Below are 144,179 nucleotides of genomic sequence, written 5' to 3' on the forward strand. Positions count from 1 at the left end.
GTCTGAATTTGGAGAAGTTATATAACCTCACAGAGGTTGCAATTATTACTGCTGTAAACCAATGAAAGCAGATTATAATTTATGGATCATTATGGAGACTGGAGGGATAGCAAGTGCTAGGACAGTGCCTGGCTATATGCACAGCAAGTATGATATAGTCAAGGACTGCAGAACACCTACCTAACTGACAGTGGTCCTAAAAGACTGCCATGTTGCTGCCAATTTCCAACTGTGTGGTAGTACCATGACACAATGTATTGACCACACATCTATGGGATAGGTGTAAACAAGTCGACTGTGCTGCAGGTCACATGAACACACACACACACACACACACACACACACACACACACACACACACACAATGAACACTATGTATAGAGTTGGCTGAGCCATCTAGGTTTGTATGCTCAATGACATCTGGAGATCAAAATGGACATTTCTCAGGACTTACCAGACTGCTAAGTGACTTGGCTATGCTAAATGCTATGGTGATGACAACCAGCAGCATCTAGTCAATGCTGGTTCTTGGTTATAGGAGAGGGCAGCTCTGTCAGGAGGAATCAAGTGGAAGAAAGGATAATCAGTTCAACTCAGAGGAAAGGTGTTACCCGGGGTGTTCTCTGATCAGCCTATCTCAATGGGGGTACCGCTACAGCCATCCCATCTGCCATTGCTCCTACCCCTGCAGTTGGGATAGAAGGTAAATGGAGAAGCCCTTAAAAAGCACCCCAAAGACAGAAAGATACAGTAATCACTTTCCTGAGGTGACTGAAGCCATGTATGCACGGGCAGTTCAAGTCATGGTTTTCTTTCCTCTGTGCCTCACTACTTCAACTGGGACAACCAGAGGCGCAGCGAGAGGCCCCAGAGCTCTGGCATTCTAGATCCCATGGTACCAATGTGTCCATGACTTGTGAAATTATCACTTTGCCACTGTCATCTTACTGCACTAAAAGGCTGAAATGCCATAGCTTCCAAAAGTGCTTTGTAGCGAGTGACTCATTAGGCAGCAGAGGAAGGGCCAGGCTGTCCACATGGTGTCTGAAGGTTCCAGTCCCTTTGCTTCACTGCTCACTCCCTCTTTCCTCATGGTGTTGGATGCTCAATCCAGGGCACCACCTCAGCTTTTGAAGATGTTTCCAGTTGGCAGTACTTCTGATTCTACTTTGCAGACAACTCCCTGCAGGCCTGGCTGTGGCCTCCCCTGCCTCTCTCAGACCTGCATTCATCCTGACTTGTACTCTTGGTACACCAGAATCCTAGGGAAGGAAGGTGAAAGAGATGACAACATGCGTGGAGGATGCAGGAGCAGAATGTCAGACATCCATAGTAGTACCAGACTATCTGCGTAAGAAGTTACTGTCTCAGAGTTGCCCCTCCCACTCCACTCCACATACTCTGCAGGCACAAACCAAAAATTAAGTTAAACCAGCCAAATACTTCCAGCATGGTCAGGCTCAAGTCAGGTTTTTTGTCACATTAGCTGTTTTTCTGAAGACTAGACTGTTTCTGGAACATTCACACTTTGAGGTCAAGCTTTTGTAGCTCTGAATTTGCCAAGCCAGACTCTATCTTTTGGGATATGGCATTCAACAATTTTATTAGAGTGACCAGGCTATGAGGATTTCCATGCTTACAATCTTGCCTAAAATAAACGACACCCATGAATAAGACAAGTGAAGAGTGATGGTGGTGATGGTGATGATTATGGTGGTGAGACCCGAGACAGACCTAACTATGCTATCCTGTTTGTACAGGAACTTGCTATGTAAAAGTTTGGAGTTCACAAAGATCCATTTGTCTCCGGGTGCTAGAATTAAAGGTGAATGCCACCACACCTGCCTAGAACTGGATTTTATTCCCTTTCTTCAATTTGTTCTTTAATTAAGAAGCTAGGCATGTTTCTGATAGTAATTTTAAAGGATGACAAAACTTTATTATATTTTTTATTTCAGAATTAGAAAATGTCAAAAAATAATTGTAACCACAAAAAATTAGAAAGGACTATAATGACTGATTCACAAAAGGTGCCCCGCTGCTGTCGGCGTGCTTCCGTTTCTTCGGATTATGAATTTCTATGATTTCAGCTGAATACTTTTGACAGTTTCCTTAAGATATGATTTTGACTTATTTTTTCTTCAGTATTTCTGTCATTTCAGGAACCACCTGCAAAACAAACAAAGAAACCAAAACAGTAGTTAAGCTTCTTGAGCCCTCCCTGAGATAGGGCCATTAGCTGTGGGGAGGCCATAGGCTAAAGGGTGGCAGATCTCTGCTCGGCAGCAAGTGCCATCCAAGCACACGTATTCCCTGCTCACTTACTCTCTCCCCTACATGGATGGCAAACCCTCCGCGAGGAGAGCATGAGGAACACAGGCTGTTGGGGATTAGAGCCAACTTCTGCCCAGACATCACTGGAAATTCTTAGCAGGTGACTGGTTTTCTCTCCAGGGCTCAGAGCAGGGAGACCTTCTTACCTCTGTATCCCAGCATCCTTCCTCCTTTCCTCTGTATCCCAGCATCCTTCCTCCTTTCCTCTGTATCTCAGCATCCTTCCTCCTTTCCTCTGTATCCCAGCATTCTTCCTCCTTTCCTCTGTATCCCAGAATCCTTCCTCCTTTCCTCTGTATCCCAGAATCCTTCCTCCTTTCCTCTGTATCCCAGCATCCTTCCTCCTTTCCTCTGTATCCCAGAATCCTTCCTCCTTTCCTCTGTATCCCAGAATCCTTCCTCCTTTCCTCTGTATCCCAGCATCCTTCCTCCTTAGCTCTGTATTCCCAGCATCCTTCCTTCTTTCCTCTGTATCCCCAGTATCATTCCTTCTTACTTCTGTGTTTCCAGTATCCTTCCTTCCTTCTCTGTGAATCTCACTTTCCTTCAAGTCTGCAGTATCATTACAACTGCCACATCCTCGAGCACCTCTCTCTCATTCTTCACTGCACACTTCACAAACATTTTGCTGGCTTTTTCACCATGTGTTACTATCAGAGGGCACATTGAAATGAACTGAACATGCAGTGACATTGCTCTTCACTAGAATCCAGGTTCTGTGCTAATGCCCATTCTAAACAGCTAACTGCAGCCCTGTCTTGTCAGGACAGTGGCTGCAGCTAGAGTCTGATGGTCTTTCACTGCTTGGACAGCTGCAAGCAGAGTGGGACTGCAGGATGACACACACACACATTCTGAACACTAGCTGGGCCACTTGTGTAAAATATCAATTACCCAGTCCTGCAAAGGGCTGTGGGCTGCCCTAGCTCACAGAGATCCTCGTTGACCGTTACATTGATGAATGCAGCCTCTCAATTATTTAAGAGAGCTACATTTCCACCAGGTGGAAATAATGTGTTCCTACAAAATTTATTAAGGAAATTGTCGACATGTTGTTTCTTCCGAATGTCACTTTGTCTCCAGCCTATTAAAAGGCCTGTGTTTACCATGGAGCCAGCAAGCATTTGCTCAGGGCAGCACTAAGTGCTGGCACTACTTCCCCTGGCTTTCCTCAGTGGAGGGACCATGAGCTCATGCCAGTCACAGGGTTGACATGCTCCTGGAGCCCAGCATGTTTCATGAAAAATATGCCATAGCCCATCTTTCCCCAGGAGGTCAAACATTTATAACAAAACAAAACTACCCTCCAGAATTCCCCTCTCCACACTCCCCACAACAGAGTCAAGAGGATTTTCTCCTGCCATCATTTATTAGTCTTAAAATAATTTAAATCAATAACAGACTTTACAAGGATTTTATATAATCCTTTAGGGAAAATGCTAGGTGTGAAGACTGAAGGACCTGGATTCTTTTTTTTTTTTTTTTTTCCTTTAGATACTGCAGAGGTATCTAGCTCTACTTAGGAAGGACATATCAAAGGAGACTTGAATTTAAAAGGAAGGCAATCTACTTCCATAAACATATGATGAACATGTTCCCCTTTAGACTTGGGAGAGTGGAGATGTTTCTGGGTAAGTGATCTCTCTTCAGTGTGCTGAAATGTACTGTACTGAGTGATGGCTGTTCAGCTCCATGGTTATTCTAAAAGTCAACCAACTGCATATTGAGTTTGTTGAGCAATTTTATTACTAGAGATAATACTCTAAATGTGGTCATCTTATAACAGAATGTAGGAGAATAAGACAACAGTGTTACGTGCTACAAATTCAGGAATTCTTAAGAAAGACGAGACCAATGTAGCAAAGGAAAATTTAGGACATCATCCTAGAGGAGAAACGAAGTTTGGTTGATGAGGGGGCAAGGAAGAAGGGAGAGAGGGGAGCCAGAAGAAGTAAATACTGCAGGTTAGGGAGCAGAGAGCACAGTGGTTGTAGTGGGAAGACAGGGCATACCAAGTCCACCCACGGGGACACTATGGTCTCTTCAATACATGGTGCAGAATAAACAGATATCCACATAAAAAAAGACAAAGGAGGGTCCCTATCACACACCACACACAAAAATGTACTCAAAAAGGATGACTATAACCATGAAGCTGTTAGAAGAAAGCCTGAAAGTAAATCTTCATTACTTTAGGTTGGCCATTGAGTCCCATATACAAGCAATATCCCAATAATAACAAACCCCAAGTAATGAAAGGAGACAATAAAGAGGCTGGACTTCACCAAAATTAAGAACATTTGTATATCTGATATTATCAAAAAGTTAAAGTTGGACATACTGATACTACCTTTGACCCCAGCACTTGGGAGGCAGAGGCAGGTAGATCTCTGTGCCCAGCCTGATTTAAGTAGTGAGTTGCAGGCTAGACAGGACAACAAAGTGAGACATTGTCAAAAGCCAACCAACCAAAGCAAAATAAAACAACAAAACCTTCCTCACTGGGAAGAAATATTTGGAAATCAGATATCTGATAAGAGCTTTGTATTGAGATGCAAGAACGTCCTCTCTAAGCCAAGAGAAAGACAAGCAGCCTAGCCAAAGACTTTGGATATAGCTCAGCATCCCAAGTGGAGCACTTGCCTAAAATGCATGGAGCCCTGGTTTCCACCTCTAGCACTGAAAAAAAAAAAAGAGAAAAAAAGGAAGGAAGGGGGGAGGGGCTTGGGTAGAAATGTTCAATAAGCATCATGTGCTTCAATCTCCTTAACATCATTAGTTACTGATGAACTATAAATTAAGACTATAACTGAGGCACTACTTCATCCCTTGGACGGCTCTAATTAAAAAAACAGAAAACACTAAGTGTTGCTGAGGCTGTGGGAAAAGCCTTATACATTCCCAGCAAGAACGTGAGACAGTGCATTCTCTGTGAAAGCAGTCTAGAAGGTCTTTAAAAAGCTAAAAAGGAATTACTATATGACCAGGCAATTCTACAGAGAAGATAGGTAAATGCCTGATGAGAATACAGAAAGCCATCAGCATCGTCAGCTATCAGGAAAATAAATCCACATCAAATCCACAAGATGCCACCTGACATCCACAAGGACTGGTGTAATCAGAAAGACAAGCAGTGCCATGCTAGTGCATGTATGGAAGACTCAGGCCCCACCTCCCTTCCGTGGGAATGTGAGCTGGCACAGCTGCCGTGAGAGCACAGACTTCTACATCAACCCTAACTGAAAAAAGAACTCCAAACAAACACACACTCCTGTCTGTATATATAAAAAAAATCGATACATTGATGCTCATAGTGTCACTATTCACAATAACAAAAAAGCAGAACAACTAAGTGGACAAACATGTGGCTTATTTCAGTTAAAGATGCTGTTTGTCAAGAGAAAGAAATGAATACTGAAATGTGCTTTGGCACAGCTGAAACCTGAACCTTAAGCTCAGGGAAAACAGCCAGAAAGATCACTATATTAATTTCAGTAGTACAAAGAGGCTGGGATGGGCAAGTCTGTGGACTAGAGGTGGATCTGGGGAGTGTACCACACAGAGATTGTGGGTACAGGGCTTCTCTGCAGTGGGAAGCAATTATATTAACATTAGGTTAGTATTACAGCAGAACGAACAGACTACTACTGTATTATGTATTTTATCTACATTTATTGATGTATAAGTATGTGCGTGCATGTGCATGCATATTTATGTATGCAGTGATGATAACTTTGTAGGGCAGGAATAACACATGTTCTCTCATTCTACCATCTGAATCCTAGAGATCAGCTTGTCAGGTGTGGTATGGCAGCAAGTGCCTTTACCTGTTAAGGCATCTTGCTGGCCCTAATTATACATTTTAAAGATACTAAAAGCTATCTAAATTGCATGTCTGTGGAGGTCTATGTGTGTGAATGCAGGTGCTCACACAGGCCAGACATGAGTGCTGGATCCTCTGGAACTGGAGTTCTAATGGTTGTAAGCTGCCTGGTGTGAATGTTGGGAACCAAAGCTAGATCCTTCACAAGAGCAGTATGTGCTGAGCCATCTCTTCAGCCCTGAATGCTATGTTTTAAAAGGGTAAACTTTTCAGTATGAGATTTTTTTTTATATTAGTAAAACAATTATATTAAAAGAGGTCAGGTCATTCTAATACCTTTTATAATATTTACCAATTACTTTGAACAGCTATTATATTTGAATAGAAGAAAATAAAAACAGGCTAATATTTATTATAGACTGTAGTAGATACAGTATAATTGCAATTTTTACTGCCTTCTTTAAGGTGGGCAGTATAATAATTACAAAACTTATGATGAAGGTAACATTCAGCAAGACTGATTAAGCCGAGATAATCTAGTCTCAAGACAGGACAGAATCTGAACTAAAGCTCTTGGTACATCATAGTAACTGCACTTTGTGTCCAATTCAAAACTTGTGAAGGGATAAGCTGTAAAGAGACACATTTTCTCTTTTGCAAGACTGGGAATACAGCTCAGTGATAGAACAGTTGCCTAGCATTTGTAAGACTCTGACTTTAATCCATAAACACTTATGCACGCACGCGCGCGCACACACACACACACCTTCCTTCTTTCCTTCTTTTCACACCAACTTCTCTCACCAAGACTTCTCAGTGGCTAAACAATTCCCCAACAGTTACACACCTAGGTCAGAAAGGAGCAGCTGACTACACACACTCTTCTTGACACAGAACCTCAGCATCACTGAAGTAAGGTTATATTCTTCCCAAGACAAGTCCTAGGCTCTTTAGAGGACCCCCTGAGTGGAAGGATGACTTATGTTGAATGAGAGAGCAGCCTCCTCATTTTCCCATGCAGTCTAAGCCAACAGGAGTGTCACTGAGTAGTTAAAGGGTCTCCATCCATTCTTCACTGCCCTGAGTCAGTCCTCTTGCTGAGAACTATGCCGTCTCTATGCTCAGGCTTCAGACTTTCCAATGTGCCTGCATTCCCTCAAGGTAGTTCCATGTCGGAGATTCCTATTCCAGCAGACCTGTTTCTCCTAGGGCTGAATGCTACTTTCAGTGTCAACTTCTATATGAGGGATTCTGCACAGACAGGCCAGGGCAACATGACCAGGCTGGGCCAAGCATGAGCTATGTACCTTTAAATGTAGCCAACTACATTTCAGGTGATCATCAACTAATGTTCACAAATAATGTGTTTAAAAGGGGGGAAAACACGTTTTTCTTAAAACCATCACATGAAAAAGGCTTTCAAACTCAGTAAACAAAACCTTCTTGCTGAACCAGGTATACTAGACTGGAGTGCTGCCAACTCCTTCCCCCGAAAAGGCTTCAGGTCCTCAGCAATCCCTGAATGAAGAGCTTGACGGTCATTTCTTTAGTGTATCTGCCAAATGTGGCCCTAGGTTCTATGTATGGTGTGACTTTACACTGTGCTGATTTAGTATGTGAAATGCCAGGAGCCCTGTGGATATTTTACCTTCTGGATTTCTTTAAAAGAAGCTATGTTGTATAGTAATATCACTAAGTTGTCAGGGAAATTATATTTTAAATTATAAAATATATTAACAGCATGTACACACACACAGCACACATTTTTGTCTTTCTTTTCATCCTTGAAAAAAATCCACTAGATGACAATGTTGGTAACATCAATCCCTCTCAAGACTAGCTTACCTTAAATAAATCTGCAACTATTCCATAATCTGCCACTTGGAAAATTGGAGCTTCTGGGTCTTTGTTAATAGCCACAATTGTCTGTGAAATGAAAAATACAGAGTTGGACTTTCATCAAGAAAACATATCATACTGTTTAGTGGTTCTGTTTTAAGCTTCCTGTTACAATATACTAATGTTATTTAAATATTCATCAAGACTAATTTGGAAGTTCTATGCCAACATTACATATGTATATATATTATATATGTATTAGAAGTTTTGGGGTTGTATTATAGTAAAATATCTACCATTTAGCCTATCTCAGAGTAAAGAGTTTAAAATTATTATCTCCTTGAAATTCTTTCTTGACTTAAGTGGGAAAAAAGGTTGATTTTAGATAAAATAGTAACAAGTCTATACCCCAAATCATAGTGTTTGTCAACTTTTGTTTCCTATATATTCTATTCCATTTATTATTCTAAAATCATCCTGGGTCTGTTCTGAGAATATAAGCTAATTTGTCTTGCCAACCAGATATTGAAGGAGAACTTAAAAAAAAATTTAAAGTTCTCATGTATGTGGCAAATACATGCAATAAAACAAACAAGTTACTGAGTCTCTTGTAAAAACTACCAAAGATTAGCTTTTCCTCCTACAGATGCATTCTTAACTATGAACGGTTGTGGTGGTTACTTACAGAGTACGGGAAATGGTTTGGTATTTCCCATAGTTGTTTTGAATACTACTGCAATAAGTAAAGTTAGAGTTGTGACTCAAATGTAGTATTGTTTTAATGGAGAGTAGATAATAATTCAGTTCTCTAGAGGCAAAGTGAAATTTCCAACTACCTATCATTGTTATCTTGAGAAACACACTGGTATTATTTTGATGTAGTCTGACCTAAAATAAAGGCTTCAGAACATGTCTAATTCCCCTAATAGGGATCCTGAAAGGGAGAGTAGAACATGCTAGAATAACTGAGGTTGGTGCTCAGCATAGCTTTGATGACAGCTGGCTCAGAGACAATACACGGGTTTCACATGTGAATCTTAAATCCAAGCTTGTAAGGACAAATGCACTGCCTCACAGGCCCAGTCTTCATGGAGGCGCTTCTCTTCTGGGAATGTGTACCTTGATTCACAGCTACAAGTTAAGATTTATTTAATTGATGATGGTTAACGATTCTCTTGGAGGCCACCTAGTCAAACATTTGACAGTTTAATCATCTGAAAGCTTTTCATCCTACTACATAAAAATTATTTTAAAAGAAAGAGCACATAACAGTGGGCTAGGAACCACAATGATATTAAAAAGAGTAGATGGGTATACCTTTCTGGATCCCTGAAATAGTATTCTTAGATAATCAACTGTAAAATTGCTATGATAAAGCCTTATTTGCTCTCAATAGCTCCTTGTAAATTCAAGCTTTCTTCCTATTTTAAATGGACACATTGTATTCAACTATACTACTGAACTATCACTAAGTAATAGTTCAGTGTATTGACTAATTTGCTACAATAATCAAATCTCACATTATGCTATCATGCTAATTAAAACTGTAGCTCATAGATAATTCAATTATCAGATTTAAGCCATTCTAATATTCTATTTTAGAATTTAATCAAAATTACCAACAGAAATCACTGGCGCCCATATGAGACAGTCACAATAATAGTTGAAATTTTTCTTTTCTTTTTTTCTTTTTCTTCTTCTTCTTTTTTTTTTTTTGAGTCAAAGGCTATAGACCAGGCTAGTCCTATCCTAGCCTCCCTGGCGGTGGAATTGAAAGGGTACGCTGGGTATGCTGTCACATCTGCTAGATTAACTTTTATTCATTTATTCGTTTAATTGTGTATCTGTTGACTGGGTGAAGAAATGTCACCATTTATTGACACAAATTATTCCCCAGCTCTGGTCTCCACATTTCAGCTGTTCCTAGCTTGCTCAGACATATACTATCAAGTCTGTTTGATTTCCCTCAGCAACTAGTCCTGTTGCCAGGTAAGGGGAATATTCACCAGCATCTTCTTGCCACACGTAATCCTTTATTTTGGAGAAGCAATATTCTAGACACATGAGAATTATTCTAGGTAAAAATGTAGTTTAAGACTGCTGGTATTGAGAGGTTTGGTGTGCGCGTGCGTGCGTGCATGTTAGTGTGTAAGCCACATTTCCCCAGTGGAACTGCAGTTTTCAAGCTCAGTAAAGAAACCTGCCATCCAACTGTGAAATCTGACTGGATCTGAACCAATTCATTTAGAAGCTACAAAGAGACAGTTCATGTATTTCTTCAAGTTAGAACTTAAGCCTGTTAAAAGTTTTATCATCTTTTATATCCAGCTTCCATCTGAATGGATTAATGCAGGTTTCAGATCCAGCTCTGTCTTCATGAAAGGTAAGTTCATAATTCAAACTGTACATTGTTATGCATGAGTTAATATGTCATACTCTGAAATATATGTCCAGAGTTATTACAGAGGATTTCCAAATATAGTCCAAGTAGTGAGTTAAAAATCAAGTGTTTGACTACACAGTGCACCATCAGCAATTACAAAAGTATAAAGATGGCCTGATATTCTAACCCAGAGGTTCTCACCCTTCCTAACACTGCAACCCTTTAATACAGTTCCTCATGTTGTGCTGACCCCAATCACAGAATTATTTTTGTTGTCACATCACTGTAATTTTGCTACTGTTATGAATCATAATGTAAATATCTGATATGCAGTCCCCAAAAGGGTCTCCACCCATAGGTTGAAAATCACTGCCCTAACACAAAATGTGTCAGTCACACATTGCTAATAACCCAGAAGAAGGTGGTTCTGATAAGGGTATCACCAAGTGGAGCAGAAAGAAGAATCAGGGATTAGAATCTTGTTAAGTAGCTTAAGTCTCCCATCTTCTACCACAGAGTGTCAGAGCTGAAATGGACACTGGTGATCATGTAACACCCACATTTGGCAAACAAAGAAACTGAGGCACAGGCAGCCAGGGCCCAGCACATAGTAATCAATGCTTAGGTTCAGTCGTGCCTTGTGATGAGCTGCCCTTCACTCTAACAGTACACTTAAGGTAGGAGATTGCAACTTCAGTCTCTCAGTTTCTATGTTAATGTGAAGTGTTCAAGTACACACATTAATTACATGTATACAGAAACATAAAAGCTTTTCCTCTTAGCACCCCATTTATAGCACAGAATTACCTTGCTGTCCTTCATCCCAGCTAAATGTTGGATGGCTCCAGATATTCCAACAGCAATATAAAGTTCCTAAAACAAGAGACCGCATTATTAATATGCATTTATATTATATAACACCTTTGAGGCAGAGTCTTAGTTATCCTAGGCTGTCTCAAACTCACTATCTAGCTGAAGATGACCTTAAAATTCTGATCCTCTAGCCTCTGCTTCCCAATTGCTGGTATTACAGGCCTGCATCGCCCCTGGTTTATAAAGTGCTGAAATTGGATCTTTGTTCAATATGGCTTTGTTCGTGCTAGGTTAGCACTCTATATCCCCAGCCATATAGTAGTTTATAAAGTGTGTACCGTTAGCAACGTAAGTCTTATGCAAAAGATATGTGAAATGAATTACCCAGCAGGCACCACTTAAATCATGCTTTTCTTTTCCAATTTTTGTACTGTGGTTCTTTTTTAAATGAGTTCCTATAGTAGTGGTGGTATAAAAACACATGTATCCATCCATATACTGGGCATTTACAGTGCAGCAAACACTGCTCAGTGTCTCACAGCAACTATCCCAGTTTCATGCTGGCACCTATGGCACTCACTTGGGTATCACTATGCAACTCACATATGTTGTATCTACCCATTTGCAGCATGAACACATTGTATATTAACATATAAAACACATTCAAATGTATTAAAATAGATTTTTTGCTTGTTTGCCTTCTCACAAAAGGATATTTGTAAAAATGGTAATTAGGAACTACTTATTAAACTTCCTATTTATAAAGGCCAGAAATATAAATTAGTGTCAAGAGGTTCTAAGTATGCCTGTGTTGGATGGAGAGGCGTGGACAGGCACACAACAAACTTCTTATAAGTACTGGGTGAAGCTTTCCAGAACACAACACAAAGGCTCTCACACAGGAGTTTCTGAGTAAAGATGGTATTTGCACTTCTTCCTGACCCTCTGCCCCCAATAATTACAAGAAAATCATAGTCAACTACTGTTCTATCCCCTTATCTAAAAATATTTTAAAGTACCAATGTTTGAAAATTAAACTATCATCATAGAAGAGTGATTTAACAAGCCCTTAATTACAAGAGCTTAGCTGCTCTATTTTGTCTACTAAGCACAGTTAAAACTTCAACTGAGAACCTTTTCCCACCCATAACCTGGCGTGCCCTGGCTTGGGCGGGAGCGGCACTGACCACGTAACCAGAATGTCACTACTTTGAGGTGAGTGACATCCTCACTTTATTACAAGGCAAACACTTCAAAGCCACTGGCAGTGTCAGGTGGTCTCACCTCGTATTTCTATTGCTTATGATCTAATCTAACAACTGCTCACTGTATCAAAAACCATTCAGCTGGGATACAGGAGTAACCCAGTCCTTCAGTGGTATACTTCCTAATACCCAGGCATATATGGGCATGTGTAGGTCATTTTCTCTCCTGGGGTCTCAGTCTACGGTGCTTTTCCAGGAGCACCAGGACACTCTCAAGAGTAACCAGAACTGAACATCATAGGCAGAGAGATCTCCAACTCTGCTGCAGCCCCCTCTAGCATGTTGTTAGCATAACCATGAGCCTTCTTTTTAAGAGCCTAAAGTGCCCAAGTGCTTTTAGCACAGTGCCTCGGTGTAACTTGGAAGTAATCTTGTCTCCAGTGAGTTCATCAAGTTTAAAGGAGCTAAGCTTGTTTTCTGAGACAGCTGTACTAGTCTTGCCCCAAGTTATTCTTATAAAGAGACAATTACTATCAGTTGTTTTAAAAAAAAAAAAAGTACTGTCAGTGTAACACAGGAGGTTTGCCTCCTTTCCTCAAGCCTGCAGACAGCAAAAGCAATTTGCTTTAAAGATTTTGTATTTTGGGATGACAAGTCTACTACAGAAAATGAGAGTGAACAGCTAACATATGTTCTGTCCTGAATACACCAGTACTTGCACAGCTGGATTGCAGCATGTGTTACCACACCCAGCTGATGTAATGATGTTAAAGCAAATTATTCAGACAGAAAGTGTCTCACTAGTCACTCTTCCTGATCACTCTTCTATGTAGACTCTCAAAGCAAGCATTGGAATGGATCAATAGTTCAATTTTTGACGTACAAATAAAAATTCAACGTATCTTAAAAGCTCCATTTGTAGCATGAAATGCTAATAAAAATGTTAGTTCATTCTGGCAGTAAATACAAGCATACCATAAGTTTACTTTCAACTTCTGCATCCCATAAAATGGCCTTTTACCATACATGTACCAAGGAGACAACAGAATTTCGGCCAAAGCCAACTCAAGGCAGGTGCTTCAGGTTACAAAATGACTTCCTATGATCAACAACCTAATGGATTCATGTGACCAATGGGACTTCATTCTGTTGTCTTGAAACCTGTTTTTTTGAGTAAAAATAATACTGAAATAGGAGCTCAGGAGGAGCTGGGCTTCAGGCTGCTGTGCTGAGTCCTGTGGCTCTCAGGCAGGAAAAGAAGCTTTCTTCTTCCTTTTAAAAAACATGTTCAGGCAATTAGACTAATATCCAAAGATGCTTCCTCAGGCTTCAGAAAGCATTTTTCTGTGTTTCAATAATAATAATTAGTATGTACAAAACTCTACAGATGCTAATTTATGGAGCACTTCAGATACTGACTGCTTCACAACACAAGGCAATCCCTGCCCTGAGGCACTTTCCTTCTAAATCAGTAAAATAACTGGGAGAGAAAATGAGAGAAGATGTTGGAGGGAGAACAGCAATTAAGGTTCAAAAAGAGGTGGGGTGAGAGACAGAAACATCCTGGAAGGAGGAGGGGGCATCCTGAAGCTAATCCTAGGGGCTTTAGTAAATGTAGAAAGAGAAAAGAAAAGAGGAAGGAGGGAAGGAGGGAGAGAAGGGAGAGAAGGGAGAGAAGGGAGGACAGATAGAAAGAGCAGCAACAGAAAAACAGACTCACCACATGGCTGGTGGCAGTATGGGTTGGTTACTATGTTGGGAAGTTATAAAGCTATGGGATAGGAGAAGGATCAAAGTGATATGGAAGAGAGATGGCACCAATAAGCCTTCCCCAAAGAAAGCTCTAATACTTTTATGTTCCCCAAATGTTAAACTAAAAAACAAAATAAAAACCCTATGCTTACAGAACTCAAGGGCTGAGATGTCTCAATGAAATGCCAAACACCAAGTCTCAGATGCTGCTTACAGACAAGCACAGAGGAGCAGAAGAGCAGAAGAGTTAATAACCCCAGCTCCTGTGACTGTTCAGATTCAAATCAGTTACTTAACTTCTCTATGCCCCTGCCACTTGCTTGTCTTAAAACTGGGATTGTAAAAATCCCTACTTCTTAAGATTATTGTTGAGGGTTCAGTCTTTAGCAAAATATCTGGTTTCCCAAGGTACACAGATGCACCATCTTTCACAGTCTGGAATCTGTTCAAACCTTAAACTCCTAACTTCACTGGTGGGCCTGGGTGGAGTACTCTAAGGTGGCCTTAGGACTACTTTGTACAATTAAACAGGTTGTACACTGAGCAAACATTTATGCCAGTCACTATTAGTGTACACTTTTATTACAATAGCTTTCCAACAGATGGCAGCACAGGAACTTGAGAAAAGGATACTTTTATAATTCAAAGGCGTTGAATGAAGTGAGGTAGCCCAAATCCTCTGTGATATAAATATCAAAACACGTAAATGATCAGGAAAAAGTTCAACGGTGATGGTTAGGTGGTCTTTTTCTTTCTTTCTTTCTACTTTATATGTATACAGCCTCTGGCCAGAGGTCAGTACTGAGAGTTTTCTTCAATCTTCTTCCCCTTTATTTTTTGAGACAAGTTCTTTCACTGAACCTGGAGCTAGATTTTAATTTAGCTAGGCTGGGTAGACAGCAAGCCTCAGGGATCACCCCATCTCTACCTTCTCTGCACTGGCATTATGGGTGTGGGTTATTTTGTATTACATATATATTTTAAATTTATCCCTTGGGTACCTCATATTATCACAGAATGTATTTTGATCACATCATGCCCCCTCCCACACGTTCTCCTTTAAAAAAAAAACACACACACACAGTAAGTCACAGTAAGTACTGCCTTAAAGGACCATCTACTTACTGGAGCCTGGGTAGCCTCTCAGAGACCTCATCCTTGAAGAGTACTCAACTACCAACAGCTCCTCAGGTACAGGTGGGGACCCCTCCCCATCCATACTGAAATCCCAAGTGGCTTGATCTTGTCCAGATCTTGTGTAAGAAAGCACAGCCACTGTGGATTCATGAAAACAGCCTCATCATGTCCAGAAGACACTGGCAGCTGTCCTCCCCAAGCTCTGCCTCTTGAAATCCTTTTGCCCCATTTTCTGTGATGTTCTCTGAGCCCTGAGGGTAGGAGGTATGACACAGATCCACAGTCATTTATTCTCTGCATTTGGAGCTGTTTCTGTCTCTGTCTTAACCACTATCCACTGCAAAAAGTTTTTTTGATTAGGGTTGAGAGAGGTACTAATCTATGAGTATTTAGAAACAATTAGATATGACATCCATTCAGTAATAATAGTAGTAGATTTACCTCCAGGACCTATGACCTCCCATGGGTTCTTGACCCAGATTACAGTATCAGGGCATGAGCTGTGTCCTATGGAGTGGGCCTTAAAGTGGTTGATTAACCAACCCCTCCTCTCACTCCATGATATTCATGACACTACTGTACCAATGTGTGTATCTTGCCAGGCCAATCATTAGGATAGCTCTCTAGATAAGACTGTTGATGAGTTTTCTCCTGTCAACCTTGTATAGCACCCTCTGACATTATAAAAGCTAGCCAGTAGGGAAGAAGCTTCCAGATTAGTACTACCTTGATTTCTCCATGTTCTGTGACCCAAGTATGTCACATCTTCCACATAAGGGTTATACCATCAAGTTCTGTTGGGTAACCAAGAACAGTGGTAATAGCTTGAACTGTTTGTGTGTTGGGGTGGGACATTCCCCTGACGAACAACTTAAAGGAAGTCCCATGGGGTCTTTACATATACACTGGGACTTGAAATCAGGTCCTCATGATTGCATAGCAAGCACACTACAACTCAGTGATCTTCCCAGCTTGGTTGGCTGGTTTTCCTATTGATGTTGTTGTTGAACCTCACAAATAATATAAAGCTTTCAAGTTCTTTGCCCTTGACCTCAAGAAGTGTACAGTCTAACAACACAGCTTAAGCAAACTCATAATAAAGGAAAGGGGCAAAAAAAGAATGACAGTTCTGGTCTCTTTTATCAACTCAGTTCTTGGCTGTCCACTGAGAAATATAAAGGCCTTTCCGATCAGGAAGTAGATGGGGTGGAGGGGCACCACAGTGTTTTACCCTTTTGCAGTCTATCTGATCCTACTTTCTTAGTCCTTCAAAGCAACAGACAACTTTCAGAGTTCTAACTCAACTGAAGGAGGGAGGCCTCACTTAGTACTTCCACAGGAATCTCAGGACCCTGATGAGTTCAATGGTCAGTCAGGTTTGGTCTCTGTAGGAAGCATGAATATCATTGACTCAGATCTCAAGCTGGAACTCTAAGGGATGTAATCTGAGCCCAGCTTCTCCAGGGAAGCAGAGTGCAGAGGCTAAAGGGAAAGCTGTCTCCTGCTTACAATACTGATTGTAGCCTAACACTATTAAGTCTAAAACAGAGATATTCAATATAGATACCTTGTAAGCCACATGTTTAAAATTTCTAGTCAGTCGAGTCATGTTATGGTAAAAGGAAACAGCTGAGACTAATTTTAATAATATAATCTCAATTTAGACTAACCTCATTTCCAGTGGCAAAACCTTACAAATCTAAAATAATAACAGAACAAACTAAGGAAGAGCTTTTCATAAGCTCTGCTAGCACACTGTGGGGTGTGGTCTAGAGACAGAACTGATGGCTGTTATTTGGTTCCAAAAAGTGAGGCCAGTCATATAGCAGGTTATACACCGGAATTCTGGTGACATGGACCACTGTGGGAAAGCCAAAGGTGGATAAAAATTCTGTCTTACTACAGGAAGTATACTCTAAAAAGCAATTCTCCAACTAGTAAATTTCATTTCCTAGTTATATATATAGCTTGTATATATGCAAGCAGCTGGCTAGCATACTTACTGCCACCTCATACCATGTTTCCCTTCTTTAGAGATGGAATACACACACACACACACACACACACAGTGTCCAGTGGAATCTAAAGAATTTTATCCTTAAAACATTATGCCCTCAAAATAAGGACCTAAAGTATCAAAAAATTAACATGGAAATTTAAAAAAATATCTGAAATAAAACACAAAAAATGTCAGAGTGTATCACAACATGTGGGGTAAATCCTAAAGGGATGGCTATGAACATATTAGCCAGTTGAGTTAGAATTTTTGTCTAAATTCCTAAATGGTGCTGGAAGGAAGCTGGGATAAACTCTGATGCAAATTCTTAACAGTGTGTGTGTGTGTGTGTGTGTGTGTGTGTGTGTGAAGCTGAAATTAAATTAGTTTATAACATGAACTCATGAATTGTCTTTTCTCTGGAACTGGGACAGAGTTCTACATGGAGCAACTTCAGATCTGCCTTACTTTAAACAATGGAGAATGAAGAGATTTAAACATTTACTTTTTATTAATCGGAAATATGGATATGAGCAAGATTGGTTATATCTAGAGCATTCAGAACAGAAAACTAACACAGTATTGTTTCTACTCTAAAGTTTAATCAAGTTTTAAATTTCTTTTCTACCAACAATCTCCCTTTCTAGACAGTTGGGGAAGGAACATGGAAAAACTACACTTTGCCAAAGCAAAAAAAAAAAAAAAAAATTAAAACACACTGTACAAGTAGTTCTCATTAAATAAGTACAGTCAATGTTATGCCACTCTGCCTGAGACAGGAGCTTTGCAGCAGAGCATTTACTTCTCAGCTCTTTACTCAACAGTCTGGAGGCAGAGCTAAGCAGCAACTGTTACAGCTAAACAGAAACAGGCTCCACGCCAGGTGAGGCTAGAAATGAATTTATCTCAGCAAATAACAAATGTATCTTTCAGGAACAGGTTGACTGAATCATATTTTCTAATTATTGCAAGCCTCCTACGCATTAACACTGCTAATATTTCATCCCCCTGCTGTTCATTTTAAAAAGCCAAACTATTTCTTCTGTTTGCCAAGTTGTGTTTAAGACTTCTTTTTGGAAGAAGATCCAAAACTGCAGAGACAACTATCTGTGGCTCTTTTCTCAAGCAGCTCTATGCTTCTACGACCAAACTGTCAAGCAGGGTTGTGGCTAAACTACATTTTACATGAATGGAAATTGGACTCAGTCTCACTTTAGAGCTGAAATTCTGTCCCATGCATGATTTTCCCATCAGGATAACACCTTGTACTGAGACTGTTTCAAGGGTGACCAGGATTCAAAACTGTATGCCAATCATACAAATGTGTTGTTGGTGACACGTCAGCACTCATGCTGTTGATTATTATTTTACTGACTTTCAATAACTCTACAAGAAAGAAACTTCCCATTGTATAAGAGAAAGCAGACTTAGGCAGGTTTACTGAGCTATCTGAACTTACAGCCACCTTTACTAGGCAGGCTTTTTCTTCCTAGCTTTATTAAGGTATTTTTGAAGAATAAGTTGTTTACGTGCAAACACCTTGGTGTACACACACACTACTGTTAGCATGCTTACCACCTCATACCACCATGTTTCCCTTCTTTTCTTCAGAGATGGACTACTTAAGATTCACTCTCTTGGGGCCAGAGGAATAACTCAGGCATAGACAGTTGCCTACACATGCAAAGCTCTGGGCTTGATTCCTAGCACTGAAAAAGATTTTTTTTTTAAATGTACTCTCAACACCGTTCAAGTATCTAACCTAATATTAATTACAGTCACCATTATCATCCTGGAATTAGATCCCCAGAGGAAACTTCATACCCTTTGGCTACCCTCTCCCCATTCATCCACCACCTCCAACCCCTCTCTACTCTCAAGAGATAGGCTTCTTAACCTATGTCCTTGATTCTAAAAGTCAATGCTTTTTCTACTATACCATGTATGACTGAGGTTACAGTACCATAATATGCTTCAAGTGGAGTCATCAGTTAGCAGAAACTACAGCAAACAATACACCTACCATAGAGAAAATCCCTGGAACATTACAAGGTCAGGTGAGACTGACCCACAGAAGTGGCAAGACTCTGAAGTTACTGCCATCTTTAGTGTGAATGATGCTTATTTAACAATCAATAAAGTCAGTATCTGGTTCCAAATAATCATTACAAGAAAATGCCTGAAGCAAAGCCACTGAGTGGGTACTTCATGACTCAGTAAATGGACCTGGTGTTTACAAGGGTCACAGGTTCTCCCCATAGTCTTTTACAGCCCACTTTCTCTCCCAAGAGAAAAGGCCCCGGAAATTGGCATCCTCGTCACAACCAGCTGACTTACAAAGCGGAAAGCTGACCATGAGCTCATGACGCCTGCCATCACCTTCCAAATTGCTAGGGTGATACCACCATGCTAGGCTCAAAGCTTTATGGGTTTTATTTATTTTAATTTTACTTTTAATGTGGGTATTAAAAATATTATATATGTTGGTATACAGGTTGAAAATTAAATATAAACAACAAAAGAAAATTTGCCCTTGACCTTTTTAGTATTATTTTAGCTACAGGTTTCAATTATACAGTATGTATAGGACCTGAAACAAGTTTTCCTTTAAGAAGTGTTTTCAAAATATGATTTAAATACTTTTCAATGAAATTATTTTCCTTTACCTAATTTGATTCTATACTAATTCATAATTTTTCCATTTGGAGAAATATAATTTTAGTATACCTAAAATAACAGAAAGCCAAATATGACCTTGTACACTTTGCCAAATCTACTTATGTGGTTAATTCATATTGAAATGCTTGAGTATAAGGCTTAAAATACTTTGAATACTAAGATATATATATATATATAGACTTTATAGTCTATTATGAAGCTTTTCAACTTAGAAAATCACATAGAAAGTTTATTTTGACCACCAAATTGTTATCAGTCAATTTCTTAATAAATCCAAGTCAGAATATGTAGTATTTCCCTTATCTATAAAATTTGGGAGCTGTAAAATTTGGGAGCTGTGATTATCTATGTCATATACTTTAATCAATAAAAATAAGTGTAGGCTATAGACAGGAACCCAGACTCTGACCTCCAAGCAGTCTTCTTCCCACTTACCAAGCTGTTCTCTCCCCACATTTCTAAAATCAGGCCATTCTCAGTTTAGGAAGTGGTTGAGTTGGTGGTGCACACCTGCAGTCACAGCTCTGAAGGGGTGGCAGCAGGATAATGCTACAGTTCAAGGCCAACAGCAGACACTGGAGGTCAGCCTTGTCTACATTTCCAGCTTCAATCCTCCAATGCAAGACATGGAGACCCTGCCTCAATAACACACACAAAGGAAGGAAACATATACTCTTGCTCTCTGTGGTGGGGAGAACTATTTCCAAAATGCTGTTTGTCTTCTAATATCAATATATAGTTAAATTAAGTTAACATTCTTTTTTTCTTTTTCATTTTGGTTTCATGAAATAGGGTCTTGCTCTTGCTCTATGACACAGCTAACCTGGCTCTATGTATCCTAAATTTGCCTTGAGTGTATAATCCCTCTGCCTCCGTTTCCTAAGTGAGAATATGGCACCACAGGAGTATGGCACCATACTTGGCTTTAACTTTTTCTTGTGTGTGTGTGTGTGTGTGTGTGTGTGTGTGTGTGTGTGTGTGTGTTTCTTTGGGCTCAAAGTAAATCTAAATACTGAATGTGCTAAATCCATTGGCTGTATTTCCCTCTGCTACAGTGTCTTATTCTTTGACATCAAAATGCACAAATATTAACTTGAAGTCAAACACAAAAAATAAATTCAGTTTTATATGAAAGACTGTAAGCTACGCTGTGTTGGTTTTTTAGAATGGAAATTTACAAGTTTTATCCCTTTCGAGTTATCATTTCAAGATGGCTAAAGTAGATTTGCTATCTACTCGAATTGATTTTCATGTCAGCTGTTAAATTAGGTTGACTATGTACAAGACATGTCAATCTATCATTCAGTAGATTTTAAGCAGATAAATGGGACAGAAAGGGAGGATGTTTATAATAGTCTCTGAAATTTAAATAGTTTAACTTTCTATAATACAGTGGTAATAAGAAAAAAAAATTCCACTAATCCAACCCTTCTGAAATAACTGCAAAGAAGTCAGCCTGATAAATTTTAGCTGAGAAAATAAACCAAAGATATAAATAGAACTGCTAATTTTTGGCAACTGCACAACTGAACAACATATACACACAAACCACAACCTACAAATGCTGCCCCTTCTCTTTGTCACTTACGCTTCCTTGTAAGGGCTTTGATCATCCAGGCCTTGTAATTACCTTTTAAGAAGCATGCTTAGGGTGTTTTCTGGACTGCAGGTCCACACAGCATTTCTCTTTGTCCTCTTGGGGACAGAACATCAATTGCTTTCAGCCAAATGCATTCACATATGAATATTTTAGTACAATTTAATGCTTCTATACCAACCCCAAAGGAAAAGCACATCAATTTGTGAACACAGTTCTCTTAGAGCTAAAAGCCAAGCTAGATAATGCAGTATGAAAGCTGTTGTCAATCTTAGCTTTTTAGCAAGTTAGAGGGCAGCCCATCCCATAAACTCATTCCCAGTTGTATACAAATAACTCTAGAAAGTTTGTTTCCACACTGACTTTTCAACACTATCAAAATTTCAAAACAAAGGTCAGAAATAAAATGTACTGTCTTGGTAAATTCTCCTAAACTGCTTACTCATCTGGTAACTTTGATTCTATTCACTTAATCTCAGAATTACAAACAGGAAGTTGATTTGTCAGTAAAATATCAAAATATAAGCAAAGTAATTCACACGTACTAAGATGCTGCACTAAGTGTAAGGACATTGCCTCTGGCAACAGAGAGTAGATTCTCTAATGATGACAACATGCTTATGTGTTTGGATGGTTAGGAGGGTCAGGTCAGCATAATCAAACAGATCACTGAGCACAATCCAGAAGAGTAACTACTCCCAAATACATCAAGACTTAAAAAGTTGTATTAACTAGATCTAGTCACAATGTAAACTTAAAACTCTGAACTCCAACAAGTAATAAATCATAATAAAATCCAATGAGCTTGACAAATATCAGAGACATGATTTAATGATTGACATGATTTCAAACAACAGAATCTTCTAAGAATCTGTAGGGGCTGGGGAGGTGAACCAGTGGGTAAGAGCACTTTCTGTAAAAGCAAAAGGACCCGAATTCAAACACAAAGTACTCATGTAAAATCTGGACATAGTCCATGCACCCTGTGACCCAAGTACCAGTTCCTGGAAACAGGCAGATCCCATACTTGTTGGCTAGCCAACACATTTAGAAAGAGGGAACTCCAGATTCAGTTGAGAGGACCTGTCTCAAACATTAAGGTGAAGACTAATAAAGAAAAACAGACATCTTTTTGTGATCTCTGCAGACACATGTAGGATGCACACCCTATGAATTAACACATGTGGGAACATATATACACATATATTATACACATATAAAAAAAGAATGTGTAATAGTTACTGTAAAATTATCTAGGGCACAGCATTTGTAACATTCCAGGCAGTTTATAGGACATATACACATGGAATCTTTTATTTAACCTGTTTTACCTATATTATTCATGTATTATGTACAAATCTGTGAAATAGGGATTATTATCACCATTACACAGTCTCAGGAAACTGCACCACAAGAGGTTAAGGTCAATAGAAAGCAAACGGTAAGATAAGAGCAGAACTCAGGCAGCTCGACTGGCATTTAGATTCTTAATCAACCTTTCTGCCTTCCATACTTCTTTCTCTCCCTCCCTTCTTCCTCTCTCCCCTCCTCTCTCTCTCTTTTTAAAGATAGAGTCTCGCAGTCCAGCCTGGCCTAGAACTATGTACAACCTGATAATCCTGCCTCCATTTTCAAAGTATTAGGATTAAAAGTACATGCCACTATCCCAAGGCCTCAATTTGCACATTTTGTAATGCAGATGTCACTATCATTATCCAAATAAACAACCTAAATCAACAATTTACATGAGTATGCATTTAAGGTGCTTATAAGCCTAAGTGAGACTATACCACCCACCCAACAGCTGTCCCTTAGCCACTCTCCGGACAGGATCATACATTATATCCATACTGTATAACTGCAAGTAAAGAGAACATAGACAAATACATTTTGAGATGTTTTTGTATATTACTTTTTGATGCAAGGCTTTATACAATGGTTAAAAGCCACTAATTCTAGTACTTCAGGAGCTAAGAAGATAATCATCTCTTCTTTGGATCTGAGAGATCTTCTACACCTTGTTTCTAATTACCCTGACACCATTGAAGAGTTAGTAGCTCCCTATCCCTAACATATAGGCTATCTATAAAATATCTATTATAAAAAGGGTCAAGTGCGATATATTTATGTAACAGAATACTGCAAGTCAATGAACAAACAAAGAACAGCTGCCTGCATTTACATGTATAATTCTCAAAAATAAATTATCTAGGCATAAAAAAACAATATAGTGTGTTGTTACTGAACCAAAATTGTGTATTGGTGCTTTTCCTTAATACGTTGTTACACAGATAAACTATCACAAGTATAAAATCTCTAAGAGATGTGAACATCTCAGTAGTAATTCAGAAGCAAACACATCAGGCATCATTGAACTTCAGAAGTTAAAGGACATCTGTGAGGTCCTCTTGATAGTTTTTCATCAATTTAAAATAAACTAGAATCACAGAGAAGAGGGATGCTTAGCTGAGCAATGGTTTCTCTCATACTTCCTGTGGACATATTTTAGCACATTTCCTTACATGAAGATTACTAGGGAAGGAGCAAAGCCCTCTGGTCAGTGCTTGCCTGGGCTGGTGGTTGTGGGTTGCATAAGAAAGCAAACAGAGTGAGCCAGTAAGCAGTGTTGTCTCATGGTCTCTGATTCAGTTCTTGACAGAAGGTTTCTGCACGAGTTCCTAGCTAACTTGTTTCAGAGATAGATTGTGACCTTGTAATAAGAAATACACAAAATAATAACAACACAAAATAAACTAAGACATCCTCCAAATTCTCCAGTTTCAAATTCCAGAATCATATCTTTAGATATTATTTTCCATGAAAAAATTATTAACACAATTCCTTTATGATCTAATAAATTTGTCAAAAGGCAAAAAAAAAAAAAAAAAAAAAAAAAAAAAAAAAGCTACAGAAAAGGAGTAAACAGAGGAAAGACACTGAGCCCATGGGAAGTTCCTAAGGAGGCAGGAAGGATGAGCTCTAGTGAGCAGGTACAGTATTAGCACCAAACAAGGAAAGAATAGTGTTCTTCTCTGATACAGGGATAAGCTGGAGCTTTGTTTTGTATGGTTTTGCTTTTACATCAAGTACATTCGTTTGCCTTTTTTGTCCTAGATAGTAGTGTTTACCCTGGGCTGTAGGCTCTAATCATCCTGCAGAGGGAGAGAGCTGAGCTAGCACCTCTATATACTCACCACCTGACTACAAATCTAGTCTTTCTAATAAAATTCACTTGAAGAAGGGTTTGACAACTTAATGGCCAGACTGCAGTTTTACTATAAGCCTGAATAGCAGACACAGAACCAAATAGTTTCTGCCTCTCTTGGAAATGCACTTACCGTACAGTTGGCCCACACTGAGGGGCATCATAAAAACAACCCTATAAAACTACTGTCCTATTTATAGTAAAGATATTGTTGTGGATGTCAATCAATAGTGTCTTCTTTATATGGACTCAAGGGATATATCTCTGATCTTGATAACAGGCCAAATGATACTTCCCATGTACAATTAGTTTGTTTTACCTTTGGGACACTGTAAATCAGGGTACTGATCTTGTTTCCTAATATGAACTGGCTTCTAGAAAGCCTAATGCCAAATTTGTAGCCCGCATCTAGAGAGGGCCACATCGCTTTCCAATCTTTCTTCATTTGCCAACTAAACTTTCTGAAAACTATCTAAAGCGTCACCTACCACAAAGAGACTGGACAGGCTTGCCTGTCATAGATAGGTAGTAGGGAATAGGGCCATGAATACTGAGAAAACCTAAGATTGAAGCCAAATACAAACCAAGCACTACTGCTCACCACAACCAAGAAAGCAAAGGCTAAAGAGGCACGCACGACAATGCATGCACTACTTGGCTCAAAGGTAGATTCTGTACTGGGGGTCAGAACTAGTAATGAATATGAAGATAAATGATAAAGTTGGAATATTAAAATACAGAAAATGGGGCACTGGAAAGATGGCTCATTGGTTAAGAGCAAACTGCTCTTCCAGAAGTCCTTATTTCCAGAGTTCAATTCCTAGCACTCACATGGCAGCTCACAATTGTGTGTAATAGGATCTGATGTCCTCTTCTGGTGTGCAGACATACATGGAAAGTACTTATATACATACATAAAATACATAAATAGAAAAATCTTTAAAATATAAAAAATGAAAATAAAAGCACAAACAAAATTGGGAAATAAAATACAACTGTACTAGAACTGGAGCGAGAGAGGGCTCAGCAATTAAGAGCACTAACTGCTCTTCTGGGGGACCTAGATTCAAGACTCAGCACCCACATGGCAGCTTATAACAGTCTGTTACCCTAGTCCCAGGAGACCCAATACCATCTTCTGGCTTCCTTAGCACCAGGCAGGCACATGGTATACATACATACATATATACATACATACAGGCAAAACATCCACACACATAAAATTAATTTAAAAAAATAGGGTAGAGCTGGGAGTGCTAACACACACCTTTAATGCCAGCACTTGGGAGGTAGAAGTAGGCAGATCTTTGAGTTCAAGGCTAGCCTGATCTACAAAGTGATTTTCAAGGCAGCCAGGACTACACAAAAAAAAACCTTGTCTTGGAAAAAAAAAAAGAAAGAAAGAAAGAAAAGAAAAAGAAAGGTAGTGAGGTGGTGAGTGACAGAGGAAGACACCTGTTGCCCACTTACTCAGACAGACCACACACACCATACACACAACACACATACACATGACACACACATACCATACACACACACCACACACACACCACAAACACACACACACACACCACACATACACCACACACATACCACACACACACACCACACACACATACAAATACACACCACACACAGATGCACATAGGCACTCACCCACACATGCACACACAAAGTAATAAATGTAAAAAGAAAATTAATAAATGTAAAGATACTTCATATATGAATATTTCTTTTTTGCCATTTTAAATATTTTATTGGATATTTTATTTATTTACAATACAGACGTCATCCCCTCTCCCCATTTCCCCTCTCTAGAACCCCCTATCCCATCCCTCCTCCTCCTTTTTGCTTTTATATCATTTTAATTACATGCATGTATTAAGGTCAGTTCTAGGTTGAGGGTCTAGCAATACAATAGACACAAATAGTCAAGGAACAAGCAAGGCATTAAACCCAGTTACGTGAACATTCTCATGAACACTGTTTCTAAGGGCTTATCAGGATGTCCAAAGTAACTGAGCCTACTTCCCTGTCGTAGCCCAGTCATTTTCATGTCTGAAGCCTACTTCCTTGTTCTAGCCTAAAATTTAGATTCCTGCCTGAAATTACTTCTTTGTTCTAGCCTAATGTCTAATTCCTGTCTGAAGCCAACTTCCATGTCCTTGGCCAGTGTCATATTCCTGCCAAGCAGCCCATTTCCCTGTCCTTGGCCCATGTCAGATTCTTGCCAAGTAGCCTCAAAGGCTCTCTGCCTCTCCGAGCCCTTTTTTATTTCATTAACAAGACAGAGCTTGTCTTAGGTCATTCTAAAAAGAATGCATTTCTTACCTGTTGTGGAATATGCAAAGCAATGCACTTCTGTCTTAGGTTGGTAAGGCTCTGTGCAGAATCTTACCCGTCCTTGCCTTGCCAGGCTGTTAATTTAATAACTCTGTCTGGGGGTCCATTTTCAGGTTCAAGCCATGTACTCTGGCTGCCAATGTGTTGATGGGCAGGAATAAAAGTATTTCCAGGACAAAAAGGGCTAGCATGATCAAGTTATATATGCCATTCTTGAAGCTTGACAGCTTTAATTATATTAATTGCTAGCACCACTGCTTCTGCAATTGCTGAGGCACAAGAAGACAGCTACTTTTGTTAATCATTTAGCAAACTATGTTACTAATGTGTTGAATATTCAAGAGGATTTAGATAGGCATTTGGAACAATGGATTGATGCTCTTTATCCTATTCAAATTATTGGAAGGAGGTTCAGAATTTAAGAGTAAGGAGCTATTTCGAATGTCATGCCAAATACCATTGGATTCATGTTAATTATAAAATTTTCAGTGGTAGTCATTATAATTAGGAAGAAGTTTAAAGACACTTGCAGTGTATTTGGCATAATTCTAACACCTCTCTAGATGTTTTAAAGATACATAGGGAGCTTATGAATCTCAAGAATGCTGCTCTGCTGAGCGTTGATGCAGTAGATACTGCTGATAAAATTAACCATAGCCTGAGAATATGTCTAGTTTTAAAAAAATTACACATTGAGGTATTCAGGGGCAAAAAGCCACAATGTTATAATGTAAAACAGTTTAGAAAATAATTTACACATTTACATTGTATTATTTTTTAGTTTTACTTTCCTAAGTTTAAAATTAACTCCAAATCAAAATTTTTTTTTAATTAGAAATTTAAAAAAAAGTAGTCATTGCCACAACAGTAAGCTATGAACTAACCAGTAGCTTCCGATCAAATCTTCATCTTGCGAGTGTGTGAGGTTGTAAAGACACTGGACACTGTTTCACACTTTGTAAATTGTTCTGAATGACCATAAAACCCCATGTAACTAAATTCAGGACATATTTTAGGTATTATATATTTTCTCAAATTAATAAAAAAAATAAAACAATTATTTTGTACAAATTATTTTGTACAAACTCACTTTATATGGTCTAAACTGAAGTAGAGCACTTCTGGCTCCTTACAACCAGAAAAAACACTGGTGATACTTTCCACAGATGTTACAAAACTGCCAACAAGTCAAAATACTGAATATTCTAATAATGGAATGAGAAAAGAAATAAAGCTGTGAAATGTTCAAAAGTGGCAAAATGGGCCCATTTAAAAAGAATAAATGAATGTGTTGTATTTAGTTTTAAACACAAAGAATGCTGCACTAGTATTAGTGGAAATATATTTAATAGCACACAGTTCAAATAGGTGGAGGTGGTGAGAAATTTTGGATGTTCCAAAGTATAATTCTTGCCAATTGTGGGATATGGCTGCCACAAACCTAATACAATATTAAGTAGCACTAATTAAGATATTATTTAGGGTGATAATCACCCAACTCCACACTAGTCAGCAACCATCTGAAGTATTATATTCAATTCTGGGCCTCAGGTTTCCTTAATAGCCCTTTGGGAATAACTCGTATCAGACTTATCTTCCTGCTAAAACAACTATAAACCTGGTTCAAATACAGATAGCAACTGTTTAAATATGTTGGAGATCAACACTGACGGGTAGAATTTGAGCAGTCAAAATTCTGTAGCGGAGGGAAGCACACTGATATGAGTCCAGCATACTTCTCCTCTCCAAGGGGATAATGGGCAATCAGAAATCAAGCCCTTTAAATAAAATATGCAGTCTGACTGGTTGAAGAAAATATACAGAAGATATGTGGCTACCACACTAGCTGGAACTGTGAAGAAAGTTCCAGAGAAGAGAGAACCACAAGGGAGAACCACAGACTCTGCAAATAAATTCCATTCATGATGAGAGCTTGCAGCAAATCAGAAATAGCAAAGAAGTTCCTCAATTAGAGATCATCTCAGAAAAAATAAACAGGCACACCACAGATGTGGAGAAAGTAAACAAGAAACTTACCAGTAGACTTCATTTTAAAACTTCCATAAATCAGTAATAAAAAGCAATTAATAAAAGCAAAAGATTTTAATAAACACTTTAAAAAGAATATACCTAAATAGCCAGTAATACAACAGTTATCCTATAATCCTGAAGTCCCTCATGTGAATGTAAGATTGAGAATCTAGGACTGAAGGACTCTTGACAGATACATGCAATATGTGATTCTAAACTTCTATCATTTGCTATAAAGGGCACTAATGAAATAACAGGCAAAATACAAATGGAGTCTGATAAGTAGACGGTATTATGTGTCAGTGTTAATGTTCTGGCTTAACAGGCTGCAATGTGGCTATGTAGGAAAATGTGGGTGTTTGAAACTGTGAGGGCATCATATCAACAACTTACTCTCAAATGGTCACACAAACAAAAAAGTTTTGTTCTATACTTGCAAATTGATTGTTTCCCAAAAAATATTTTAGCCCACAGTGTGTGTGTGTGTGTGTTGTGTGTAAATATATAAAATTTATACATCCCTGTCTGTAATGGTCAATCTTTATTGTTAACTTAGAGTCATCACTGAAACAGAAGCCAGCCTTTGTAAGTGCTTTTGGTAGTATTTCCAGAAAGGCTTAGCAGAGCAGGGAAGTCCCACTCTAAAAGTGGATGGATGACACTAGCCCATGGACCAGGGTTCCTGACAGTATGAAGAGAGGAAAGTGAGCTGAGCGCCAGCATTCGTCTCTGTTTCCTGACTGGACTCGCGGTGACATTACTAAGCTCTTGTCTAGTCTTCCTCACGATGATGGAGTGGACCGTGAACTGTGAGACGAGGTAAACCTTCCTTCCTTCAGTTTCTTTTGTCTGGTATTTTGCCTCAGCAACAGGACAAGTAACTAGCATAGTGCCCAAATAGAGAGTCAGTATATTACAGTTCCCTGATTGGTTATAGGAGCAATGAATGTCTTTGAAGCATTTAATGTTTAATCTCCTCATGAGCAAAATTCAATAGTTCTCTATTCTAAGAGTAATGCTGAATAAAGCTGACTGCATGAAACTTACTTTCCATACAAGAAAGGATGCCACCAGCCACTCTCTGCACTCTGCTCCTATTTAATAACTATGAATGCCCCCTTTCTGTCACAGCAAGTCTGCTTGCTAATTCAGAGTATACACTGAATTTCTTATAAAAGTAGTTTTGATTAGGAAGCTGTTGATCTTTTATGAATTCAAGCCTGAATGTGTCTACTCACATAAAACTGTACATGCAATATTTCTACAAAAAATATATGTGTGCCACACCTAATTAAATGTCATGGATGGCTCCAGCTCATCTGCTCAATAAATCCACTTTCATAGCCAGACTAATGTGGTATGACAAGCAAGTCAGTCACACAGTGCTTTGACTTAATTTATGAATAGTTTTAGTGCTTATAGTCAAGTACTGAGACCATCTCTGCTTCAAGTAATCTAAGTAACACAAAATATATTAACCAAAAGAAGAAAGATTGCTTCATTGAACTTTGTTAAAAATGAAACATTTCTTCTTATCAAAAGAAAAAGAAGAGGATTTTCCTAGCATTGGAAAAAAGAATCATAGTACGTATCTGAAAAATAATTTGTATATAAACTATATAAAGTAGCTCCAGAAATAAAAAAAGAAACAATCCAACTTTAGAAGGACAAATATTTCAAAACAAGCTTCAAAGAGAAGTCTTAAAAGAGTTGGGGTAGGGGAAAACATGATTAAAATATTTTGTATGAAAAGGTTTTAAAAGATTATTTTGAAGTCATCATCTAATAAACTAGGCTACTAGGAGATCTTAATGGATGTGATATTATATCTTGTTTTGAAATAACAAAAAATACTTTAAGTTAACATGTCTCATGCAATATAAATTTAAACTGAAAAATGATTCAATACATTACTTATGAAATATGAATGGTCAGGAGATGTTTTAAAAGACTCAACTTTCAAGTCAACATTTCCTATATTTCCCTTTTAGGTTCTGCAAAGGGTTTTAGAATATTTTATCTGGCTAGGTGTGATGGCTAAAGCCTGAAATCCCAGCCTTTGGGGGGCTAAAGCAAGATGACTGCTAAGCTCTTGGGCAGCTGAACTACAAACTGAGATTCTGTCCCATTCTCTTGGCAAAAAGGAATATTCTAGTAGTACTTATCTGTAAAGATCAAAATTCCCTGAAATTCATGCAAACAGATAAAAATGTAGAACTAAACTAGGTGCTCAGGAGCACACAAGACTATAAATGTCATTAGTAGTTTCTAATGACAAAGGTCTAACGAACATAGGCTCAATTAAAATAGGCTAGTTGTCTTAACTGTTTTTATACTATATGGACAATAAATATTATCAATGCAAATATATAATTATAATAGCAACAATACAGTAAGGTAAGAATGTAGGTCAGCGGACTAGCACTTGCCAAGCATGTACAGAGTCCTAAGTTTTTTCTCTAACACACCATACACACAAAATAACAACAAAAGAAATGACAATAATAACACAGCACTATGACCTCATACTGCTTTAAATCTTTTATAAAAATAGTTCCTAATTTTAAAACTGCTAAGCATTTTATTAAGATCAAAAACCTCCAGATCTTGTGAGGACACATTCACCATCATAATGGCTAGCTGTATAGGATCACTGAGTAAGACATAAATCACTGAAATTATTGTCCAACAAATACATACAGTGCTGATCCCCACAGAATTCTGCAGGGCATATTTTATTGCAATACTTACTGGAGCTACTATTTTTCCTGTCTGACCAACTTGCATGTCATTGGGAACAAAGCCAGCATCAACAGCAGCACGGGAAGCACCAACTGAAAGGGAGGAAGTGTTGTATTTTCAAGTTCTATTATTCAGCTAGTGAGATAGTCAGCAATAACTACAAAATAACATCCTAATATTTTACAGTCAAAAAGGATTGTACACAGAACTCACTTTTGAAAAAAAAATCTGATTAATGATTTGTAACTGATCAAGAATTCTAAACACTAAAACAAGTACAATTTTCAAGAAAATAATTTTCATTGTGTGCTATACTCACAAATTTGTTTTTGTTTGTTTGTTTTTGAGATGGGGTCTTTCTATGTAGTCTTGGCTGTCCTAGAGCTCACTATGTAGACCACACCGACCTTGAACTCACAGAGATCCTCCTGTCTCTGCTTTCTGTATATTTGAGGGCATGCACCACTACTCCAGGTATAAATTTCAATTTTTGAATTTGGCTGGCTTCTGATATTTGTTTTCTTTTCAACAAAGCATCCATAAATTCCATATTATAATCTACTTAAGGAATACTATACAATGTCCCTTTGTATAACTAACTTTATGACTTTTGAAGAAATGCTGTATTTTATTACCTCTCATGATCGGATAAAGTCATATTTAATACAAGATTGAGGTTTAACAAGTACCTCATATTAAATTAATAAATAAAAATGTAACTAGTTTATTCTCCATAGGAGATCTATTCTTAGGGCAGAACCACCCCTTCTGGAGAGTGAAGGAAAGGAACTCAAGGCATTCTTTCTGTAAACTGCTGCATTAATTTATTCTTCTTGTTGTAGTTTCCTAGGATGATTAAGCTTAGATTGGCTTTCTTTTCTACTACATATTTAGTACTATAAACCTCCCTGTAAGAGCTCATCCTGGTGGTACAGATCTGCACTCATTCCAGCAATGCGGGAGGCTGGATCAAAAGGATCACAAGGCCAGAATAGGCAAGGCAGTGAGACTATCTCAAAGATTGGAAATTTTAAAATAAACAAGTAAATAAAAGTGGGGGAGAGGGCATGTAGATACAGGCCGACAGTGGAGCTCCTGCCTACTGTGTGAAAGGCCCTCAGTTCAGTGCCCAGCACTGAGGATAAATTCCCCTCCCCCACACCACTGACTTCACTGTACCATACACCTTTGTTTCATTCAGCTCAAAATATTTCTTTCGAGATGTCTTCCTTTACTCATATGTTATGTAGAAATGTGGTGTTTAATCTCTCCATGCATCTTGGAATTTTTCAGTTACATTTCAGTCACAGACATCTAGCTCAAGCTAAAAACAGACAGAGTATGAACCCTACTCCTTTACATTTATGAAGGGGTTTTATGGTCCCAAATGCAGTCTTCCTTGGTGAATGTTCCTGTCAGCTTGAGAACTTGCTGTTGTGTAACAAAGACATCAATAGATATTAATTTACTCCAGCTAATTGCTGAGTTTCCCTGTCAGTTCTATACATTCCATGGGTACAGAATTCTAGGTCACTGGGGTTTTCCTCTCAACACTTGAAGTCTTATACCCCATTCTCACCTTACTTACACGATTTCTGAAAAGTCAAATGGACTTATCTTTGCTACCTTTATAAGGGAAGACTTCTTTTTCTCCATTTTGGTTTCTTTCAGAATTTTTATCTTCATTTTATAATGACTTGTTATAGCTTGGAACTTACACATATACACTGGTGTTTTCTGTGCTTCCTGGATCTTTGCTTGGGTATGGCGTGATCCCAGAACTTCTCATGCTTTGTTATACCAACCCCTCCTGTTCTTTTCTCCCACCTCCATCTCACACGTCACTCTTCAGTTGTGGTCGGTCTTTGCTGTGGTCTTTATCATGTCACTTGTACTTCTCAAGTGTCTTTGAGGCCCTGGATATCTCAGTGCTTCTTTCTAACTCTTCTCATCTCTGCTTGTTAGCTTTAACCATGTCTGTGGCACACCTTTAGGCCCAGACGCTCTCTTCTCATCCTTCCAGCTTACTATGCCTATAAGATGCAGTCATTTCTGTTTCCATGGGTTATTTTAATCTTTATCCTTTTCTTAGTTCGTTCTCACAATAAAGAAAAGCAGTGTGCATACGTAAGTTAATCAGGAATCAGAGCATGTGTGGAGGTGGAGAACAGCTAGCAGTAGTCTGCAGTAGGCTCTGAGGTTTGCAATTCAGTATTTTACAAATCAAAACTAGGTAAGATTCTTAAGAGCTGGCAAATGTAAAACTGCCCACACACATTCTTCAAAAATTACTAGGCTACCTCCTCCCCCCATAGATGTTTCAGCTTTTATTGGAGGTCTAAGAAAACCACTGCAGAAAGAACGAAATAATGGTCAAACCTGGAAATCACGTTGAGCAAAATAAGTCAGATACAGAAAAGTAAATATCTTATGTTTTCTCTCATGTAGAATCTAGATTTAAAAAGTAAAGACTTGGAAGTAGAAAGGGAATTATATAGAAAAAGAAAGAGGAAAAAGAGGAAGGCAGAAAAGAAATAAATAATGGGGGAAATATGAGCAAAGTATGCTATGCACACTAATAGAAATGCCACAGCCAAATGCTATTTTGTATAAATGATAATTAGTCAAACAGTAAAACTAGCTCAATGAAGGACACGTAGAAAGCACATTACCTGAAGTTTTGGAGGACTTATATAAGCATAATGAAAAACACTTGCAGCAAAAAGAGAACATTATGCTACAAAGGACAATGATCCTTACCTGCAGCATGCAGTTGATCTGCCAGGTCATACAGCAGTTTAAAGTTCTCTCCACTCTTCAAGCCCCGACCTAATTTAAAATAAATAAGTAAGTAAGTAAATAAATAAGTAAATAAATAAAATCATGTACACACAAGTAGCACTCTGTAAAATGTTTGCCATTTTATATGCCCAACCTAATGTCCATATTACAAACTGCCACATTAAGCATACCAACTCCTCTACGAAACCTTTTATGACTTGTATGAAGCATTCAGCATTGCAGTTATTTAACTACATAAAGAACACTATGATATCTGCAGTTCTCCACTATAATGAAACCACTTTAAACCCAAGGTGCCTGATCCACAGCTCTCTAGGTCATGTCTGTGGGATTAGCAAACTCTTACTAGCATTTGGTAAATATTCCCTGCATAACTAAACAAAACTTCTGGCTAGATTTCAAAATACTTGAGAGCAAACACACTCTACCTATTATTTTCATTTCTCTAGGAAATGAAAATGCAAAAGGCCCAGCAAAGATAACATATGGACTAATATTTCCTGAAAATACAAGCTGATATACAAGACAAAATATTAAATAGTTTTCTCTGAATACCATTTAAGCAATGGATGTTGAGAACATTAACTGTTTTTCTTATTGTTTAATTTGGAAAGATTTTAAAATCACATCATTCCTTACCCTGTCAGTCAGTCAGTGGACAAACTACAAAGGAACATAATATACAAAAAGATGTTAAGTCTTACACGACACTCAGGTTCTGATATTAACTGTGAAGGACTTTCCAAGTGTCATCCGCACAGACCAGTATAGCACTCAAAGTCATTAAAAGTAGAATGGGGCAGAGGATTTATATACAACTCTGGGATTCTAACCACTTTTTCTACAATTCAGAAGCCAATCAAATGTCACAGAGAAACATGGACATCTGTAAAACCAAAATACCATGTGGCAGAGATGTGCAGATGAGATTTGTGTCTTGCTTCCCAGTGCCAGATGTGAGACAGGAAGCCCATATTCTATTTATGGTCTAATTTCATATTTCTGGTAAAATATAACTAATACTTGCAATTTACCAACTTCTGTCATTTGTAAAGAAAAAGTAAAACCAAACACCTATACTCTAGACTACAGATTCAGCTCAGCAGTACAGAGCTTGCTTACCAGGTACAAGACCCTGGGTTCCATCCCCAGAACCACAAAAACCTAACTAGAAGTCTGTTCTTCTAATGAGGTCTGTGTTCTACATAGCTTATGTCATCTTTTAAATTACTAATGCACTTACCACCAGATACCACCACTTTGGCACCAGTTAGTTCTGGTCGGTCACTTTTTGTTAATTTCTGGTCAAGCCATTCTGATATTCCCACTGATGAAGAACTTGGTGCTGCATACATTGACAGACAAATTAAAAATGATGATGACTTCAAGTATATACTGATAATTATTTTTAAGTCCAACACATAAACATCCAATTCTCGGAAACTCAAGTTTCTGCATTTTAGGGTCTCAATTTCATTTTCTTTAACTAAGAAGCATTAAGAGGGCATGACTCTTTTGAGAAGTTGATGCTATTCCTAAGTTCATCTGTAAAAAACAAAATAACCCATTCTCTCTGGGGTTCAAATAAGATGCCAGACATGTTAAAGTGGAAGCCCTATTTCTACCATTATTACAATCTTGTTATGCTGAATCACTCACATACACTAGGAAACAGTACTGAGAGTTAAACAGCCCTAACACAGACCTAACAGTTTCATCATAATCCATCTTCTCTCCTACTCTTTAATCTACCAAGGTAATTATTCTTGTACCAAGATGATGTAAAACAGACATAAATTATAATTATTCATATAATCTTAGAATATGAGTGCACTATTAATTAAAGTAGATGTCACCCCTTGTTGTAATCTAAGCTAAACAAACAAGAAATGCCAACCTATCAAAAGGCTTATATGAATACTTACCCTTTTCTGAACTGGCACTACCTCCACTTGTTGCTGCAGCCTCAAAAGATGTTCCTCGAACAGAAAACACCTTCACTTTCTCATCACATTTCACTGTACACAATGCATTTCCTGAAACACAAATTTTATTATGAGGAAGGAATGCCAAAAGTATTCCTCTCAGGTTCAGAATTTATTTTACGAAGATGAGGCAAAAAATAATCATTGGTAAGTTGTTTCCTACCCCTGCTAAGTCTAGGAAAGGAAGAACACCAGAGTAAAGACTGTCACCAGGGACCACCTGTACAGCTCTGGATGGCTTTTAAAGCCAGGGTTACTGCCTGGAATCAACAAACTGAAGCAGGTGGCTGTAGTGAGAAGGCGCCTCTCAGCAGGGGGTGGGAAGGAAGCGTCTTTCTCCCAAACCAACTCTATCAGTAACCTAAAAATACGAGCTGCTATACCTTACTACAAATGCAACTGCTATCCATGCCAAAGGAATATACAACGTGAAAGCACGGCAGGACGTAAAGTACAAGTTCAGAAGAAACAGTCTTTTTTTCTTTTCTTTTTTTTGGTTTTTCAAGACAGGGTTTCTCTGTATAGCCTTGGCTGTCCTAGAACTCATTCTGTAGACCAGGCTGGCCTCAAACTCAGAAACTCGCCTGCCTCTGCCTCCCAAGTGCTGGGATTAAAGGCATGCGCCACCACTGACCAGAGAACCAAAGTCTTAAAAGAATGTGACTGACACTATAACCAAATACTTGAACATTACTGAAGATTACAGGTCTGATGGAACATACAACAATTTTAACCAGAACAAAGGCAGTAGCCAAAATTGCTGCCTTCTCTAGCCCCACTGGAGATCAATGTGCTTAGAAATAATCAATCAAATAAAGAGATGCTGAAATGAATTGCTTAATGTACACTGAACTTCAATTGCACATTGAAAGCAAAGACTGAGAATACTATTTTAAAAAGTGTTTGCTTTTTATACTGGCTGGTTTTGTGTGTCAACTTGACACAAGCTAGAGTTATCACAGAGAAAGGAGATTCTGTTGAGGAAATGCCTCCATGAGATCCAGCTGTAAGGCATTTTCTCAATTAGTGATCAAAGCAGGAGGGCCCATTGTGGGTGGTGCTATCCCTGGGCTGGAGGTCTTGGGTTCTATAAGAAAGCAAATTGAGCAAGCCAGGGAAAGCAAGCCAGTAAGTAAAATCCTTCCATGGCCTCTGCATCAGCTCCTGCTTCCTGGCCTGCTTGAGTTCCTGTCCTGACTTCTTTTGGTGATGAACAGCAATGTAGAAGTGTACGCAGAATGAACCCTTTTCCCCCCAACTTTCTTCTTGGTCATGATGTTTGTGCAGGAATAGAAACCCTGACTAAGACACCTTTCAAGGTACTACTTACAAAATATAGCTACTTAAACAAGACCTGAACAATGACGATAGCAACAGATATGCTGGTACGGAAGGGTGACGTCTCACAGGTCCCATCACTAGACAAAGAAGTACAGGAAAGTAATGACTGCTGAGAGAGGAGAGCTAGTCTCTCCCAGGCATGAGCCCTTTAATTGGTTATCCAAACAGAAGTAGCCAGCTCTGAAACCATATGCACACAAGCAAACTAAACAGACATAGTAGTTGTATTTATATAGTTATGCATATGTGTGTAACAGTAATAAAGAAAAATGGGCTATCAACTGACAGCAAAGGAAATGACAGGAGGTTCAAGGGAGAAGTGATATAATTACATCACAATTAAAAATTTAAAATACATATATATTGGATGGCAAACTTAATTTTTATTAACCACTGGGGGGGGGGGGATCTCACTCCATAAACTGTAAAGCCAGTATAAAAGCACTGTGCACATAATAAATCAGACAGAATACCATGTCGGGGTCTAGTAGCTTTTCTCAACTAAAGCATTTCTCAGAAACCTTTAAGATGGTCCATTTAATTGTAGGTTTAGTTCCAAATCCTCCTTTTAAGATTCATGTATACTGTGAAAATTAGCATGCTGACTGTATCCTTAGAACTTACCTGCATAGATAGTTCTCACAAATGTGTCAGGTGACTTGATGTCAATGATGTCAGAAACTGGGGCAACATTAAGTTTAGCTGCTACTCTGGGCAGAAGGTTCTAAAAGAGAAAAGCAGTGAGCTACACATATGCAAGCTGACTGATATAAGGATCAACAATGCTATCTCCTAAACCCCTTTAAAGGGATGTGCATCTTCTGCAGACACCTTAATTCAAATTCAAATATTTTACACTTCACATGCATCTTTGGACAAGGGACGCCAGCCCAGATTTTGAGATAGTCTTTGAAATTAAGTGCCTACCATTTCTGTATACTAAGAGATATAGAAGATTTATAGTAATAAGAAGCTGATTCAATTTGATAAATTATGAGATCTACTGCCCTAATAAATATCAAGTACAAAATGTGACAGTTATGGATCCTTGAATTTAAACAAGAGAAAGAGAAAAAAATAGAAGAGTAAAATACTGGAAAAGCTTTTATTATATATATTTACTAGAAAATATAAAAGAAAAAATTTCAACAGGCGGTGCAACCACTGTCAAGTGCATGTTGTATAAACAGATCAAGCACAGCAGCCTGTGTGTCACACATAAAATGAACATCAGAAAGAAGCAGGCATGCTCTGGCTGATACAAGCACATAACAGTTATATGTTATACATGTGTAACTTTGTTCTCAGTAGCCAAATCCTTAAGGAGGTCCAAATCCCCTTGGGTCTACCATGACTCTAGGATTCTAAAGCAGAAGAGAGTCACTTAGTAAAGACTGAATTTCCAAGTTCTGGACTGACTGAGGTTCTTTTCCATAATATATGTAATTTTAAAAGAGAAGCATTGCTTTTTTTTGGTAAGATCTATTTATTTTATGTAAGTAGACTGTAGCTGTCTTTAGACACACAAGAAGAGGGCACCAGATCCCATTACACATGGTTGTGAGCCACCCTGTAGTTGCTGGGAATCAAACTCAAGACCTCTAAAAGAGCAGTCAGTGCTCTTAAACACTGAGCCATCTCTTCAGCCCTGAGAAGCATTGATTTTTATCCCACAAAGACACTGACTTCATAGCTCATTCAGTGGTATCTCCCTGATTTCATGACACTGCTTCTGGAAGGCATACTTTCAAGACAACACCACAAGAAACTGGCTCTCTCTTCTGTAAAGATTTTTCCAAACTCCCTGTCATTCTACCTTATTCTGTATTAGCCTTGACTAGCATGAACTTAATATCCATGCTGTACGACCCCTAACTAGGATTCTAAGCACCCTGACGGTAGGGGTTGTGACTTCTAGTTCTCTTCTTTTCCTGTCCTGTTTCTACTCAGTGACTTCCTACAAATGATGCTACAAGTACTAACAGCATGAGCTTCCTGACTGCAGAGTTTCTGAAGGAAGAGGTTCTAATTTGCATTTTGTCATACGTCATACCTGCATTAGATAGTAATCCTCTTTCAAACATGAATAAAGAACTCTGGCCTTAACTACTACTAAGTACCAATGTTAACTTCCTTGCTCTGAAGATCATCTTCTTCCACCCTTTCCCATTCCCATTTCTACTACTTCTTCACCCCTTTCCACCTTCACTGTGCTCTACCATGCTGCCCAACTTCCTAAACACCCCTTCTTTCCTCTGAGGTCCCCTTTCTACTTTCATGGCCTATACTCACTCACACACTCACACACACACACACACACACACACACACACACACACACAAACATTCAAAGCTAAGACCCACACACCAGAGAAAGAGTATATTGTATTTGTTTTTCTGAATCTGGGTCTCTCAATATACGAGCTTTCAGATTCATCTATTTTCCTGAAATTTTCATTTTTATTTCTTACTGCCCTGCATTCACACATTTCCTGCACCCATTTATCTGTGGATGGACATCTAGGCTGGTTCTATTTCCTTGCTATTGTGAATAATTTCACAGTAAGGTGTGCAAGTATCTCTAAAGTAGGATATAGGGTCCTTTGGGTGTAAGCCCACGAATGGCACAGCTGGCTCATATGATAGTTCTACTTCTAAGTCTTTGAGAAACCTGATTTCTATAATGGCTGTACTAGTTTACACTTCCACCAGCAGTAAATAAAGGCTCCCTCTTCCCCTACATCTTCACCACAATTCTCTGTCCTTTGTTTTCTTGATGATGGCTACCCTGATGAGGATGAGGTGAAATCTAAAGTTTTAATGTGCATTTCCCTTATGGTGAAGGAGGTTGTATACTCTGACAAGTACTTGAATGCCCTCCCTCAAACCCATGTGTTAAAGGCCTGGTTCTAGCATTTGGAGATGATGGAATCTTTAGGAAGTAGGACCTATGACAAGACACTTGGCATTATACCTCAAAACCTATGGCAAGACACTTGGTATTATACCTCAAAGGAAATACTGAAATGCTCATTCATTCCTCCCTCTTTCCTTCTCCTCCCTTCTCTGTTTTCTGGATACTACAAAGTTAGCAATTATGTCTTGTTGGGGGCCGACTTTTAGCAGAAAGCGGCTATTAGCTTTGCAGCCATCTTGAGCCATATACCCTGACATGAGACTTGGATTACAATAGCCTACAACAGCTGAGCACACTCTGATAATCTTGGTTTAGATACCTTGGGTGTGTGAGATTAAAGGTGTGTGAGATTAAAGGTGTGTAACTTAAGAGTGTGATTTAGAAGTGTAGAGATCAGATTTAGAGACAAGACCTAAGGGAATGATTAAAGGTGTGACCAAAAGGCATAGCTTAGAAGTGAGACATATAAAGGCGAGAGACAGAAGAGAGAACAGAGAGACACTTTAGAGAGAACAATTTGGAGTAAGACAGAATCAGACACAGCAGACAGAGGAGACAGAGAAGCAGACACTTAGAGGAAGAGAGACTGAAGAATAAACGGGATTGAAACACACTCTGTCTGGTCTCCATTCTTCAAGTTAGTTCCCCTCTCTCTTGCTGAACCCCGACCCTCTGACCGGAGTGGCAGCTTGGACCGGGACACAGTGGCCGCCAAACTCGGGGCAGCCTGGGCCTCAACATTTTTTGGCCGCCCAAACGTGGGGCTAGTGCGGTTCTCAACATTTTTTGGCCGCCCAAAGTGGGCCAGCTTAGGTCTCAACAATGTCTTCTCATACACTTCTATCATGACTTCCTAATTCACCACAGAGCCAAAGTGATTGAAACCATAAGCCAAGATAACATACCTTCTTTTACTCAGGTCTTTTTTTTCACAGTGACAAAAAAGTAATAAACACACAATTCACAGGTTTATCACAGACCTACTATGGTCTCCCTATGCAATTCCTCCTATGGACTTTTCCTCATTTTAAATGCATTTATAGGTTATAGCACCAGCATCTATCTATTTTGTGGCTTTTTTTTTCTTTTTTCTTTTCTTTTTTTTTTTTTTTTTTTGGTTTTTCAAGACAGGGTTTCTCTGTGTAGCCCTGGCTGTCCTGGAACTCACTCTGTAGACCAGGCTGGCCTCGAACTCAGAAATCCGCCTGTCTCTGCCTCCCAAATGCTGGGATTAAAGGCGTGCACCACCACTGGCCGGCTATTTTGTGGCTTTTATTGTCAAGCTTTTATCTGTAATAAAGTCAAGGCCAGAGTAATAAAATTTGGGAATTAAAACACAGCAAAAACTGTTGTTGGGCTCATAGTCTTGCAGGTAAACTTCCATCAACCAAACTCAAGATTTAATTACCCAACACTGAAACAGTACTCTCAAGAGACTGGGTGGTCCACAAAGATTCACCAATTTAGAGGGAGATGGTAAAATTTGTAATACCATATGTTGGCAATTTAACAATTTCTACAGACTTCACAGAGGGAAACAGGAAAATTTAGATATAAGTATTTACTGATGTTTATAGAAATCTATTCAGGCTGGACCGAGGCTTTCCACCAAGCATGAAACTACACCCACGGTGACAAGGAAGCTCTTAGAGGTCACACTGCCAAGGTATGGGCTTCCTCAGATGATAGGGTCAGACAATGGACCAGCTTTTATGTCCCAGGTAAGTCAGGGACTAGCGAATATTCTAGGGATTATTTAGAAACTTTATTGTGCATATAGACCCCAGAGTTCAGGACAGGTGGGAAGAATGAACAAAACCCTAAAAGACACCTTAACTAAACTGACCTAAGAGACTGGCAATGACTGAGTAACTCTCCTTCCCTTCACTCTCTACTGGGTGTAAAACTCCCCTTACCAGATGGGACTCATCCCTTTTGAAATCGTGTTTGGGACACCCCACCCCCATCCTGGCTCCCTATTATTCTTAACATACAGGCAGAGGTCATCTCTGAGTTCGAGTATCGCCAATTGCTAGATGATGTCAAAGGTATCCGATGGGCTCATAAACATGTTTGACCTAAACCTCATATTCTCTAAAAAGCAGGTCCCCTTCCCCTCGCCCTAAAGGTCATGGGATTGCAGCATGAAATCACAGACCTGTTTACAGTTGAAGACTAGCAGGAGAAAAATTCAGCTTCAGGACTCCCTCCTGATTCCCACTGATGAGGCCTCCACCCAAGTCTCACAAGAACTGAGTGAGGACACCCCTGGCCCCCTATAAAATATAACTTCAGGAAGCCTCATGATTGGGCCTTCTAGTCACCAGAGAAAGGGGGAAATGAGAGACTAAATCTTTTGGGTTCAGTCTCCATCTTAAAGAACCCGACTTACAGTTAAACTCAAGTTAACTAACAGGTCAGTACCTAGCACCAGTTTCCAGGCTAACCCCCAACAAGACCTATATCTCGCACTAGTTTCCAGGTTATTCCCCAACAAATCTGCACCTCCAGGTTACAAGCCTGCCCCTGACACTTCACTTCCTAACAACCACCAACCAGGAGGAAAATAGAAGTTAAGTTTATGGTTTGGCTCTAGCACCAGACAATTATGTTAAAGAACATAATGGGCCCCCAGTCAGATGTGTACCAGGCTAGATACCCTTTCTTGTCTCTATAAATGCTGGCTTCAACTGGGCTTGGGGTCCCCTCCTGTTCTCCTGCATCAGAGACAGTGGTGCGGCCCAAGCTCAAGTTTGACTAAAGAGACTCTAATGCAATTGCATCAGATTCAGCTCCTTGGTGGTCTTTTTGGGGTTCATGAACGTTTCCTGGCACAACAATAGAGAGTGCATATGATCAGACTGCAGCCACCTTTAAGGCTGTCCCAAGCCGTAGCACAGTCCTTGCTAAATCCCTAGAGTAGACAGACAGACTTAGATTTTCTATTATATCCACCAGCCATCCAAGTAAATCATCTCTTAAAATACAGAACTAAGCTGCCTGCCTGTAATCCCAGCACTTGAGAGGCAAAGTCAGGTGTCTGAGACCATCCTGATCTACAGAGTGAGTACCAGGACAGCTAGGGCTAGAGACACAGAGAGAGATAGAGATAGAGATAGAGATAGAGATAGAGATAGAGATAGAGAAAGAGATAAAGAGAGAGAGAGAGAGAGAGAGAGAAACACACAGAAAAAATTGCATTTAACAAGTTTTATCTGGGCCAATTACAAAACCTAGTGGCAAGTTAATAAATTATAATCAAATTCTAAAAGAATAGTTATCTTTGGACAAAATTTGAAAATTTGATGAAATCTTGAAACGATAAATGTTAGCAGTATGCCTCTTAGTGCAAGCAAGTCAGGACTGGCTATTTAAACAGAGACTATTACATTTCCAGTCCAGGGAAATTCATGCTGTTCAAGTAGAAAGGGCAGACTGCACTTCTCACCTTTCCAAAAGCAGATGCTCCAGCACAGATGTGTGTGTAACTGAACTGCTTCTGAGTTTCCAAAATCAATGGTGTGAGTTCCTCTGAGAATGAAACACATTTGGTGAAACACATTTCATGCTGTCTTCATAATCTCTATTGGAGCTTCAGAAGAGACACGATATTTTCCCATGGAACACCTCACCTGGAAGGAGGCCTTTGTATGCATCATGCTGAGCCACCAGAACCTTTGTCACACCAGCTACTTTGCAGAGATCCTGGGCCACCTGTGATAAAGAAAAGGGTCTCTAAGTATTCTCTGAGAGAAACAATGAACCAACACTGTTAAGTTTTAACCAACCATAAAATCTTAATGGCCAAGTATGAAAAATTACTTTTTGTTATTTTTGAGATGGTGTGGAAGTATAAATAAAAATGTCCCCCATGGGCTCAGATACTGATATGCTTAGTTCCCAGCTGATGAACTCTGAAAGGATTAGGAGGTGTGTTCCTGTTAAGAAGGTGTGCTGCTAGGAGGGGTGGGGGAGGGAGGAAGGGGGCATGGGGTTAAGGTTTCAAAAGCCCACACAAAGCCCAGTCCTCTCCCTCTCCTTCCCCACTCCTTTATCAATCAAATTAAGGAAATGCCCTACAGACTGGCTTACAGTGGATCTTTTGGAGGCATTTTTCAGTTGAGGCTCCCTCCTCTCTGATGACCTGTCAAGTTGACATAAAACTATCTAGTACAGCCAATAAAAAGAATTTTAAAAAATAAAAAACATTACTGCTTTTTTTTTTTTTTTTTTTTTTTTTTGGTCTTATTTTAGTATTCTTTCTCCCCAGAAGGGTCTTGCTACCAGCCTTAGCTGGCCTAGTATTCACTACATAGCCCAGGTTGGCCTTGATCTTGCAACAATCTTCTACCTTCCATCTCCTGAATACTATGATTACAAACATTCCATACTAGGTTTTTAAAAATTATTCTTTTTTAAATAAAGTTTTAAAAAGTTAGTTATGTGTACGGGGAGGGCATATATGTACACAAGAGTGCAGGTGTCCAGGGAAGTCAGAGGTGCTGGGTCCTCTAGAATTAACATTACTGGCAGATGTAAGCTGTCAGCATGGGTGCTGGACATCAAACCTGGGTCCTCAGCAAGAGCAGTCTGTATGCTTAAACATACTGAGCTATCTCTCCAGCCCTTTCTAAAAAAAAATTTTTTTTTAAATTATTTTTTAATTTTTATTATTTATTTATTTATTTAATGTATATGAGTATACTATCATTCTTCAGACACACCAGAAGAGGGCATCTGATCCCATTACAGATGGTTGTGAGCCATCATGTGGTGGCTGGGAATTGAGCTCAGGGAGAGCAATCTTGACTGCTGAGCCATCTCTCCAGCCCCTTCTAAAAAATTCTTAAACAAAGAAAATTACAAGCCAACTGATTGTACTATGAACTGACCTAATTAGTCACACTATAAAAATGTTACCTTAAAAAACAAAAGAACTGGGGTGGAGAGAAACACACGGCAGTTAAGAGCACTTCCTGCTCTCAATGGTGACCTAGGTTCAGGTCCTAGCACCTACATGGCAGCTCAGAACTATCTGTAACTTGAGTTCCAAGGGTTCTGATAGCCTCTTTCTGGCCTCCAGGGCACTGCATACTTGATTCCTATTTGAACATAAAGGCAAAACTCACATACATAAAATATAAATAAATAAAATATTTTTAAATACTAATTGATAAACAGCCTTTTATTCAAAATTAGCTAAAAACTATGCTTTTTCATTGATGCTAATTTAAGTTCATTATTTTAGGAGGAGAAAAGTAAAAACTGGATGTGATACCCAGTACTTGGGAGGATGAGGTAATAGGATCACAGGTTCTAAGCCAGTGTAGGATAGAGTGACATCCCTGCTCACAAGTCCAAAGGGAAAAAAGAAGGGAGAAGAGGAAGAAAGGACTAAAATGAGATTATCTGTCTGTCTGTCTGTCTGTCTGTCTATCTATCTCTATCTATCTATCTATCTATCTATCTATCTATCTATCTATCTATCTATTAAATAACCAAGCCAATAAGACACTAAGGTTAGACTTGGGACCTGTTAGAAGTGAAGGGCAGAACTTCTCTATTGCTGACCATACTTCATTTGACAATAATTTCTTCTGGGAGTAAGATTAATAACCCCAAGAAGTAGAGAGAAATCTTCAATTACGCCCATTGTCAACATGGAGTTTCTGCCTAGATACATATCTACAACAAAGAAAAGTATTTTCTTGTTTAACTTCTCATTTTTTCCTGTTTAGACTCAAGAAGGGCTTCTGAGAAACCTTCGACTACTCTGATTGTCTGTACAAAGGGCAATTAGCATTCTTCCTTTAAAGTAACTTTAGAAGAGTGGTTTCTGCTTATCAGTCTCATCAGCCATTACTGTCTTCCATTTGCTAATTCACTAATGAGTAGGCATGGAAGCTGTGCCCCCTAACCTCAGGCTCCCCAATACTCACTGAGAGGAGGACCCAGGTGGGCTCTGCCAGGCTGCCTGCTCAACAGCACAGCAGGCTTACTGTGTTATACAGAGACGCACCAGTATTAGCATCTCTGGTTTCAAGAACATTCCCAATTAAGAACCCACTAATTCCAAAGTCAAACACATCAGCCTGGATATAAAGAGGAACAGAATTTCCCATTAGAACTTTTTTTTTTACTGTCAAATTTCCAGTACTACATAGAATAATCACTCAGTTTATGATTAACAGCTGAAGGAAACAGTACAAAACTAAAAATCTGTCTACATTATTAGCAGACTCCTTTCTTAAAAATAAGAACAAGACATACATAAGACTGAAACTGATTAAATATCAAGTACTTTTTAAAAATTTTAAAGTAGTTAAAATCACAACAAAACAAATAAATCTAACATCTGTTTATATTTAAAAACTGAGCAGACCAAAAATAAAATTGGCTTAACTCTATTATGAGACATTGTGGTAAACAGTCTGTATAAGATTCAAAAATCATTGGGTAGTGTTGATGCACACCTTTAATCCCAGCACTTGAGAGCCGGAGGCAGGCAGATCTCTGAGTCTGAAGAAAACATGGTCTACAGAGCAAGTTCCAGGACAACCAGCCAGGGCTACACAGAGAACCCTGCCTCGAAAAACACTAAGAAAAAAAGTTCAATAACCATTGATTGGTATTTCTGTGTGAAATGTAATTTGAGAAGAATGAGACATAGATTTGAATTCTTCTACCAATTAAATACTAGCACCCCTGATACTTTGCCCAGATTGACCACTTTCTGGAATTAGAAGCAATTAACAATTACACTCATCGTACAGAAGGGATCTGCTATTAACCTCTAAGGGGACTCAGATACCATTCTACTTGGTACCTGATGGCACAGGATGGTGCCAGCAGAACTAAATCGAGCATTCCACCTCATTTTGAAAGATAAAATGCTTCACAAGAAAACCTTTTGGTTCTTTTTTCATACCCAATAATATCTGTGACCCTGGCCATTTAATGAGGACTAGAGCCCAGTTTGGGTTTTGGTCCTCTGCATAATTCTCTGTTGCCATCTTTCATTTCCCTGCCTCTTGATGGAGATTATATTTGCTATGGCTAACCTTAAAAAGCTCTCACCTTGTCACACTTGGTTCCAGCTACTAAGCAGGACACTTCACCTCCAAGGCGGCCAGCTGCAGTGATGGCATTTAGGGTAATGGGTGCTAGAGAATCATTTGCATGCTCAGCTATTACCAATGTACTCTGAAAACGGAGGAGTGAGGCCTGAAAGAAATGGAGAGGAACATTAATGTAGTCTTTCAAAATAACTGTTATGCATGTGGACTTTACAGAAAACACTGTGATATGCAATGCTGTTTTTTAAGTGTATTAATAAAATATTTCCTTGATAGCATAAATTAGGCTGTGTCTACCTGTATAATACAAGACCCTTACCTAACAAAAATCAAGAAGTCTTATGTCAACTTGACACAAACTGGAGTTATCTGAAAGGGGGGCACCTGAATTTAGAAAATGCCCCCATAAGATCTGGCTGTAAGGTATTTTCTTAATTAGTGATTGATGGGGGAGGGCCCAGCCTGTTTTGAGTGGTTCCGTCCCTGGGCTGGTGGTCCTGGGTTCTACAAGAAAGCAGGCTGAGCAAGTCAGTAAACAGCACCCCTCCATCACCTCCTGCCTCCGGGTTCCTGTCCTGACTTCCTTCGATGATGAAAAACAATATCAAAGTGTAAGCCAAATAAACCCTTTCCTTCCCAACTTGCTTTTTGGTCATGGTGTTTCACTGTAGCAGAAAGACAGTTCGTTCGTTTGTTCCTTCGTTCCTTCCCGTCTGTCTTCCTTCCCTTCTTCATTTTTTATTTTTTTCTAGACAGGGTTTCTCTGTATAGCCCTGGCAATCCTGGAACTCTCTGTAGACCAGGCAGGCCTCAAACTCAAACTCTGTAGACCACCTGCCTCAGTCTCCTGAGTGCTACAATCAAAGGCATGGGATACTACTGCCTGGCTTAAAATGCAAATTTCTTAACCCTAAAAAAAATTGTGTATCAAAACAATTTTCCCACTATGTCCAATAAATATCTGACAGAGACCTCAATTTAAAATCCTTAAACACAATCTGCTAACTGTCAAGCTAGGAAATGGACAAATTCTATCACTAATTGTATTCAGTTACACACCAGACTTCTACTAAGAATATTGAGACATTAGTATATTCAGAAATAATGGGTTTGAATCAGTTACTAAAGTTGATTCCCATTAATTTGGGGGAAAATCATTCAATATCTAAGTAGCTAAAAGCAGAATCCTATTTTTAAAAGATAACACAAAAGGTTGGAGATGGTTCACTTGGTGAGGGCACCTGCCCTATGCCTCAAGTCCTGAGTTTCACCCCAGACTCATATGGTTGGAAAGACAGCAGTGATTCCACAAGTTGCCTTCTGACCTCCATGTGTGCACTGTGACATGTGCATGCACCTTCCAATGAAAGATGTGATTTAAAAAGTTTTTAAAACACCAAGCAGCAATTTTGCTGGTATTTCAACATTTAAATATGCTTAGAATTAAAGGGGGTGAGCCAAAGTCATATCTAGCACAGGATATCAAACCACCACCAAAACATAGTTCATGGCCACGCAGGATACTTTCCAAAAAGAAACCAAAAATAAATAAATAAATAAATAAATAATAATAATAATAATAATAATAATAATAATAATAAAAACAAGAATAGTCCCCATGCTCAAAGATTTCCTGGGAACTAAGATTTGTGCATGTATAACCAATTGTAAGATAAGATAGTTTTTCAACTGAAGAGAAGCAAATGGTGAAAGATGCAGATCATGAAGTAGAGGAAAGGGAGTCAGTGTGACAAGATGAGAAATGACAGCAGAGAAGTGAAGAAAGAAGACTGGATCTGATCTCACAGGACTGCATGAGAAATGGAGAAAAGGGAACTTAGATCAAGTAGCACAGGCTTTACTTGACAAAATTGTTCACTTCTACCACAAGAGTGGAGAGAGAGCTGTACATCTTTGATGGTTTTCTGTAGAGATTGTTACTTTGGTGGTGGGGAGGGCAGGTGGCAGTTGTCACAGAAACCCTTCTATGTCCCTCTTTCTCAACAGTGATTCTGCATTCATGAGTACCATGGCAAAAGTATTGCCCTCCCTTCCCCTTTCAGTCAGCAGGAGACTGGATCATGGACTAACACATGGTTTTTGGCTACAGTGCAGACCATACAGACATCCACGTGGTTCTTGGTGTCAGCAGATGCCACTAACCTCAGCATGGCCTCCTGTGGCAGTGTAAAGCATGGATGTCAGCTCAGTCCTATGCCACTACATGGGCCCAGGGCACCAATCACAGTCCTTGGTGGCAGCACAGGCCAAGGACATCAATGTGGCTTCAGTTGGCGGTATAGGCCTCAATATGGCCCTTGCCGGGCATCACAGTACACACCTTCAATCCCAGAACTCAGGAGGCAGAGGAACTCTATTAGTTTGAGGCCAGCCTGGCCTACAGAATGAGTTCCAGGACAGCTGAGATTGTTACACAGAAAAAAAAGTCTCAAAAAACCATCCACATGAACCTCCAGCTTCAAAGCAGCTTAGGGCAGCAAAAAATGGATACCAAAGTGGCCTCCACAGAGGTCTTTTGAGGAGGTCCAATCCAGAAAACAAACCATTCTTCATCTTGAACATCCTCTTATTGCTCAGAGCCAGGCCAATCAGGCAGCTGGGTTGCATGCTTCAGGGCTGAGTTGGAGTGCAAGCTCATGTTGCTGCACACCACCCTGTCAGCCCTCATCATCTCCCACCCATCCACTGCAGACAGCTTTGCATACAAATATTCATTACAAAGAGTTGTTGGTCTGGTTCCAGGTTTTTGGTTTCTGAAGCACCATAAATATTGGACCATTGCTGTGAGTCTTCTCAAATATCCTGCTATTGTCTAAAGTCAGGGTGATTTTGCAGCTAAGTAGGGCTTTCTGGGGCAGGTTCTGTGTGAGGTCCTGACTGCTGCACATCTCCCTGCCCTCAATATCTGCCATCCCAGGCTTTGCCAGGCTCAACTATTGTGTCTGTAGCCTATGGGCAGCCTTCTATCTCCCAGCACGGCAAACAGCACAGGCCACAGCTACAGTGGCTCCATGAGGGAAGGCAGCCTGTAGGTCTAGAGCCAGCCCCATTCAGCAATGACTTGTTTCTATGGAAGCTCTAAAGGGACGCATCTCCTTGTCCAGGGTGACAGCAGCCTCACTGCTCATCAGGAATGACTTGTGTTTACAGCCTGCTGGCTGAGACAGAACAGCACAGGGTATAGATTCATCATTATTCTGGCTCTGTTTGCCATCTTTCCTTGCAGTTTTGTGTGTCTACACTTTAAAAGCATCTACCCATAAGCCTCCTCAATCTTTTTTATTTAGTTGTTCTAGAACTATTGCTGGCCCTGCAGACTCCTTTTTTGCTCCTAGGAACTTCCATGGGTCCCTCATACTCCAAGGACCTCTGCAGCAGGTACTGGTGGCCATAGCCATCTTTCTCCCTTCCTCTTATATAGACAGTTTTAAATAATCAATTAATATGAGAGATATTTTGTTCCTACTTTAGCCTCAGAAACACTATATTAAAAATAAAAACATGTTAATACACAGGTCATGAACAGGATCAAAACAATGGTAAGTTGACTGATTTCAACAGACAAAAGTAAAAAAAAATATGAACATTGTAATTTTAGATATATTTATGTGTATGAATGTTTAGCCTGCATGTGTCTATCTATGTGCACCCCCTGGAACCCACAGAGCTCAAAGGAATCTATCAGATCCCCAAAACTGGAGTTATGGATGGTAGTGAGCCACCATGTGGGTGCTGGGACTCCAGCACTCTTAACCACTGAGGCATCTCTCCATCACATAAAAATATTTATAACCTAAGGGGGTTAGTTCTCTTCACGTAGATTCCAGGGACCCGTCAAATTACAACTATCAGGCTTGATAGCAAGCACCTCTGCCCACTAAGCTATCTCAATGACCTATAGTTTTAATCTAAGAAAAAACTTAGCTGGGTAGTACAGACCTGGAATCTAAGCTCCTAATAAATCTAAAACAGGAAGAACACAAATTCAAGTCCAGCCTTGGCTACAAAGTTATCAATCTGAATCAAAATAAAAAGAAGCTGGGTATAAAGATAAAAAAAAAAAATCAATGGTAGAATACTTGTCTAGCATCTCCAGTACCACAAGCAATAAAAAACTAAAATGTTAGAGAAAACCATCATTTTCGTTACTGTGTAGTAAGACGCTTAGCAAACTTCAGTTTCCTAAGACTTTGCAATACCCTTTCAGACTTTCTCCAGCCCCCAGAGGAGTTTATTCTCCCCAAATACCCATTCTTTCTACACTGATCCTCTTAATGTGCTTAGCATGTATCTTCTCCAAGCTACCAAACAGGCAAGGATTGCTTTCACTATGAATCCAGTATCTACTTCTGTGCCTGGCACATAAGTGGCACTCAGTGAATGCTGAGAGACAAAATGAAAAGGTTTCCCAAAGTATTTGAAGCCTAAAAAGCAACAGTTCCTAGATCATCTGTAAGTTAATCACTGCTGTGACCCATAAGAAGGAACTTAAGGAAAAAAGAATCTGTTCTGGCTCTAGCTAAAGAAGGTAAAGTTCATGGCAGGAAAGATGGCAGAATTCACAGGAATGGAGCATGCTGCGGGGCTTCCTTCCTGGAGCAAGAGAGAAATGGATGCTGGTGCTCAATTGGCTTTCTCCTTCTTCCTTGTTCATTCCACTTAGAACATCAGCCCAAAGGATGCTGCCACCACTTTCAGGGCAGCTGTCCCTCCTTAGTTAAACAACTCTGTGAACACATTCACAGACAAACCCAAAGATGTGACTTATTAATGCCTACATGGGTTTTGTTTTGTTTAAGACAGAGTCCCAATGGCCTGAAATTCAATATATAGACAAGGCTGACCTCCAGCTCAAAAGATCTGTGTGCCTCTGACTCCTGAGTGCTGGGATTACAGACTAGTGTTACCTCACTGGGCTCCCTATGCCAATCAAGCTGACAATCCAATTGGTTATCACAAAGCAGTATACAACTTGCTAAGCACTAACATAGATAACCCACCATGCTTCTTGGGAATTTATTTAGATACTGACTACACTTAGTTCCAAAGAGTAAAATGTGAATTTTTTTTTCTTTTCTTTTGCATTCCAGCCATTTCCTGTATAAAGCTGACTGGTCTGTTATTAAGTAGCATATTTCTTGAGTGCAGGGTTTAAAAGTCATCACCCTCCCTATACTCTCTAAGAGCCAACCTTATAACATCCACAGATCCCCCTACTATTCTTGCCTTTTTCTCCTTAACTCACAGCAAGCTGGCTTCCATCTCTTCCATAGCTCTAAGCCAATCTCTTTGGTCACAAACACTCCTGATGAGCTAGTCCAGTGGACACATTCTGGTCCTTCTCTTACTCAACTCAACACTACTGACACTCTTTTGTTTACAGTGAGTTTCTTGGCATTCTGATCACTACAACTCCACGTCCTAGCACCCTGGCAAACCCCCTCATAGCCTAGAGGAGTAAGAGCCGAACTAACCTATTTCTCCCAACCACCTTTAAGAAAGTAAACGGAATAAGGACACAGGGAACAGGTATGGAAGGGTGGGGGAAGGGAGTGAGACTTGGTTTTGCTTTTCCTTCTTAACTAAAAAACAAACAGAAAATAGTGAGAATGAACTAAAAAACCTTGCCAAATAGTATTTAAAGGGATTAAATAATATATACTTAAAGTCTCCTATCCCTACTTAACATACATTTTGTCATAATAAAATGTATATTACATTTTTATACTTAAACTGCTTTAACCTCTTTAGTAATAAAACATAGCAGCTTTCAACCATGACTAGAAATGTCATATGACATTGATTATAATATTAAAAACAGTCAATTTACTTCATTTTAAAAACAGACAAGACTCTTAGTAGACACATTGGCAGACAGCATTAATTTTAATGAAATCACTTTATGCAATAAATTTTGTTTCAGAATCACACAAAAATTGGCTCCCTTCTTTCAAACGAAATTTAAATATGCATGTGAATCACAGAGTTCAGTACCATTCATCAATGTTGGACAATGGGCTCTGAAAAATGTCCTGTCCTTAATAGTTCACAGCATCTCAGTGATGACACATGCTCCTTCCTCTCTGCCAATGAACACAGAGACAAGAGCACTCAAATGACCTCAAAGTGTTGCTTCACTTACTACACACACAAAAAAAATTTAGGCTCTTACTAACCGACAAAAAATTTTAAAAACAAATTAATAATAATAACTCACACAATAACTCAGCCAACTGCAAATTCTAAACTATTTTCTTTGAGTGGACTCTAGCTCTATAACTTGATATAGACTTGCCTTCACTGATGGGTGTCCGAACAGAGTGACTATGCTACCAATATTTGATACGCAAAGACAGGAGGATTACTTTGAGTCTTGGGTCAGCCAAGTCTAGTCAAGACTTTAACTCCAAAAGACAAAATAAACAAAAGCACCTTCATTCAGATGACTTTGAGGATTTCCTCCATAAGAACATCACTCCATGACACAGATCAGCTGAAATTCAAATGGCTTGGATAGTAAAAATGTTATTAGTAAAAACATTTTTTTTTGTTTTTTTTTTTTAAAGAAATCATAGTTACAGAGGTTTTTCTTGATTTCTTTTCTTTTCTTTTTTTTTTAATTTAAGAGTAGAAGCTAGAGAAAGAGCCCAGTGGATAAAGAATTTGCCCAGCCAAGTATGAGAGGAAGTTTGAACCTTTAGAACCCATGTTTTGTTTTGTTTAAAGCAGATCTATTGGCTGCCTGTAATCCCAGACTTAAGGGCAACTTCAACAGCTAGAATACTCAATTCCAGCATGCTTCACACACACACACACACACACACACACACACACACACACACACACACCTGCACATACACATATGCAAACACCCATACATCACATACAAAAACATGTAATAACAACAACAAAAAAAACCACCAAGAGCATAGATTTGAGATAAACCATTTTGGCTTTATAGTATCATCTGTTATTTCTCAATCAAGTGTTAAAACTAGTATGTGAAAGTCTGTGAGAAACAGCTTTACACAGTCTCACTCTATTTTTGTAGTTAGTTAAAAATTACACAGAGGGTATTTACTTAACATTGGGAAAACCTGGCAAACAACTTATTACCTAAGCAACTGAAGTTAAGATCTTCACTAGTGGGACAAACTAGTGTTGTCTCCTAATATAATGCACTGAGAGCCCAAATCACTTCTGACATCCCTGCCAACAATACAGGATGTACAGGATGTTGTAGTCATGAGGAAAACTTGGTGACAGTCTACGAAACAGAAGGCCTGTGCTCCATAAAAAGCCAATGTTAAACTGAAAGGCTGAGAAACTTTTCTAATAAAGACTAAATCACCATGAAAACCACAGGAACTGGGCTACCTTGGGAGAGTGTGTCTGCGGGTGCTGTAAATCCATGGTTTGCCTGTTTCTGTTGTACTATGAATATAACAGCAGGCCTGGGCTCCACTACAGAGTGACTTCCTTAGCCTCATCCTCATAAAATACCTAGGGACCATTTAAAATTAAAGGGAATGTCTGCAACATGCTCTCAAATAGTTTAGAAAAACAATGTGTGTGAACACTGAGAGATGAACACGTGTCAACTGCTAACAAACTGTGAAATTCAAGGAAGGATTCTGGGAAATGTTGAGGGTTTTTTTTTTTTTTTTTTTTTTTTTTTTGAGCCACTTTTCTGTAAACTTGTAATTATTTTAAAATTTTAAAATTTAAAAAGTTAAAGTTAATGTGTGTTTGTGGGTCCATTTGAGTGTATTCGCACCGTTTGCTTCATGCTTGCAGTTTAAATCTTAAAAATATTAATGACTTCAGAGACAGTACTCTACTACCCTTGACTTCTAATTTTAAAACTAAGCCAAGGTCACAATTCTTGGCAAATCACAACAAAGGTTTGGCAGTGCTGCCTATGTATAAATACTGGCTATGTGGAATTTTCCCCATTAGCTCTACAAAATTACCAAATTCTGAATTCTCCTTACCACAATTATGCTGGGCATAAAACCTATCCACAAAATTGCTTCAAGTCAGGGACCGGTGCTTGGAATTTGCCCCCAAAACTCGGGTTTCACTTGCTTATTGATTCTCTTTTAGAAAGGAGGTGTGAGAAAGATGAACTTAGCCCGGCCGTGGTGGCGCACGCCTTTAATTCCAGCACTCGGGAGGCAGAGGCAGGCGGATTTCTGAGTCCCAGGCTAGCCTGGTCTACAGAGTGAGTTCCAGGACAGCCAGGACTACACAGAGAAACCCTGTCTCAAAAAACCAAAACCAAAACAAAACAAAAAAAAAAAAAAAAAAAAAAAAAAAAAGGAGAGAGAGAAAGATGAACTTGGATCCTAAACGATGTTTTAAAATTTTTTTTTAAACAAGGAGTGGCAACATCTAATGGAACAAGGCAGCAAGGTAGGGGCACCAAAAAAAAAAAAAAAACTTCAAACTTTCCCAGTGTTGATTGGGGTAAAAGACACTAGAATAAAACGTGGGTAAAAAGTTACAAGATGTCTGGAAAACTTGTAGGCCAAGGCTGACAATTTTGCTTCTCTAGCAACCTAAATGTAAATTAGAAAGGTCTACACGCTCCTTAAACGTTCAGCCTTCAACTGCTGTTCCCTTACAGCACTCCAAGGGGAAAAAAAAAAAAGTTTTTTGTTTTGTTTTTTCAGGTCCTCGGAAAACAGACAAGTGGTAAACTTTGTCACCACGGAGAAAGCACTGAAACTTCCCACTGCCAACGGTTCCCAGGCCACTAAGCCAACATCAGCCTGCGACTTCTCAAGACGGGATCCCAGGCTGGGACGCGCCAGCCCCTCCACTCAGCCCTGTCCCACCAGGCCAGCCGTGGAGCAGGGCATCTACGCCGCCACTGCGCCCCGGGCCTGGACGGTGGGCGTTCAGGGCAGCCGCACGGGGCCCAGGTTTCCAACTCTTTCCGAGCGGCTCCGCGGCAGCATCTGGCCCCTTTGAGGACGCAGCGAGAACCTAGAAGCCCCAGAGTGCCACGCGAGAGCCAGGACCGTGGGAACCCGGGCTAGGGGAGCGCGACCCGGAAGAGGTCAAGGGCGGAGGCTTCAGAACTTTGACCCGACTCTCGGGCACCGCACCGCCGGTCTACATGGACGGTGGGAGCCCGTGACCTTCGCCTGGCAGGGTCAGCAGGCTGCGACTCGGACGTCCCCTGCTCGGCCCTCCCTGTCGGGACTCACCGCCCGCCGGAGCTGCCCAGGAGCCGCTGCTCGAAACATTGTCTCTGCTCTAGTCAGCCCAGCTGGACCCTCGGCCTCAGACACCCGGAGCGCGCGGGAGCCTCCGCCGCCGCCTCCGTCAAAGACCCGAACGCTCGCGAGACGCGAGCACGAGCGCTGACAGCCTAGGCCGAGACTGCGGGGCTCGCGCTTCCCGGGGGCCCATTGGGCGGTCACGCAGCCAATGAGGAAAGCGGAAAGCTAGAGGCGGGACTTGGGAGTAGGGCAAAGGTAAGGGTGTGCGCTGGGACGCTGGCAGTGCGCGCCACGCCCGCCGGTTGCTTGGGCGACTTCTCCGGCTGTCTCAGACCTACAGCGGGAAGGTCTGGACGAACTGACCTGCCGTGCACAGCTTTCCACCCGTGGAGGGAACCCCTTCACTCCATTCCTTCTTTTCCTCGCTCCTTTACGCGTAAAGTGCCAACCAAACCCAGTGGCAGGGGAGGAGAAATTTAAACGTGCATTGATTAGGTGCCGATCCTGGTGACCTTACGGGACTCAAAACAATAAAGCTATTAATAAATAATATAAATAACTTAATTTTTGTTACTACCTGGGAATGGGTCTATTGAGTTGGCAATATCTGAGCTGGATTCTAGAAGAAAACGGGGAGAGAGAAAGCTATGATGGGAAAATCCAGTACAAACTACACAGAAGGAGGCAGAATGGGATGGAGTTGGGCCACACCAGCAGGCTAGGGCCAGGTTTGAGGTCCACCCAGATCTCCTCCCTACTCTTCCCTACCCTTGGTCAGACCCACTTCCACCCCCTGGAATCAATCAACGCCCGGGACTCTTACTCTTTGGACGGACCAATCTATCCACCTCTGGACTGCTCAGGATGTCTCTCAAAACTCAAGCCCTACCTCACAGGAGTGAATTTCACCTTTAAGAGGTAGCCCACAGTACTATTTCTTCACTATGATGTCTGGTCCCCTACAATAAATCATTATCGTCTTCACTTTCTTAGTTTTGTGAATGGAGTCAGAACCCATCTGGGACCCACACTGGGACTGTGCCCACCTAAGCCGTTCGTGGGAGGGACAACTAGTATTCTATTTATCATCACTTTCTTCTTCCAACCCAACCCCCACAAGACTCAAATCTAAGTCCTATTGAAAGAAAGGAGTACTTTAAGTAAAAACCAAAAGGAATATATTTATTAAAAAACATTTTTAAGATGAGATATGAACTACCTCCTTCCTGCCTCCATGACAAGGCAAAACACCAAAGAGGCGAGAATCCTCCTCCTCTCCCCCCCCCCCCGCCATCCCCCCCCCCAAATGTCTCTGGCACATCCTAGGCTTCAGTGAAGCAGCAGCAGCCGTGCCCTGTAGAGGCGCAGTTCCCACGGGGCATGATGGTTCCGGGCAGAACAGAGCCAGTGCAAATCTCTAACAAATCAGCAGACTCAGTCTGAAGGCAGAATCGTGTCCTGAAGAACTTCTGGAGGGAGGGTGCGGTTAGATACGTTCCTACATTTACATGTATGTCAAGTCCCAGACAAATGCGCATATGAAGGATTGGTGTTATGAAAGCGTTCCCTCTAGGTGTTTGAACGCCCTTCTTTCCCACTGGGTGATAGACAAGGAGGCAGAAAACAGTTTCTATTAGCTTCTATGTGGCTGCTTGCTGTTTGTAGAAATAGTTGTACAAAGAACAAAAGGAGGAGGAGAATTGCCTTCAGCCAGTCCATTTAGGCAGGCTTCTCCAGGATTCCCGGTGGAAACGAGAGGTTAGTGGGACAGTCTGCAGCTCTGGCTGCTCAGTGTCTCTCTCTGCTAGCATCTCCACTGAGCCTGAGCTCAGCGGGTGCCTCAAGTACTGAGAACCAGGATCCCTGACCACCAGGCCTTTCTCAGGCCAAGGTTACTGAGCTGCATTCAGTGCCTCTTAGATCACTCTGGGTCAAGACGGCAGCTTTCCTTCCTGACCATTGGGCCCTGCACATAAGTGCCCAAAGTTCTTAGATGATAGCTGTAGCTTAGTAGGAATGATCAGGTAAAAGAAAGTCAGGACAAATGGCTAACTGTGATGGCTGTTAGCATGCCGAAATGTCTGCTGGTCTGTGGGCTCACTCAGTACCTGTGGCCCCTCTCAGCTCTTCTCATCCAACTTTCTACCCTAAACTTCTTCAGCTCATGGGCTTCTCTCCTCCAGTTTATACAGCACTGCCATTTGGCACCAAGTGTATAAAGTAAGGACATGACTGCTCAGATGTATGGTTGAGAAGGTGTTTATTGTAGATTGAGGGAGAGCACAGCCAGAGGCATGTGGAAGAGGCCAGAGCAGGGAGAGAAAGTAGAGTAAACATAACCAGTAGGCTGAACCAGGCCATGGGGGTGTGAGAAGGAGAGAAGAGAAGAGCAGAGCACAAGGATGAGAGAGAGAGAGAGAGAACACAAAGATGAGAGAGGGCCAAGAGAGAGGGAGCCAAACAGAACGAATAGAGTCCCAGGAGGGTAGCGGGCTGAGTTTCTTTTGGACCGGACAGTACTTTTCTTCCCCACCTCCCATCCCCCAACAGGGTTTCTCTGTGTAGCCATGATTGTCCTAGAACTCACTCTGTAGACCAGTTCTGGCCTTAAAATCAGAGATCCAAGCTCAAGAGGACTCTCACTGAATCATCTGGTAGAAGATTTCTCTTTCAGAGACAAAGATGTCTGGCCTTGTAGAGCCCCAGGTCCCAATACCATAGAAACACATTTGATTTGAGACACTTTGAAAGATGTACCTCAGTCCTTGTGAAGTCCTGCCTACAAGGTCTGCTGTAAGTGAGGCTCAGCAGGTCTCTCTCCTATCCACCAACAGGAGTGTCTGGATGGTGAGTGCAACTTGAGATACAGTGACCCTTGACTCATCTCTGTAAATTATAACAAGTTCAGCTGCCCCCCTTTCATTCTCATTCTGCTTGGGCCACTAGCCCATGGGAGTGCTACCCCCGTTGTGGGGTCTTTACCCCTTAATTAAACCTCTCTGGCAACTCAGTCACAGACATGCCCTGAGGTCTACCTTCTAGATGATTCTAAATCCAGTCAGGTTGATGAGATTGACCATAACAAGTAGCAACCTCAGCCTTTGTAGGTGGGACCCATGCTGTTACGCTCCTGCTGCTCTCTGCCATGTGATCATGGTGCATATGATGGGGTGGGAAGTGACAAAGGCTGGCTGAGTGAGCTAGCCCAGGCAAAGGCTGACTGAGGAGCTAGCCCAGGCATTGTTGTCTTGATTACTTGGTTCCTCTTCCAAGTTAAATTCTTCTGTATATTCATCTTCATGCCTCTATTCTAAGCCATCTTGTCCCTGGCCTCCCAGACCTCCAGACTCTGCTTCTCTATCCACATAAAATGGATGACCAACATACCTTTCTGAAGCTCTAGCTCTAAAGCCATCTTCCTTCATCATTGTCTTTCAAAACTGTTCCTAAGTAAGGCTGTAGTGCACCTGCCCTCCATTTCCAGCCTGAATTCACATAGTGAACAGACTCCTCATAAGCTACATGAGTGGTTTCTCCTCCTCTTGTTAGCAGCTTGTAAAAAGATCTCCCTATAACCAATTATTAGTACCTGGAGCAGGCGTAACAGTGGTCATGGGGACTAGCCTACCAACTTTACAGGTTACTATGTCCTCTGGTTCTATCTGCACTCATTCCTAAATATACCAGTTCCCACCCTAGAATAGATTGCTTCTACCTACCTGATACTATGATTTGATGGTCTGTGTGGAGTTCAGTTTATGATGGCTGTCTCCAACATTTGGTCACTTGATACCCCATGATCAAGTCCAGTATCAAATCAGAAGTCTTTTGCTGTAGTTAGTTGATGATGTTGTTTTTGTTTTATGTTTTTAAGGCATATACATTTCCACTTCAGATGTCATGGTTTGGTATATGCCATGGGGGTTTGTGTTGTGACACTCCAGCAGAGTTTGTCATAAAGTCTCTACTATATCTTTCTATTATTGGGATGAAAACACACATGGCCAAGTAGCAGGGCTGTCTGTACTGAAACCTAGATCCCTTGCACTGAGCTCCACTCGCAGCTAGCAGTCTTTTGTGTCACCTGGTATGTGAGCTGGGGCAGTATTTTTATTATATAGAATAAACTGCATTCAGAGCCCAAAGAGGGCATAGGGTTATCAGGCATAGGGTTCCTTCTTCATATTAGAAGTACAAGATGTACTCTTTTGTCTTTTCATTTGGATGGGACAGCCTAGCATGCTACTGTCTTAGGATTCCTAAATATCTTATGATGTAGCAATCCCTTGAATCTTTAAGAGGGTAAACACACACATGTGTATACATGCACGCATACATGCATGTGCACACACACACACACAAACACTCTGAAGTATATGTGTTAGATGAATGTTTCTGATGTGCTATTCACTTTTCGTCCATCTGGCTGAATTAGAATGACATCATGGATATGGTAGTTCAATGTTCTGCTGTGTGTCCAGATGGTCTCGCTCTCTTCAGGATGTTATGGCAGATTCTAAAAGTTAGCATAGTCCTGGAGCAAAACTGTAAATATATAGCATTGCTTATTATATTTGGATAGATAGTTTTGAATCTACTTTTCTCATGGGGTAGAACTCACTTGCCAAATCAATTACCATTAAATACATTAAATTGTATTTGACACTATGTTCATCTACTCTAGTAAAGATACCAGAAGATACTTCTGCTAAACAAATCCTTCTATAATTCTGCTACCATTATCCTCCACATTCAGTCTGATTTCTCCAGGGATAATACTGGTGAGCTAAATGTGAAACAAAGCTTAAAGGTCAAATCCTGATGTCTGTTTCATTGTGTACTGTTAGGGAGATCTTTTCATTTTAAGTGTTGATCTTGACTGACTATTCCTAATTTCCTGTAATATTTTCATAGAGCAGCCTCACCACCCCTCAAGTTATTTTCTTTGTAGTTATCTCCTCTCCCATATTTCTCAAAATGTCCAGTATGTTACCTACCAGAAGCACACAACTCTAATTCAACACTGGTATAACTTCTAGCAGGTGCACTACCACCTTATGCTAAAGCTATCTGTGTTTCAGATACCAGCTGCAGTGAGGTCCTCAGTGCCAGTGTGCCAAAGAGAAGTACATCTGAAGCCCCATCTTGCATTGACTGCATTTTCAGATACTTCCTGTACCGTTTTTCTAAAAAGCTCACTCTGAGAAAAGGCTGAAGTGTATATTACAGTATGGTCTAAGATTCATCTGAATGTTAGGGATGTAATAGAAGCAGAATTGGGCAGAGGGAAGAGATGAGCTGTAACTGGGCAATAATCCAATAAGACACGAGTTATTCTGCTGTCAAACTAGGTAGCAAGACATTGTATATCTATACTAAAAGATGTGATATGTGTTCATTAGCGGACCAAGCACTTACTACAATATTCTTCACAGACCAATTATCAGAAAAACTAGAAAAATGGTCTTAGGATGGGAAGTTGGCTCAGTGGTTAAGAGTAGGCATTGCTCTTTCAGAGGACCTGAGTTTGATTCCAAGCACCCATGTCAGGCAGCACACAACTTCCTGTAACTCCAGCTCCAGGGGGAAAATGGTACCTCTGAACTCTGTAGGCACCTGCAGTGATGTGCACACACCCCATATACACATACACATAGTTAAAGATAATAAACATACACTTTATAACATAACCTGAGGGTATTTATTTATTACATTTTTATTAATTTTTGTGAATTTCATATCATCCATCCCAATCCCTTCATAACTGCCCTCTGCCCTTGAAACCTCCCCCCTCTGAAAGAAAACAAAAAAATTAAAAAGAAAATAAATAAATAAATAAATAAATAAATAAATAAGTAAGTAAAAATATCTTGCCACGGAGCTTTACTTGCAAATGTTCACTTTAATGAAGTCTAGTTGGAGGCCTCTGGCTTCTGCTACGCCATCAATACCAGAGCCTTGCTGGGACTCCTCTCTGATGCCCTGTTGTTGCCCTGTGTCATGGAGATCCTGCAGCTTTGGTTCTGTAGGACCAGCCCTTCACACATTCTGGCTGTTTGTAAGTGGAGTAGATACTGGGTCAAATCTGGATTTGGGCCAGCTCTGGATCTGGGCCTTGGTGGTGGCTGAGTTAGCCTACCAGCTCTCCTGCGTCCATGCTGCTAGGGCAAGCTCTCCTGCTTTGCTCAGACAAAGGGCAGGTCCAGCTCTCCTGCCTATGATAGCTGGCAAATAGTGGGACCAGCTCTCCCACATCCATGCCACCAGGGCTAGGTCTCCAGCAGTGCCATGGTGAGGGGCGGGTCCAGCTCTGTGCTGGACAGCTTCTTTGGCCTCTGACACCAACATGGTCTCAGATGACAGCCCAGATCAGGGTTGTCCACTTGGCTTTTGGCTGTGACATGGCCCACAGACATTGAAACAGATCCTTGCTGCTGCAGGGCCATGGACCCAGACATGACCCTTGGCAGCAGCACAGGCCAGGCCATCATTATGGCCTCAGGTGGCAGTATAGGCTGTTTCTCAGCACCGTTGAGTCTCCAATTCTGCCTCTCTTCATAATGCTCTTTCTCTCCCATCTCTCCACCACATACTTGTTCATTGAGATGGTGTCCGCAGTCGGCAGGCCACATGGCAGGTGGAAGCTTCTGGGTGTCTCTACAAATACATTTTTAAGATTGTGTTTAAGAAAATATATCAAGCCAGGCAGTAGTGGTGCACACCTTTAATCCCAGCACTTGGGAGGCTGAGACAGGCAGATTTCTGAGTTTGAGGCCAGCCTGGTCTACAGAGTGAGTTCCAGGACAGCCAGGGCTACACAGAGAAACCCTGTCTCGAAAAAAAAAAAAAAAAACCAACCAACCAAACAAAAACAAATAAAAACCAAAAGAAAATAAATCACAAGACCATCTCAACTGACATAGAAAGTCCTTTGACAAAGCTTAGCATCCCTTCATGATAAACACCTAGAAGAGACTATGAGTGGAACTGAAAAGAGCACAGTCAACATAATAAAGGATGTGTATGACAAACATATCATATGCCAACATTACTCATGGGAAAATGGAGAGCAGCTCACTTACAATGCGGACTTGGATATGAAGAGCTGCTCTTTCCTTCCGTTCAGTTTAGTGTTCAAAGGTTCGAAAGCACCAGTAAGACAAAGAATTCTCAAATTTGATAAACACCCTTTATAAAGTGGTAAGGCATAACATCAACTTATAAAAGTAAATAGTTTTCTATATATCACTAATGCCGTTTTTTAGAAAAAAAAATCTACTAGCCTTAAAATTTTTATAGAATTAGGACTTCTACAATGAAAACATTCAGAGACCAGAGAAATAAGGCAGTAGAAGGTGCAAAACCCAAGTTTATCTGAAAATAGCTGTTACTGAAAATATCAAGTAGATCCAATACCTTCTTCATCAAAATTCCAATGACATTCCATACAGAATCAGATATAACAGTTCCAAAATTCAAATGGGAGCATGAAAGACCCCAAATAGCCAAAAATAAATCTACACAGCTATAACTGCCTGATTTTTTGATAAAGTTGTCAAAAACATGCATTGAAAAACAGCCTTTCAACAAGGAATACGGAGGAAACTGAATGTCCATATGCAGAAGAATGAAATAAGATGCTTATCTGTCCCTCTGAACAAATATCAGTTCAGAGGCTTTATTGTAAGTTCTGAAGTGTTGGAACTTCCAGAAGAACGTATAGATGAAACACCTGCAGACACAGGCTTTGGCGAGAACATTCTGAAAAGGGCTCCAACAGCCCAGGGTGTAATCCTAAGAATTGGTGAATGGAAATACATGGGGTCAAAAAGCCTCTGTACAGAAAAGGGAACAATTGCCAAGTGAAGAGACAGCTCTTAGAATGGGAAAGAGTTGGGGTGTGGGCTTAGCTCAGTAGAATAGCTCTTGGCTAACACACCCACAACTCTGGTTCAATCCCCAGTGCTACAAAAACAAAGCCCAGTGACAGCCAAGCAAGCAAAAACAGAATGAGAAGTCTGACAACTGCACATCAGACCAGGAATTAATAGCTAGAATATATATAAAGTAGAAAAATTAAACAATAAATAGACTATAGTAAATGGGCCAATGAATGGGATAGACTATTATCAAAAGAAGTACAAACGCTTTGGGATTCCATCTCGCCTCAGCCAGAATGGTTTTTATCAAGAAAACAAGTGACAATAAATGCTGTCGAGGATGTAGGAAAAGAGGAGCCGTCATTCACTCTGGTAAGAGCATATACTGGTCCAGCCACCATGGAAGTCAATGAAGAGACTGCTTCAAAAGTAAACATACAACTATAATACGACCAGCCATACCACTCTTGGGCACAAACTCAGGAACTTCAAGTCAGCACAGCACAGAGGTACTCGATCACTTGAGTTTACTGTTTCACTATTCACAATAGCCAAGAAATGGAACCAGCCTAGATGTCTATCAGCAAAGGGATAAAGAAAACACCGCACACAGACACAATTATATTTTATTCAGCTGTAAAGCAACATGAAAGCATGATATTTGAAGGAAAGTGGATGGAACTGGAAATCATTATGTCAAGAAAAATAAACGAAACTCAGCCCAGTACAGTGTTTTCTCTCACGTATAAAACCTGTATTTAAATGTATATGTGAGAGAAAGAGGGAAAGGTACTAAAAAAAAAAAAAAAAAAAAAAAAGAGAAGAAAAATCTTAAGGAAATGGGGAGAGGCAGCATTGTTCATAACAACCAACATTGGCTGTTAAAATAACCCAATGTCCCTCAATTTGTAAATAGACAAAGGGAAATATAGCAGTACAGTGTAATATTACCTAGTAATAGATGATGAAGCACTGGTCCCAGGTACAGCATGGATGAACTTGAAAACATTATGCTAATATTCTAGTTAGCTTCAGCTGTCAACTTGACACAAACCTGAAGTCATCTGGGAAGAGGAATTCTCAGTTGAAAAAAATTGCCTCCATTAAATTTAGCCTATAGCATGTCAGTGGAGGTTTTTTTTCTCAACTAACTAATATAAGGTGACCCAGCCTACTGTGGGCTGTGCCATCTCTAGGCAGGTGGCCCTGGGCTGGATAAGAAAGCTAGTGCAGGGTTGGGAGAGATGCCTTAGAGGTTAAGATCACTGGCTACTCTTCCAGACGACTCAGGTTCATTTCCCAGCACCACATGGTGGTTTATAACCATCTGTAACTCCAGGGGATCTAGCACCCTCTTCTGGTCTCCACAGGCACTGCATGCACATGGAGCTCATCATCCAGGCAAAACATCCAAACATTACAGGTCTCTCTACTGGCTATCTGTAAGATTCCAGTTGGTTACAATCCACTCCTCGTGGCTGCTCCAGAATGTTGTGATAAGAGGCTCAGAGATGTGTCTAGAAGCTCTGTTTTCACAGCTGATCTGCTGTTTTTACTGAGTGTTTGGAAGCTCATGAAGACTCCATGGTCCTGTTTAAAGGCAGTCCTTCCTTCAATTCAGTGTGTGGGTAATAGATATGTATTCTTCCTATTTCCATGTTCATGTGTGTTCTCAACAAGCAATTATTTTGCAGGACAGCCTGCCTTTCTAAATACAGGACATGAGAATGGACTTTTTTTTAAAACGACATCATCCAACAGGATTCTTTATTTGAACTGAAAACACAGATGCTTTTGACTGTTCCACTTTCAGACTTTCATCTTGGCTCTATTTTTCCTTCCCATGGGTTGTCATCTCTCCATTTAAAAACCATGAGTGTGAAACCAAGCATCTATAGGTTATGCAAACAGTTTTCCTTGGTGTATTTTTAATAATTGTGAGTCTTATTATTACCAGATGTTGAAACCTCAAATGGTAACAGAGCGACAGACTTAAAGCTTAGGCCATCTGAGAGAGAGAGAGATGTAGTGACTGTTCTCTGGGAGTTAGTAGATGCCTGGCCTTGGCGTATACTCAGTTTTCTCTGGGTCTCACTGATTTGTTTACACAAACTCCTCGACCTTTTTGGCATTCTATTCAGAATCATTAATAGTAAAACAGGGAGGCTCACATCTCCTGCATGGGATGTGGGTGAAAGTGTGCAGTGCCATGTTGTGTTACTATAACAAAACACCTTTGGGGAATGAACACAAAGTGGAGAACTTTAGCCCACTGCTTTAGAGGTTATCGTGCATAGCCTGCTGGCTTCATTGCATCTGGGTTGTGGTGTGGTGAAAAGGAAACCATGGAGCAGAGATGCCTCCCTCCTGATGGCTGGGAAGCAGAGGAGGGAAGACACATAGTGGGGAGAGCCAGGTAGACCCTGTAAAAGGCCACTCCCAGTACAGACTTCCTCCAACCGGCTCCACCTCCAAATAGTGTGATCACATCAGCAAAGGAACCCACTGATGAAGCTAGTGCCCTGATGATCAAATAACCTCTCAGAAGCTCCCCTGACTGGGGCTAGGCTTTTAAGATAGGAGCCTTTATATCTAACCTACAGTGCTACCTGTTGCTGTTTAACAAACAGCTACACACCCAGACTTAGCATCAAACAACACCTATTGTCTTACCTAGTGTTTACAGCATTGTTGTCTTGGAGAGGCTTGGCTGCTGGCTGTGGCTCAAAATGTCCTTTGAAGTTGTATTCCTGTGGTGGCCAGGGACGCTGTCTCTGAAGCTCAAATGGGACTGGAGAACTGCTGCAGACTCACTGTGCTGCCGCTGGCTGCAGGCTTAAGTTCCTTATCACATGGTAGTCCCTGCTCCTATCCCTTCTTGTCCTTTCTAACCTAAAGTCAGTATTATATGTCATCAAGGCTGCTAAATTCTACTAGTGACTTTAGTCAACGCAGGAATAATCTAGGAAGTGACTGCCCCTGGCTAAACATAGCAGGAGGCTGGGATCCCTGGGCACCATATTGGAAATGGCCAACACCAGTGTGTAAAGTACTTAGAAGGACACCTAGATGCTGTTAACAGCTACTTATTGAGCAGTGTGTGTGTGGACCTTTGTCCTATTTTCTTCTACTGTTGCAGTGATAAAATACCTTGATAAAAGCAGCTCCGAGGAAAAAGTATTTATTTTTAGATCCCAATTTTAGGTTATAGGCCATCATTACTGGGAAGTTAAGTGGCTAGGATTTGAAGCAGCCAGTCATATTATCTACAGTCAGGATCAAGGAGTGAATGAATGCTTGTATTCAGCTTCCTTTCTTTACTTTTACATAGCTCAAAACCCCATGCATAGGGAATGATGCCGCCCATAGTGGGTGGGTCTTATCACCTCAATTATTGTAAGCAAGACAGTCCCCTGCAGACACGCCTACAGGTCAATCTGATGTAGACAGTTCCTCATTAGGACTCTCTTTCCATGCTAAAATAGTGTTTCTCAACCACTTTGGGATCAAAGGACTCTTTCATAGGGGTATCCTAAGATCATTTGTATATAAGATATTCACCTTGTGAGTCACAACAGGAGCAAAATTAGAATTATGAAGTAGCAACAAAAATAATTTTATGGTTGGGAGTCACCATTGCATGAGGAACTGTATTAAGGGGTAGCAGCATTAGGAAGGTTGAGAACCACTGTGGTAGAGTGTCTCAATTTAACAATTAAAACTATCTCAACTCTCATCTAGGCTTAGGAATATAGACATAGCACTCGTACTCACTCAAGAGTTTATGTTCTACAGGGCTACAGGGAATCAGAGCCTGTAGTTATATGTTCCAGAAATAGAAATCTTTCTCCCCATGAGAAAGAAAAAAAGAGACTCCCTTAAAAGATATCTTTGGTAATTAAAGTATTACCATGATCCAAGGGCTAAGCAAAGTAGTAAATCTAGTCCTTCCCCACTGTGTTGTAATTACAAGTCAGACGATTGTAATCTTTACTTTAGAAGCTGAAAATTTCCATGAAGCTGAAGACAGACATAAGAATTGTGAGAAAAGGCGTGCGGATAGGTAGCACTTAGGCTCATCTTTCAGAACATGTCTTTTAGGTTTTGTCTGAATCAAGTGCTACACCAATAAATTGTGTGTATGCATGTGTGTTGCATGTTGTATGTGTGTACATGTGCCCGTGTAAATATGAGCATGTGCATATGCAAACCAGATATTGGGTGTTGTCCTCAATCTCTTTCTACCTCTTTTTTTTTTCTTTTTTTAGATACTGGCATTTTGGTCAGGGGAGTTCAAGAGACTTCCAAACACTACAGGCTATTGCTGTAGCTCTTGGTTGCTCTCCAGAAAAAAGAAGGTAAGACCCTACTCCTGAAGACCCAACACATTTGGATACAGGACTTTGAGGAATCATTTGAATCATACATAGAAGTATCCTTCCTATGGACTAGCTCTCAAAGTACCTGAAGAAGCTATGCAAGCTGACAAGGGAGAAAACCAAGCAATCCAGCTGTGATGCCCATGAACCATAATCTTCATCAAAGAAACTTCCTTTTTGGACAATACAGAATGCCACAACTGGCCAAACGCTGAAAACTGACGGCTGTGGGGTGCACATCTCCCATTAACACACTCAGAACTTATAAGCTCTTACCCAGGAACACTGAAGAAGTGGGGGTGGGGAGATTATAAGAGCCAGCTAGGGCTTGTATTGGGAAATAGCATCTTCTTAAAACTAAGAATATGAAGTGGGCAGTGGTGTTGCACCCCTCTAATCCCAGCACTCGGGAGGCAGAGGCAGGTGGATTTCTGAGTTCAAGGCCAGCCTGGTCTCCAGAGTGAGTTCCAGGACAGCCACAGCTATACAGAGAAACCCTGTCTCGAAAAAACCCAAAACCAGCCAATCAACCAAACAAGCAAATGAAGTGAAGGAGGTACAGAAGAAAAGATGGACCAGGGAGGAGTCGGGAGAGTGGGAAGTGTACAAAATCCTCAAAAGAACCAACAAAAATTGGCCATTTTAAAAAATGACTCCCTTTTGGGTGCGGACACTGGAAGACTGGCTTGTTGCGTTTACTCAGTCTGTGGTCCTCTGTCACTGAAAGCTGTGGAGACACAGGAGCAGGGCGATGGCTCTCTGCTCTCACTGGTACCGCAGCGTTTCAAGGAATCCCAAAGCAGGACCCTGAGCACTGAGTGGACACTTACTCCTGAGGTCTCTGTGCTTACCTGCCGTGGAGCCAGTGAGCCAATGAGCCATGCACAGTGGCCAGGCCTTCCTTCCTCTGCGCTGCCAAGGGCGCTCATTCCCAGTCCCACCTTTGTTCCTCAGTACAAACTGCTGGGAGCAACCTCCACATTGCCAGCCTCCACCTGAGCGGTCCCCAAGGCCCAGCCTAGAGTCCTGACGATTTATTAGTTCTCAGTCCAAGGGATAGTGGAAAAACTAGTCTGAAAGTAGGTTTTCCTCACTGGTGTCCACATGTTTCTTGTACATAATGACAGAAATGGCAGATAAAAGTCATTCATCCATTCGTTCTGCAGTTTTGTGTGTTCACCCATTCATTCACTCATTAAGCTAGTTTTGTGTGATACATGCATGTTTGTATGTGTGTGCGAGCTGTATGTACAGGTGCACACGGAGGACATTTTCCTTAACTGCTTTCCACTGTGGTGGGCTTTTTGTTTGTTTGTTTTGTTTTTGTTTTGTTTTTGTTTTTAGATAGCATCTCTCACTGGGCTAATTGTTTCAGATAAACTGGCTGGTCAGGGAGGCCCGGGACTCACTTGTCCTCAAGCTCCAAGCCATGAGGTCGGTCACAGGAAACACCATTGATCTTGCCTTTCCTGTGGGCTCTGAGGATGGAACTCCAGCCCACAAGCTCGTGTATCACCCTTGGCCTTCTGAGCTGTCACTTCAGCCCTGATAGCTTTGGTTTTTAGACAGAGTGTCACTATGTAGCTCATGCCAGCCTGGGATTGCTCCTGCTGCCTCAGCCTCCAGAATGCTTTATTCAATACATGCACCGCCACACCCAACCACTAGTGGTAGCTGTTATTTGTTTTGAGACAGGCTCTTACTATATAACCCTGGGAAGCCTGGGTTAGCTATGTAGACTAGGTTGGCCTTGAACTCACAGAGATTCCTCTGCCCCTACCTGAGTGCTGGGATTAAAAGTATGTGTTAACTAACCTGGCTGTTAGTATATTTTAATGTCACTAGACATCACAGAATGAGACAAGGCTCTGTCCACCTGTTCTGTGGTTGGCTTGTCTTCTCTGTTCTTGAATTGTGGAGTCTGGGGAACACTGCACAGGTCAATGCTATCCCCTCTGCAGCCCCCTTTAAAGGCTCCCTCTCGTTATCTTTGAGAAGACTCAGGGCTGGAGACGTGCCTCGGTGTCTGAACACTTACCAAGCATGTGTGAAGACCTGGGTTCCCCCATTAGTGCCGGGGAAAGAAATAGCATTTACGGTGTGTTCACTCGGAAGTCTTATGCAACACAGGACAACTGCTACTTTAAAAACCTGCAAACGACCTAGAAAAAAAATCCCCTATATTCTCCACCTCTCAGACTTATATTTTTATGTTTTTGTTTTTATTTCATGCGTATGAGTTTTTGACTGCATGTGTGTCTGTGTACTGTGTGCATGTAGTACCCATGAAGGCCAGAGGGGGACATAGGATTCCCTGGGAACTACAGTTATAGAAGGTTGTGAGCCACTACGTGGATGCTGAGAACTGAACCTGGGTTCTGTGAAAGCACAGCCAGTGCTCTTAACTGCTGAGACAAATGGCTGAGCCGTCCAGTTCCTCGTTTAACTTTTCAAACAAAAACAGACTTAGGTAACAAAATCTTGACACAACCCTTTTGTTAACTTCACCAGTATCTTAGCTGGGTGTCGGTTTCTGTGATAAAACACAGTGATGAAAGTATAGGGGCTTACAAGCCACAGGTCACTGAGGGAGGTCAGGGTAGGCTCTCAGGGCAGGAAGCTGGGGCGGGGATGGAAGCACACAGACCACGGGGGAATGCTGCTTATCCGCTTGCTTCTCAGTTTGCTTTCTTATACCTCCCAGACCACCTGTCCAGGGGTGCCACAACCACAGGTGAGCTGTGCCCCCTTCACGTCAGTCATTAATCAAGAACACGCTCTGCAGGCTTGCTCACAGGACAATCTTAGGGGGACTTTTTCCTCAATTCAGATATCCTCTTCCCAGATATGCTAAGTTGTGTCAAGTTAAAAAAAAAAAATCAACTGGCTCAGTAAGTTGCCTTCTCCTCCTCCCTGTCCTCTCCGTCCTCCCTCTTCTCCTCCTTCAAAGTTGTTCACACTGACATGGCCCAGTCCTTGCTGGGCTTACACATGGATGAGACGTTTAACCCCCAGAGGAAACGTGGAGGTGGGCACTGTTCTGCTTCCTCTGTCACTGAGGTGCATTTCACAGAGCTCTGAGTAGGAAAGCCTGGACCTCTGCCAGGGTGCTCAGTGCTTGAACCCTGGTTCCAAGCCCTGAGACAGCACTCACTGTGCACGCTAACCACAGTTTATTTAGCCCGGCTCCGGGGCTTTTGTTCGTCTTTACTCTCCAGTCTCTGGTATTATAACTAACATTTCAATGCAGAAGCACATGATTAAATATTTAATTACCTGTATTTTCTTAATATAATTTCTAGCAGGATTGCTAGGTCAAAGAGATTAGACTTAGACTTCTTAAATAAATTTGGCTAAAGGCTTTCAGACACTACCTGACATGCCCTCTGCAAGCTTTCAGAGAGCCAAGTTTCCCACTCCCTGCCCACACAGAATTTTCAGGTTTTTGCTTTTTCAAATCTTTGTTAGTGTGAGAGACAAAAACCACCTCTCACAAACAAACAAACAAACAAACAAGCAAACCCAGGCAAGTCATAAAGCAAAAAAAAAAAAAAAAAAAGCCCCTTGCTTTCTTTTTTACTTCTAATGTGACACACATACCCTAAAGAGACTCCCAACGAGCCACCCTTTATGTTCTAGTATGGTCTGTGATAAACACCATGACCAAAAGCAGTTTGGGAGGAAAGGGTTTATGCCGTCATATACTGCTGGGTCACAATTCATCGTTTGTGGAAATCCGGGCAGAAACTCAAGGCAGGAAACTGGAGGCGGAAACCTTAAAGAGAGGCTGCCTCCTGGCTGGTTCTCTGACTTAATTTTTTTGTTTGTTTGTTTGTTTTGAGACTGGGTTTCTCAGTGTAGCCCTGGCTGTTTGTTTGTTTGTTTTGAGACTGGGTTTCTCAGTGTAGCCCTGGCTGTCCTGGAACTCACTCTGTAGATCAGGCTGGCTTCGAACTCAAAAATCTGCCCGCCTCTGCCTCCTAAATGCTGGGATTAACAACGTGTGCCACTACTGGACTGCCGGGCTAGGTTCTCTCACTCTTGATAAGCTAGCTTTCTTATAGGCCAAGCCTCCCTGCCCCAGGCACCTCCCATTGGTGGAGGGCTGGGACCTCCCACATCAGTCTTGAAAGGGCTCTCACAGATAAGTCCATAGGCCAATCAAATTGGACAATCCTTCCCTTGAAGCTCCCTCAAAATGACTCTAGGCAGTTTCCATATGACAAATGAAGCTATCTAGGACAATTATACTCAAAATACTCAAATACTTGTGACTTTCCCACCCCCCCCCAACTGCAAGGACGTGAGTTCTGTCACCCCCACCCCCAGCCCACCCCCCAACTCTTGACAGGTTTTCTCTGTGTAGCCCTGGCTGCCCTGGAACTTGGTCTGTAGATCAGGCTGGCTTTGAACTCAGATACTCTCTTGCCTCTGCCTTTTGAGTGCCGGGATTAAAGGTGTGTGCCACTAGTGCCCACAAGTTCCATCATCAATTTGAAGGACTCTGAAAGTCAATGCTTCCTTAGACCTTAATCTGACAGTGTTGACAGTCACTTCCCGAGCCTCAGCTTTGGGCTACTCAGAGCGGAGAACCCACCGCAGCCAAGCCCAGCTTTCTGACTCACGAAAGCTGTAAGCTAATGGCTGTATGTTGTTTTAAGCCACTGCAGCTGTAGTGATTTGTTACACAACACAGATAACCAATGCCACTCACAAAGGTACAGGTCTTTGTGTGGATCGGAGATTCTCTTTCTTCCAACCTATGTTTGCTGATGTTCATCATGTTCTAATCAAGAGTTGAATTCTTTGTGTCACTGAGTCTTCTGTCAGGACCCCCACCCCTTGTCTGTCAAAAACAATGAATCTATGTGTCTTCCTACCCAGATTCTTCTTGATGATGCCACTTGGAGGGCCAGGCTCACCGTAAGCTGTAGGAGAGGCACACGTGTGCTTACGTAGCATCATGTGCTTCTATCATTCCTTTGAATCTTGAATTCATGTGAAAAAGATTTGAGTAATGGTGTGTAAAGAATGGATTGACCAGGCTGTGGGGCGGGGGTTCAGTGGCAGAGTGCAGGATTCCACGCAAGAGGGCCTGGTAAAGTCCCCAGCATGAGGGATCTCCCGTTGTGTTTAATAACTGTAAGTCAAGAGTCCAATTTCCCCCTTTAAAAAGCATTCCTTACATTTTGAGAATTTGATACAGGAGTGCAGTGTTTACATCATTCCCAGCCCGTGCTTGCTCCTTCCAACTCCTGTGCACTCCATCTCAACTTGTGACCTCTTCTTTAGTTATTATTATTCCATATGTGCGTGCGCACGCACACACACACACACACACACACACGCACACGCACACGCACACACACCCCTGTCTACACAACACAAGCTGCTGCACCCACTTAGTGCTGCTCTGATACACGGCTGTGGAGGTGACACTTGGATAAGGTGGGGTGCTTGTGGGCTGCCTGTTGTTCTTCATGGAGCGGGTGCCTCGAGAGTCCCTCCATCCACACTGGTAATTTGGCTTTTCCTGGCTATCCACTCTGTATATTTTCATCTACCAACTGTTTCCACTGTCAGGACGCCACCACAGATTTGAGTATTTAGTAAAAACAGAAATCATGTTTCCCTTTGATAAACTCATCAACTTGCTTCCTTTTGGTACCTTTCACCTTCATTTGTCTTCAGAATTATTTTATCAAACTCCACTAACAGTTTAATTTTATTTGTGCTATACCGGTTTGTTTTTATAGATGTATACATCTATTGATTAATTAGGGGAGAAATGATCTCCCATAACTCATATCAGAACATGCTTTGCGACTCTTACATGTTTGCTTTCTCTCCTATGACCCAGGCTAAGACCGTTTTCTTCATATCCACGTAACACATTCCTTGTTGAATTAAGGCTTCTGGCATTTTCTTTTAGAATATATTAACTCCAAAATATGTTCATTCTTGTTTATTGCTGGATTATAGGAGACATACTTAGTTTTACTTACTTAATCAATCATGAGTTGCCAGAGTTTGACAAGAAGCCATGTTTTGTGGGCAGACCAGAGCTCAGTGATGGAGAGCTTGCTCAGTATGGGCAGGATTTGGGGTCTCAGTCCTTAGCACTGCAAACAAAAGTTAGAAACTGTAACACTGCCTCTATGTCACTAAAGAAATAAATTTTATCTGTAAACTATAAACTAATTGCATGCAAACAGTTTTGTTTTCCTAGAGGGCTCATTCCTGAAACTTGCTGATGAGCTTGACACCCAGATCAACCCAGTCTCGGGGTCTACCTTAGCTTGACTCCTGTTTGAGCCAAGACATTTCCTCTTTGTGCGAGTTATAGCTGGGATTTTTCTATGCCCCTCCTCCCACCCCAATGAAGCCTAGATGTATGTGCTGTACATGGTCCCAGCTGTCCCCTGTGCAAAGGCTGCTGGGAAGGGAGCCACGCCTCCTGGTGGGCCTTCCTCCCTTCTCACTCTCCTGGCCTTGCAGTTTTCTCTCCTGTAAGCAAACTCAATCCCAGCTCTGGCAAAGCCAGCAGGCCTTACCCTGTGGCCATCCTATTATCTGGCTTCATCTCCCCACCTCAGGTGACATCCCATGAGAGGCAGGGCCATCCTTCAAGCATTAGCCAGCCTCCTGGCTCTGGGTTTACTGCACTGACTCTCGCCTGATGCGCTAGGTGTGTGATGAGGCCAGTGGCGATAAATCTCTCTGCAAGCAGTGAGAAGGGACCTCGGCAGAGGGAGCCGCGGCTAGGGAGGATTATGATTTTGTTCTCAACTGTAAGGCATGTCTAAGGCAGCTATAAATATCACACACTGTCCATAATTCAAGTTGATCAAAACAGAACTCAGCGCAGTGATGTGGAGCAGAATCTGCTGCCTCCAAACCAATTATGTCTCCAGCAGATGAGCGCCTGACTGGAGTCCCTCCTGCAGTGGGCTAATGCCCACCCCAGTCTCACTAATCACTAATCACAATCTGTCTGTGATTAGGCCTTGGACAGTCACCTCAGAGGAGAGGTGACAACCCAGATTCTGTTATCTCCTGTATTACCTAATTTGGGAACTCAAACCTCCAGGAGATGTTTTGTAAAAGCAGTATCTCCTGAGGTACTCCATGGGCCTTGGCTGGAGCCCAGTATTGGGTGCCATTGTACTTCCTGTTGTGATGCAAAGTGATGAGTAGGCAAACTCAGGAATCTCTGGTTCTTGTCAGGAGGAAAAAAATAATTTATTTAGTTTCTTGTAAATGTGTGGTGGAAAGAATAAAAGATATTCCTAAACACCATTAAAAGGCCAATATCTTGATGAAGGGAAAGCCCTGAGTTTGAGCTAGTTTTCCATCTGTCATAAACAAATGCAAGCACTCTCAAGTCTGTCTAATTTAAATCCAACACATCCTGGAAAATGTCAGACCTTAGTACAATATTTTGTTGAGGTGGAGAGATAGCTCAACTGTTAAGAAGGCTTGCTGTTCTTGCGGAGAACCCAAGTTTGGTTCCCAGCATCCACACGTGGCAGCTCACAACTGCCCAAAATTCCAGCTCCAGAGCACCTGTTGTCCTCTTTTGGTTTGTGTGAACTCCTACATCCGCGTGACATACACTCACACAGACACATAAATAAAAATAAAATAAATAGAAGTATTTTGTTATCCTTCTGTGTAAATAAAATTTTGAGATGTTTTACCATTGCATATGTTTCTGATTCCTCTAACTGAGTACAGCGATGCTGTTAAGTGGACATCCAAGTTGGGTCTGGTGACACATCCCTGCTTGGGAAGAAGATCGAAGCCTTGTGGATTATACACGTTCATGAGTTTGCAGCTAGACTAGGGTACAGGAGACCTTGTCTCAGGAAAAAACAAAACAAAAACTAAATAATTCAGGAGTTAAGTACCTAGCTTCCAAGGCTGTCTGGTGCCTGGAGTAAAATTCTCCTCAAGAACCACTCCCAAGCCACCCCGAGCTAGCCTGTTTCCCCCTTCTGGAAAGATGGCGAACTGCAGCTTTCCCCCAAGGCAGCAGAGCATCAGTCATGGTCCCTTTCTATGGCGGCCTCCTTTTCCAGAATCTAGGGGAAGCCTGGCTTCTAGTCCTTTTTGTATTTCTCCATCTGCCTTTGAGGGTGTGATTTAGAAGAAAACAGTGCCCCCACCCCCCCACTCACCCCCACCCCCCCCTTCTGTGTGTTTTAACAAAGGTGCTCCTTCGTCTCCGTCTCCACAGTGACGCTGCAGTCAGTTGTGTGATGTGTCTCTCACCCGGATCCTCTCACAGTGACTGTCCCAAAGACTGTGAGCTTGCTTGTTTGTTTAAATATGGGAGGATTTTTATCTCATGTCTGTCCACTATAAACAAAGTAACAAACAACACAAAACCATTTCCATCTGGACAGACCACAAGTTCGTGACTCAGCTCATGGCCTGAAGTGGGCTTGAGTCTCCATCTTATGTCTTACTAATTGTATTGGCTTATGAAGTTTATTGATTTGGAGCTGCTTAAAGATGATACTAGAACCCGCCCCAATGCTGCAAGTCAGATCTGGCTCTGTGGAGCCACAGCCTGTGCTGTTACAAGGGCTTAATGTTCTGTCATCAGGGTCTTGGTATTCTTAGTACTGTTTGAGCAGGAAGCTTTGCAATTTTGTTTCAGTGGGCTCTACAAATTATGTGGCTGACCTTGTTCAGGAGGTGTCTGGGTGCTTTAAATGGGGTCTTACCTGAGACTTAGCCTAGGGCCCACTCTATAGCATGTGCTGAGGAAATGGGGAGAGAAGGGCCAGCCAGCAGGGCCCTCTCTGCTTACAGGGGTAGGAGAGGCAGGCAGAGCAGAAGGAGAAGATTTGGCTATCAGTGTCAGGGGGCCTGATGCCTCATCCCAACTTGTCAAGTGTCTTCTTTTCCCCAGGCTTTGCTTTGCTGAGAGGCAGGATGCTCTCCACTTCTAAAAGCCTCTACTGGTAAAGTCGTGGATTCTGACATTTCCAACAGTCTTTGGAGAAAAAGAAAGGTCTGTGAAAGTGGATTTGGAGGGGTTGGGGCATTAGCAAGAGGAAAGGTCTGCTGTGGACACCTGAGAAGTACTCAGGGGTCTCAGACCTGGACATGGGCAGAGTGACATCCACAGGCAGGCACTCCAGCAGGAATGCCTGGCCTGGGTCTGGTAACCCAGCTTTCAGCTCTAGCTCTGTGATTTGTGTGCTGCATAACGAACCTTAGTTTCCTTTCTGATATTACTGTGGTGTAGATTTAAAATTTCTCCCCTATGTAGCTAATGTATTCAGGTTTCTGTTACAGCTGGTGGCAGTGTTGAAAGGTGTTGGATCCTGAGGCTCTCTGACCTACTCAACAGATAAATCCATAGATAAGTTTGTAGTTTGTGGGCTATTAGGAGGTGGGCCTGGATGAATGACATAGACCAGGTGTCCCTGAAAGACATATCTTGCTCTGGGTTTCTCCCCTTTTCCATCTTGCCATGAAGTTAGCAACTTGTCTTATCCTGCCTTCTGCCATGATGGAAGCCTCAGAGCAATGGGGCTGCGCTGGACTCATACTCTGACACTGTCAGAATAAAGCTTCTTTCTTTAACTTTTTCTGTCCACTCATTTGTTATAGTGATGAAAAGAAACCAAAGGATCTCAAGGCTCCTCCCACTTCTAGCAGCTCCAGCCCAGTTGTCATCACAGTCAGCTCCACCTCTGTAGTTGATTGGCAGGTAATATACACTGATGACTCTACAAGCAGACACTGGAAACAGAAAGCCTCCCTGTCAGTTGCATGATCTGGTATGAGTTACTTACCTTTCCACACCACTGTCCCTCAGCCGTGATGGAGGGGTAACTGTATCCCAGCGACTGATTTCGGTGAGATACATTAAAGCACACAGTCCTGAGAAGAGAACCTCATATATTGGCCATGGTGATGGTGTTACCATGGCCTGGCATTCCTTTTTACATCTGTGAGTCTGTGGACAGGAAGGGATAAGAACGGAGGCAGAGATGTGGAGAGGCAGCTGTTTGTGCGGCTGCATGACCGTGCGTGCATGCGCAGGCTGGCACACGCTATCTGGGTCCCTGAGCTGGGACCTGTGCATGCATGTGCTGCTTCTGCTCTGTCAGTCATGGGGAGCATGACGAGCTCTCTGTCAAATGAGGGCCCAGGAGAGAGAGTCCCCAAAAGTTTGTCTTGCTTCCTGGTTTTAGGAGGAAAGAGACAGGGAAGGTAGAAGGGATGGAAAGATTGACCAAGCAAAAACAAACAAGCAAAAAACAAAAGAAAACCAAAAAATCCACAACAAAACAAACAACCAACCAGAAAAACAAAACACCCACAACAAAACAAACAACCAACCAGAAAAACAAAACACCCACAACAAAACAAACCAGAAAAACAAAACACCCACAACAAAACAAACAACCAGAAAAACAAAACACCCACAACAACAAAACAAACAAAAAACCAGAAAAACAAAACACCCACAACAACAAAACAAACAAAAAAACAGAAAAACAAAACACCCACAACAACAAAACAAACAAACAAAAACCAGAAAAACAAAAGCCAGTTTGCTTTCCATTGCCTGGCCTTTGAGGGTGACTCCCAAGCCCTGGCCACAGGCTGAGATTGCTGCTCTTTCCCTCAGGCAAGGCTTGTCCTCAGCAGGGGGGCTGTTGTCCTTACAGAGTGAGTGGCCACCTGACTTTGTCAGGGCCTTCGAGGGGAAGAACTCAGGGAGCTTTCTCTGCAGTCCAGAAGTCTTCCTATGTGGCAGCTAGCGCTAGAGCTCTCAAGCCATGGCCACTCCTCCCAACAGGGGCAAGAAAGGAGGAAAGAGAATCTCTCGGGTGCCACAGCCAGGACTGTGGAGAGCAGATAACCCTCTCAAAGGGGACTTTGGAGGCAGAGAAGCAAGGCTGGATCAAATTAAAGACACCACGTGTATCACTTATGCCTCTCATGCCAGCACTGGACTCCTGAGGCGACTGGGACCCGGGAGACCCACGCTCAGGGACCTGGAAAATGGTTTTACAGCTGCAGAGAAATGGAGAAGGTGAGTGCCCCTCCCCCACTCTTAGCATAGTCTCAAGAGACTTGGTTGGTTTCTGGTTAGGAGGGGAGACTTTCTCTAGGCAGGGGAGGGTTAAAGGTTGAGGCTAGGACTCCTGCGGAGATAGCCGGCCAGTACCTAGGGGGGTTGTGGGATTTTAGGGGTAATGGAAGCCAGACGTGGCCCCAAATTGCCTTGGGGTGGAGGGTGAGGTGACAAGTATCGCCGGGTGCCAGGAGCAGGCACAGTACAGAGCCCACCCACTGACAATAAACTAAGTCCACACCTAAGGAAGGCATGCAGAGCAGGCACATTCACAAATAATCAATGCCCAACAGGCAGAGATGTGCTTAGATCTCACTTCCTGCAAGGCCCATACAGACACCTTTCCAGGAAAGGCACCCTTAGGAGTATAGGGTCCCAATAGAGAGAACCACTACGGTTACTATAGATACCACTCACTGAACGCGAACTATGAGGCAGGTATGATTCTAAGGCTTTTCCTGTGATTAGTTTAAGTTTTACAAAGCAGAGACAGCTATTCTAAGTACAATCCATTTTACAGATAAGGAAAAGTGAGGGAAGGAGAAGAAATGAAACACCCGAAGTCACAGAGGCCAGCGCAGATGTAGGGTCCCTTACTTTCCTCATGGTTTGTGGTTTACTAGCACAGACACGTTCCTGCAAACTTAACCCTCCCCCAGAGTCAGAGCTGCTGGAGCGCTAGTAAGAAAGATGGGGAGGGGTCAGCCTGTTGTCAAAGGGGTTGTAGGTTGTGACAAAACTCTGGGTTCAGAGAGCACTAACGCTCCAAAGGTGGAGGCAGGATCAAAGGCCACAGGAACCCGGCTGCGGAGTGAGGTGCTAGACTATTTCCAGCGCTGAAGCATCTCCGAGCAGCGATTTTTGAATCGCTAGGGCCTTTCTAACCCCGACTTTCTGCAGAGCCTGTCCTGATGCTCAGGACTGCAACCACGTCCCAGCCCAACAGGATTTTAGCAGTTGGACCGCCACGACCGAATTAGCTCTGTGGCTGAGAGGCCTGTGGGATCCAAGTCCGGTCATAGGAGTTGGTAGAGACACTATCCCAGAAGCCCACCCGCACCCCACCTAGAGAGGCATTAAGTTCTTGGTGTCTGTTCAAAATGGGAGCGAGGGGCTAACAGACCGTCGTTGGATAAACGCTGTTTGTACCTCATCGATTTGTCTTTCAACCCTTTGAAACAAAACTCATAGCGATTTTTGTTAAAAAACAAACAAACAAACAAACAAAAAAACCCAGGTCTTAGAACTCGCAGATTTTTCAAGGATTAAAAACCCACCGGGAAGTAAATTACCCCGCGCCCCACATTTGTTTCTGGTTATTCGTGTTGTAATTGATTTGTGTAATCCAAATTCAGAGAGTTCGTAAAAATCTTTACTCTGGAAGAGTAACACATCTCAGCACTGTTCTTAGGATCTACGCAGCCAAGAGGAGAAAGGAGAGGGTGAGAGCCCGCATCAACTTAACCAAACGAGCGGAAAAGAGACGGGAGGAAGAGTGCCTAGGCCGGGGTGGGTGGGAGGACCGTGGCCCGCGAGTCTCTGGATTCCTTTCGGCTTACCCACCTGCAACATCGAGATTTCTACAGGCGGCGCGGGTGGGAAGTCCGCACAGTTTATCCAAACCCAGGTGGTCATTTCCTACCCGTTCTCCCTAACTTGGACCCCGCCGAACAAAGGCTCAGGCCCACAAGGGAGAAAGGTGACCGGCTGGACCAGTGACGGTCGCGACACAGCGGATCCTCTTTTCTCCCTCAGGTCTGTCGTCCCCAGGAGGAATTTTTAATTTAAAAATTATAAAAGAAAAACACTTTTAAGGGAGAGAGGACTCCCATCTATCCCCAGGAGTCTATTGCCCTGTTTGGAAGCGACTGGGGAAACCGCCCTACAAGTCCGAAGGAAGCGCGGCGCTGCGGCAGAGCCGGCTGGGTGGAGATGCGGCTTCCAAGGGATTGCGGGACCCGGGGCTGCAGAGAGGATCCTGGAAGGTTTCGGGGGAGGGGGCTGCGCTCCATTGTTCACTCCGAGCCAATCAGAGCTTTCCCACTTCCTCCCAGCCAATCTCCCGGCGCCTCCGTCTCTACCCCAGCCCACCCTCTGGGTCCCCAGCATCTCCCTAGCAAGCCCCAGGGCGGTGGGAGAGCTGGGTGACGCTACAGGTCCCGCCTCCAGCTCGGGCCCCGGGCGAGAGCGTGCTGACGTCATGCTGCGTGCGGGCCGGTGCGGAATCGTCCCTTCAACTCCGCGGGGCAGGAGTTAGTTAGCAAAGAGCAGAGGCTGGGCGCGCGACCCTGGTCCTTCTGCCCCCGGCCGCACGCTTTGCTCACATCTCTCTCTGCATGGTGGATATTATTTTTCATTATCCTTTTCTGGGTGCTATGGGGGATCATTCCAAGAGTAAGTCTTTCTGTGTGTGTGGGTGTGTATGTGTGTTTGATATGCAACGTTTCCAATGCAGAAGAATGTTTAGCGGATTCTACAAGTGGCTTTTATTTGACAAAATACTTGGGAGAATGAAAAACAAACAAACAAACAAGCAGTGCATTTCGCCTGTAACAGTATTTATTAGTTGGAATTCTACTATTTTATTTTATAATTAGACATTATTTCCCAAGTTGACTGGGATGATCCCAAGCTGTGAATTCTTTCTCTGTTCTGCTAGGACGATTAGGTCTGACTTAGGGAGATGGGTTTCCTTTCTGTCTTTCGAAGATAGAGAGGTTTCAGTCGCTTGATCTGAGGTGTTTAAGAACTGTCGAAGAAGCTGAAGAAGGGACAGGGTTGAATGCTGCGGTGTCGGTGTTGAAATAGGAGGGAGTCGTTGTGAGCAGGAGCGGGCGGAAATCCGGGCTTGGCCGACAGTGTGGAGACGGAGGCGTCCGGGGCTCCCCGGTGTCACCGTGCTGTCGCCTGCCTCCCGTTAGTTCTGTCTCTAGCTGAACCGATGCTACACACCCGTGTTCAAAGACGGAGTTAACGGAAATGTCAGGAGATCGTGTTGTTTTCGTTTCCTATTTTCTGAATCATTCGAAAGCTTATGGTTCCCTTGTGGTCGCACTTCTAAGAGCGGGAGAGCAAGGGAGGGCGGGTTGGGATGGGGCTGCAGCGGCCAAGGCCGGCCGGGGTCCGGCAGCCGGGCCTGATGCGGGACCTGCGCCCTTTCCTGACAGAGAAGCCCGGGACGGCCATGTGCGTGGGCTGCGGGAGTCAGATCCACGACCAGTTTATCCTTCGGGTGTCGCCCGACCTCGAGTGGCACGCCGCCTGCCTCAAGTGTGCGGAGTGCAGCCAGTACCTGGACGAGACGTGCACGTGCTTCGTGAGAGACGGGAAAACCTACTGCAAGCGGGACTACGTCAGGTGAGCCGGCTGGACCCGGGGTTCGGCCCCCTTGGGCTGGAGGGACACGGCTGCGCGTCCTGGGCTCGAGTCCCTGCGCTGACGCCCGCCGTGCCCGGGCCCGCAGGCTGTTCGGCATCAAGTGTGCCCAGTGCCAGGTGGGCTTCAGCAGCAGTGACCTGGTGATGCGGGCGCGGGACAGCGTGTACCACATCGAGTGCTTCCGATGCTCCGTGTGCAGCCGCCAGCTGCTCCCTGGAGACGAGTTCTCGCTGCGGGAGCACGAGCTGCTCTGCCGAGCCGACCACGGCCTCCTGCTGGAGCGTGCTGCGGCCGGCAGTCCGCGCAGCCCCGGCCCGCTCTCCGGCGCCCGCGGCCTGCATCTGCCAGGTAAGCCGCTCTCCCGGCCCGAAGCGCTGGGTCTGTGAGATGTGCGACTGGGTAGCCGACCGCCGAGCTTCGGACGGGAAGCCGGTGTGAAAGGCCGCTTGCGCTGGGAACCCTGCTATGTGTCTGCGTGTGCCGGGGAAAATTGTATGTATGTGAGCGTGTGAGCCTCGGGAGTTGTGTTTCTCCGTGGCGCGGATCATGTAGGACACAGGCTAGGATCCAGAGAGTGGAGGACCCGGAATCCTAGGTGCTGCCTGTCTGGGCTGTGTTTTAGAACTCCTGTGATGAACAGGTTACCGTCAGGGAGAAAAGGTATCCCACCGGGAGCCTACGGAAGAAGGTCAGCGGTGCAGAAGAGGGGCCTGTGTTCTTGTTTTGATGTCTAGCTAGCATAAAGGTTCAGGGAGTTTATTGAGTAAAATCTTCCTAGGATGATAGGTGCCCTGGCCAGGAGTTGTCCAGACTGGGAAATACGTGTTGACAAGAAGCAGGTGGAGAGGGTGCCACAGAGACCCTAGTTCCAGGAAGCCAACGCGTCTGCTACCCAGACCGGACTAGACCACCGGGCCTCCTTGTGCTGGGCGGCACCAGGGACTCCTTCCTCTCTGTAACTCCATTTCCACACTGTAGGAGGAAATTGGTCTGGGTGGGCTGTTTGTAAATCTTTACCCAGACCTAGAAATGTCTAGAAGGGACATTAATGTAAACAATGCATCTAATATCCAGTGGGTGTGTAGACCAGGTTGGAAGTAAAACAGAATGGAGTTGCTGTCGCGTGAACCCAATCTGAATTCGCCCAGGGACTCCCCTTTGTTTTGAAATGTCGGCTTGAGGCTGTTTGAGGTGGGTGTGAAAGGCAGCAGTCATTGGGCTGAGGGAACCCAGAGCCATGAAGAGAGTCACAGACCGAAGCCCCAAGGCAGGGAGCCAGGAAGGAGCCATTCTGTGCCCAGAAGACCTCTGCTGCCCCACGTCGGAATCTTCCCAGTCTCAGAGTGTTCCTAAGGGCGAGACCAGCCTAGCCGACCCCTTACCCGTTCAGAGCAGACAGAGAGTCTCCCAGTATAGGAGTTATGCCGGTGACCTGGGTCCCTGTCCCTTTCTTTTCCCCGCCGGAGTCGCAGTTCGACTTCCACCTCTTCCTCTAAAAACTCCACCTTCTTCCAGAGGGCTTTGCTTGTCCAGCTGGATGCAGTTGGGTTTTCCTAGGGTGTACTAGTACCGCAGCGACCTAGAACAGAACTCCAGAATCCTACAGGACTCGGGAGATTCGCTGCAAGGCAATTGGGCTAGGGAGATAAGGACAAAACAAAAAGCATTCTCCTTCTGGGTAAGGGGAGCGGATGGAGAGGGAGATGAACAATAGCCAAACGAACGGAATATCAGGGAAACGAAATCTTGGGGAGAATGGCGGCTGGCAGCCCATCCGACCTCCTGTCTCTCGGCCCCTGCAGACGCTGGGTCCGGACGACAACCCTCACTGCGCACGCACGTGCACAAGCAGGCGGAGAAGACAACCCGGGTGCGGACTGTGCTCAACGAGAAGCAACTGCACACCCTGCGGACATGCTACGCCGCCAACCCGCGGCCCGACGCGCTCATGAAGGAGCAGCTGGTAGAGATGACCGGCTTGAGCCCGCGGGTCATCCGCGTGTGGTTTCAGAACAAGCGTTGCAAGGACAAGAAGAAGTCCATCCTTATGAAGCAGCTACAGCAGCAGCAACACAACGACAAGGCGGTGAGGTGCTGGTGGCGGCGGGAAGGCGGGTGGTAGCCGCCACGGCTTTCCAAGGCCTTTCTGGGGAGAACTAGGCGGAGCTGGAACTCCCGACGTACCTTGGCACCCGCACCTTAGGAGAAAGGCTGACCTTGGCGTTCAAGTTTGGTGGTACCTTATGCCAGTGATAGCCCAGAGTTGAGGGGCCCTCGGCTTAGAGATGACCCTGTGGTGTGGCTGGGACTGTGGGGTTGTACTTTTTCTTGGGCTCTGTGTGTATGTGTGTGTGTGGGGGGGGGGTAGGGCTCGATCTGAGTTTTTGTTTGTTTGTTTGTTTGTTTGTTTTGTTTCTTTTCACATACCTGGCTAGGGAAGGGCATAAAAGGACTTCCATTTCCCTGGCCTGGTATTTGACTCTTACAGGAGTGAACGGGTAGCACGTTTGTGGGCCCTGGGGTGTCTCCACTGCCGAATGGGGATTCGTTGTGTGCAGTGGAGTGCATCTCCTCAAAACAGTTTAATTCCCAAATCGCTCTCCAGAGCCTGGGGCTCTATGCTCAAAAGTGGTGCAAAAGCTGACCTATCTCTAATGTCTCGTGCTGTATGTCTGCTTGCTCCTCAGAGCCTTCAGGGACTGACTGGGACGCCTCTGGTGGCGGGCAGCCCCATCCGCCATGAGAACGCGGTGCAGGGCAGTGCAGTCGAGGTGCAGACGTACCAGCCGCCCTGGAAAGCACTCAGCGAGTTCGCACTCCAGAGCGACCTGGACCAACCCGCCTTTCAACAGCTGGTGAGGCCCTGTGAAAACTGCACAGTGGGAGTAGGGTGGAGGGGACTTCGCTCGCATAGGACCAGCGTCTTGGGGGACAGATTTGGTAATGAGAAAGCCTTCTGGACCCTCAGCCTCGCTGCTGACACTAACCCGATTTTAATGTGTCTCTCACCGGGTCCCAATCCCCCTGTGCGGGTGGGGACCTGGCATCCCTCTCTTCAGGGTTTACTCAGGTGACGGCTTGTCTGCAGGGGACACTCCAGGTCTCTGAGCGGTTGACCTAGCTTAAGCGTGTGTTCACTTGTTTTTTTTCCCCCCCTCTGGTGTGTCTGCCCTCCCAGGTCTCCTTCTCTGAGTCAGGCTCCCTAGGCAACTCCTCCGGTAGCGATGTGACCTCTCTGTCCTCGCAGCTCCCGGACACCCCCAACAGTATGGTACCTAGTCCGGTGGAGACGTGAGCGAGGACCCCTCCCTGCCAGCCCGCGGACCTCGCATGCTCCCTGCATGAGACTCACCCATGCTCAGGCCATTCCAGCTCCGAAAAATCTCCGGCCCTTGTAATTATTGTTGTTATTTAACGCGAGCGGGCAGAGGCACGCGACAGCAACGCGACGGCCAGAAGCACGGGGACACAGCCTGCCCCGCGGAGACTGGAGACTCCTGTTCCAAGGACTTTTCTGTTTTTTCTCATAACTAGAACTTGGGACGTTCTGGGTTAGCTCCGCCCTTGCCTCTCCCTCGCTGCGTGGGGAACTGCCACTCTGTCTCTCTGCGCCCCACTCGCCATCTGGTGGGGTCCTACAGGGCCCTACCCGGCGAGGACGCCTGCTCCGAACTCGCCTGCGCTGACCCGAGGCTTTGCTCTGGACCTGGCAGCGAGGACGGGACAATTCCAAGAAACAGACATAACCCCCAGAGCGCATGACTGCCGGACAGAGTAGAAACCAGACTGTCTTTTAAAAAGTGTTTTAAATTATCAGTCGACGGAGGACAGTGAGAGCCTTTGCCGAACAAAAGTAAGTTATTGTTATTTATTGTGAGGCGAATAGTGGGACGAATATTTTGATCTTAATAAAAAACAACCCGATGCCATGCCGCGACTCTGTGCTGTTGGCGCCACGGGAGCCAGACGAACGCCACTTCGCGAGTGGGCCTCGTTGCAGCTTCACCGGCTCCACCCGCCCTCGTGCTGCGGCTCAGTCGGCGCCCGACGGGCGGGCCAGACCCTGATTGGGCGCCGAAAGCGTGCCCGACGGAGATTGGGCGTCTACGGGGCGGGCCCGACACTTATTGGGTGCCGACGGGGCGGGGCAGGGCGGTTCCGGTGCAGTGTGAACTGCGAGGCGTTTCCGGAAGCCGGAGCGCTCCTTGCCGGAGGCGAGGACGCTTGGAGACTAGTGCCGGATTGTGGGGTGACTGGTTTAGGGAGCGAAGCCCACCCTGCGTCCCCGGGCTCTGCGGCGCTTCCTCTGTGTTGTCCCTAGAGTGGATGCGCGACGTGATCAATCTCGCTGCATTTATTAATTCCCCCGTCTAGACAGAGGAGAAGGCCGGGGCGGCTCCTTATCTACGTTTGGCATCACCTGCAAGCGATACACTGAAGGAGCCACAACAAGCCCCCGCTAGGATCGCGGCTGCAGGAGAAAATAAGTCCACCCAGAACCAGTCTGGCGTGTCCTTGGTTTATTTTCTTTCCAGGCCCGAAATGGAGGGGGCGGGGGATGGCCCCTGGATATGTCGTGCCCAGGTCACTTGGTGTGACATTTCAAACCCCTGCGACTTGTTTTCTTGAAAACTGGCTTTAGTGATCGCAGGAAATAACCAAGAGATACAGAATCTGCAGCAGGCCCCCGGGCAAGCAGAGAAAAAAAATCCCGGCAGGCTCAGGTTTTACCCTCTACAAATATTTAACCCTTTGGCAGTCTGGGACAGTTGTTTCCCAGAGCCAGCATTCTGCCCTCCCTTGGCTGGTTCAGAAAGCTGCCAGCTACCAGCCAAACCACCATCCTGCAACAATCTGACGTTTCTATTTTCTTGCTTCCACAGTTAAATGGCCAACAGGTCGTCCCCTTTATGTCCAGGTTTTGTTTTTTTTGAAGGAGTGTAGTGCTCTCCTGGAGCGGGGGACGGTTACCACTCTAGCTTATCGGTAGCGGTAGCGACGAATGACAAATGTGCCCAAAGCGGCAGTCTGGGCTAGAGGAGTAGAAACCCTCTATTAGAAGCAGTTGCTTGGGCTGTCCAGCAGTTTCACACCCATCCACCCCACAGCCCCAGTTAAGGATGGAACGGTTCCTGGCAATTAAAGAAAATGATAACAGGTGGGAAAACTGAACCATATTTATAGTTTACTTCCCAAAAGTCAAGGTGATGCTAGCACTTTAAAAAAGGGAACATTCTCTTTCTTGGGGATTTAGGAAATGGTCTGCAAATGTACATATACACACATATATATACTGTATATCTATATTATATACACACACAGAGTTAATTAGGGCCAGGTTTACCTCTTAAAGCTGGTTCTTTGAGGCGTCATTCCGTTAACTTAGACCATCCCCTTCCAAGCAGAAATACAGATTTCTCTGTTTTGCATCTAGTTGGCTATTGGATAGGAAACGAAACTATAATAAATCTTACTTTTGGAAACTTGCCTATCAGAATATTGTTTTTTTACTTTCTATTAAAAAGGAACAGGTCCTTAAGGAGTTTCATTATTAGCTCTGAATTTTTGCTTTGGACAGGGTGCAGTATTTTACAAATATCTACCCGCCTAGTTAATATGATCTTTCACCTCATTATTTACAGCTTATGCCAACCAACAACCCATTTCCACTGGACACCTTGGTGTGCCTTTTATTATTTTGAGGGAATTACCCAAGTAAGGTGGTCGTGGTGCAGAGATGTGTGAGCGATTACAAGCTCTTTCTCCCACTGCCTACCCAGAGGAGTGTGTGGTGCTCTCAAGTTCCCAGGAGGAAAGGCTTGTAATGTCCTTGGCAAGGTATCAGATCTACAGTTAGTTACATTAATAAATATCAATTTTACTGGCTCCCAGGTCATCTTTAAACATCTTTTGTAATGAAGTAGGGATTTCCTAGTAAATTAAATTACCTGTGACAATTACAACTTTTGTACTTTACGCTAATGTTGAACAGGAGACATCCAGATCTGTAGGAAAATCTTAGTTCAAGGAAAGGGGCTATGGGTGGAAAAATGGAATTACTTAGCATGATTCACTTCAGAGTGCGATTTCCTCAGAAGACTTAACTAATTATTTGCTTAGCTCTGTGGAATTGAGGCAGGAAAAGGATCCCAGAAACAGACAAATTTTTGGCCGCACAATTTAGTACACATTGTAAGGCTGCATAATTCTGGGAAATTCAGAGTCCTTGAGGCAGTATTCCCATTGAATTTTAATATTAGATGAGTGCGGGACAGAAATCGGCCTTTCAGTTTTGAGTACGGAGTAGGTTAAAGCTCAACCTTGTCAGAGCTGGGAAGACCGGGTCTAAATGAACCATTGTTCTAAGACTGCCCTCCCCAAATACCAAATGCCAGACTCTGCCACTTTTGCCTAGGGGTGGGCTTACACTGCCCTGCAGTTAGCTGTGTATACAGAGAGAGAGAGAGAGAGAGAGAGAGAGAGAGAGAGAGAGAGAGAGAGAGAGAGAGAGAGAGAGAGAGAGAGAGGAGAGAGGAGAGAGACTATGAGAACGAATTAGCTGAATAGAAGTCTGCTGGAGGGAAAAAACAATGGACGATTAAGTTTTTGCAGAGAAATAAGTTCCCAACGGAGCTGCGATAAAAGCAGGAAATTCGGAGTTTATTAAGCTGATGCATGGGCAGATTAGAGGCTTTTAACTGTGGGTCTGATTGATGTAAAAGTAAACTTTCTTTAAAATGCTGAGATTCTGTGCTATAATGAGGATTGTGTGACCAATTACAGGCTAGCACCTTGTTGATGAAGTCTGTGCATGGAAAATACAGATAAATAGAGCTAGGTTGAGAGTAGTGATGGGAGAAGAAAGGGCACAAGGAAGTACTCCACTCGGATCCAGATGTGGGGGCAGGAGCCTTAGTGCCTCCTGTCGCAATCCCCAGCCAGGCAGCAATGCTTGGCGGATCCAGCCTTTGCTCCATAAGGTCAGCACCTAGAGGGAGAGTGGCTCATCAACTGGACTCGGGTGGGCAAAAGTTTGCCTGTTGGGAAGTTGGATATGTACATGAAGTGTGGGGCGGAGAAGGGGAAGACTGGGGACCTAGAGGACAATGACATCCACCAGAGCCGGTCGAGGAGCCAAGGAAAGATGCAGGTGTTTTTCACAGCTGCAAAGGCCTGAAGAACACAGAGGTTAAGGTTAGAGCCAGGTCTTGACCTAGGCCCTGTGGAAGCGATCCAAGGTTAAGACGCAGCAGCGACTGCCAGAGTCTGGCAGGGGTGGATCGGGAGGGGGTGGGTGAGCAGCTGCGCCTGAGGACTCACTAGGAAGCAGCAGTCCTGACGTGCCCTTGGGCTTCGGGAGTAACTGGCTCTGAAGAGTTTAGGGATAATTTTGTTACTCCGGGTGTAAAATTTGGTTGCACATGTTGCTGCTCCTGGGGTCCAAGCACGTTGGGTTCGAATTCTGGGTTGGTAGTGCGCCACCGCCCCAGGTGGAAACCACCGGCACTTGCTGACTGTAGCAGGCACGTCCCACTGAAGGCAGTGGGACCCTTCGGCTACCTGCTTATTTGCGAATTCTGGGAGGTTAATCACGGTTGTCTCTATTATTTATGTTTTTTTTTTTTTTTTTGGCAAATTTCCTAGCAGATAAGAGGTATATTCCATCGCAAATCGTCTCGCAGGAAACATTATAAATACTTGATGCTCCCACCCCCATTCCGCAAGGACCGCCCTCTACTCGCTCCCTCCAGTAGCTGCAACTTTATTTGTCCTTCCCCACATCCCTCCCTGGAGATGGGGTGTATAGGGTCTAAGCAGGAGCACCCGCAGTGTTTGGCATGGCTTACATCAGACCTCTTTATTTTCTTTTGATTTGTAAAACAGTAAAAAAACATTGAACATAGAAAACTCTGTAGCGTCATGAGGTTCAAAAAAAAAAGTGCCTGAATGTTAGGTAAGTTTGCTTTTCCGTAAGAAAGGCAAGATTTATTGTGTTGTTCAGCTTCCTGTGACAATCTTTAGGTTTTTGGGTCAATTTTCCACAGCTAGATCTTTGTTGGTAATTGCTACCAATGTCACTTGGGTTCCGCATTGGGTGGGCTAAGAGGGCTCCCTGTGGCCCAGCCCTGCAGGAGCTCCGTGCACAGGATGGCTTGTTATTCAGAGACATGGCCACCCTCATTGTTTCTTTTACTCTGTGTTGTTTCAAGTAAACTATTTAAGAAAATACTTGATGCTCCCTCATTTAAAAAAAAAATTATTTTAGAGGCTAAATTTAGCTCAGCACACTAATAGTTCACAGTGCTCTCCGCCCGTGAGTTCCCCACCAGTGGTTAGGTGCTGTAATTTCAAACAGTCCCAAGGCTTAATGAAAGTGTTAGTTACACAGATCTTAACTCCAAGTTTTAGAAGAAACACTTAGAACAGGGTTTATAAATTCTTAACACTTTCTCAAATTCGTACTGCTTTAATGTGAAAAGTCAACACTGAAAATTGTGTTACTTCATTACAAGAATGAGATTTGTCTAATTTTACCCATATTACAATTGCAAGTTACACAGCATGAAAGTAAACAAATTCCAAAATATTGTGCATAAATGAAACAAACGCAATTTGCAAAATTAGGAAGGACAGTCCAGTATGTACAGTCTTTATAAACAAGGCAAAGAGGGACGTATCTGCAGCAGAGAGGATACAGACCAGAGGTTCCTGGAGGAACAATGGCAGACACTAACAAAGGTACTCAAATACACAATTAGCTAAAAAACATTTATTTTTTCTCTTTTTTCAAGAAAAATTGCCGGGCTTCTTCCCAGACCTGCTGAGGAAATCTGTTAGCCAGCTCCAGGTAGTCCCCGAGGTTTCCGAATTTTCCTGAGGGAGACAGAAAAGAGACTAAAAAGTAACTTCTGAAGGCTTACAAATTAAACTTATTTTGATATCAGAGTGCAAATGGAACCATATATTTCAAGTAAAGCACTGTAGTGTGTTATAAACATGTAGTTTAGCCACAATTCAGTCTGTGGTTCTAACATATTCAGACATTAACCTATATATAAAATGTTATGAAGTATTTATTTTCGGGCTCCAGAATAAGAAAACAGGTACAATGAACACAACACGGCGACAGCTATGTATAGGCACATCTGTGTGTCAACGGTGACTGTTTTATTATCTGACTGGTGCTGAGGACTGTGCTCAGTGGTCTGCACACAAGGACCAGCTCTGTCACTGAGCTGCAAACTGGGCCTAAATGGTGACGTCTTTTTCCCAAAATAATCTACTTAATTTAAAACACGGACTTAGGCATAACTTTGAAACTGTTCAAATCTGGCATTTAGTAGTTATCTAGCAGAGCAGAGCAGAGGTGACCTTTAACAGCTTTGCTGAGCCCTCCAAACACTTGCTGTAGTCATGGGGCAGTGGATATAAAAGCTGAAACTCCTCTTAGTGGTAAGAACCTGGGAGCCCACAGCTACTTTCTAATCTGAAAGGTTACCTGAACAACAACCTAAAAATGATGGTCGCATTTTATTGAGGACTTAATCTAAATAAAAGGGGAACTCATGCAAAAGTTGTAAGCTGAACACTTCGTAAGAAGTCATTTTACAAAAAGAAAGATTAGTATTTTTTCTGAGTCAGGTTTCATTGTGTAGCCCTGGCTGGAATATCTGTAAATTGCAGATATCCACCAGCCTCTGCCTATAGCGTATTGGGATATGTATATGCATATATATGTGCACACACACACACACACACACACACACACACACACACACACACACACACACACAGAGCCAGAGGCAATGGATCTCCTAGAACTGGAGTTACAAGGGGTTGTAAGCTGTCTGACGTGGGTGCTGAGAACCGAACTCTGGTCTTCAGGGAGAACAGCAGGTGAGCTTAACTGCTGAGCCTCTCTTCAACTCTCCCCAGTTCTCTTTAATTAAGTAAGCATGTTATGAACGGTCACTAATAGTGCTGAGAGCAAAGCAAGCAGAGAGCAACTATTCAATTGTTGGTTTATGTGTGAAGTCTGTTATAGATACGCAAGGAAGGCAAAGAAAGTGCCTGCCCCACCCTGACCACCACCCCATCTCCAGAAAGAAGGCTGAGACTTCCTCTGGCTTTGCTCAACCAAGCAAAGGGAGGCAGCTTCAGCTTTTGGACTTGGCTTTCCACAGGCTTAAATGGTGACTCATCTTTTTTAGGGCAGAAGAAAAATGTCTACATAGTTATACCGGCAAAATACTGTTGCTTAATTAGAAATAAATACATTAGAATATTTGCAAAAGTATTTTCATAAGCTTAAAAATTAAACACTTGTTTTGTAAGAAATAGTAACAAACTGGACTGATTTCCTTCACATGTCATAGTAGTTTAAAAAAAGAAAAAGAAAAGAAAAAGAAAAAGAAAGAGAAAAAGAAAAAGAAAAAGAAAGAGAAAAAGAAAAAGAAAAAAGACCCAGAGGCTGTGGCTGAGTGAGGGCAGACCTGAACTTGCACACAGAGTCTACAGGCAACAATGGTGCTGACTTGAATTTCTGACAAGTCCCATAGCTTTCTGTTTACTTTTCTGAGTACCTGAGTCAATAAAGCCTCCCATTTTTTTTTAATGATACTGTAACAGTTTTGTTGTATTTTCTTCTGTGTACTTTGCAACACCTGCCTACTGTAGATTTTTTTTTTTGTATGACAGCCAAATTGTCTCCAAGTAAAGGCTTCTTGATGGGTGCCATAAAGAATCCTATAGGTTAGGGGTGGGCCTAAGAACAACGACTATTATATATTTCATTTCATGAGATAGGTTCTCATGTAGCCCAGGTTGGCCTCAAACTCACTATATGGCTAAGGGTGACTTTGAAAGGGTTCTGTCTCTACCTCCCTGTGCTGGGATTATAGACACAGGACACTAATGTCCCATTCTGAAGAACACTCATCACTATCAACCATATGAGGACTTGGGAAAATCTAGAGTGGGACTCATTAATCAGAGATTCTGCTGCAACAGCCAGAGACCAAACTGTACTTCTCAATTAGCGGGCTATTTTAAGATATTTAAGATCCTAAAAAAGAAGCTTAAAATTCTACATCTCTACCTCTGACCAGGGGAACACCTCAGCAGGAACAAACAAACAAACAAACAACAACAACAACAACAAAACAAATGCCAGAGACTCTTGACTTCCAGAACTCTGCTAATGGGATGTTAATGTTCCTCACTGTAAAGTGTATTTTCAGTTAAAATAAGTCAAGTGCTTGAATTTAGGGATCTAGCTATTGTCATGGCACTTTTATTTCAACATGGACAGAGAACCCATGTTCGGGACTGAAGCACTTGTGGTGATTTGTGTGGCCAATGGTAATGTTATATGACTGCTTCCCTGTTGACAGTAATTAGTCAGCATTTAATAGGGACACAAAGGTGGTTTCTGGTTTTCTTTATTTCTATAAGTCTCTGTAGATTGGAATGATACAGTTGATTTCTTTACTCCTCAAGTATTTGATATCTGAACCTCACATACTTGAGGTGACACAGAAATTCTCTAATTGTTCTGGAAAAAGGAATGCAAGCCCATTCACTTAGCTGACACACACGTGGGATTAGTCTCAGTGGGACCCACCTTTGGGATGTGACGACTGGTTATCCACATGACCCGGAGTCTGTGCAAAGTCCTGTGTGAGAAGAGAGAAGTGAGTTGAGACTAATGTTCTGGTCAGAATTGCACAAGGTCCCTCTCATCATGTGTCACAGCTCCACCAATTATCTGGAGCACAGAACAGCAGCAGAGAATGAGACTGTGCGGCCAGACTCTTGAAAGCTGAAACTAAGTCTCCTACACGAGCACTGCCAGGGCCAGAGTACTGTCTACAACCACAACTGTACACCCAAAGCCTGAAACCCAAGCCAAATGTACGATTTTAAGCCAAGAAGAGATTTCTTTTAAAGTTTTTTTTTTGGGGGGGTAGTGTAGGAGGTTATGATTTTGTAATTCTAAGCCAGGTTGGACTCAAATGAGTGATCCTCTTGCCTTATTCAGACGTGTGAGTGCTTCAATTATAGGTGTGTGCCTTTATTCCTGCAAGTTTTACAAACTATGGATATAAGAGTCCTTATAATCCAGAATAGCCAGGACTGCTACACAGAGAAGCCCTGTCTCAAAAAGCTAAACAAAAACAAAAATAACAAAAAAAGTGTTGTGCATCTAAACCTTACAGTCTGCTCACTTTACTTTTACACGGAAATTGAAAAAATGTAGTATATAAGGTATAAATCTTCGGAAACCAACGTCAGGCCATAATCTCATTTTAACATTACTATCTAGTGATTATTAATGAACCATGACACATTTATAAGTTGAAACTGAAACTAATTTTCTTGAGCACAATTACATAGAAAAAAATGATTCAACGTCACTAGTATCATAATGCTAACCCAAATTAAAAATGAAGTTATTTCTGTACCACTTAGCAAAACTGTATTAAATATGGTTTATTTGGAATAGTTGTGATATTACCCCCAATGGTATGTATGTATGTATATACATACATACATACATACCTACATACATACATACATACATACATACATACCTACATACATACATACCTACATACATACATACATACATACTTACATACATACATACATACATACATACCTACATACATACATACATACATACATACCTACATACATACATACCTACATACATACATACATACATACCTACATACATACATACATACATACATACCTACATACATACATACATACATACCTACCTACCTACCTACCTACATACATACATACATACATACTTACATACATACATACATACCTACATACATACATACATACATACATACCTACCTACCTACCTACATACATACATACATACATACATATATTTGGATCTCATTCATAGTGTTTTTTGAGACAGTCTCATTACAGTTTAGGATGGCTTCATTGTCTCATCCTCCTGTCTCAACCTCCTGAGTTCTTATATTTTTAAAGTATTTTTTAAGAAACTGATGTGGCACACATGGAAACTTGTCTCAGTTGAGCTCTCCATTTAAGCTCTAAAAAGCTTCCCTAGATCCCAGGCCTTGGTCTTTCTGCATAGCATTTACCTGCTAGCTGTTATGCTACTTGGTCTTTTTGTTGTTTCATGAGGGTGGGTTTTATCTGTCTTATTCATCGATACACTCCAGGGTCTACAGCAGAGCCCAACACCGAATGAGTGATTTGAAATGCCTTCTGTGCATTCTTATTTAATGTCAGAGCGGGTCTCTGAGACTAGATGAAGAGCCCTGTGCTGAAGTGACAGCTTTACACTGTTGAGTTTATTAAGATTTTTAATTTAATCATGAGCCAGTTTGAAATCATGCTTATAGATCCGAATACATAACTTGAATGCATTTTCAGAAAATAGGACCCAGATTCAAATGTAACAACTAAATTAAAAAGAAAATATTTCTACACCTCATTGACCGAGCTGTGCTATTAACTGGTCACTAATAGAGAGAGACAAGGAGTACTGATGCGATAAAGAAGGCCCGGAAGTCCTCAGCTCTCCTCTGTGGTTCCCAGGCAGCTGCACATACTCACACTCTGACAGAGATATCTGAGCACTGGCCAGCACAGCGACAACACACACAAAACTCTGCTTCTTGTTTCACTGTTAGAAAGAACAGGAAGTATGTGCAGCAGGGAGCAATTTTAAGAGTGGAACATTTGGAAAAAAACAGACATTTCATAAAATAATCCATAAAGATATGAAAAACCCTAGTTTGGAGCTGTCACCTTGATTTCACTCTACTAGCCCAGTGAGCTAACGTACAGCCAGTGTCAGCGCTTCCCACAGCACTGATTCTGACTTAAGTCCTAAGAATTTTGTTGGATTAAACACAAGTTTGTACTTCAAACTTTTAGATTGAAAAAAGAAAAAAAACAAACAGGTTTTATCTCCCCTCTTGTACACATATGCAAATAATATTTATTATTTTCAACTTATACATGTTCAAGTTTTATTACAAAAATATGGAACACTTTCACGAATGTGTGTGTCATCCTTGCACAGGGGCCATGCTAATCTCTGTATCATTCCAATTTTAGTACTAAGCACATCATATTTATTTTTAAAATGTTCAAATAAACTCAAATTTTTATCTTCACCAATTATCCTCTGTAGCAAGACTAAAAAGCAGACACATGTGCCTATTGAAGTATTAAAGGAGCCTGGTGTCCTGTTAAACAGTTTTATCTAGGTACAAGTTTTCATTTTATCAATGGCAAACACGCTCTTTGCTTGCAATCCTCCAGGCAGAAGCATTTGGCATCCACCCTGCTTCTAGTAATGTGACCTCAGGCTTTAGAAACATTCTGCAGCATGGACACAGGTGGAGGGCGAGATAAAGCTCCCTCACATTTACTTCTCAGTCTCCTGACTTTCCCATAAAACAGGAAAAACAAGGCCTTGGGTTGAAGGTACCTGGATGAATGTGGCCAGTAAAACACAGCTCATCTCTTGCTCCAGAATGAGCTTGTTCTGATGGTTGTTGTGACACGCGGCGATGAGCGAGGGGAACAGCACTTTGATGAGCCTTGGGTCACTGAAGTACTGGAAAGGCAGCTGGCAGAGCTTCTGCAGCACCGTTGGGTGGCGGCCGGACTGTACAATCATCTACAACAGAGAAAGAGACAGTCAACTGCCAAAACCCAGGCTTGCCCCTTAGTCAGCTGTTGTTGGTCTGAACCAGGGACCATGCTGAAGGAGGTGAAGAAAGAGGAAGGCACTTGGTTCCTTACCAGAGCTCAATGTAAGTGATGTTTGAAAAGAGCCAAACTTTTAGAAACATCATTTCTCAATTAAAAAAAAAAGATTTTGTGGTCATTTAATAATCATAATCACAACGAAGGGTACAACTTGCATGGAGAGAGCCGTCGCCTAGGGAACAGATTTAGGACACGCAGTTTCCACGGAGCACACTCATGTCCTCAAAGCAGTCTCCTGTTCCTAACAAAGTAAGATAGTGTCTGCAGCGGCCCTGCCCACTGCCGTCTCTGCCTAACTTAGCTCACTGCAGCCACTGCATGCAGCTAGATGGGTTCCTTATGTAGACAAGTCCTAGAAAGAGAAGGGGGCTGACTGTAGGGAATGGAATGGCTTCAGCGAGTACAGGCTCTAAAAGATCCTTCCTCCAATCCCTACTCCTTATCTGGGTTTCCATCAGTGCCATTGAGTCTAAAAGGAGAACTGTTTAGATAAATGAGACTGTTGTCTTGCAGCAGTCTGGGTTTACAACTGTGTACACTTTAATAGGGCAATGCAATTAGTGGGCTGGCAGGGAAGCTCTCCTAATTCACTCCCTAGGCTGAAATGATAAACTAAGAAATGCCAAAATCAGATCTGTTTCAAGTAACTTTGATTAGACAATTCTAATATGAAAGAGCAGGGTGACCCAAAGCCCACTTCGTAGTACGGGAGGAAACCCGAGAACATTAGGGACACTGAAAAAGCTGAAGGTCAGGACTGTAAATTGTACTGGGGGTGGGGTGGGGGGAGAACACAACGTTACAGGTACACACCCAGACAGGACGGCGTTCAAATTGAAACCAGAAGGACAGAGTGAAACAGCAGAGGCAGGAGAAACATAAATTACTGGGATTTACAAGTTTTCAAAGTACTTTTAACAATATTTTAAGAACACATTCTCAGATGATAATGCAGTGTGCTTTAAGAACAAAATCAACAAAGTAATAGTTCACATATTTTTGTTCAATAGCTAAAATGACATCAAAAACTTTTGGAGAATGTTGATAGGGACCTGTTAATACCTTTAAATCCAAAAGGAATTTTAAAGACTTGCATTGTGACAATTCTGCACATGGCTGTACAATGCCATTTCTGATACCAGCTGAGAAAAATGTGCTCCACTACCTACCTTATTGATAAAGCTTCCACTTAATTTTTATTATAATTATCATCTACATATTTTGTAACATAGCCAAATGGTTACCACTTTTGAATTTATAACAATGCCATTATTGGAACTCTCCCCCCACTTCTTCAGGCAAAAATTAAGAACTAGGGTTTTTTTCTTTGAAACTTCATTGTTAAAATGCCATTATTGGACGACAATTCAGTAATTCAAAAGGTATTAAAAGGGGCCAGTTTAGCTGGCACAGACACAATATCAACTCAAAGCCACCAGCTCCCTGATCCTGGTAAATTAGAAGAGTGTGAGAACATGGGTTATACTCACTGCATTCAGCCTCCTGAAGCAGTGTCTCCTGGGGTCTTGCTATCCCAAGGAACAGCACTGATTACCTATTACCTGCTTATAGAGTGAGTTTATAAATCTCACCAGCAGTGCAGTAAGGTGACCCTGCTGGAGGCCACTACTTTTAGGTCTTTGGACTGGAGAAGATGCAAATGGGAAAAGGACAGTTTGGTTACCTTGTAGCCATAAGACTGCCTATTGCAGAACCTGAGCTTGTTATCTCTACGGAATCTGTAAGAGCTGGTGAGGCCCTGACCTACTCACACTTGGCTGTAACCAGTGGGATGCTGTGGGAAGGTAGGGTCGGAAGGTTCAGAAAGTATATCGAGACCTGGTGGGCGAATTCAGATGGGCTTGTGGCAGAGAGTGTACTATAGTGAATGTGAGCAGTCAGCTAGACTGGGTAAGTGCTTCCCTTAGGTTAGGGAAGCAAGTCTGGGGAATATAAATGCTCTGACTCTGATGCTCAGGGCTCCAGGCACTAGGAGAGCTGCCTGTGGGGCTTGTGAAAGATGACAGGCTGAAGGCAGGCCTTGGTTTTATTTCATTTCCCCACTCATTTCTAGGGCTTAGATGATCAAATACCATTCTGGACTACTTTCCAAATTTTCCAAAAGCAGCAGGAAGTTAGTAGAATCCTCATGGAACACAAGGGTCTTTCTGGATGTGCATAGTGAATCAGCTCACGCTTACAATACAAAGTTTCTGTCTGCCTTCTTGATGGAGTTGTAACCACTGGACTGTTATCTTGCTACCCAAGTCCTAAGGTGAGTACTGGTCAGGATACCTGTCCCACCTTTCAGGATATACTGGTTAACTGGATTCCCAGATTCTCCTTCTAGAGCACTGCAGCAGTTAGATGGGAGTGCCCTGGCTGTGTGGTTCTAAGGTGGCTGAAGTCTTCAGCTAGAGACAGCAAGTCAGGAGCAGGTATAACCTCAGTAATGACGGAAACTTATCCACTTTCAGATGCTGAGTTTGGCTCCAAGACCACTAGAAGGAGTCTGGTCAGGTGGGTGGTGGATAAAGGTGTTTGTCATCAACACTGACAACCTGAGTTTGATCCCTGGAACCCAGATGGGAAGGAGACATGGTGGAAAGAATCGACTTCTGTAAGTTGTCCTGGGACTGTCACATAAGCACTATTGGCACATAAGCACTGCAGTGAGATCACTGTGCACACAGAAGTGCACATACACAAATAAATACATAAATGTAACAGATTAAGAGAGATGCAAAGTGACCTTGGCCATAGGTACAACTATGAAATAGGTGTTTGCCAGGCGTGATGGTACATGGCATTCAGGAGACAGAGGCAGGCAAGTCTCTGTGTGTTCCAGGACAGCCTGATATACACAGTGAATTCCAGAACAGCCAAGATTACATACAGAAAAAAAAAGTTCTAATCAAAGAACAGGTGATCTGGGAGTCTGCCTTTATTCACTGACCAGTTGAGCAGCCTTTGGCAAACTGTTCAATTGCTTTGTGTTTGAAAGTATAGTGTTTTAAAAAGTATTTTCTTTGAAGTCTCTCCTTCAAAAACAAATCAAATAGCTCAGGTTCACAAAGTAAACCAACAGCAGTACTGCAATACACCCCAATAAAGAGGGAAAAAATGGCAAAGAATACTGGATTTTTAAACATATTCTTTCTCACTGAAAGATTTCTACATTTTAAATTCGAGAAAAATAATAGGAAAACGATTTGACTAGATTAGAAAGGCTTTGCAGCCATCCTTCGATCTTGCTCTGGGGAGGACCATGGCAGCACAGCTCCTCTGGTCTCAGGGAGAGGCCGAGGGCACAATTCTGTCCCTGTTGTCCTGCTGACCACAGGGTTTTCTTCAGTGTTCCTGATGAGGGAATCACAGACGGCAGACAAGAGTCCCATGATGACTAACTACTCTTCTGTTACTAGTAATCACTCTGCAAGTTGTAACTGTAGAAAAAGGAAACAACTGTAGAAATGTGTTGGGAGGACCTAGATGCCAGAGACAAAGGACTCCAGGTAAGAGGATGAGGGTGCTGTCCAGGATACACAAGTGAACTTGGTAGTCCTTTAATTTGCTTTGGATCCTGGCCACCCACTAAGCTTCTGGCACTAACCAGAGAGTGCTAACTAGAGCCATCATTTGAAGAATGTGTCCCATGCCAAGTGATATATTAATGCCACAGGAACAAAAGAGAATCAGGAGTCCTCCCCCCACACAGTGAAGATGCGATATGTTGGGTAAGGTTGGTTTGACATTAGATTTTGTGGGAGATGATACAAGGAATCTGGTAAAGATGCTGTACTGTGGGAGGAGAGAGTGTTCCTTGCCCACATTCCCTTGAAGCTACATTGACAGGGTGGACTGTATGTGGAAGACTGGATGAGGTGCAGGTACTTGGAAGTTATAGGTGAAGGAATTTTTGGTGGAGGGAAGAAACTCACAGATTTAGTATCATTTTGTTTTTGCTGACAAAGCAAAATACTACAGCCTGGAGTAATGTAAGTGATACACATTTATTCCCTACCATTCAGGAGCTAGAAGTCTGAGGTCAGGCTTTCTTTAGGATCTTCTTTCTGGCTGCCTAGTTGTGTGCTTTTCCTTGGCTTAGTGCATACAGACAGAGCGATACTTCTATTATTCTTGTACTAAACCCACTGATCCAGTGCCCTCACAATGATGCTCATTGGAGAGGCTACCATCGCTCTCCAGGCGCTACAGAGGTAAACAGCTTTCCCTGGGCTGTTACAGGCACTATGCAGTCTCAAGAGTGTTGGCAATTGATAGCTGTGGGTTTTAGGCCTGGCTCTGTCATGATCAACATATCCACTCAGGTAATTTAAGTTCAGAGTCTTTTTCATAAAAGAGGTGGGTAGAAGTTTCCAAGGTTTAAATGCAGACCTAATGTGTCCATGCCCACAAAGCACAGACAGTATTAGTTAGGAATATTGGTTATCTTACTAGTTTTCTGCTCTGCATTTTCTGTTGGACCTGGAACAGAGCTCACACCCAGCCTAACAATTGCTTTCCAGCATCCCTCCCCTAGTTCCTTAGAGCAGAAGGTCTGGTAGAGGCAGGCTTCAATCATCAGCAGGCTTAATGTCACCTGAGAAGCTATTTCTGAGGCTGCTCCCTGGCCTGGCCTGTGCAGAACAGAGCCTATGCAAACAGTGTTTGGGGTGCCAGCCAGGATCTTGTGGTGGCGAAATAGGAAATGCATTCTGACAGTTTTGAAAAGAAAATCCGTGCATAAGCATAGTCCAAGAAACACAGGTAAGTAGTATAAAGCAACAGAGGCTTAAAGCTCTCTGTCTCTCTTTCTCTCCCTTCCTTCCTCCTTCCTCCCTCCCTCCCTCCCTCCCTCCCTCCCTCCCTCCCTCCCTCCCTCTGTCTGTCCCCTGTCTGTCCACATGAGTTTGAGGCCATTGTGTTGGACTTGCTATTATGGAAGCTGTTATTGGCTTCCATATTCATATCTAGGATGAGCTTCCCTTGACACACTGAAGGAAATCCTTAAGTACTGGAAATCATCCCAAGTAGTATAGCTGACTAAACTTAGTTCAGCCAGGGGCAGTGATGCACATCTGTGTCTCCAGCACTTGGGGAATTATGGTCAGAGGATCAGAAGTTCAAGGCCAGCCTGAGCTAAGAAGTATCAAAACTTCCCATATCCCTCACTCACCACCCCAGCAACAAACAGCAAAGTGATTGGATTTTGTGATATTCTGAGCCACATTGTCTAGAAGGACAGACACCAGAACTGAGATTTTCAAGGTCCCGAGGACCATCTAGGGAATCTTGGTTTGCCCACATGGAGAGATATGGAAAAGGTCTCCCTTTTATGGACTGGTAAGAAAGACCTTCTGCTCTAAGGAATTGGGGGAGGGATGCTGGAAAGCAGTTGTTAGGTGTGAGCTCTGTTCCCGGTCCAACAGAAAATGCAGAGCAGAACTGGTAAGATAACCAATGTTCCTATCTTATGAGGGATGGAGGAGGTCAAGGTTGTCTAGGGCACTGTACTACCAGAACCATAGTGACCGCTAGCTAGGCTGAGGCAGTACTCAGGAGATGAGCCCCTCTATCTATAACATCTGAGGTCAGCTCCAAGGTGGCAGACATGGACCACTGCTGTTATAAAGAGGGATTCAAGTTTCGGGACGTCCAAGAGATGTAGTCTAAGTCCCCAGACAGTCTGGGCTGGAGCTGGGCCTGGAAAACTTTTTTTTTTTTTCCCCAGACAGGGTTTCTCTGTGTAGCCCTGGCTGTCCTGGAACTCACTCTGTAGACCAGGCTGGCCTCAAACTCAAATTTGCCTGCCTCTGCCTCCCAAGTGCTGGGATTAAAGGCGAGCGCCACCACTGCCCGGCTGGAAAACTCTAAACTCCAAATGTTGATTTGTTCTAGCCTGTTAGGCCTGTCCAGGGCCACTTCACTCACAAGGCTGCCCATTCCTGGGTAGAGAAGCTCTTGTTACCAGTTCTGAGCTTACTCCCATGACTGGTCGACAGCCAGCAGTGTCTTTAGTGACAATGCCAGCCCAGATAAAGATGAGCATGATCCATGGCCATTCTAAACAGACTAAACCAACCAACATACATAGATTAAACTAACACGAAAGGCCTTTCTCCTAAAAACCACACACTTTTCTTGGCTCAGTATCACATGACCTGTTCTTGGTTATGTGTTGGGCTGTGCCAAGAGTTTGTTTCAAACGATCAGTTTTATTAATGTAAACAAGAGGAATGGTTGAGAGTGGAGCAGGACTTCCAGGAGTGAACAGTTGGAACATGTAACTCCAAAATAAGTACTGTCTTGCTGTGGCTGAGTACCCAGCCTCCCTCCAGAGCAAGCCTGTAGGGTTCTAATATCTACAAACCCTGCCTCTTTCATTCTTTCTCATTTATCTATGTCTATATCTATTATCTTTATCTATATATGAATGACAGAACAATACATTGATTGCTATTTTATGTGTATGGTGTTTTGCCTCCATATTTGTCCATGTGTGGCTGGTGCTGGCAGAGGCCAAAAAAAGTGTCAAATCCCCTGGGACTGAAGTGCTAGGCACTGAACCTGTGTCCTCTGAAAGAATAGCTGGTGTTCTCAATTACTGGGTACCTCTCCTATGCTGTGATCTGCATTTTAAATGTGCAGCTGCTATGCCTTGGAGATTCTCCTCCCAACCCCCATGGAGTCTTTTCTTTTTTAATTGGATACTTTATTTATTTATAATACAGATGTCATCCCCTTTCCCCATTTCCCCTCACTAGAAACCCCATCCCACCCCTCCTCCTCCTTTTTGCTTTTATACCATTTTGATTACATGCATGTATTAAGGTCAGTTCTAGGTTGAGGAACTAGCAATACAATAGAGATGCAAATAGTCAAGGAACAAGCAAGACAATAAACACAAATAGTCAAAGATAAAGCAAGGCATTGAACCCAGTTACGTGAATACTCCTGTGATCACTGTTCCTAAGAGCTTATCAGGATGACCAAAGTATCTGAGCCTACTTCCCTGTCCTAGTCCAAGGTCATTTTCAAGTCTGAAGCCTACTTCCTGTTCTAGCCTAATATTTAGGTTCCTGCCTGAGATTACTTCTTTGTTCTAGCCTAAGATCTAGATTCCTACCTGAAATTACTTCTTTGTTCCAGCCTACTGCCTTGGAGATTCTTGCTCCTTAAGTTTTTCCATCCTGCAGCACTGTTGATTCCCCAGCAATCAGCAAGGCTCACCCTCTGTTGGAAGTCTCTGTGACAACTTCAGGGGCTTGCTTCTTAGTAAATGATTAATAACTTTCAGGTTTTGATTCACGTTTAGAGATATTCTTGTGAACTTGATGGGAACATACTTTTTCCAATCCATACATCTTTAGTGTATCTTTTTCCCAATGTTGTCTCTTTTTATATTTTACTCTGGTAAATCAGTTTGTGGAGGTGTTGTTGGCCTGAGGCCAGGCGAGCAATCTATCCATAACCCCCCTACCATAGTTTTCATGGTCCAGGCTGACACATGGAATTCTTAATTGGCAAATTGGTGATGAATTATCTGTATAAATGAGAAGTTACAATCTTCTGCCAATGTGTGGTCTGCTTGGGGGCCTTTCAACTTTTGAGTAAAAACTTGTGACTTAGAGCAGCAACTGTTCTCTTTCTAGACAATGCTCACTTCTCAAGTCTAATATTTGGTCTTAATGTTAAAAAATGCTATCATAGAAGATATGTCTAAAATATTAACACTTGGTATGCCTCTGGTATAGCTTTGTTAAAATCTGAATAGGCGGAGAAAGAAGAGGAGGAGAAGGAAGAAGAGAAACAGGAGGAAGAGGAGGAAGAAGAGGAAAGAGAAAGTCAAGTAGGAAAGCAGGGAAAAATTTAATCTGCAGACTTCACACCTGTGCGACTTCACTCACTCTAAGATCTCAAGAGAGTGGAGAGTCATACAAACATGGAAAGCAGCCCGATTGCCTCTCCCTTGGAGAGCCCCCTTTCTCCAACTGCGACGCTGGGGCTGCAGCCAGATCGAGGAAGGAAGGAATGTGTAGAGAGATAAGAGCAACACCAGGCATTTACTGAGCACCTATGCTGCTCAGCACTGGGCTAAGGCACTGACTGAGTCAGAGAACTCTATTCCTACAGAGCAGGCCATCTTCCTTCGTGACTCAGGCCGCTTGGCCCAGGAAGTTCTGCACACTCCAGCGGAGGGTAGCAGTTCACACTTCGGAAGCCAGCCTAAGAGAGTCCTGGTCTCTAGCAGCTCAGCATCAGCAACTTTGACAAGAGTACTGCAGAAAAGTCGGTAAAATTAACAACAGGAAGAAGCAACAGAGACACAAATAAAAGAAGTAAGGATTAAAATAACTAAAAAAAATTCAGAAAGTTGTCATGAACCATTTGATGTAAGAGAAAAAATGTGTCTCTCCTTCTAGTTTGGTCTTGAGAGCATGACTACATTACGGTAAAATATCTAATTAATTATAAGCAATTATCTTCATTTAATATACATACCTTTAAAAATTACTTCTACATGATGATCTTCACATACCTGACATTGCAGAAGGAACTAATTTCTTAAGGCAGCAAAAATATATACTAAATCAATATGACACAAGAAGGCAGGAAATTAAAATATTTCTTTAAAAGTGACTATAAGTAGTTAATATTGAACACACATTATGTTTTAAGGGTAATCTGGGTATAGAACATTCCCCAACCATATCAAAATGACAACATTGAGCAGTAAACCACAGAAGTGTTGTGTGGCTGCTTCTCAACTTCTTGTACACATATTGGCTACGACCTACAGGTGCTATAGTAACATCTACAGCTCCAGGGAATTCACCCACAAAAACAAAACCAAAAAAAAAAGAAACAAACAAAAAAAACCAGAAACAGAACAGAACCCATCACATTCAGATTTATTTATTTCTACAGAGGGATTCTGAACTCACTACTTACTTAGGAGTGGTCACAGAAAGCTCTGTATTCTGTTTTATTCATGGAAATTTGTTGTTGTTTGCTTGGTTTTTCTCCAAGAAGAACCAATGGCAAGTTCCTAAATATTTACTGTCACCTGAGCCCCAGCTCTATATCTGTCACTGATTATAAGAGAAAATTACCAGGGCTGGAGAGATGGCTCAGTGCTTAAAAGCATTGGTTACTTTTGCTAAAGGACCCAGGTTCAATTCCCAGCACCCACATGTCAGCTCACAGCCATCTGCAGTGCCAGTCCAAGGGGATCTAATCTAACACTCTTTTCTGGCCTCTATGGGCACTGCATGCACATGGTGCATAGACATACATGCAAGCAAAATACACAGAAAGGTACTCATACACACAAAAATGAAGGAAAAATGCAGCGCGAGTGAGAGAGACAGACTGAGTGTGCTCTTGTTCAGTCTAAGACAGCCTGCTGAGGACAAGTGCTCCCTGTGTCGCTGCTACGCGTCACCATGCCTAGTGTAGTGCTGGCAAATGTTAAATTGTCTCCCAACTATTTGGGAAAAGAATGAGTTTTGGCTTCTACAACCAAACTATAAATTAGTTTTGATTTATAAGTTATTTCAGGAGCCTGTATTTATCACATTAGAGTGTAGGCTCTGTTCACCATAGGGCTTTCAAGGCCTTTAGCTAATGCTGTCTTTGAATCTGTAAGGGCAGATGACGGAGATCTTTGGCATCTTGGCACAATGGTATAGGGATGTGTGTGTGTGTGTGTGTGTGTGTGTGTGTGTGTGTGTGTGTGTAAGGGAGCAGTTTTATTCACCATGTATTGAAAGTTGTTCTGTCAAATCAGACCAGTTCTGTCCACCAGTGTGATGGGGTAAATGGTGTAGAGAGGAATGAATGCAAGCAGTTAAATTTCACTAGGGCAAATGCCTCGTGCCTAAGAATTCCCAATTTGTTTTTTTCCTTTTCTTGTCAGAGACAAAATGTCCTCAATACAGGGGCAAAACCAGGTGTCTAGACATCTAAATTCACTAAAATAGACAGCTCAGAGAGTCTGTAATCATTGGAACAAAGAATATTTTTCTAGCAGAACGGAAACAAAGTAGTTGGTGCATTCCTCTCTGCAAACCTGAGTTTGCACAATGCTGGGGAAAAGAGCAGCAATGGTGGCCAGGTTTATCAGTTAGCTCTTGCCAGTCTGTCATACCTGGAACCAATGCTCATGACAGGAGCAATATAACAAGAACATCCTTGATCTTCTCCATTTTTTAATGTCATGTTCCAAACACACACCCCTTGCTTCTTTAATTTGATGCCTTGTGGGGTTGGGTGGGAGTGATGGCTTTATTTTAACATCCCAGAAAAATAAAAGAAGATTCTGTCCACATATTAGATCATATCAAATCACAACAAAAGAAATGACGCCTGAGTATTCCTTAGTCTAGTTCTGCAACAATTTTCTCTTTTTCCAAACTTGCCTCTTCCACAGACATTTCTAGGATGGGGTTAACTGCAGAAATCTTATGGACGATATAGGAGGTAGCCTTTTAGCAGCAGCCTTCTTGGTGGTCCTGGATTCACTGCTGTGTAGCAGCAGTAGAGAATCAGAAAGGAGGAAGAGAGAGGGGAAAAAATAGAGAGGAAGCCAGGGTCAAGAGAATCAAAACACAGTAGTTGGGGAGTTGGCCTTTCCTAGGTGAACCTAGAGACAGGGGGTCTTCTCAAGTAGGGAGAGGCAAGTGGCTGTCTCTCTATGTTCCAGTGAGGAAATTGAGAAGGCGCTTAATTAGGTTCCTGAGAGAAACCCACTATCTGCTGCAGAGGGATAGGAGAGGGCCACTGGGCGTAATCTCTTACTCCTCTTCTGCAGGGGAAAATAATGACTCATGACTACTGGTACCAGTTCCTGGGTGCTGAGCATCCAGCGTGGAGGTCTGAGCACTACCTACCCATTCTCCAAATACTGGAGTGTGAGCCATGTCTCAGCACATCAGCCACATGCTAGTGGCTTCAGGCTCCTCAATCTCCCAGTCCTTGGCCACCACATGGGCACTTAATGACCTGGGTTCTACCTCATCTCAGGCTTATCTCTTGTGCTCGCTCAAATGCTAAGTTTCAGCCATAATGAACAGCATGCAGTTCCCTGTACCTGTCAGGCTATTTTGTACCTCAATACCTTTGCTTATGCCCTTTCCTATGCATATTCCTATCACGTGACCCAGTAACCTCTATTTTACTCTTATATACCAGCACAAACATTGTTTCCATTGTGGAGTATCTCCATCAGAGACCAGAATTGTTTTTCTTTTTCTGTCTGAATTGCACTCTTCAGAATGTCAGTACATAAAGGCAGAGACTTGATCATTTTACTTCTTCCTATCCTGTGTGTCTGCAACAGTGCCTGGTCTATGGACTCCCCCAAAACAGTGTGGACTGTAGGTATTTCTGAATCTCTTAGTACATCTTTTGAAACAGGGTTGGCATTTAGTAAAAGCTGATAAATGAGAATGAATGACTAGTAAATGTCTAAAGGGCCACAAAATTCACAATATTGGCAATTTCCCAGAACCCTCTAGTGTTCTGTTGCATGATGGGGCCTCTTTTTAAAAAAAATCATTATTTCTCAAATCTTCTGTGAGGAAAAGAGCTATACTTTAGAAGAAGCACATTCTGAATCCTTTCCCAATGCATCCTGCAGTAGAATCTTGGGCCAACACTAAGCTACCAGTCCTAGGATTTGTCAGAGACTATACATAAACTCTGCTTCTGGTTTAATTCATATCTGAGGAGGCCTGCTTATAGAACACTGGCCTTGGAAATGATACAGACTCATCATATCATGATCAATTTGACGGACTAGTTTGGATTTTCTATGTGCCCGAGTCTCCATATCCCATTTGCTGCTAGGATGGAGCAGAAAGAGGGAAGGCCACTTAGAGCCACTCTGGACAGGCTGTTGGCAGAACCAGCTCAAAGGCAGGAAGGAAGACCTCTCTTCTCTGGCCACAAGGAAAGTCAGCTAGATGATTTTTGAAGGCCTCCAAGTTCCCAGATATCATCCTGTCCTGTGTTATGAACACGCACACATGGACACGTCTATGCTGCCCACACCTACAGATACTACATGTAAATATGGTAAAGGGGCAGGTTTAAAATATATTTTTTCTTAAAAAGAAATAACAAAAATTATTACATGAAATACGCTGATTCAACCTCAGAGCCTTGGGTCTGATATTTAAAATCCTGCTTCTCTTAAGAAAAATAAAGAACACACATACATATGACATACATACCTACATACAGACAGACAGACAGACAGAGGGAGAGAGACAGACAGAGATTGAGAGAGAGAGAGAGATCTGCTCATTACAACCGGCAGAATGTAGGGAGATGGGGAAGAGAGATAAGTAGAAGCAAAGAATTTAGTAACACCTTAAAAAACAAATACTCCAGTGGCTCTTGCCAGCAGAACTAGGTAAGCTTTCCTTCTCATAAGCTGCTGTGTGGTGTGAGAACGGCAGGGTTAACAAATGCAGAACACAGGCTGATAGGTTTTCTGACCATAATCCAACAGCTGCCAGAAACTATGGGTGCATTCCACGGAGCATTTATGGGCTCACCAGCACTAGTCTATGACAATTTTATTTAATCATAAAAATATAATAGTAGTCAAATCTTTTTGTAGTTTCAGTTTACTGCTTTCTCAAGTAAAATAAATGGTCTCTCAGATTTCTTCTGCTTTCATCTCTCTGCTCTAAGAATAGTAGGATAAGGTTCCAATTAAGGCCCATTAAATGTTCACATTGATTCATGTGAACCATTTTCTAGTTTCTCTTCCTAACACAATCTCAGTGCACCTCGCAGCAATTTTAGTGCTTCTTTAGTTGGCTAAATACAGAGATGTATTTGGGTGTGAGGTCGTCCTCCCCTTTGCTTCTGTGCCTACCTTCACTGCTTTCCAGACAGGCATATATGGATTAGTTGTCAGGCAGGTTCAGTTGAACCAGCCACACCTCTTGGGAAGGCAGCCAGTTTACCAGAGCCAGATTGACTGTCTTGGGACTCCTTGGTGGCTGAGTCAGAGCAGTATGTAAAGTTAGAGTCTAGAGGCCTGACTATGAGAAGACAACCCTGTGCTTTTGGGTCCAACCTTGGAGGCAGGAGTCACATAGCTTTCTCCATCTTCTCAGCAGATGGGAGAACATACTCTGACAGCGAGATAACCTACTTAAGATGGTATTAAGTGTCAAAGCTGACTTGAATGGATATGGGGGCTTTTCTCATTAGGAGCAGGGAATCTGGAAGGAAAAAACAATAGTTCCAATGATACCACAGGTTAGCATTTGCTCTGGGCTAAGGAATGTGCTAATTGCTAAGCAACTGATTTAATTCACTGTACATAATAATCCCATGACATTTTATGAATATAATCTATGTATCACCCATAAGAACACATACAATGGGAAGGTAAGTGGCGTGCTGAGGATCACAGAGCTACAGAACAGAATGGCTGGGAATATAGTCAATCAGTATTGTCATGGCCAGAGACCACGTGCTTTTCGTCAAGCTTCAAGAGCAAACTCTTTATTTCTTAAAGCAGGAACCGAGTGAGGATTCCAGCACATCAGGTACTATGAGGTGGCAAAGCTGACAGTCGACTATAATGCTGGGATGGTTGTCCCTGTCAACCTGATTAGACTGAGAGCTGCTGAGGGTATTAGTAAAACGTTTGTGTGTGTCCGTAAGGGTATTCCCACAGATGATTATAATACTCAGGGTTGGGAGGACATGCCCTGAATGTGAGAAGTAGCATCCCAGAGGCTGGGCCTAGATGATAGAATCAAATATGAACAGAAAAGCCCACTTGCAGAGGTACAATCTTTGCTTCTTGGCTGCCAAAAACTAAGTCTGTCTGTCTGTCTGCTTTATCCTAACTGTCCACTATGCCTCACCACAGGCCTCAAACCTGCAAAGCCAGCATCACTTGGGCAATGATCAGGGCGCTACAGAGTCCAGCAGTAATGACCACTCCCCAAGCCTTGGACAGCGGTCTATGGTAGACTCAAATTCAAGGGGGTAGGGGTGGGAGACTGGATCTAGGGTCCTTTGTGATACTGATAAAAGTCTTGCCAACATCAGAAAATCAGGATCAAGAAGTAGAATTGTTGCTGTGCCTACCTGACCACATGATTCCTGAGCCACTGGAACTGGTCTTTGGAGAAAATTTGGAGATGTAGGCTACAGAAGCCCTAGAATGCCCTAGGCAGAGCTCAGTGGTCAACTCTGTTAGTTAAGAGCTGAGGATGTTGACAGGAATGTGGAGATTACAAACTGTGTGTGAGGTTTCAGATGAGACAAGTACTCCACTGGGAGTTGGACCAGAAGCCATGTGTGTTACAGTCTTACCTACATTATATCCATGCTATTAGACTTAATTCTTTTTATAGACAGGAAACCAAAGTCTAGAGATGGGCAGTGACATTGGTCAGGGCCACAAAGATATAGAAAGACACTAGTGCAGCCATTACGGCTCCCTCTGGGACTGACAATGGTAATATAGTTTCCTTATTTCAGGAGACCTTGAATAAAGACTAGACCTTTACAGTCTATATCTGGGTATTTTACTTAAGAAGTTCCTCCATAACCAAAGGCATAGACTCAGAAAAATTTGGTTTACTCCATAAAAAATTATATATGGCAGCTGGCTTATAGGTTCAGTGTGTGTGTGTGTGTGTATGGACATGTCCAGGGAGTGGCACTATTAGGTGTGGCCTTGTTAGAGTAGGTATGTCACTGTGACATACCCTCGTCCTAGCTGTCTGGAAGTCAGTCTTCTCCTAGTGGTCTTCAGATGAAGATGTAGAACTCTCAGCTCTTCCTGCACCAAGCCTGACTGGACATTGCCATGCTCTGACCTTGATGGACTGAACCTCTGATCCTGTAAGCCAGCCCCAATTAAACGTTGACCTTTGGTCATGGTGTCTGTTCACAGCAGTAAAATCCTAACTAAGACTAACTGTCTGTCTATCTGTGTTTCCTTTTCTCTCTCTTTCTTTTTTCTTCCTTCTTTCCTTTCTTTCTTTCTTCCTATCTATTTATCTATCATCTATCTATCTATCTATCTATCTATCTATCTATCTATCTAGTGGGCATAGATGTGCACTAAATTTGTGTAGGAAAAGTCACAAATGATGAGGGGAGTGAAAGGTACTTTGTTTGGATCCTGTGAAGGGGGTGAATTTTGCTATACAGAGCCAGAATTAGTGGGTGGTAGCCTTCTTCATTTCAACTGCAGGCACATCACTGATGTACATATTTAGGCAAATATTACTTTTAATGATCTACTCTTGCCTCTCAAGTCATGATCTTTTTTGGAATTGTAATACTGATAACAACCTGGCTCTAAAATAGTCATATTACTGAAATTCTTGGGCTTTTCCTTAGACACGAAGCACTTCCCCTTCTGAAAGGAGCTACAGCTATCAGAGGGAGATGTCGAAAGGTGAATGCTTGTGTGACAGTTCAAGAATGAGGTGCTGACACTGGAAAGACAGGAAGGCCTTGAATGATGGGCATGCCCTTCACTCTCAGCTCAGTGCAGCAGCAGCTGCTTCTTGGAGTAGATGAGGTCAGTAGAGTGTACCAAGTAGGTGGGACCCAGGATGGATCATCTGCCTTTGAGAAAGACAAAGAGTAAGAAAAGGATGTTTGAGCAGGACTTAGGCCAGGTCTGAACGCTCTAAAAGCTGGGCTGTGATTCGGGAAACTGCTAGGCAAACTGCCATTCTCAAAACACAACTGAAGCCAGGGATACAGAGCTCAGAAGAAGAGCACTTGCCTACCATGTATGAGGCTCTGACTTCAAGCCCTGACACTGCAAACAAATACAATACAAACAAAATAAGACAAAACTCCAGAAAGGGCAGTGAGATGGCCCAGCCAGTAAAAGTGCTGCCTGCCAAGTCTGTGTTTCCAGAACTCATGTGGTGGAAGGAAAAAACTGACTCCCACAACTGTTCTTTGATTTATACACATACATGTAAATTAAAAAATCAAATAAAATTCAACACCACAAAGGAAAGGCTGTGGCTCAGTGGTAAATACCCTGCTAAGCAACTGCAACCAATGACAACCCAGTCTTCTTTAACTGCAGATGGAGTAAAATGGAGAACACAAGTGCAGCAGATTAAAGCAGGCCAGGCACGGTGGCATACACATTTAATTTCAGCATCCAAGAGCAAAGTGAGAGGATCTCTGTGACTTGGAGGTCAGCCTGATCTACACAGTGAAATCCTATCTCAAAACAAAAAAGTCCATGGTGGTGGTGCATGCCTTTGATCCCAGCACTCTATAAGAGACAGAGGCAGACAGATCTCTGAGTTCCAGGTTAGCCAGGGCTCACAGGAAACCCCTGTCTTGATAAACAATAACGATACCCCCTACCCCCCAAAAAACCCAAACCAAGCCAAAACAGCAATAACTAACCAAACCAAACAAATAAAAAACCCCCAAACTAAAACAAAACCAAGAACAAGAACAAATTAAAAAAATAAGTCATTAAATGACCTGGAAAAGACACACCACACAATCGCATGTAGAGCCCCACTGTTTAGCCTCCCTGCCTGTTCTGAAATTCCTAGAAGCATGCAGGTGCTCTAATACAGTGCAGAGCTATGATTACATGATCTACACCCCAGCTTGTTGAATTGTGGGATCATGACTTTATTATGCGGTCATATAAATGACTGAGGTGACTGAAAAATATGGCAACAGGAAAAGGCTTTCAACATGCAATGATCAAACATTAATGCAAAATCAAACATGATGACTCCAAGGTGATTTGGGCAGCACTTTCTCATGTTATATCATGCATCTTCACTGTCACTATGATTCTGAATATAAAATATGTGCACTTTTAACTATACATATACCTCCAGTATCAACAAACATGCTGGAAACACCTTGGCTCCTATTCAAGGCCATTATATTTGATATGAAATAAAGTGTTTTTACTGTACAAGCAAAGTTTCCTGCTCTTTCAAAAACATAATGGTTTAATTGCAGAAAACAAAGACTTCTAATATTTTCCTACTGTCATGTATCAAATTAGTGCATCTCTGGATTGTGTTGTGTTCTAATGTTTGATTTTAAAAACTGCTGTTGGAGTTGTTAACTTGAATTTCATAAAAGAAAAAAAAACCCTATGAAATGAATTTGTCTTCATCTTAGGACAGAATTTCCCATAATTTCAAGGGCCCTAAATATACTTCTGTTTTTGTTTTTTGAGACAGGGTTTCTCTGTATAGCCTTGGCTGTCCTGGAACTCACTCTGTAGACCAGGCTAGCCTCGAACTCAGAAATCCGCCTGCCTCTGCCTCCCAAGTGCTGGGATTAAAGGTGTGCGCCACCATTGCCTGGCCTAAATATACTTTTAAAAAATTTTTAATTTTATTTTTGAGATTATATTTAATTACATGTCTTCCTTCCCTTTCCTCCCTGCAGACTCTTCCATAAACCCCCTTCCTTCTCTCCTTCAAATTCATGACTTTTTTCCCTAATTGTTATTACTTACACATATGTATTTGCATATACACTTATAGTCCTAAATACAATCTGATGGAGAATATCACTTGAATGTATGTTTTAAGAGTTGGCCTTGTACTGAACAACTAGTTGGTGTTCTCTTCCCTGCAGAAAGCCATACCTCCCACTAATCATACTTTTGCCATTTTGCACTATATATGTGTATGAAGTGATGGTCTTAATACTGGTGTTTATAAATGTCAGTCAACTCTGAAAACTGCTGAGGGTGCTCTATGATCTGCAGGATCAAATATTCAGCCAATATTTAATTATCTATATAAAAATAAATAGGCATACCCATCTAATTAGTAACTCATTTGCTTCAGTTTTTAGTAAATAGTAAACCTATATTGTCCAAAGATTGTTTTAAAATAAATTTCTTTATGATTTATTATCAGTAAATGTTTGATTTATATTTTATAACTTACCCACTCTGGATCATGAAACAATTTCTTGTACAAAAAATTGAGTCCTGAGTTGAGAAAGTATAAGGCTCTGATCTTTCTTCCTGGTACTACAGAAAGGCTGGATGGAACAGGTGGGCCAAAGTGATCTTTGCTTTCAGTTATCCTAAGACGGAAACTGAGGCACCTGGACTCTACCAGGCCTTGCCTAATGAGAAACGCATTCACTAATCAAAATGAATATGCAAAGGTGCTTATTCCCATGACAGTAATATTCAGGCAGTCATACAATCTTTCATTTGAGTTAATTTAATTATCAGAACAAATTTAATTATCCAATACAATGCAAATAAAGCAAGGAGTTGACAGCACATATTAATTATGTTCATTATAATAATTAAATGGGAAAGAATTTAGAAAGTCATAAAAATGCAAAATACAGAGAAGCTTTTGATTAAAACATCATTTTAATTAGCTACTGTAAACCTATAGGAAACAGATGATTGGTTCCATCATGGACAGGGCATTACTTTTTATTATCTGGCTTACTCTTCTCAAGTGATCTGTGGTATCATGGGGCTCAGCCCTTCTAGTTAATTGACTAAGTGGCAGCAAGTAAAAAAAAAAAAGGCCAATCCTTTATGCAAAGCAGTCACCTAATCAAACAGACTTAGGCTGCAGCAAGATTTTTGGGACCCCTGTCTTGTAGAGAAACATGCTGTTTTCTCAGGAGGAGATGAAGGATCCGCTCTGGAAAACCATGCCCTGCAAATTAACATGGAATTTACCTGCACTGAGACTCACCACTTCTCCCACCAGGCTGAAGTGACTACCTGAGAAGAAGAGTCACCACTGAGCCTGCCTGTGAGGTGGGGCTGCCCAGATGACCTAGGATAAATGCTCCACAGACATGGGCCCGGGAGTAAGAGCTTATAGCTGTTCTTACTGGATCTCTGTAGCAAACGTTCACTTAGCAAATTTGTGGGTTTGTGGGGAAGGGAACTAATATGTTCAAAAAAAAAACAAAAACCCAAAAAACCCCAAAAAACAAAACCCTTTTAACAGTAGAAAAGTCCCCGATTTTACTGGATACAAATAGTTGTCAGTCACCTCAGTAACTTGTGGCTGTCTGCCTTATGCTTTTCTCTGTGTAACCTAACCCACAGATCCCGGCACAGATCTCTACTTGGGCTAGGGGACACAGCAGGTAAAACAACTGTGGCTGGTGGTGCCATGGCATAGCAAAGCTGCACATGTCAGCCATGAGAAGTCTGTGGTGTCTGCCAATGGTTTTTGTTCTCCTCAGTTCATACTGGAGAAGCCGAGAGATAGTGAGCTTTAAATTACAAGTTGCCACAACGTGGGCAGGAAGCTTATTACGCTGTCTGGTGCTGACAGGATCGAGGAGAGTAAGGTAGATCTAAAAACCACAAATTCAGGTATAGAATCCCACTGAAATCAGATGCTGGTCTGTCTATGGTTCTAGTCTCAGACTTTTAATGTCACAGTCTCAAGGCATATCTCAGTACAATCTTTTTAATCATGTGAAATATGCATAACATATAATTTAGCAGCTGAAACATTTTAGTCCTACAATTTAGTAGTATTACAGACACACACAGAGGAACATACACATGAAAACACACAGACATACATGAGAACACACACAGACATACACTGACACATATGTATGCATGTGTGTGTGCGCGCACGCACACACACACAGAGAGAGAGAGAGAGAGAGAGAGAGAGAGAGAGAGAGATACAAATACACATAGTATAAATGTCACTACTCTCCAGAACTACTTTTCAACAGTCACAAATCCATGATAAAGGGGGATTCATCCAAGATCATGCAGGTAGGGTAGAAGCAGAGCTGAGCTAAAACCCAGGCCCTCTACTTGTTAAATTGTGGTCTGGGCTTATTTATAACTTCCTAGAATCTTTATGGGTCTCCCAGAGTGGGACACACATATTATGCCCAGAAACCCCATGTTGGTATTCGGAGGGCAGGGACTGCTGTCCTAGATACACGTAAGTGACCACCAGTGGATGAGCCCGTTACACACCTGACTTAACTTTCCCAGTGCTCTTCTTTGTTTCAGTAGGCATACCTTGCCTCTTAGAACACTGTTGCCTACTACCTATCTGAGGCAGGAATTAACTCTGTACTGATGACTTGTAGTGCTGATGAGGTGAGAGACAACACCTGGGCACAACAGTGGCCAGATCTCCACACGACAAGGTGATGCTTAGAAATTGCATTGCTATAAATCTTTGCTTTTTACAGTCTTCTCACAATCTTTTCTATCAGTTTTTAATTTCTTTTGTAATTTAACATGTTCTGTTTTCTCCTTATAAAGTTGTATTGCATTTCAACGACTGTCTCAGAGTTGAACTGTCTCCTCTGATTCAGTAGATGATCAGTTTAGCACTTCGCCCTTGTTGGGAGGCCAGGTACCAAGACACAAGATCTGACATTTTTCACTCTTCTTTTTAATTTTGTTCTCTGAGTGACATCATCTCTCAACAGTGACCTCCGAAGCTTACTGCATCCTTTTCTTCCAGCTCAAGCCTGATGGGCAGTGGTACTGCCACCACCTCCTCCTCCTCCTCCCCTTCTCATCTCCTAACCCTTCCCCTCCTCCACTCGTACCCACGCTCACTCTATTTCAGCTGCTTGTTCCTTATCCGTTCAAATACACGTTCCCTGCTCCAGGCTCTGTTCACTCTGGTGAGACCAACTAAAGTATGAGATGTTAAAGCGGAGGACGACTGTGTGAGCTAGCATCAGCAGAAAAACTCAGAAACCCCACAGAAGCCTGATCCCATAAACTTATCCTAAGAGTTGATTTATACAAAAAGTTTCAAAGCATAGCAGCGTGAAATGTACTGTAAGAGTGAAGCCTCTTGGTGTGGAAATGCACACTCACTTAGTGTGAAACTGCTAAATGGCACATCCACAAACTGCTCAGCTCTTTACAAGTGCAGCAGAGTGTCATGATATATAGCATAAGCCACTTACATATAAAACAGGAAATTGTTAGGTAAACTATGAATGTCCACACACAGCAGAGCCATTAAAAATGATATTCTGTATAAGATGAAGTGCAGAAAGCAAGACATGAATACACGTGCAATATGACTTCAGCTATGTAAAACTGTTCATGAAGACGACTCTGGAAGGAAACCTGTTAGTGACAATTTCAGATTCTGAGATCAGAAACAATGAGGCTTCCTATTTATTCTTTATATTTGCCATGTCTTTTTTTTTTTTTTTTTTTTTTTTTTTTTTTTTTTTTTAATGACAAATAGGGAACACTTTGTGGTCATAACCAAGAGAAGAAACTTTAAAGTGAGATAAAAATCATTCAGTAGACTGATACACACAAAGGAAAGAAATCCACATAGGAGAGTCCCCTCACCAATCATTTCTGGAGTAGTTTTAGGAATGCTATCCATTTATAGGTCTGGTCCTTAGAGAGGACAAAAATCTGGCTGTTTTCAGGAGAAGGAGTTTCCTGAGTATTTCCACAGTAGGAGGCAGCAAACAACTGCCTCCTGGCAACGGGGTTTGGGAATAGGAAAAAAATTATATATAGTGTTCTTCTAAGCACCTAGATCTACATTTTAACCACAAGAATTTTTTTAAATGGTCCATTTCTTACCCTTCTTCTAGAGAATGCACCAAAGGCCCACTTTGCTCCCGTGTTTACTAAGGGTTGAATGTTTCTATGAACCCATAAGTCTGTGATTCTGGTCTTCTGGGCCTGTTCTGTTCTCTCTTATCCTTTCCTCCTCATCAGACATGTACTGGCAGCTCTCAGTGCGCAACTTACATAGCCTTGTATCTGGCTATGACAACACTCTCATCTCTTCTCCTGTCTTCCTCTAGTGTGCTCTAGGCTGAAAAGTCTAATAGTCACATTTATTTTAGATTTGCTTAAACTAAAAACCAGTGAGCTTAGAGTAAAAGTTAGTGGAATATTTAGATATTTTTCTCAGCTATAATCTATACAATTAACCTTCTGTCTATATAAATGAGGTGGTTCAGAATTAATGTGTTAGTTGCATCATAATTTATTTAAAAAATAAAGTGAAAAGAGAAAGAAGGTACCTCATTATCATCTTCCAATTCATAACAAACATTCTACCCTCATAAAGCAGGAGAATGCATTCACAGAAGAAGCCCTACTCAGAAACCAAATAAAGTATCAGTGAATAGAATTATGCCTGTCTCTCAAGCAGGAGAAGCCAGAACCTTGTCTTCTTAGCTTCTGCCCCAAACTATCTGGGAGCCTCTGAACACGAAGGCAGAGCAAGGCCAAGCTCAGCTTTATATGTTTGCTAAGTGGTCTGAGCCAAGAGCTGTAGATGCTTCCTTATCACAGCCAGAGTATTGGCATCCATATAGCATGGGAGTTGGAGGTAACTGTATAGGAGGGAATGGATGATTCTGTGTACTTTAAAAATATTTTACTAAAATGTCTTACCTTTATAGCTTTATACCTTTATAAAGAGGAGGTCCTTGTGCTATCTGGTGTAGGTCAAATATCCTTTTAGAGATAAAGCCAGAAACCTATCCTGGGAGCCTGGTTAAAGGGCTTCATACAGGACAGATGGGTTCCAGCAGGCTAGCCTGTCTTTTCTCACTCCAATACCTCACACCCTCAGTGGGGAGTCATCTGAGGTACCTTCCAGAGGCTCTTACCTGGTTATCTGGGTGGTTGACAGTGAAGTAGCCCACACAGACGATGACCTCATGGAGGAGGCTTTCACAGGAGACTTGGCTGCAGTGGCCCAGCAAGGAGCTAGCCATGTGCCGGAATGCAAGGGACAAGCCCTCTGCCCCTACAATAGACTGACAGACAAGGAGCAGTTAGAACTCCCAGCTCAGGGAGAGCTGGGGCTGTACATCATACAGTAAGTCCAGGCTCTGCCTGCACACTCTCTGTTATGTGGCTAGAGGGACATTATCTTCCTTCCTTCCTTCCTTCCTTTCTTCCTTCCTTCCTTCCTTCCTCCCTCCCTCCCTCCCTCCCTCCCTCCCTCCCTCCCTCCCTCCCGTTCAACACTTATAAGTACCATGCATTTACTACCAGAGTTCCTGATCTTAGAAACACGAAGAAAAGGGACTCATGGTACAAGTTACAGAGGTTCTTAACTTTCAAATAACCTAGCTGTCAAATGCTTGTAAGGAAATTCGCATGAACCTGGAACTTAATTTATTTTTAAAGTTTCTATATTAATTTTTATTGGATTTTTTCATATACTATATCCTTTTACCCTTTCCAAACTCTCCTAGAATCTTCCTACCCTTGTCCGCAGGCTTTCTTGCTTTTAAAAACAAAAACAAACAAGAAACACATATAACCCCCTAAATGAAAACCAAAATATACAAACAAAAGACCAATAAGAAAAAAAAAAAGCCTGAATGAAGCAATATGAGACAAAAAAAAAATCTACAAAAATATCATGAACCTGACTATTATACCCTGGGCAGCAATTAGTTCAGGGGTTCTTAATCTAATAAATGATCAAAATCAATGTACTATTTAACCTGAAGGACAGGAACTAGAGCAGAATAAACGCCCACAACACATGTATTGAACACACACTCCACCGAAGCAGTTATCTGCCCCATGCCTGGTAACTTACGGTTTCTCATTAGACAAGAATTCTTATTGTAGAGCATCTGTTAAATTTCATCTGTGAATATACTGTGTAAGCTAATTTCTAACACTATTTTTCTGAAGGATAAACTACTTTCTTGTACATAGGAAAGACCCTTTAGTGTTTTGTAGGCTCTGGGGATTGTATCCAGGGCCTTGTACATAACAAGAAGATACTCCATCACTGACTGTGTTCCCCACCTTTATACATAGAGATAAATAGCCACTTCTAATTATTTACTTATGTTCAAACAAAAGAAATGTAAATAATTATTAATTATTATTCAAATAAACAGTGCTCTAAAACAAAGGCTACCAAAAGAACGTGAAAAACCAAACCAAAACAAAAAAATCTTTCCCCAAACTAGGAGCCCTTTAGCTATGAGGCTTCTGGGATCTTTTCTCCAGTCAGGCTATGGGCTGTCAGTGGTGGGCGACTTGGGAGGAGAATCTGAGTCTGCCTGTGCAGCCTGAAGCTTCTATTTAATAAACATGTCAAGCAGACAGAGCGACAGGAGGGCAAAGGGGAGAGGCGAAGCCCACAGACTACACTTGCAGCCCACACTGGAATGAAGCACTGCTGCCGGCCTGTGGGAAATGCACTGTTTTAAACTCATATCTTTATTTGAGGTCTTGCTGGGTTTGAAACCAGGTCAGACTGTAGCTTGGAAATTTCAGTCACTTCACTGTGTAAATTGAGTGAAACAGCCCTGCAGGTGGGCCCTGCTATAGTGCTATGACTGCTGACTTTAAGAGTGTCTTCTGCCGCAGTTCTATTGCCACAAGACAACCCCCACCCAAGTATTTTTCAAGCCCCAGACACTTCAGGAGGGCTTTGCTCCTTTAAATCAAGTCTTGACACCTTCTCAGTTCAGCCCTTATTTAATTAGTCTCGTCCAGCATGCTGTGACCTAGTGCCCTCTGTTTAACCTTTCCTGATAAGAGCAGGTCAAGGGGCATGTATGTTTGAATATAAAAATCAAACCAATTTTTCAAGGAAACTATATTTCCTTTCTAGCCAGAATTAATTGCCAAGTCAGTACATTGATTTGTTTCTTGAGACCACCTTCAATTGTTAAAAACTGTCATGGCAAATGCAATATACAGTATCACTGACCTCCAGGCCACTTGTGCCAATATGATTTCAGAGTGAATTCACATTATTTGCTGAGGGGGAGATATTTTAACAGCCTTATTGGTACATGATGAAAATGTTCTAACAGATAACCCTTTTGTTGTTATCACATGATAAGTTTTCCATAAAACAAGCACACAGATATGCAGCTCTGAAGAAAAGGAGACAAACATGAATGCTACACTCAGCATCTCCCAGGACACTGAGCAAATGCTTCAACTTTACAAGCCACACAGAAAGGAACTCATTAAAAGCATCCACAGAAATGCCCAGCAAGTGGGTTGCCAAGGGTGGGCCCAGACTCAGAGAGCAGAGGGTGTCAGTTCATGTGTCTGGGGCCTAGTACATGCTGACCAGCACAACGTCATTATGTAATCTCCCCTTACTCTTCTGTTTTGTGATGTAGGTGCTTCTAACTTGCTTTAGCTGAAGGTAATGGATCTTAAATGCTCAGATGGCTGTCCAAGGCCATACACTTTATGGAGAGACTGTTCAGTTGGGCTCAGTCCAACTCCGAGCTCATGGGTCTGTGGCCCTTTGAATTTCTGTGACAGCTGGAGGATGAGGGGAACACCGTGCTCAGCATGTCATCTTGTCTCACTCTTAGAGGGGCTCAGGACACCCGCCTCAGCTCAGGTTTGCTCTTTAGTTCCTTCTAGCCTTTTATGGTCACCTCCACATTTTCTCAAGTCAGGTCCATGCTGAAATATACATTTTCCTTCACTCCACTGGAAATCTCTTTCCCCATGTCAGATGTGTCACACAGCTTGTTAAACAGTGGTGCAGTTCATCAATGCCCTCTCAATTATCTTACCTATGTCTCTCAGCCTGGGAGGCTTAGGAGTGATTCAACTAGTGTGTGTGTGTGTGTGTGTGTGTGTATGTGTGTGTGTGTGTTCTATTGTTGCTATTGTTTCTGAGACAGGGTCTCATGTAGTCTTGGCTAGCCCCTAGCTCATTATGTAACTGAGGTCTTGAACTCCTAACTTCTTGTTCCCTCCTCTTCCTTCTTTCCAACTGCATTGGGCTTTAAAAATTATTACTATTCTTATTTTTTAAAAGATATATTAATTTATGTGTATACACAGTACTTGCAATGCATGTATATATGTGTACCAAATGGATGCCTGGTGCCTACAGAGATTAGAAGAGGCCATGTGATCTCCTGGAACTGAACTTGCATATAGCTGTCAACTTCATGTGGGTGCTGTAAACTAAGCTTGAGTCCTCTGCAGGAGCAGCCAGCAATTTTAACTACTGAGTCCCCTTAACATTATTTTTGAGACAGGTGTGATACAGGCTGCCCTCAATTTGTTGTAGTCTTCTTGCCTCAGTTTCCAAGTGCTAAGGTCTATACAGGTATATGACTTCTGAAACTAGATCATAAAAAGCCATGCAGCTGCTGTCTGGGTCTTTTAGAACACTTGCTTTCCAGAAGCTTCCTCTTAGGACCTTCCCCCTCAGGACTCTGACATCATAGTCATTTGAGAAGCCTGAATTATCCAGGTAGGCTGTATACAGGTACTCTGGATGATGGCCCTCCGCAGACACAGTCTTAGAGGTACCCCAGGCATCAAGCGTGAATGAAGGAGCCTCCGGACAGTTGCAGGTCCTACTTCTTCAAGGCACACTTACCCTGCCTTTTCCTTTAGCCTTGTGAGTTTCTTGGCTGAAGTCTTACCATGATGCAATAGAGCCAAGCCATCCTCATGAGATATGAAGAGCCCTACAGGATTTCTGAACTCTTAGAGTCTGAGATCACAATACAACTGATCACACTGCTATTACTTACTCTGTTAAGTTTAAGTATTTGGTTTTAAATGCATAAAATGACTGGTTTAGGTATGTACTTTTTCATAATCTGTGGCAACAAGGAAATCATTTTATTTGATGGGAAGACTTCTGAATTCTATATTCTGAGGTCCTCTGATAAACCAATAGATGTCATATGCAGCCAGAAGTGAGACTCATTGACATTTTCTGGAGCAGACATCTCTCATGAGGTGTGTGTGCCTGTGAACTACTCCAATTGTGCAGACTGCACAGAACGGCAAAGCCTACTTCAACTACTTTAGAAACAGAAACACGTTAATCCTACAGGAGGGACTTTTGTTCTTGTGATGGATAAAGTGACTCTACAAAGTTGAAAAATACAAGCTCCAATAATACCACTCACCAACTTCCTTTACAAACAGAATCCTAGGAAGCCATTAATTAACTGAACGTGTGCCATCAGTTTCACAACAGAAGTGTTTCTGATAGTAGAGGCGGCTATCTTCACACAATACATCTCTAAAGCCCCTTTTCCTCTTAGTAAGTAATTCATCTAAGTTATGGGTTCATCATCTGCCAAGTTTGCTCCTTTTTAAAATGAAATCACTCTACAGCTAATAAACGGACAGGGAAAGTCTATTCCTTGGGGCTTGCTCTATAACAAGTTCAGTGTTTTTGAAAATTAAATTTCCTACTTGAAAAAAGTCTCTTTTTAAGCTGACAGTGTGGTATTATATAGCAAAAAGCCATTTTCTTTCTTTAGCTATAAAAACTTAAATTATAGGGGTTTGTACAGTTATATATAAATGCACTTTACTTTGGATACAAATCAGTTAAATCATCTTTAGAGTCATATCAATCAAAATAACTAAGCAATTTTGGTTCTATTTCTATAAGAAACCATTAATTTTTATTAATATTTAAACATTGATGGGATGATAATACTTTTATCTAAAGAATTTAAGACAGAAGATTTATAAGTGGCAATGTGGCATAGGTTAAATTTAACTGGAGGGTCATGAGTTTTGTTTCAGCTAAATAGGACTTTAGGCAAATTATTTGTCAGTTTCTCCATCTGTAAAATGGGTACAATAACATTTTTCATAACAGCTATGAGAATAAATGAGAAAGCACATTTAACATTTAATGTGACCAGAAATCATATAACTCTACAAAAGAGATTAACAAATGCTATATATACTTTATAATTCTACTTATTGTAATCTGGGATCTCAAATTCCAGAGAAGAACTTCCCATTATATACACATTAAAAAAGTAACTTTTTGGAAACTGGAGAGATGGATCAGCAGTTGGAAACACTAGTTGTAGTTCTAGAGGACCCAGGCTTAACTCCTTGAACCCATATGATGGCTAATAACTGTCTAGAACTCCAATTCCAGAGGGATCTGATATCCTCTTCTGGCTTCTGCTGGCACCAAGCACACACGTGGTGCACCGACAGACATGAAGGAAAAACATACAAATGGAAATAAATCTTTAAAAAAAGTTTTTAAAAAGGTGAATTTGGGAGGGGGCTCTGGGGAGATAGATCTCAGTGAACAAAGTAATCGGTGTGCAGTAATGTGGACCTAATCTTAGCTTTCCAGCACCTGTATAAGAAGTCTGGCATGCCAATGAGTGCCTTAGCCCTAGTGCTGAGAGTGCAGGAGACAGGCAGATCCTGGGGGCTTGCCTGCCAGCAAGTCTCCCATAAATGCAGAGCTCCAGGTTCAGTGAGCCAGGCGTTGTGGCACTCACCTTCGATCGCAGTACTTGGCAGAGGCAGAGAGGCAGAGAGGCAGAGAGGCAGAGAGGCAGAGAGGCAGAGAGGCAGAGAGGCAGAGAGGCAGAGAGGCAGAGAGGCAGAGAGGCAGAGAGGCAGAGAGGCAGAGAGGCAGAGAGGCAGAGAGGCAGAGAGGCAGAGAGGCAGAGAGGCAGAGAGGCAGAGAGGCAGAGAGGCAGAGAGGCAGAGAGGCAGAGGCAGGCAGAGCTCTGTAAGAGCAAGGCCACCTGGTCTTTGTAGGAGTGCCAGGTAAGACTACACAGTGAGACCCCAACTGAGGAGGGGGTGCGGGGGAGACAGAGAGCAATAGAGGAGAATACCCAGCATCCACCTCTAGCCTCCGCGGGCGCGCGCGCGCGGGCGCGCACACACACACACACACACACACACACACACACACACACACACACACAAACTTTTTGTTGGTTTAAAAACCAACCTGAACCAAGGTTTTGTAAGTACCTGAAAAGCAGACAAATTAAGAACTGCAAAGCTGTTGAAGAAACGTAAACTCTGAATGGCTACTTGGATGGTGTTCTGGGTGTAACTCTCCTTGGGACTAGTGCTAGCGTCTGAGATGGTGCCGTGGAAGAGGATACAGTAGAGCATGTGCAAAACTCCAGCTAAGTCTGTGGCCTGAAGAGCAGCTGTCAGCCCTGTGGGATCCTGGTGATTATTGTCAAATATGCTGTAGGACCTGAGAAAGAAAACACAACTCTGAGAGAAATCTAGTCAAAGGGTATTAGGATTTTTATAGGTTAAATGGAACACAACAAACAAGCAGACCATTAAAAGCAAACCCTCTGAGTTGTGTAATAAGGTAACAAGAGACCTCCAGGAACAAATGTAGCCCTCCCCACTAAGTGCACTGAAGCTTCCTTTCCTTCCCCGGGGACACCAGCCTGTCCAGGAGTGGTAACTGAGCACCATGCAGTTGATGGGGAGGCCATTACTGCCCTCTCCTCATTGGCAGCCCAGGATACTCCACTATCTCTAGTGCCTACATCTGGACGAGCTGCATAGAGTCTGTAAGAGCTTTGTGGACTTGGCGATCCAAACACTGTAGTTTTCCTCTCTGGTTCTTCAGAGGGGATCTTCTCAGGGGAAGAGGCTACAAGGAAAACATAGACCTTAAAAGCCCATAGTGTATCCGTACATTGAGGCAAGATGCTTCAACTGTTTTTGTAGGCACTGTTCTAGATTAAAACAGTATTCGTGGATATATTGTGGAGGCCATGTCTGCAAACAGTCAGATTCAGTCACTGAGGTATGCTTATTAATGAAACAGAAGAGGCAGTTCAGTGGTAAATGAATTTTTAGTCAACAGTAAGCCAGCAAGGTTTTGCTGAATCTATCTCATTCCTGGACTAAGGCATATAAAGCATGTAGGACCAAGAACATGCAGTTAAAGCAGATACCACTGCCAAGTACTCATTCATCACTGCATCCCTGGTTTCCAGGAAGAAACAATAAAGATTACTCTCTGAGGAAACACCCCTTCTTAGCTCATTGCTAGTGTGCTTGATGGGGCCCTTTCTTATTTACCCTGACACAAGGTGTCTAGACCCAAGCTTAAACTGTACATTTTATTTCCCTAGTTGTTCAGTGCATGTCACACTCAGAGACAGCAGGCTGTAGAGGGCCACTTTTGTTACTATGCTTGGAAAGAATTCTCACTTTTCCTTTACTGGCTCTGAGAAGATGGAAATTTTGGAGGTGTGATAGACAGGAGTTCTACCTACAGCAGAGACACACCCTAATGTTCCTTGGTGCTGTTCCAAGTGGGTCAGTTTCTGCCTTTTTTCATGAGACTTGGCTTTTTCTCTGGGAAGTTGTAAGGCTCTGCTCAATGTTTTTCCTTCATATGCTATCATCTGTACAGCTCAGCAGAAGTGGCCATGCTACCCCACTACCATGCAATGATATCCTTCCCAAGCTCTTAACATCAACAGGCCTTTCTTTATCAGTTGTCATCTCTTCAAGCTGGAATGTAGATGGGAGAGAGGCACTAACGGCCTATGGTTATCTCATTATCTTGCCCCGAAACATTCAGAAGATATCACTAATTAAGTAAGAACTGGGAGGGCTGGCTAGTGAATTTCTTGTCTAAAGGGATCATTTTATTGTTTTTGACTTGGTAGTTGCATTGAAGTAGAGTTTTACTGATAACCCTAGTCAGCATTTATGCCTCAGATATATTGTTTCAGGTATTGCTTGGAACACATCTACAAACCATGATACACCCCATATCCCTGTACTCTTTTCATGGAATAATTACCTCATGTGAAGTCTTTTCACAGTTATAGGGAAGGTACAACTCTCATGCACAATGTAAGAACTACAACTTAAAGCAGGTGAACTTCTTAAGTAGCAGAGGCAGGGGCATGATGCAGGCCTTATTACGTATGCTCTGCCCAAGGACCAAAACATCTACACAGAACAGGACGCGGTTTCCTATTTTTTTCTCTGCCTTTTCTTAAGACAGAATTTACAACTAACTGAATATTGTTGAACATAATACAGTTTTGTGTCATCATAAGGAGATATTTTGTAGTATGCTACCTAGTAAAGATTCAAATTTTAAAAAGGACTTTGATTATAGCCACATTTAGAGCACTTTTTATAAAACTTGTTAGTGAGTATCAGTTGGCCCTTAATGCCACCAAAGTCAAAAGCACTAGGGGTCAGACCCTAACTACAGACATGAAAGATAATAATTTGTCTACAGTTATTATATAGGTTCCAAAAAGAGGCCCAGGTTTGGATACAATGACTGCCTGTTTCCAACTCTGAGGACGCATGACTCTGGAGACAAGAGTTTTATTATCTTGGAATCCGAATGCTGATTTTCCCTTACTGTGCCTACTACTTTCAACAGATTGTTAGCATATTGTAAATTAGATACTTAGGAGTACAGCTTCACTGCTAAAAATCATGCTAAAAAAACCTTTCTTAGCAATTACAAAGTGATATAAATTCATTATTTTTTCTTCTGAAGAATAAATGCAAAAAACCAACCAGTTAAACAAACAAAACAAAATAAAACCCAAACAAAAAAGGGAAGGCCATCAGCTCAGTGCTTCTCCCTCACCATTAGCAGGGAAAGGGCAGATCCGACAGCCAACGAAACAACACAACTTCAGTCTTTGGTGAATATTCTCCTGAGGAAATAAAAGTGTTGGCTGAGGAAAATCAACCAAGTACTCAGGGACTGAGATTTGGAGATGGTTCAAAACCACATAGAAGAAATCTATTCCTTTAAAGTGAGCTCATAGACTGTAAAAGAAGCTATGAGGGCACACGTGGCTCTTAGCCTATGAATTAATGCAAACTTGAAGGAACACTGGGAAATATTTACTTTAACATTTTTCAATCAATCTGTGTGTGTGTGTGTGCACATGTGTATGTGCACTATAACATATATGTGTAGATCAGATGACAAGATGGGAGGCTTTCAGGGATCAAACTGAGGTAGGCAAGTGCCTCTACCTGCTTAGCTAACACACTGGTTCAATGTTTACTTCTGATTCAACTTAAAATATAGATAATTTGTCCATCAGCAGACTCCTGGCTCCTGTTGGGTCTTAACTGTAAGTTATCTAGTCTCTTTAATCCCAAATGTTTATAGTATAAGGCTTTATGCTTATCAGTCATGCACTATAAAGTTTTTCTTAAAAAATAATTATGCTATTAAGAAGAAAAAAGGACACAAGTTGTGTGTTGCAGGGAAGGGGCAGGAAAATGGGAATGTCTCTGGGAGGAATTGAGAGGAGGAAAGAATATGATCAAAATATAGTACATACAATTCTCAAAATAAATAAAAAAGTCTTTAAAAATACATGAAAGATGTTAAAAATCAGATGTGAAGTTCTGTATATCACACTTTAGAATTTAAAAACTTTTCAATATTTACTAGATTATAAGTTTTTAAATTTAGATTACAGGACTAGAGATTTTAGTGAAATATCTGAATTCACTAAGACTAGATTTGAATGAGAATAAGTATAAGTAGGCTATCATTATTGCCATGTAGCATCTGAAATCCAAACCTGCTTTACAGGAGCATATAGTTAGGCAAAAAAGCAGCAGTTTGCATGGGTATGGAACATGGGCCATCCATCACACAGCTACTAGCCTCAGCTAGCCTAAAATAGCAGTGTGAATGTATGTGCGTGTGCACATGCATGCACGTGTGTGCAATTCTAAACTCTATAACCTCTTCTCTCTCATTTGTCCCTAGTTTGTCTATGTTCATCTTCCTGGCTTCCAGCATGCTATAGAGCTGATGACCATCCAGACGATTCTCACAGCTTTGGGGAGTTTGTTTCATTCAGTTTTTACTTCTAGAATCTCTGAGGCATCTTGTGAAACTTCCATTTCAGCCTCAAATCATAAAACCACACTTAATAGTCTGCACAGTGCTGGTGTGGAGTGGATTAAGTTTGTGAATGTCCCAGTGATGGATGAGAACTTCACTGTACAAAAAGAAGTGAGTTATTTCTCAGCAGAATTCCAGTTTTTTTTTGGCTCTTAAATCTTGAAATATTCCAAGAAAGCCAATCTTAATCTAGTGACATCATCATATCCCAAGCTTTGTGTGAGCACAAAATGAATGATGCTCTCTTGGGTACTCTGCTCAAAAGTAGAAGTACCTGTGCTCCAATACTAATGCCGACAAGTAGAAGGCGAGGAAGACCTGGGCCTAACCTGGAGGAGGCTGCAGTCCAACAATGCTGGGTCTATCAGCTCCTCACTACTGCTGGAACAAACTGTCACAATCTAGCGGCTCTAAACAATATGAATGTGGTATTTTATAGTTTTGGAGGTAAGAAACTGAAATAATAGATATCATTGTGCTAAAGTCAAAGTGTCACAAACTGTGTTCCCTCAGAAGGCTGCAGGGCAGAAGGGTTATTTTCTCTTACTATTCCCAGCTTCCAGGGCATACCCAGACCTCTCTAAGGCCTACAGCCCAGCATCTTCATTCACATCTTTTGAATACATGCATCTGTGTTTAATGCCAGCTGCCAGGTGCCAACTGAGAGCTTTCTGGTGAAGAGTCCCTGCCTCGGGGATTTGTGCTTCTTCATGTGGTGGCTGGGCTTTGGCTAAGCCCAGGAAGTGGAGGAGAAAAGAACAAGAGGCCCAGCACAGCCCTGGGGAAATGAAGTGACTGGAAGGGGACAGAGATCCTTGCAGGGAGAGAAGGCAGCTCAGGGTGACTGACTGGTCAGCCCCAGATCTTGGAAGTACAGAACAGGGATGTCTTGCAACAATACTTCTCATTTAAGACACTCCCTAGTTTCAAGTTTTCATACTGAAAACAGCAAAGGGTCCTGTGCTGACGCATAAGTTTTGGTTTGTTTTACCTTTCTGATCTCTAGGTGAGCCACAGAGGCTTTGTCATAGCCTCTACTGCCTTGCTTAGTAAGGGGTGAGTAACTGGGGATGAGGGTGGGGCTCTGAGGGCTCTATGAGAACCACAGCCCTTTATCACACAGCTTTCTGGTTCCCATTCTTGCTTTTCTGAATCCATTCTTCATGGAGTATACAAATGCTTTCTTTCTTGACTTTTAAAGTCATTTTTCTGTTTAAAAAACTCCAATTTGTTTTCCATCAAATTTCTTTCTTTCTTTTTTTTTTGGGGGGGGGGGGGTCGAGACAGGGTTTCTCTGTGTAGCCCTGGCTGTTCTGGAACTCACTCTGTAGACCAGGCTGGCCTCAAACTCAGAAATCCGACTGCCTCTGCCTCCCAAGTGCTGGGATTAAAGGCTTGCGCCACCACCACCCGGCAAAATTCAAATTTCTAATGTTTGTCTTCCCCCATCCCCTGGCACTTCCTTTATTTCCTATTACTTTCTTGTTCATCAAATTCCACACCCACTAGTTTTGTTTTTGGAACACAGCAACTCAGGCAGGACCTTGCCATTCTTTTCAACTAGAATATTCTTCCCTTGACTATTTTCATGGTTGGCTCCTTGGAAGATACAATTGTCATTACCCCAGAGAAGCTGTCTCTGACAGGCACGTGAGTAAGAACTCGGATGGCTTCTAGTTTTCCAGTTTCCCATGGGCCTACACAGTACAATAAAGATAACTCACCTTCCTCTGCACCTTGACAGAATTCCTGACCTACCAGATCTGAGAAACTAGACTGTCTCAAGCTACTCAACTTCGTGTAATTTGTTACACTACCATAGTAACTGGAACAGGAGAAGAAAAGCAAAAGGAAATATGAGACCATGGACATATTTAGAGAGAAAGGCAGGGCTTGAAGAGTTTGCATGTCACTGAGGTACAAGCACGACTAGCACAGGCAGTAGCCTGGTGTGAGGACACCCTGTAAGCCTCAGAAACTCATCAGTGGCAGAGCTGGCTCTGTAATAAGTAATAAGCCCTATGCTGTTGGATATATTCAAATAGAAAATGGCAAGGTCATTGAAGAGATTAAAACCTTATTGCAAGACTGGGTGATTTTAAGGTTCTTTTCAGTCAACAGAGTGTGGTAGCAGATCACATGCTGAGAACTGATCAATGGTGACAGGTCTGGACCTGGATGCCTAGAGACCTGTAGAACCCCTTTTATATTTTGCTTTAGATGCTATTAATAGCCACACCTACTTTCTTCATTCTCTCCAATATATCATTCATACAGTACTTGTTAATGCTTCAAAATATGATATTTAGCAGGCAGGCCATGTTTCTGCTCAAAGGCTATTAATGATACTATTGCCACCACAAGATACCAGAAAATAATTTACATTTTTATATGTTAACCTTGCCATCATCTGGGAGAGTTTACCTAAAGTACTACATGTTATTCATGTTTTTCTACTTTTATGTCTTTGTTTATATGTTTTGTCTGTCTTTTCCTTAACTCTACATATTATCATTTCCACTTTTTTAGGTTTGGATTAAATTTTAGCCACTCTAGAAATTATGTAATCCTTGTAAGATCCGAGAGACCTCTCGCTCTTCTGACCTCTACTGATATTGATGAGGATGGTGGTCACCATTATTAAGCATTTATTTATATGTGCTGGTAGCCTGCTAAGCACTTGCATGTATTGCATTCTATCTCTGGTCCCATTATCTTTTGTCATGGATATTTGTATATGCACCTTCTTTTTCCTCCTAACTTACCAGGTCCTTGAGGACATAATATGAGCCTTGAATCATTTCTGCCTTCCCCCAAGTCTAGCATAGGACCCAGCATAGAGCAAGTGCTGCATAAATATCTGTTCAATGAATGGATGGAAAGGTAGGGAGGCAGAATTAAAAGTTTACCTTTGTTTGAACAAATGGTTTGGAAGCATCCTTAAACATTTGAGAAACACTCATTTATACCCACATGATTAGTGGGCTAAAGTGTAAATCATTCTGATATTTTTATGACATTAGCTTCCAAGTATCATTTGGCTACGATATATTTTGTTAGTATAGTTTGGATATGGAAATGGAAAACATATATACACATGTCAAAAAAAATCCTTTTTATATAATGATTTTAAAATTTAGACGTCTTCTCTAGCCAATTATTATCAACCATCTCTTACAAGCTCTTCTTTCCCCTCAGAGTTGAAAGATTTGCAAGGATTATAATATATTATATATATATATATATATATATATATATATATATTATATATTATAACAAATATATAAATTTATATTTGTTTGCTCATTTAATATTGGTCTACTGCTTCTTGGTCCTCTGTTGCTCTATTGTATAACTGCAAGCACAGCTACGAATCTGATAAGTCAGTGCAGAGTACAGGAAAGCCGGTGTTGACTGACTACTTTCTGATCCTCTTAGTGCTTCTGAGGAGCCCACATCTTATAGTAGGCTGAAGGCTGAGCACAGCTGATCGCGGATTAGGATGCTGCCCAAAACCTGAAACTATCTTTTTTTTTTTTTTTTTTTTTTTTAATTTTAACTTCCTGTAAGACCTGGACTAGAAAACCAATAGTAACAAAAGCCAAAACAAAAGCATTTCTGAAAATCCTACTATAAATAGTACAGATTTGTTTAAGTGAGTAAGAATTATTGTTTGTGTCCAATTTTCATTTTAAAATTCTGTAGTAATCCTAAACTAAAACCAATTCTTTTATCACATTTTCACATTTTCCTTAAATAAAGACAAGTTCATTGTTCAAAACCAAGCCTGGTGTAGAAATCTTGGGCCATGCTTTCTTCCCCCCATACTGAAGCATAGATTAACAGCACAGATTCCGACACTCTAATTGTCTTTCAGAATACCTAGGTAAAAATGAAAAGCTTAAGGGCACAATAGGAGAGAAGTCCACAAGCTGACTTGCCTGGTCTGCATCACAAAGGCCTGGCTGAAGGCAGTCTGCAGTGTTTACTCAAAGCACTACCAATCAGTCTGCCTGATTATCTCAGGCTCTGCCAGTTCAAGAGGCATTTTTTAGAGGACACTGTGGCTCTTCTTTGTCTTTTATTCTGGTTACCAACAAAAGGGCTTTAAGGACAAGCCTTTCTTGACCTTCTTCTGGTTCGAGGCTCGTCTCTGGTAGCCAAAATGGGCTTTTGGTAAATTCTTACAATAAAGCAAAAACCACCGGTCCTATTTCTTAGAATGGGTTGTGAGCTAGCACAAATTCTAAGTCACGTAACAAAATGCTTGACCGGGTCACTACAGTTCATAGTTTAGAACTAGACTTCCTATGAAGACAGGGGGACGGCACGGATGGCCTGTCAGCATGCAATGTGAATGACTGCCTGGCAGAGTGCGCCTGTCCTGGCCCTCAGTGCTCAGGGAATGCTGAGAGACTGAAAAATGACAAGAGTAAGGAGGGATTATATTTTTTCCCATTTTGAGAGTAGAGTACATAAACTCTTCTAGAATTTCCCGGGTAAAAGGAATCACAAAACCACCTGGCCCTATTTTTATGTCCAAAATAATCTGCTTTTGCAGTAAGTCCTGCTATTAGAAATTTGCTAAGCCACTGAAGTTGAACAAAGAAATTGTATTGGAGGAATTAAGAATTCTAAGAAACCATCAGGAATAAATCACTACTAACCACTTAATCTTCTCAAATTTGGAGACTATATCATTTACTAATCAAAAATGACAAGTCAGAAGCCTGAAGGTCCATCTCCCATATCAATTTATTGCTTGCTATCTGATTTATTCTACCTCATCTTACTGCCGTTGCTCTTCTCTATTTTCAGTGGATCTAGAGGTATTTGGTATTTTCATGTGGACTATGAGAAAGGCTCTCTGCTAATCTTTTGGCTGCCATCTCTACACTTTTCAGGAGTGCTCATTCTGGAATAGAAATCTGAACTTGTCCAAACAATTCAGTGGCAGTAGGCTTCTAGTTTCCTTTGAGACTTACAGCTAACATTTTGTTGTTGTTGTTTTTTGATTTTTTTTTTTTTTTTTTTTTTTTTTTTTTTTTGAGACAGGATTTCTCTGTGTAGTCCTGGCTATCCTGGAACTCACTCTGTAGACCAGGCTGGCCTTGAACTCAGAAATCCGCCTGTCTCTGCCTCCCAAGTGCTGGGATTAAAGGTGTGCGCCACCACTGCCCGGCCTACAGCTAACATTTAAGGAGCTTAATTAATGGTCCCTTAGTCTCCATGGTCACAAGGACATCAAACTGAACATAAAACACTATATAGTTTTAAATTATTTATGTATTTTTGGCTTGGGCTACCCCCAAAGCAGATTTTTAAACAAGGATATGGGTGTAAATATCTTTTGTATGTGAGAAAGTAGGGCAGGTATAAGGTTGAACAAGGAATTATTAATGAATAGGCTATTGCTGGGAACCCTATGATGTTGGGAGCCCACTTTTAACAGACAGCGGCTAGAAAGTGGCTTATGCAGCCATCTTGAGCCATATACCCTGACATGAGACTTGTTTTTCAATAGCCTACAACAGCTGAAGCACACTCTGATATCCCACATATCTTGTTTTGCTGTTTACTGCTCCCAGATGCAAGGTGCACGGTGCACGTGCTATCCATGCTATAGATGCCTGTAAGGCTTACGTCATATCCACACCTGCAAGGCACGTGGCAAAAGCCTACAAATACCCCAGATTTCTTCCCCTTTATCTTCTCTCTCTCTCTCTCTCTCTCTCTCTCTCTCTCTCTCTCTCTCTCTCTCTCTCTCAATAGACCCTGACCTGCAGACCGGAGCGGCAGCTTGGGCCGGGACACAGTGGCCACCAAGCGTGGGGCAGAGTGATCCTCAACACTATGAGACAGTGGTGAGTACACTTCAGAACCATTCCACAGAGGGATAGGAAAGCAAGAGTATTATCCACTCGTGTACTGTCTGAGAGTTAGTCCCCCTGCTCTTTGGCAGAGAACTTCCTCAGGTGGAGAAACAGGACTGTTAGGTGGTCTAAGGTTCAATACTGCCTGCTTCACTGTACACTGCATAGTATACTTTAACATTCATCCTGGTGGCAGGGTGAGGTGATACACTTCTTTAATCTCAATACTCAGGAGGCAGAGGCAGGCCAATACCTATGAGCTCAAGGTCAGCCTGGTCTACATAAAGAGTTTCAGGCCACAGGGGCAACAGAGTGAGACCCTATCTTAATAAAAACCCCAGACTTTAGTCCACTGAAGTGTTTCTTAACCTTCTTTTGGTGTGTTTTCCTTTCTTCTGTGTACAGTCTCTTTTACTGTAGTAAAAGTTTGTATGCCTGACTCCACACTAGACTCTGGGCTCCCCAAGGTCAGTGTTGTTAGTACCTAATGTAACACCTGGCACACAGCAGATGTTCTTAGTGAGTGTCACTGGATAAGATCATGATGATACATGAAGAACTAGAATTCTGTTTTCCATATATATATAAATGAGAAAATTAAAATAAATACACATGTTAACATTCTAAATAATATTAAGTCAAGTGTAGAAATGGAGACAGCAAGGCAGAAATCCTGAGTACTAATTTAAGTACTAATTTAATTTGATTCAGTTGCTTTCCCTATGGAAAGGAGATGGTGGATAACCTTTAATTTTCTTTCAAGTGCTACAGACTTCAAATGACCCAAGTTGTATAAGCAAAGGGTAAAGAGAGGCTAGCAAGTTTGTCATACTGTGTACTGCAGATAAAGAGCCGGGACCAGAAGGGGTTTGTTGTGTAACAGACCACCAGGGAAGAGGGCTCTAAGCTGGTGCCAATGCCTAGACAGAGCTGTTCCTATGTCTAAACTCTCTGTATTGTGGTAATACCAGATTCTATTATCAAAAGGGCAGACTTTGGTTACATTACTAGATAGAAACTACCTGGAATTTCAGATAACTTTATTTTTCCTATAAACGTCACAGAAGTGAGGAGCTGGGTCACAATAAGAAAGATTAGGTGAGTTTAGAGATCCTATATACAACAGTCTAAACCAGCGATGATTTAAAAGAAATGCCTGTCTCATGAAGCACTGCACACAGCACCTGCATTCTATGTGCCATGGTCAGATTTCTTTAAGAAGTCAATTTCTAAATGCCTCAAATACTTTTTTTTGTGACAAAACTTCAAAATATGGGATAAAAGAAAATTCAAAATACAAATAAGTGCTATTTAGAATTTAATTTTAAGCCAACTACTTTACTGAATAGCATTAGTATGCTACAGGGATGTGTCATATCCCTGTCAAAACAACAAGTCACTATTGTGAATGACTCTTACTCAGAGAAAAAAAAAAGAATGCCCAGGAGAGTTCCTGTCCTTTCTGGAGAACTGTTGCCTTTTAAATTTACTTCTTTTATTATCTGTGTGAATGCTGGGCACATATATGCAACAACGTATATACAAAAGTCAGAGTACAAATTTTGGGAGTTCTCCTTCAACACTGAGTTCTGGGGATCACAAAGTCAGGCCCTCAGGCTTGTGTGGGTTTTAATCACTGGACCATCCTGTTGGCCTGACAATTATTTCTGAGGACACCTTACAGGGTGGTGCTCAAGTCCATACTATGGCTTTAGCCATACCCATGAGCTACAAGTGCCTTCTGCGACCTACTGTTGTTGGATGACTCCTTTGCGTTGGTATGTTGGAAGAAGGAAAAGTAGAAAAAATAAAGATCTAGGAGATTAACCAAAAGGAGGTGACTGGCAACAATACCATGGTGAGGCCATGCTATTCTGGACTAATGGCCTGATTTGGTTTGGTGTGTTTTGTCACTAGTTCACTGACTGTCAGAGATCTGCTCCCCCCCCCCCCCCCCCCCACACACACACACCCTGGATCTCAGTAGAAGAGGAACTGGATGCATTCAGGTCTTTATGACACCAGTAAAAAAAAAAAAAAAACAACAAAAAAACCAAAACAAAACAAAACAAAAAACCAGACTGACTCTGGCAGGAACATCCATTCTACCCTCGAAGAAAAATGTAATCCACGTCTCAATGTGGAAAACCAATGATAAGGGAAATATAGGGGAGGAGGCTGAGTGACTACCACACAGCAGTGAAATTCAGACAGGCGGAACTTTAAGAGATGCTCTAACCTGTGACTCTTACCTTCCAGTGACAGCAAAGCATAGCATACACATCCCACGTAGGAATCCTGCGGCATGCTGCAGAAATGTGGCCATTTTGGGATTCTCATCCACTGGGCCTTGCACTGAGAGGAAGCAGCCACGCAGTCTGTCAATCAGACCCATGTTCACCACATAGCTAGTGAGAGAGAACAGTATGTCTCATTCTGCACAGCTTGCAATGTCTTCATCTTCTATGATAAAGCTTAGCACATCCAGGCTTGGATCCCTCGACATACAGACAGAATATAGGTTTGAGTTAAACAACGTAAGTACCAATGTCCTTAGATTTACTACTAAACAATCAGCTATTCTCTCATTATTCTTCTTGGTCTGAAAAACCTGACAATAGGTGGAAAAAAATGTGTAATGATTGCTACAGTCTTAACAAGTGGTGCTTTCTTAAGAACTGGGGGACCAAATTCACCACAACGTAGGGACTTAGAAGACAAATGATGTTTCCCAGATATACTTTCAAAAATCAATTTATTCTTTGACAACTTATACACACACAACATTACAGTCCACCTGACAACCTCACAATTTTTTATCCTTCTCTCCCAATGAACCCTGCCCATTTCCATGTGTTTCTGTTGTGTTTTCGGGTCCACTGACTTTACGCAGGACTGCTCCCATAGACATACTACCTAAACACTCTTGTTAACACTTTACATTTCTAATTTCAACTGTAGGTTCTCCACTAAAATAAAATCACCACTATGAACACAAATAACATTAAGACTCTTCATTACTCTTCATTGTAACAATAGACAGCTATATAATCTTAACTGAATCATGAGGACAAACTAGGAATGCTCCATAAAATAACTTGTATCCTCATTGAAAATTGTGGGTATATGAGAGACAGAGACTAAGAATGAAAACAATTTCAAATTAAAAAACACTTTTAAAGAGATATAGCAAGTAAACGCATTGTGTGATACTAGACAGGACTACAGATAAGAAAAAAATCTATAATGACATCACATACACGAGTCACAGTCATAGGATTTGGAGAAATCAAGTCATTCCTAGTGACTAGCTTTCATAGTATTGGAAGGTTCTATGTGTGCCACTGGGGAAGAAAAGTAACACTCTGCCCCAGATGACCCTGTGAGGTACACTAACAACTGGCCTGGCAATGTATTCCAATTGGTGCAACAGTGTCCAAGTGTTAGGAGACTAACCAACCACTTTCCTTATTTAAAGCCCTCTCTTAAAGACAGAACTCATGCCTGGTAGCATTTACTAGGCCACTGGGGATGGTGAGGTCATAGCCCTAGGGCAGACCTTGTATTCTGTTAAATGAACATAGAAATAAATTGCCTCCTCCTAAGTTCTTATTTTTATACCCACAGATTAATACACGTAACAGTCCTCTTTGCAGAAGCTCCTTTTTGTAGTAGATGGTGACTAATATAGGGACCCACAGTTAGTGCCATGTACAGAGAATAAGAGACCATGTTCTTTTTTTTTCTTTTTTAAAGATTTATTTATTTATTTTATATGAGTACACTATCACTGTCCTCAGACACACCAGACGTGGGCATCAGATCTCATTGCAGATGGTTGTGAGCCACCATGTGGTTGCTGGGAATTGAACTCAGGACCTCCGGAAGAGCAGCCAGTGCTCTTAACCGCTGAGTCATCTCTCCAGCACCGAGACCATGTTCTAAATGAGGCATCTATACCATTCTTCTACCCACTGCAAGGCTTAGGAATTACTGCAGAAGAGAGGGTGCTACAGATGATCAAAACAGTGTTCACTAAACATGACAAAATGTTGCACACACGAACTCATAGCTATGACAGCATGCACAACATCTGCATGAAATTCAGCCAGCCAAAATCCCAACATGATGGGGAAAAAGGGTTATTCAGTCCTACTGCTAGTTGAGAAGCTATTGGCAACTGATAGCTCCTGAGGGAAGTAAAGTCAGTTTTCTTCTGGGATAAGGCCCTTGACGGTTACCCTGTTGAGATTTGTCTTTTGCTATGTATTGTAATGCTAAATACTTTTTCCCAAGCCTGGTCAACCCCAGGGATGAGAGGATCTGCACTACACAAGTGATGATTGTGTAGTTACCCCTGCTTGGTGAATAAATATGCCTACAGCCTATAGCTGGGCAGAAGAGAGATGGTGGGGCTTGGGTTTCTGAGCTTGGGGTCTGAGAAGAGACCAAAGGAGGGAGAAGGGAGTGGTAGGTGGAGAGAAGAAAGATACTATGAGGTAAGTGAATCATGAAAACACAGCCATGAGAGCTGGCCAATGGGAGTTAAGAGCAGCCTGATGGAACATGGCAAGTCATAATTCGGAGTTATCGACAGGGAAGTAGACATAATAGCTTAGAGGGTAGATAGCAGCCCAGCTCTAGTGCATTAAAGGCTTATTATAAATGTAAAAGTTGTGTGTCTTTTATCTGGGAACTGAATGTTCAAAGGTGGAGTAGAAATCCAAAATTCAAATTAAATTTTTACTACAACAGTTCCCATGTTCCTACACCCATCCTACATACTGTAGCACCAAATGGATTCAGCAGGTTAAACAAAGAAGCCCATGAAATTTGGAGGGAAAACTCATAGTGGAGAGACAGAGGGATCGGGAGGCACAAACTCACTTCATGTGCAACAACTACTTGGTTTGATCCTCTGTTATTCTTGTGAAACTTGGGTAAAACTAAATCAAACTCTGAGAATAACAATTTTTTTTTCTGTAACCTAGGGACTCTTCTCTCTTTTGCTGCCATCCATGAAACGGTAGCAGGTTAATATTTTAGCTTAACAGAAAGGTCCAATCTTTGACCTTTTATTATCCCTGGCAATCAATTAATATGGGTTATAAACATTAAAATAGTGTTATAATTCTAGAATAAACCACACTCGACCATCCTTTAAAATGTTTCTGGATTTACCTATGCTAACATTTGTCAGGGATTTCTATAGTACATTCATCAAAGAGATACTGACATGGGACTTTTGGAGGAATATTTTTGTCACACTTATTAGCATTTCTATTGGTATCATAAACCAAAGTATTCTTTCCTCTTCTCTGAGAAAAAATTTGTGTGATTGGTAGCATATTTTTCCCTCTGAAATGATTCACAGAACTTACAAATAAAGTCATCTATAGTTAAACATTTCTTTGTAGAGGTACTTTTGGATAGATTTCTGTTGATGCATAAAAACATCAGTTTATAAAATTCAAGGAGTTCAGCTAACTATGGGCAGGACAAGCACAAAGGACCTACGTTTAAACAGACTGTCAACTGCACAAAGTCAAAAACAAAGTCTGGAGAGGAGTGACAAAAAGGACACATATTTACAGGAGAAAATGATGCAAAAAGCCGATTTCTCATAGGATGGAGTCAGAAGACAACAGAGCAGCATCTTTACTATGTTTCAAGAAAAAACACCTCAAAGTTGGAACAAAACAGACTCTTCTAACAGTAAATGTAAGAAACTATCTATGGCATACTAATATTAAAATAGAAGTCTAAAACAACAAATATTTAACATAAAGAATAAGAAAAGGGCCATTGTATCTGAAAAGCATACCAGTCCTGGAGCATACAGATTTTCCCCAGTCATGAAATAAGACTTGCCTAGGTAAATTGAGGTAAATATACACTGTTGGAAATAACACTTTTCTTTGGAGATAATGTTTTGTAGTAGCCTAAGCTGACCTTCAACTCACTACTTTTCTGCCTCTGGAGAGTTTGGATTGTAAGTCTGTGCTACTAAGCTCCAGCACAGTTGCGGGGAATGGAAGAAAGAACAAGTGAGTAGCTTTGCCTAGCTCCTAACAAACAGGCCTGCCATCCTAAATAATGGCTTCACATTGGTTAAAAGTTGTTCCCCACCCCACTCCTTTTTACTAACTGTTAGAACTAAAAAAAATTAGGAATATAGAGTTGTGTACTGTCCAGGACACTATCCATAGGTAAATGTAGTTTGAATTCAGTCTCCAGGGCATAATCCATTAGATAAATGTAATCTAAACTCTTCCAGTTTTCCGCCTATTTTTTAGACAGGGTTTATGCCCCCTAATGCTGGGCTCACAGGCATGCAACAGGTATACTCAGCTTTTATGTAGGTGCTGGGCATATGAATGTAGTTTCATAGCCAGCACTCTCACTCACGGAGTGATCTCAGTCCCTTCTCTAGCACAATTCTTAATTTTTTAAAGAGCTAGTAGTAGTCCTTGATGTTTACAGATATAATAGCTCTACAGTTTTACATTATTGTTTTGAGAGATCCTGGAGACCAAACATAGAGATAATTTTGTAGGCACCTAATTTTCTACATTAAATCCTTTCAAATTAAATTTGTTACAGTGGTTTCTGTTTCTACAACCAAATTCTGATTGATATAAGTAATAGTGATGAATAATGTTCTCCTTCACAATAAAAAGTACAATGTAAGTGAAGACAATAGCCACTTATCATTTTATGCCTATGAGAATTATAAAAGCAAGGATATAGGAAATGGGAACTTTTATTTTTTGATGATAGAAATAGAAAAATTATATAGTTACTAGGGAGAATAGTGTGGTATTATCTGGTAGAGATGAACATTCATTTATTTTATCATTCA

General features: G+C 42.0%; 3 protein-coding genes, 1 long non-coding RNA gene and 1 other non-coding gene across 12 annotated transcripts in view; 2 read left to right on the forward strand and 3 right to left on the reverse strand.

Moving 5' to 3' along the window:
• Nucleotides 1–1,914: 1,914 nt before the first annotated feature.
• On the reverse strand, nt 1,915–57,433 carry Etfa (electron transfer flavoprotein subunit alpha). 2 transcript variants are annotated; one of them, XM_076925317.1, is made up of 13 exons: nt 57,236–57,365; nt 54,453–54,513; nt 48,001–48,147; nt 44,556–44,637; nt 44,372–44,454; nt 38,632–38,731; nt 36,607–36,717; nt 35,925–36,026; nt 34,640–34,708; nt 31,889–31,971; nt 11,187–11,252; nt 8,003–8,083; nt 1,915–2,169 (listed from the first exon to the last, which is right to left on the reverse strand). In XM_076925317.1, exons 2-13 carry the CDS (start codon nt 54,456–54,458, stop codon nt 2,131–2,133), a joined length of 969 nt encoding a protein of 322 aa, XP_076781432.1. In that variant the 5' UTR covers nt 54,459–54,513; nt 57,236–57,365; the 3' UTR covers nt 1,915–2,130. The 2 variants fall into 2 exon arrangements, with proteins under 2 accessions (XP_076781432.1, XP_076781431.1); XM_076925316.1 differs by lacking the exon at nt 54,453–54,513 and having other exon boundaries at nt 57,236–57,433.
• LOC143439245 (uncharacterized) lies at nt 56,204–58,234 on the forward strand. The gene is made up of 2 exons (XR_013107572.1): nt 56,204–56,435; nt 56,696–58,234. It is a non-coding gene; the product is annotated as an uncharacterized LOC143439245 (long non-coding RNA).
• Nucleotides 58,235–82,753: 24,519 nt separating this feature from the next.
• Isl2 (ISL LIM homeobox 2) lies at nt 82,754–87,920 on the forward strand. The gene is made up of 6 exons (XM_076925326.1): nt 82,754–83,007; nt 83,781–83,970; nt 84,077–84,339; nt 85,794–86,077; nt 86,679–86,846; nt 87,170–87,920. The coding sequence occupies exons 1-6, from the start codon at nt 82,950–82,952 to the stop codon at nt 87,284–87,286; spliced, it is 1,080 nt and encodes a 359-aa protein (XP_076781441.1). The 5' UTR covers nt 82,754–82,949; the 3' UTR covers nt 87,287–87,920.
• A 3,909-nt stretch (nt 87,921–91,829) lies between these two features.
• Nucleotides 91,830–144,179, reverse strand: part of Scaper (S-phase cyclin A associated protein in the ER) — a 325,065-nt gene continuing 272,715 nt past the window's right edge. For all 7 annotated transcript variants that reach the window (XM_076925321.1, XM_076925318.1, XM_076925323.1 and 4 more), the window contains 6 exons: nt 139,570–139,725; nt 127,529–127,763; nt 121,414–121,563; nt 98,486–98,677; nt 95,615–95,666; nt 91,830–92,865 (listed from right to left, as the gene is read on the reverse strand). In XM_076925321.1, coding sequence (XP_076781436.1) covers nt 92,762–92,865; nt 95,615–95,666; nt 98,486–98,677; nt 121,414–121,563; nt 127,529–127,763; nt 139,570–139,725 — 889 coding nt within the window. In that variant the 3' untranslated portion in view covers nt 91,830–92,761. The remainder of the gene's footprint in view (nt 92,866–95,614; nt 95,667–98,485; nt 98,678–121,413; nt 121,564–127,528; nt 127,764–139,569; nt 139,726–144,179) is intronic.
• Nucleotides 98,029–98,131, reverse strand: LOC143439476 (U6 spliceosomal RNA). The gene has a single exon (XR_013107698.1). It is a non-coding gene; the product is annotated as a U6 spliceosomal RNA (small nuclear RNA).

Source organism: Arvicanthis niloticus, chromosome 26 (genome assembly GCF_011762505.2).
Source record: "Arvicanthis niloticus isolate mArvNil1 chromosome 26, mArvNil1.pat.X, whole genome shotgun sequence".
In the NCBI taxonomy this organism is placed as follows: Eukaryota; Metazoa; Chordata; class Mammalia; order Rodentia; family Muridae; genus Arvicanthis; species Arvicanthis niloticus.

What these genes read in the sequence shown, in the direction of transcription:
- Etfa (XM_076925316.1), bottom strand. Translation starts at nt 57,274, where the DNA reads ATGTTTCGAGCAGCGGCTCCTGGGCAGCTCCGGCGGGCG. An exon ending in ATACAAAGGCCTCCTTCCAG is followed by an intron (nt 44,455 to 44,555) that starts GTGAGGTGTTCC and finishes TTTCATTCTCAG; the next exon opens with AGGAACTCACACCATTGATT. An exon ending in CAAAGTGGTGGTATCTGGTG is followed by an intron (nt 34,709 to 35,924) that starts GTAAGTGCATTA and finishes ATTTTAAATTAG; the next exon opens with GTCGGGGCTTGAAGAGTGGA.
- Isl2 (XM_076925326.1), top strand. Translation starts at nt 82,950, where the DNA reads ATGGTGGATATTATTTTTCATTATCCTTTTCTGGGTGCTATGGGGGAT. An exon ending in CCGCGGCCTGCATCTGCCAG is followed by an intron (nt 84,340 to 85,793) that starts GTAAGCCGCTCT and finishes CGGCCCCTGCAG; the next exon opens with ACGCTGGGTCCGGACGACAA. An exon ending in AGCAACACAACGACAAGGCG is followed by an intron (nt 86,078 to 86,678) that starts GTGAGGTGCTGG and finishes CTTGCTCCTCAG; the next exon opens with AGCCTTCAGGGACTGACTGG.